Source organism: Xyrauchen texanus, chromosome 32 (assembly GCF_025860055.1).
Source record: "Xyrauchen texanus isolate HMW12.3.18 chromosome 32, RBS_HiC_50CHRs, whole genome shotgun sequence".
NCBI classification, from domain to species: domain Eukaryota; kingdom Metazoa; phylum Chordata; class Actinopteri; order Cypriniformes; family Catostomidae; genus Xyrauchen; species Xyrauchen texanus.
The window spans coordinates 21,238,672-21,360,567 of record NC_068307.1 but is presented as its reverse complement, the minus strand read 5'-3'; the positions used below and the strand labels follow the sequence as shown (position 1 = coordinate 21,360,567).

At 38.3% G+C, this 121,896-nt stretch overlaps 3 protein-coding genes across 3 annotated transcripts; all 3 read right to left on the bottom strand.

Annotated features, from left to right (window-relative positions):
• Window positions 1–1,104: 1,104 nt before the first annotated feature.
• r3hdm4 (R3H domain containing 4) lies at window positions 1,105–20,324 on the bottom strand. The gene is made up of 8 exons (XM_052101203.1): window positions 20,168–20,324; window positions 17,687–17,841; window positions 16,940–17,058; window positions 16,751–16,865; window positions 15,615–15,700; window positions 15,386–15,471; window positions 15,165–15,220; window positions 1,105–2,416 (listed from the first exon to the last, which is right to left on the bottom strand). The coding sequence occupies exons 1-8, from the start codon at window positions 20,209–20,211 to the stop codon at window positions 2,298–2,300; spliced, it is 780 nt and encodes a 259-aa protein (XP_051957163.1). The 5' UTR covers window positions 20,212–20,324; the 3' UTR covers window positions 1,105–2,297.
• Window positions 20,325–22,995: 2,671 nt separating this feature from the next.
• abca7 (ATP-binding cassette, sub-family A (ABC1), member 7) lies at window positions 22,996–83,822 on the bottom strand. Its single transcript, XM_052101202.1, has 50 exons — window positions 83,755–83,822; window positions 81,258–81,339; window positions 80,535–80,628; window positions 77,313–77,454; window positions 77,095–77,222; window positions 76,332–76,453; window positions 75,218–75,412; window positions 70,556–70,648; window positions 70,067–70,304; window positions 69,164–69,303; window positions 68,954–69,070; window positions 67,239–67,436; window positions 66,620–66,825; window positions 66,335–66,511; window positions 65,986–66,208; window positions 62,089–62,310; window positions 61,057–61,261; window positions 60,435–60,548; window positions 60,117–60,288; window positions 59,852–59,983; window positions 57,675–57,814; window positions 57,047–57,184; window positions 56,500–56,717; window positions 54,988–55,045; window positions 54,603–54,805; window positions 54,258–54,354; window positions 50,640–50,663; window positions 50,374–50,522; window positions 49,476–49,600; window positions 49,295–49,387; window positions 48,797–48,989; window positions 47,992–48,086; window positions 47,871–47,903; window positions 47,667–47,772; window positions 47,462–47,536; window positions 45,373–45,542; window positions 45,089–45,266; window positions 44,878–44,993; window positions 43,328–43,472; window positions 43,059–43,182; window positions 32,795–32,924; window positions 32,277–32,400; window positions 32,096–32,158; window positions 31,240–31,346; window positions 29,811–29,952; window positions 29,564–29,698; window positions 28,287–28,390; window positions 27,609–27,701; window positions 27,166–27,409; window positions 22,996–25,342 (listed from the first exon to the last, which is right to left on the bottom strand). The coding sequence occupies exons 2-50, from the start codon at window positions 81,321–81,323 to the stop codon at window positions 24,944–24,946; spliced, it is 7,005 nt and encodes a 2,334-aa protein (XP_051957162.1). The 5' UTR covers window positions 81,324–81,339; window positions 83,755–83,822; the 3' UTR covers window positions 22,996–24,943.
• A 2,465-nt stretch (window positions 83,823–86,287) lies between these two features.
• LOC127626046 (amyloid-beta A4 precursor protein-binding family A member 3-like) lies at window positions 86,288–98,283 on the bottom strand. The gene is made up of 11 exons (XM_052101571.1): window positions 98,088–98,283; window positions 95,303–96,489; window positions 93,503–93,533; window positions 92,981–93,126; window positions 91,610–91,696; window positions 91,337–91,513; window positions 89,361–89,540; window positions 89,049–89,261; window positions 88,211–88,330; window positions 87,997–88,137; window positions 86,288–87,772 (listed from the first exon to the last, which is right to left on the bottom strand). The coding sequence occupies exons 2-11, from the start codon at window positions 96,383–96,385 to the stop codon at window positions 87,701–87,703; spliced, it is 2,250 nt and encodes a 749-aa protein (XP_051957531.1). The 5' UTR covers window positions 96,386–96,489; window positions 98,088–98,283; the 3' UTR covers window positions 86,288–87,700.
• Window positions 98,284–121,896: the final 23,613 nt, after the last annotated feature.

The window sequence follows — 121,896 nt, the reverse complement described above, 5'->3', positions numbered from 1 at the left end:
TAGCTAGACCATCACCAGCACTCATTGTGATACAGTGCTCAGTCAGCTGATCTGACAGAGGAAAAGAACAACTGGGTAAGCACCACAATGTATTCTTTTGTTTTCTCTGAACACATTTACAGTGGAGTCCAAAAGTCTGAGGTCAAATTGAAAATATGGGACTGAAACCTGGAAATAAACAAAGTTTTAGGATTTTGAAAAATGTAAAACAGAAAGAAATATTATAGCATGAAATGGATAATAAATATTTAAAATTCTTAAAGAAATATTTCAGGTTCGACACACGTTAAGCTCAAGTGACAGTATTTGTTTGATATGTTGATTTTAGAGGGTTTAAAGACAGAAACGTAAAGCCTATAATCTTATAAAACCCTTACATTAATTGTTTTGTTAAAACTCATGTATTATTCAAGCTGTAAAGTTGTTTAAAAAAATAATTTTTACAGTCATTTTAGGTTTTGTTGACATTACATCTTCATGGCAAAGTTGTAAAATTGGACTTTACACAGAAAAGTTTAGTAAGCGATTTTATCACTAACATGCATATTGTTTATATTTTGAAGCTATACTTTTGAAACAGTGAGTATTTTAAAGTTTACGGATTGTCCCCATTCACTTCCATTGTAAGTGCCTCACTGTAACCCAGATTATTGTTGTTTTTTTAAGAAAAGGAGGGAAGTTCCCATTAGTTCAAGTTTAAATTCGTTTTTTTGGTAAAGTTATTATGCCACAAATGCTATCGATTGAGCTTAACTTGTACTGTACCTGGAATATTACTTTAATTTATCTTTGAATAACTTGACAGTTCCTGACAAAAATGCTAGTTTCACGTCACTGTCGCATATACATTATTTTTTTATTTTATTTAAATATAATTAAAAAATATATTAAAACTACATATTATATTGGCCATTTATAATCCTAACATTTTAAATATAAATGTTCAAATACAAAACAAATAGGCTATTTATTTTAAATTTGAATCTGAAAATAAATCTTTAATTTCAAATCATACCCTTCATAGTCTTCAATTTGTTCATATTTTTTTTTAAATTCATTGTACACAATATTTCTGCACAAATACAGGAAGAAAAGTGTAGTTAAGTAACTTGAGTTTATTTTCATGTTTAGGTTCATATGCCCAAACTGATTTGCATCCGGTCCATACAATAATCACACATCTATGATCATGTTCATTATATTTGTCCTAAGTACAGATACTTGCCACATATAAAAACTAAATGCAAAAAAGCACTCTATATTCATGTTCTGCAACCACAGTATAAATAGCATTAAACTTAATTAATGGCACACAGATATACATATTGTTCTAGAAAGCACACTCTTTCCCCCAAAGAGGGTTCAACACTCACTATGACAAAAACGTGATTTCCACATGATTACATGAGTAATGTAAATGTTTAATGTCCACATTCATGAGGGTTGATGCCTGAGAATCAGTGTTTAATACATGCATACATACACTTTGGTTATAAACACCAATGCAAGAACTGCTCAAGTGTCTCAGGACTCTTGATGGTAAAAAACATTAAAAGATTTTCCCTGTATGTAAACCATAATAGCCTTGATGTTAAGGCTCAATATATAAATACAAACATAGCCTGCACAGGTAAGGCATAGTTGTAAGTGCATGTTGGTTGACCATTAAGGTAAATAAGAAGTGCCTGAAATCGACAGAGTAACTGAAAACTGAAATTCAAGTTCTTGATAGAATGCTGGGCACAAAAGGTCTACTGATCACTCTTTAGTTGTCAGGCAGGATTGGCTGAAGTGAAATAGTCAAATTACAAGTTTGTACAAATGCATGAGAATTGGTTACTACTTCAGTTCAATAAAAACCACTTGACTTGACTTGAGATGTAAACAAACAGAAACAGCCTAATAACCACCATTTGCTTTTTGATGTGCATTTAGATTTTGCTGAAGTTGTCACATCGAAATATGAACAAATCATATTCTGCCTCTTGATCAGTTCACACACAACTATGTTTCTACTTAAATATAAAGAGGCCACTGATAGCACATGGAAAAATTGTGGAACATGAGAAAAAAAAATCAGATAATTTCTAAAGAGAGGTGTGTAACAACATCTACTTATAGGTGCTCCAAAAGACCAGAAAATGCATTTAAAAAGACCATGAGACTGAGTACATCACTCTAGTTAGGGCCAGGTCCTTTGACTTTAATGCTGCTCCAGAGTTCCCGCTGGCCATGTGAAGGGCACTGGTGCTAGTTCTGGCTGGATGAACAGCACTGGTACTAGTTCTGGCTAGGATTCATGGCAGCTCAGCTCCGTTCATCTGCTCCAGGTAGGCAGAAAGCAGCGGCTGAGGAGGGAGAAACTCTTCCTGTTTGTTGACCACCTCTGTTTGGCGTGCACCATTACAATCAGAGCCTGCAGAAAATCAAACACAGAATCTCACACACAACTACTTATTACACATTATACTTTGGACCCCATGCCCACTCACAGCATTATGAGCCAATTATATTATGGTCATCAGCGATACTACAAAAAAAACAAAAAAAATAAAAAAAAATATATATATATATCCATCCATCCATCGTCAACCGCTTATCCTGTGTACAGGGTCGCAGGGGGCTGGAGCCTATCCCAGCTAACATTGGGCGAAAGGCGGGGGACACCCTGGACAGGTCGCCAGTCCATCGCAGGGCCATATATATATATATATTTCATTCATTTATTGAAACGGCACAAGTCATTTGCCATGACTTAAGTATCTGACAATTAAGACAATTATAAATGTAGAATAATTAATTATGATTTATTGTTGTTTTACAAATCAGTTGGAACAAAGTATATCAGTAGCCATACCAAGATATCAAGACATTTATAGAAATATTTAATACTCATGTTTCTGTCCATTTCAAGTCTAATTAATACTCAAAATCATTGCATTTTAGTCATTTCATTTTCAAAAACACAAAAACTGTATTCCTTAAAAAATGCCCAAAAAAAGAGAATCTTCAAAAAAGGAAAAAATGTCATGTATGTGATGTGCTTATCAGTCTGTGTCAGTGACGATGTAGTCTAAAGTTTAATTATTTGACTACAAAAACAAGGTGGCAGTGCTACACTGCTTCCATTAATAGACATAGCTTATTGATGGGCTTTTCTAATTAATATGTTTGTGTCTTCAGGCGAACACTATGCACAAATCCTTTAGAATCTGCCATTGTTTCAGTGATGCATCCCATGGGCCATGAGTTTCTAGATGCAGTTTCATCCATTACAAGTACTAAATCTCCAATGTCAAAACGTCAATGTTCTTTTTTCCATGTCTGACATTCCAGCATCACAGGGAGATATTCTTTCACCAACCTCTTCCAAAAAAAAAAGTATAAACTGTATGAGGTGTTTTGGTGTTAGTGCTTCGAGATCATTAGGATCATCAGAAGATGGAGTAATTGGATAATCATTCAGAATAGCCTCTACCTCACAGTAACTACGTTTACATGGACACCAGAAAATGACTTATTGCAAGAAAGCGGGTTATTTTGCGAGAATGCAGCGTTCCCGTTTAAATGCACTGTATAAGCGGCGTACTCTACTCTGTAAGCAGCTTTTTCCACAGCAACGTAAATTTCCCTGTGAAGCTTGTGTAAAAAACAAACAAACATGGCATCCAAGCAAAACTTTGCCATTTTGTTCTCCATTGCTTTGCTTTATTTTCAGATATTCCAGAGTTGTTGCCGTTTTTGTTTCCTTGACATTACATTGCAACCTGCGGTACTGCGCTGCAATAGTGGGGTTTCCCGCTGACGTAAACTCTGGGATTTCCCCAATGTACGAGAGCATAGAAGTGATGGTTAAATAAAGTTTTTTACATTATTGTGTATAAATGGGTATACTTTATAGTGTATGTGCTTTTCCCACTGAACTCCCAGAAATGTTGAATTCTTTCCGCTTTGTTGACTTGTTGTTGGGCTCTATCCATGCACACTCCTCAAACACCCATCGGAACACCACTTAGATGTTTACATGGCCACATTAAGATGCGTTCTCGAGGAGAAACCTAGGTGTGCTTTCTCTTAATCATTAAGGGGTGTAAGGAAATCAGTGTTCTTGTTTACATGACATTTTAGAATGCCGCTTTCTGCAAAATCCTGGAACAATCTGTTTTAAGTGCTTAAGTGCATGTAAATGTGGTCATTATGTAAGGCCTCATCATCCAGCAGCTGTTGCTACATACGTAATTGGAGGGATGGTACAAGTAGAGATCTCTTTTCTCACCTCTGTAACATCATCAAGGATTAAGCACACTTCTTTAGTTGTTTCTGGCTTGTGAGATGGCTTTTTTGAGAGAAAATCAGGGCCACTGATCCAAGCTTTAGACCAAAGGAAAACATCGGTCTTAAATCCTATTGAGGCTGAATCTGCAGGATTCAATTTGAACGGATGTACCTCCACTGTGTGGCATTTGAATGAGTTTGAATGATGGAGATCATATTTGTAATATATATTTTGAATCTTTTGGTAATGTTGGCAGTATACTTCAGAATTGTTGTGCTGTCTGACCAGTAGGTAGTTTTATCCATGTGAAATTATGGCTCTGTTTTCAGCATCCTGTCCAAGCGTACAGCTAAGACTGCAGCTGCAAGTTCCAGTCTTGTTTGTTTTTGCGGTGCTTCTTTGGCTTTTCCCATGATGAATGCAACACTCACTTTTCCTTTGTCATTTAACAATCTAAGGTAAGACACAGCCCCATATATAACCTCACTTGCATCAGAAAAATTGTGCACTAGTGCAGCTTTTACATTCCCCAAAATCTTTGGCTGTAAAACATTTGTTTACGCTGAATGCATTCAAAGGATTTAACTCATCCAGCCATCTTTGCCACTTTTGATCAGTGTCCTGTTGGACATTCTCATTCCATCCAAGCTTAATCTTACACAAATCTTACAGAATTTGCTTGGCAGAAAGAATGATTGGTGCCAGAAAAACTAAAGGTTTGTAAAGAGAACTTACAATGGATAGAATGCCACATCTTGTTGTCGAGTGTTGTTTGATTGTAGTACTGAATGCATTCTGCTCTACATTCCACTGAACACCCAGAGCTCTTTCCATGGGAAGCTAATCTTTGTTGAGGTCCAGCATCTTCACTCCCTTATCTCTATTTCCCTAAGATATTACACTAATGACAGAACAGTGATTGGAAATTTACTTTTTGAGTTAGAAAACATCCTTTGCCATATACTTCTGTGATTTGCTTATACAGAGTTGTAGAGATGAAAGCGCTGAAAGTTTACATCCTGCTTGGTCACTATGACCTGATGGAAAATGTCTTCAATATCTGTCATGAAGGCAATGGGACCTTTACGATATCAAAGCAGCAACTCCTATTAGTGTATTTGTCATGTCTTCATGGCTTCAAGTCTTCAACTATCATCCCTGTTCCCAAGAAGTCAAGGACCACAGGCCTTAATAACTTCAGACCCTTCGCCCTGACCTCTGTGGTGATGAAGTCCTTTGAGCGCCTTGTGCTTTCTCACCTTAAAGACATCACCGACCCCCTCCTGGACCCCCTGCAGTTTGCATACAGAACCAACAGGTCTGTAGACGATGCAGTCACCAGGACCTCAAGTGGGAGCTGAACATCAGCGCCCTCATCAAGAAAGCACAACAGAGGATGTACTTCCTGCGGCAGCTGAAGAAATTCAACCTGCCAAAGTCAATGATGGTGCACTTCTACACAGCCATCATCGAGTCCATCCTCACATCCTCCATCACTATCTGGTATGCTCCTACTACTGCCAAGGACAAGGGCAGACTGCAGCATGTCATCCGGTCTGCAGAGAAGGTGATTGGCTGCAATCTGCCGCTGCTCCAGGACCTGTACACCTCCAGGACCCAGAAGCGTGCTGGAAAGATTGTGGCTGATCTCTCCCACCCTGGCAACAATCTCTTTGAATCACTCCCCTCTGGCAGAAGGCTGAGGTCCATCAGGACAAAAACCTCACGCCACAAGAACAGTTTCTTCCCATCCGCCACTTGCCTTATCAACAAGGTCCGGTACCCTCCCTGACACTCTCCACACTCCACCTCTGGCTCTACATTCCACTTTACTACTCTGCTCTCTTTTATTTTATACTTACTTTTAATTGATACTGCGTGGACATATTTATATTGCTTATATTTTAATTCTTGTTTCATATATTTAGAGATTGTGTGACAAGCACCTACAACACCAAAACAAATTCCTTGTATGCGTAAAAAACTTACTTGGCAATAAAGCTTTTTCTGATTCTGATGTCTGGACCTTGTAAGAGTTCTTTGTTCAAAGAAGTTCCACCAAATGTTGGTGCACAATCGAACACCACACACAATGTCTTTCCATTCTTTAGTTCTAGTTGATCATTGGGTACAATATCTGCATACACTTTTGCAATGACATCACTCAAACTCCTTTTACTCTGAAAACAACGATGTGTCTCTATTAAAATTCAATAGCTGCTCTTTGCTGTGCCATTTCGTTGTGCATTCTCACATTGGACTTACGAAAAGGAAGTTTCAAGAAGTAATGTCACTCTTATGTCAATGTTCTGCTGACGTTGAGATTATGTCCATACATTTCTGATCTTCCACTGACATTTCTTTCTCTTTTATTTTACCATACTGCTATTCAATGAAATCTTGATTGTGCTGTTTGACTAACAATTCTTCCAAATTCTCAATGGAAATTCTATTAACTTGCATTGCTGAAGGATCATACCCATCACCATCCATACCATAACTGAGTGGTCCATTGATGATCCACCCAAGGATAGTCCACTACCCATGCTGTTAATTATTTTCCAAGGTTTCAGTGCTTTTGGAGTGTTTACAGCTATAAGCAGGCCAATTCTGGCATCTATTGGTGTCAAAACAAATACTCTCAGATAAGACCATTTTCTAACATCCATCTAATTAGGAATGTTGTCTTTGGTGACTGGAGTTAATTTTTGAGTATACATGTCTGGTAACTTTAGAAATGCATTTTCCTTTTAAGCAGCCACTTCTAATTCAGAGACTCTGTAACTTGTCACTGGCTTGTCCTGTCCAATGGTTTTCAGTAGTATTTCCATCAAGGAGTCAAGGAAAGCATATGTCTGCATGATTTTAGCTGGTAGTTTGGGATTCTCTTTGTTGTTTCTTTGTCTCTAGATATAGGATGGTTGGATGATTTTAGTGACAAATGTGACAGCATATGCGCTTTTGACAGATTTTGCTCATGTGCCATTTTTTCTAAACATCAACAGAGAACAGTTTGTCCACGAAATCAGCAATATTTAAAACTTAATTGTTTTAATTCAACTTCCAAAATCCAAAATAAGAGCGCAGCAGCTCAGAGCATTATATTCAACATCATACTCACAATAAGAATCTTTATCATCTTTGAGTTACATCCATGCTCCATATCTCATTCATGTTGCAAATCCAAGATATTCCATACGATTTTTTGACTTGAATGTTTTGACCTTCCAGGTTAGGCTGAGGATCATGATAATTTTTGCATGCACTTCATTTCCACCAGTCAATTTTGCTTTAAAAATTACATTAATTTAATGAAATGGGAAAATTTTTAATCAAAAATATTTTTTAATTCATATTATTAAAGGGGAAATTATGGCAGGAAATGCTCTCAAAAAAATCTGTAATAGAATAAACATTTTAGCCAGAAAACCAGATCTACTTAATGTTCAGACTTTAAAGTTGCTAGCGGGTGTTTTGATACAGCCTCATTTTGATTCTGCAGCTCTATTCTGGTACAGTAGCACTTCTCTGAGAACAAATGACAAACTTCAGAAAGCTCAAAATAAACTGGTAAGAGTAATACCTCAAATTAATCCCTGTACTCATTTAAATAGAAAGCATTTTAAGGATCTAGGTTTTTTGACAGTTGAGAAAAGAGTGACTTTAATAAAATTAGTTATCACCCATAAAACCTTGAATCATTTGGTTCCAATTTATTTGGATAATTACTTTGATATGGCAAGAGACCAGCATACCTATGGTACAAGGGGCAGTAATTCTAACATCTATCCATGTAGGTTCAAAAGTTTGATGAGGATAAATACCCATCTATATACAAGTGCAATTGCTTGGAATAAACTTACCAGAGTCTGTGAAGTGTATAGAAAGTGTGAAAAGTTTTAAAATAGTGGCTAGAAGATGGTGGTTTTTTTGTATTTGAATGTTTTATTTTGAATTAATTGTTAAACCTGGTTATACTGTTTTTCAATGTCGATTTTGAATGAATGAATTTTTTTTATATTTTGTAATAGGTTAGGGTATATTGCCTTCTCACCAAGTATAAGCCTCCATCTTTTTAATTACATTGAGGACCACAATGGAAATAAGCCTTTGGCTTCATTGTATTTGTTTTATCCTCGAGTTATCCTGAGTTTTTAAAATGTATGGGATGTTTTTATACCGTTCTTGTACATTTGTTTTTGTAAAACTTGTCAAATAAATACGTTCAATTCAATAATAAAAAAAGAAAATTACACTGCAAATGAAACGAAAAAGCAATTAAAAGAATGAAGTGGTCATTATTATTAACAAATTATAACCACCTCCCTAAATCCAAACATTTAAGGTCTCCAAGTTTCTCCACCAGCCCCATTTGCCGTGATGCAAGTATCCATCTACGACAACAGGTGGAAAATAACCAATACAAAATATGATTATAAAGACACGTATAAATGTAAACATAATAATGATAATAACTGAAATAGAAATAAACCAATACCTCTAAAAAGTTCAACACAAACCACATAATTTCTATTTTCATTAAGCAGCTACAAAACTAGACTATCACACTAGTCTCATGTTTACATACAGTGAGGAAAATAAGTATTTGAACACCCTGCTATTTTGCAAGTTCTCCCACTTGGAAATCATGGAGGGGTCTGAAATTGTCATCGTAGGTGCATGTCCACTGTGAGAGACATAATCAAAAAAAAAAAATCCAGAAATCACAATGTATGATTTTTTAACTATTTATTTGTATGATACAGCTGCAAATAAGTATTTGAACACCTGTCTATCAGCTATAATTCTGACCCTCAAAGACCTGTTAGTCTGCCTTTAAAATGTCCACCTCCACTCCATTTATTATCCTAAATTAGATGCACCTGTTTGAGGTCGTTAGCTGCATAAAGACTCCTGTCCACCCCATACAATCAGTAAGAATCCAACTACTAACATGGCCAAGACCAAAGAGCTGTCCAAAGACACCTGAGACAAAATTGTACACCTCCACAAGGCTGGAAAGGGCTACGGGAAATTGCCAAGCAGCTTCGTGGAAAAAGGTCCACTGTTGGAGCAATCATTAGAAAACGGAAGAAGCTAAACATGACTGTCAATCTCCCTCGGACTGGGGCTCCATGCAAGATCTCACCTCGTGGGGTCTCAATGATCCTAAGAAAGGTGAGAAATCAGCCCAGAACTACACGGGAGGAGCTGGTCAATGACCTGAAAAGAACTGGGACCACCGTTTTCAAGGTTACTGTTGGTAATACACTAAGATGTCATGGTTTGAAATCATGCATGGCACGGAAGGTTCCCCTGCTTAAACCAGCACATGTCAAGGCCCGTCTTAAGTTTGCCAATGACCATTTGGATGATCCAGAGGAGTCATGGGAGAAAGTCATGTGGTCAGATGAGACCAAAATAGAACTTTTTGGTCATAATTCCACTAACCGTGTTTGGAGGAAGAAGAATGATGAGTACCATCCCAAGAACACCATCCCTACTGTGAAGCATGGGGTGGTAGCATCATGCTTTGGGGGTGTTTTTCTGCACATGGGACAGGGCGACTGCACTGTATTAAGGAGAGGATGACCGGGACAATGTATTGCGAGATTTTGGGGAACAACCTCCTTCCCTCAGTTAGAGCATTGAAGATGGGTCGAGGCTGGGTCTTCTAACATGACAATGACCCGAAGCACACAGCCAGGATAACCAAGGAGTGGTTCTGTAAGAAGCATATCAAGGTTCTGGCGTGGCCTAGCCAGTCTCCAGACCTAAACCAATAGAGAATCTTTGCAGGGAGCTCAAACTCCGTGTTTCTCAGCGACATCCCAGAAACCTGACTGATCTAGAGAAGATCTGTGTGGAGGAGTGGGCCAAAATCCCTCCAGCAGTGTGTGCAAACCTGGTGAAAAACTACAGGAAACGTTTGACCTCTGTAATTGCAAACAAAGGCTACTGTACCAACTATTAACATTGATTTTCTCAGGTGTTCAAATACTTATTTGCAGCTGTATCATACAAATAAATAGTTAAAAAATCATACATTGTGATTTCTGGATGTTTTTTTTTTAGATTATGTCTCTCACAGTGGACATGCACCTACGATGACAATTTCAGACCCCTCCATGATTTCTAAGTGGGAGAACTTGCAAAATAGCAGGGTGTTCAAATACTTATTTTCCTCACTGTACATGTTTAACATTCTGTGTCAACTCAACCAGAGGTCCCCAGCTCAAAATATTTTGACACTTTTTTTTACTGGTGAAAGTAATTCATAAATCATTACAAAACTAAGATATTAAATGTCATGGGTCAATATTTATGTATTTTGTTTATGAATGTACGGATGGAGCCAAATTGAGAACCCTATATCTCTAGGATTTAATCATATAGTGCCTTAAAAATTAGGATAGAAAAAGGAACGTTTATTCTAAACCAGAATCTAAAAGGATATTAAGATATCTTTAATACTTGTGGAGTTATAGGCACTCGGACTTAAAAATAAAAAACAAACAAAAAAACACAAAGTGCTTTTTCCCATTTTTGGACTCACACTATTGGCATATACACTCACAGAGCACTTTATTAAGAAAACTTTAGTGCTAATAAAGTGCCTGACGTGATCTTCTGCTGTTTTAGCCCAACCGCTTCAAAGTTCAACGTGTTGTGTATTCTGATTTACTATTCTGCTCACTACAATTGTACAGAGGGTTTTTCCAAGTTACCACAGCCTTTCTGTCAGCTTGAACCAGTCTGGCCATTCTCTGTTGACTTCTCTAATCAACAAGGTCTTTCTATTCAACCACCATTCACTGGATGTTTTTTGTTTTTGGAACCATTTTGAGTAAATTCTCAAAGGAGATCAGCATTTACAGAAATACCCAAACCAGCCCGTCTGGCGCTAACAATCATGCCATGTTTGAAATCACTGAGATCACAATTTTTCCGCAATCTGATGGTTGATGTGAACATTAAAGAGGTCATGAAATGCTATTTTTGTTTTGTAGTTTTATTATCTTCCCTGAGGTCCAACAACTAAAAATAGGGCAGATGGGCAAAAGAATGCGTCCATGACATGTTTGTGCTCAAAACAGCAGGGCCATTATCCACTTCAGAGATGTAACATTACACCACGTCTTTTAAAAGCAGCCGAGATATGCATCAAGCAGTCAAAGACGTCTGTCTGTGCAGGTAGAAAAACCTTTAAATCCAGACAGGCACATGAACACTTCTCCAGAATAAAAAAAATTACTTGGGAGCCATTGGCTCCTTAAATGAAACATTAAGGAGCCAAATGGCTGTTTTTAGTCACCAAATCATATAATTGCTCGATTTAGATTGTTGTTGAGAAACAAAATTGTAAGCAGAAAAAAAAGACAGCTGATAACCTATTAATCAGAGGTTTAATAAAGAGTATATACAGGTGAAACTCGAAAAATTAGAATATCGTGCAAAAGTTCATTAATTTCAGTAATTCAACTTAAAAGGTGAAACTAATATATTATATAGACTCATTACAAGCAAAGTAAGATATTTCAAGCCTTTATTTGATATCATTTTGATGATTATGGCTTACAGCTTATGAAAACCCCAAATTCAGAATCTCAGAAAATTAGAATATTACATGAAATCAATAAAAAAAAGGATTTTAAATACAGAAATGTCGGCCCTCTGAAAAGTATAATCATGCATATGTACTCAGTACTTGGTTTGGGCCCCTTTTGCATTAATTACTGCCTCAATGCGGCGTGGCATGGATGCTATCAGCCTGTGGCACTGCTGAGGTGTTATGGAAGACCAAGATGCTTCAATAGCGGCCTTCAGCTCTTCTGCATTGTTTGGTCTCATGTCTCTCATCTTTCTCTTGGCAATGCCCCATAGATTCTCTATGGGGTTCAGGTCAAGCGAGTTTGCTGGCCAATCAAGCACAGTAATACCATGGTCATTGAACCAGGTTTTGGTACTTTTGGCAGTGTGGGCAGGTGCCAAGTCCTGCTGGAAAATGAAGTCAGCATCTCCATAAAGCTTGTCTGCTGAAGGAAGCATGAAGTGCTCTAAAATGTCCCGGTAGGCGGCTGCGTTGACTCTGGACTTAATAAAGCACAGTGGACCAACACCAGCCGATGACATGGCTCCCCAAACCAACACAGACTGTGGAAACTTCACACTGGACTTCAAGCATCTTGGATTGTGTGCCTCTCCATTCTTCCTCCAGACTCTGGGACCTTGGTTTCCAAATGAGATGCAAAATTTGCTCTCATCAGAAAAGAGGACTTTGGACCACTGAGCAACAGACCAGTTCCTTTTTTCTTTAGCCCAGGTAAGACGTTTGACATTTGAAGCCCATGTCCAGGACCCGTCTGTGTGTGGTGGCTCTTGATGCAGTAACTCCAGCCTCAGTCCACTCCTTGTGAAGCTCCCCTACACATTTGAATGGCCTTTTCCTGACAATCCTCTCCAGGCTACGGTCATCCCTGCTGCTTGTGCACCTTTTTCTTCCACACTTTTCCCTTCCACTTAACTTTCTATTAATGTGCTTTGATACAGCACTTTGAGAACATCCAACTTCTTTTGCAATTACCTTTTGTGGCTTTCCCTCCTTGTGGAGGGTGTCAATGATGGTTTTCTGCACAACTGTCAGGTTAGCAGTCTTCCCCATGATTGTGAATTCAACTGAACCAGACTGAGAGACCATTTAAAGGCTCAGGAACCCTTTGCAGGTGTTTAGCTGATTAGAGTGTGACACTTTGAGCCTACAATACTGAACCTTTTCACAATATTCTAATTTTCTGAGATTCTGAATTTGGGGTTTTCATAAGCTGTAAGCCATAATCATAAAAATTATATCAAATAAAGGCTTGAAATATCTTACTTTGCTTGTAATGAGTCTATATAATATATTAGTTTCACCTTTTAAGTTGAATTACTGAAATTAATGAACTTTTGCACGATATTTGAATTTTTCGAGTTTCACCTGTATAGTTGAAGATACGTTAGTTTGCATTACGCTTTTGTCTCCTCAATGTTCACACACTTTTCATAATTGATACAAATATAAGCGATAACACATTTTTTTTAGTACTGCCCTTCAGAATCTACATAAGCAGATATTTACATAAAGCATAGTATGAATATAGTAGCGTGTTGCCTTCCTGAGCATCAATGAATGTTTTCACCTTGTGTAATAGTTGTGTATGAGCAGTTGTCCTAAGTGTCAAAAGCTGTATCTCATATATATATATACAATACCGGTCATAAGTTTGAGACACTTGAATGAAATGTTTCTCATGATCTTAAAAATCTTTTGATCTTAAGGCATATGCTTAAATGTTTGAAATAAGTTTTGTAGACAAAAATATAATCGTGCCACCATATTCATTTATTTCATTACAAAATCTAAAATTTAACTTAAAAAAAACGTTTTTGAAATTGATGACTTGGACCAAATAATAAAGAAAAGCAGCCAATAAGTGCCCAACATAGATGGGAACTCCAATACTGTTTAAAAAGCATCCCAACGTGATACTTCAAGAAGTTGGTTGAGAAAATTTGAAGAGTACATGTCTCAAGAGTACAAGGGTGACTACTTTGAAGAGGCTAAAATAAAACACAGTTTTGATTTATTTAGGATTTTGTTTAGTCACAACATAAGTCCCATAGTTCCATTTATGTTATTCCATAGTTTTGGTGACTATTCTATTCTTCTAAAATGTAAAAAAAAATTAAAATACACATGGGACTGTCTGCACTACCAGTTGTGAACACACTGACGGATGATTCGCTGAGAAAGTGACTGATTCAAACTGCTATCCTGAGCTCTTCGGGCGATTCATGAAAAAGACCCGGTTCAGAAGAGTTATTTGGTCAAGACTCTCTCACACTGGGTTTGTAGATGCGTGTGGTCTAACGAGCTCATCACAACAGAATGGGTGAAAAGCGGCACAAGACACACTGGTGGTGCACGCTCTAAAGATGTATTCAATAACTCAAGATGATATCTGACGAGACCACATATGAACGCACACAACCCGACTGTCGACAATGGCGAATGGATTTGGTCAAATTTGCGTTCATTTTAGTCGCAGTTTGGAGCCCTGATGAAGGGGTCCTGTGTAAGCCCACTAATGATGAATCTCCCATGACAGGCCCCATCTCTTCTTCACCTGTGTGACTGACTGAGCACCAGTGGATAGGGCCAAAGGTGCAATGACAGAAAAATAGGTGTTGCTAATGCAGATTCAACAAATTCCAAATGAGCCGTTTTTGCAGCTTGGTTTAAATAAATGCTCTTTTCTATTAAGGAGAAAATTTTCAGTTCTGAAACGGTCTGTTTTTATAGTAGAATGACCTCTTATATGTCAAAACTTGATTCCTTATATAATGACCCCATTAAGCTTCTGACCAATATTTGCATGATTTTATGCATTGCACTGCTGCCACAAGATTGGCTTATTAAATAAATCGCATGAATAAGCAGGTGTACAGGTGTTCCTAATAAAGTGCTCAGTGAGAGTATAATGCAACAAGGGGTGCTGTAGTCAACTGATTTAATAATAGACCTACCTAACGGTGTAAAAATAAAATAATGACACTGACACATTTCTAAGGTAATTTTTTTTCCTGTAGTTTTACTCCAAAATCATAGGTGAAAACTGTCAGCCGGGAAAGTAAAAATGTTATTAATTTCACATGGAATAAACCTAAAGTCTTGTGCCTACACTTAGGAGCAAAATTAATGTGAGTAAATAATGACTCTATTTTCATTTCTGGATGAACTATTCCTTTAAGAACTTAAGAAATCAAAATTCACATTAAAATCAGATGACGACCACAAATTGCCAACGTCTGTGTAATGTTTCTCTTAAAATGATTTGAGATTACTCACTAGCAGAGGTAAGATCCATGTATTGGCAGACAGCATGAAGCAGTAGTCGCTCATAACTGTAGGAACACAGATACATCAAGTATTGTAACATTGTAAAGATTGCTAATGTTACTGCTTTTGATTTCTCCAGCAACATCTCAAGCATGCATCTACAGTAGTTAGTGGTGATCTGAATTTGTGTGTGGTGGTGAGAAATGCATGGACTGTGGGGCATTGTGCACCTGCTGCTAAGTTTGGTCAAGTAAATTGAGTTTGGATGTGCCATGAAGAATCCCAGCAGAGCTGACTCCAGCCCCTCCAACACTCCCTTAATGAGGAAATGGATAAACAGATATCAGACAGAATAGAGGTATGAAATGAAAGGGATGTAGAGAAAATACTTGTTAAAAGGCAACAGATAGATATCAAGATCAAGCAAATGACAATGAGAGTTTTGAAAGGGAGAATCACCATGGGAATCTGTTTGCGTCTCAGCGTTGAACGCAACCTTCGATCAATCCTCTGGAAACATTCCTGTGCACTGAAGTCAGGATTTCCTGTTCAAATATAAAAGACTGATTGTAACAAATTAACTATCAATGTTGTTTATCGATTAAAGGTGTAGTGTGTAATTTTTTCTATGTTAAAGTTGATCAAAGTTTAAGGTAAGAGACAAATATAGGTAAGCCTTACTATACACAGCCTGGCAAATGAAAAATATAAGCACTGTAGGTCCTATTTTCATATTTGCGTCAGGTGCAGTGCTATGTACTCAAAAAAATCTCAAATTTTTGTGAGAGTGCTAAATCTAAGTGCAGTTTTCGTACCAGGATAACAGGCAAATGGGCTTTGGTGGCTATGCGCGCAAACCGTTAATTTCATTACAAGACGATATGGGAGCTCCATGTAGTCCAATGTAGTGATTATTTTGGGTAATTTGCTATTTTTGTAAGACATAAATTGGGCTTAAGACGTCTGAAGACCATGTCTATTATCTACACAAAGTCTAAACTCAGTCCATGTATTTGCAGATTGGGGATACCTCCAGGAGATGCTATCAAAGTATATTTCAAACTAGGAACATAAAATGATCTGCCTGACAATTACAGTTAATACTAGCCATGATGTTGTGTGTCAATATATCAATAGGTTTAATTATACTAATATCCTCTATAATTTAACCATGCTCACATCCAATTAGTCCTGATGAGCACCACTTTTTCCAAAGAGTGTACACCTGACATTCAAGAAGGACGCAGTCACTGTGCACCATAACGCAAGACATAAATGGTCTACATTTCGACTGTCTTCTAATATATTGCAGACAGCTCAGTTACACTACTAACCAAGTACTTATGAATGGACTGTCTTCGTTTATATTGTTTGTGCTTTGCTTGCACTAGTTGCTAAGAATGTTTGGGATACCTGTTTGTAATAAAATCAAAATTTTTGCAATCCTGTTTGATGTAACTAGTGGCATAGAATTCGTGCACTTCACGTTTAGGGATGTTTTCTCTCTGAGAATGGTATGATGTAACTGATGTGCAAGACTTTCTCTCATTAAATTTAAAGTAATTGTGGGTTTCTGTGATTAAATAGTGTCAGACCCTCTCTTTGGTCTTTATGGCTCTTGGTGGAGTGGGTCCTCTGGGCTTCCTCTTCTAGAAGAGCCAACAGTCGCTCTTGCTCTTCCCCAGAACGATTCATAAAATCACTCCAGTACTGAGAGACATGAGAGAGAGAGTTTTAAAAAAGTCAAAACGTCCCTCAACTGAGAGCAGTAAAATGTCTTATACCTCCACATAGTTTCCATTGGTGCAGGCTTCAGTGAAGATGGTTGGTGAAGCCGTTTCGTACCCTTCACCATCCTCTTTAGAGCACTCGTCCCGTTCCAAAAGATTGTCCAGAAAGCGAGCTATGAATAAAGTTTATTCAAAACTTGGGAAATTACTTATGTAATAATTAAGACAAAATTCACTGTCAGTGTTATTTTCCCAAAAAACTAAACGCTGACAGCACCACAACCTGGCGATACAATATTACATTGATATTTGGGTCGCAATACAATAACATTGTAATTATTTAGGTTTAGTGTTTGTGATTAAAAACTGTGATATATTGCAATCTTCCTACTTTGACTTCCAAAAATATTGACCTCCCTATACTGTTCGGTCATTTTTGACTGAAATAAATTTTTCCGATGTAATAAAAAAGGTTTAGTTTATCTGAGCAGTACAAGAATTTGTGACTTTTCCTCCACAACCCATCTGAACACACACAAAAAATTGGACTTAAGTCTAAGTGGTCGTAAAAAAGTAAAAAAATTTGTAAAAAAACGTGAACTTGTGACACTATAACAGAGCATTTTTTATTTATTTTTTTTTTTTGGGTCAAATAAAATCTATAAATTAGCTACAATGCAGAACACACACACACACACACACACACACACACAAATGTATCACACCCACAACGTCTACTGAAGCGGTTTATTTTACAAAAAATACCACAATGATAGTGACTGAATATGAAAGTGAGCTCACTGTTTTCCTGGCGTCTCAGACTCTTCCTGCCCTTGGCTCTCGGAGTGAGGTCAGAATTACGGATGGCCTGGTTTATGAAGAACTGCTTCTTTTTGGCTGGAGAAACACGTTTGGCAGGAGAGCTGGGTAGAGATGAGCAGCGTGGCTCAATGAGGCTGAAAGAGAAACAGAAGATCATTAGAAATTCCTTTATTCTTTGCATTTTTAAAATCAGTTGCTCATTCTAAATTAACCTCTCATAGAGTGTGATTTAATCCTCTTCTATGCCCAGTTTCAAATGCATGCAAGAAAATGTGAGACTCAGCCATTACAACTTTTTTGATTGAAACCATTTAAAATGTCTGATGATACACCTTCAGCCAAAGAATAAACAAATAAGTCCAGCTTCAATGACTAAATTGAACACAATATTTTCTGAAACTTCTTGACTGATAAATTTCATTACATTCCAGATTTTTTAGAAATCATTTTACAGAGATTGCTTGGATGATTTCTATTTGTATGTCAGGTGCTAATCTTTCGAATTAATACATTCAAAGGAATATTCCTGGTTCAATACAAGTAAAGCTCAATCAACAGCTTTTTTGGCATATTATTTATTACCACAAAATATTATTTCAACTCGTCCCTCGTTTATAAAAAAAAGCAATATTGTGTTTATTGTGAGGCACTTATAATGGAAGTGAATGTAGTCAAGTCAGTAAACACCAAAATACTTATTGTTTCTAAAGTATAGCCACAAGATGTAAACATACGTGTTAACATGATTTTAGTCTGATAAAATCGCTTAACCTTTTCTGTGTAAAATGATATCCAGTTTTACAACTTTGAAGTGTCCATACGCAAGTACAGCTCTGAATGAGGTTATCAGCAGCAGATGGGAGATTCATCTCAATTAAAAATATACTTTGTGTGTAAGTATTTAATTGAGATGAATCTCCCATCTGCTGCTGTTACCCTCAACAATATGAAATTCAGGTGGCCTGGGTAGCTCAGCAAGTAAAGATGCTGACTACCACCCCTGGAGTCGCGAGTCCAGGGCATGCTGAGTGACTCCAGTCAGGCTTCTAAGCAACCAAATTGGCCTGGTTGCTAAGGAGGGTAGAGTCACATGGGGTAACCTCCTCGTGGTCGTTATAAAGTGGTTCTCACTCTGGGTGGGGTGCGTGGATGCCGCAGAGAATAGCGTGTCATTTTCACAGGTGTTGTCTCCGAGGTAAAGCGCTCAACAAGCCTTGTGATAAGATGCGTGGACTGACGCTCTCAGATGCAGAGGCAACTGAGATTCGTCCTCCGCCACCCGGATTGAGACGAGTCACTACATATGCCACCACGAGGACTTAAAGTGCATTGGGGAGAAAAAAAATTATAATATGAAATTCATGCTTATCCTTAAATTAATTTGCCATTTAAGTAAAAAAGGAAGCAAACCCAGTTATCAAAAGAAGATACGGTGCAACGGGGCTAAAATCTCCTAAAACACTAAACAGCAAAAAAAAAAAACAGACCATTTTCCTTAACACCTGTTTGTCACTTTACACAATAAATAGTCTAATAATAAATAAAACATTGCAAAATATTCCTGATCCATGAGAATGTCTAAAGTTTGATTTTGAGGCAATTTGATCTAATATTTAATTGTTTCTAAAAATTTGTGTAGCTAATGAGAATCTTGAAACACTTTGTTACCAGAAAAAAAGTAATTTTTCTTTAGGTGGGCCTTTAGCCCCATTGTACCCTAACCATTATCAGTGTTGCAGCATTATAACATCTATTTCTGAGCATAGAATAGTACAAATCAGTAAATATCTGTAGAGTATAGCCGAGTTAGAAACGTTCACATTGAGCTGCTGTGGTGCAACTACAGAACCTTTATCTCTGCTTTCAGTCCCACCAGAAACATACTCCTGTGCATTTATTTATAGCCCTGGCTTCAGGCTGGATGCTTTGCATGGAAATAGGTCACAGCTTTGCCTTGCAAAAACATCAATATACTTTAATTATATCTTAACGGTGTCATGTTCTATGATCCATGATATTTTCATTTTTTGTACATTAGGCAGGTGCTCACGGTCACCTTCAGAGAAACCACTAAATTGAAGATTGAGACTAAACCTACATATCTTAACCATTGAATAAAAAAATTCTACTCAACCGTTAATTACAATTTGCAGATTATTTCCTGTTACATTACAAACTGGATTATACTAACCTCCTCCTGTCATAGCCATTTAGCTGAGTTGCTAAACATTTCTTTTAGGCATTATCAGTTATTACACCAGTGACACAGTTTTACCGAAATATAGTACTTCTTTAATAGTTCATTTTATCTAAAACATTGAATGCAAATACAATCTAATAAAAGATAAATCAGAGGTGGTTTTAATTTAATAAGCTTTACCGGCAAACAAAAACAACTGAAGTGTGTATGCTGAGACAAATGACAGAATTAGCAATCGGCTACAAGCTAAAAACACTTACATTACATCCTGTTCCTCATTGTTATTGCTATTCAACACAACCATGGCACAGTCTTCACGCAAACAAGAACGACAAAAATACAAACAAAATAAATTTAGAAGGAGAAAATGTCCAGGAAATGTCGTTAGCCGCGATGGCTAAAAGCTAAAGGTAGAGAGAGGGGGCGGAGTCTGTGAGACACCCTGCAGCCTCCAAATATTATATTATATTTTTAATATTATATTATATTATTAATTATATTATATTCAGGATGTAACGGGATAACATATTTAAAATACAAAACAAAAGTAACTATTAATTACAGTTACAATTTAAATAGTTGGTAATCAGAGTACAGTTACAGCCAAAAGTATTTTATTACTGAAGAGATTACTTTGCATTTTATTGTCATTTATTTAATTTTATATTTATTAGTCTTTTCGCTTGGAAAACCTTTATCCATATAAATTATGCGATCCGAGGGGCGTTTGAACAGCGGTGAAACCACTGCTCTATATACAGGTGAAACTCGAAAAATTAGAATATCGTGCAAAAGTTCATTAATTTCAGTAATTCAACTTAAAAGGTGAAACTAATATATTATATAGACTCATTACAAGCAAAGTAAGATATTTCAAGCCTTTATTTGATATCATTTTGATGATTATGGCTTACAGCTTATGAAAACCCCAAATTCAGAATCTCAGAAAATTAGAATATTACATGAAATCAATAAAAAAAAGGATTTTAAATACAGAAATGTCGGCCCTCCAAAAAGTATAATCATGCATATGTACTCAGTACTTGGTTTGGGCCCCTTTTGCATTAATTACTCAATGCGGCGTGGCATGGATGCTATCAGCCTGTGGCACTGCTGAGGTGTTATGGAAGACCAAGATGCTTCAGTAGCGGCCTTCAGCTCTTCTGCATTGTTTGGTCTCATGTCTCTCATCTTTCTCTTGGCAATGCCCCATAGATTCTCTATGGGGTTCAGGTCAGGCGAGTTTGCTGGCCAATCAAGCACAGTAATACCATGGTCACTGAACCAGGTTTTGGTACTTTTGGCAGTGTGGGCAGGTGCCAAGTCCTGCTGGAAAATGAAGTCAGCATCTCCATAAAGCTTGTCTGCTGAAGGAAGCATGAAGTGCTCTAAAATGTCCCGGTAGACGGTTGCGTTGACTCTGGACTTAATAAAGCACAGTGGACCAACACCAGCCGATGACATGGCTCCCCAAACCAACACAGACTGTGGAAACTTCACACTGGACTTCAAGCATCTTGGATTGTGTGCCTCTCCATTCTTCCTCCAGACTCTGGGACCTTGGTTTCCAAATGAGATGCAAAATTTGCTCTCATCAGAAAAGAGGACTTTGGACCACTGAGCAACAGACCAGTTCTTTTTCTTTAGCCCAGGTAAGACGTTTGACATTTGAAGCCCATGTCCAGGACCCGTCTGTGTGTGGTGGCTCTTGATGCAGTAACTCCAGCCTCAGTCCACTCCTTGTGAAGCTCCCCCACACATTTGAATGGCCTTTTCCTGACAATCCTCTCCAGGCTACGGTTATCCCTGCTGCTTGTGCACCTTTTTCTTCCACACTTTTCCCTTCCACTTAACTTTCTATTAATGTGCTTTGATACAGCACTTTGAGAACATCCAACTTTTTTGCAATTACCTTTTGAGGCTTTCCCTCCTTGTGGAGGGTGCCAATGATGGTTTTCTGCACAACTGTCAGGTTAGCAGTCTTCCCCATGATTGTGAATTCAACTGAACCAGACTGAGAGACCATTTAAAGGCTCAGGAACCCTTTGCAGGTGTTTAGCTGATTAGAGTGTGACACTTTGAGCCTACAATACTGAACCTTTTCACAATATTCTAATTTTCTGAGATTCTGAATTTGGGGTTTTCATAAGCTATAAGCCATAATCATCAAAATGATATCAAATAAAGGCTTGAAATATCTTACTTTGCTTGTAATGAGTCTATATAATATATTAGTTTCACCTTTTAAGTTGAATTACTGAAATTAATGAACTTTTGCACGATATTCTAATTTTTCGAGTTTCACCTGTATATAGATCAGTGGGTGAAACACTTTCTTATGAAGTGTTACATTCATGCAAGCTGACAGATGGCGCTTTTACTCCGATGTGAGCAAGGAGCTCTAAAATAGGTTGTGAGTGAAAAGGTGGATGTGACGTCATTGAGGAACTTTTCCTTTGCCAACAAATTGTTTTGTTGTTGTGAGGTTCTAAAGTCAGTTTGGAGTTGCAGAAATAGTTAGTCTTGTGTAAATTGTCTTGTGACCATTTAGCTTTATGCTAAACTAAAATACTATTTCGAGCTCTTTTACTTGGACCTGTAATATGGTACGATTGTATTTTTTCTATCAAGATAATCCATGTTAGTTCATAATCTTTCTTCAGTAAGACTTGTGATATTAGGGCAAAGACGTAGGCCCTACTGCAAAAATCTTGTTCTTGATGAGAATTATCAGCGTTGCTGCATTACAACAGCTATTTCTGAGCATCTTTTTAAGAAGCATTCCCCCAACCCTAATTATATTATATATTATATTGCAAGGTTGTGGTGTTACATCGAAAACCACAACAATTGTGTAACATCATTGAATTTCATGGTAAAGATGAAGAGGTCAATACCAAATACAAATACTGCTGAAATGTTATTAAAAATGTATTAACATAAGACAACAACTGACATTTTACCATAGTGAAAATATTTATTTTACTTTTTTTATATTATTACTTTGTTGAATATCTCTGGTGGAACAAACCTTAAGATACCCAGAGTAGGTGCAAATGAAAGCTTAAGTCCTTAGGTAAAACAACAAACACATTCAACGTGAGAGCAGTTAAACATGACAGCTGCCAGAACTACTGTCGTTTACCAGAGACAGAGCCATCTCATCCCGGTCTTATTTGACTGCCAGTAATCATCCATAAAATCAGCACTCAGAAAATATCATTCACACACATAATTCATATTTTTTAATTCTCCAAAGTATGGCTTTTAGGAGACAACTCAGTTTCACAGAAAGTGAATGAGGAACAAAAAACATTCTGTAATGTCTTACAGCCACATCGATTAGTGAAAACATACAGTACTGTGCAAATGTTTTAGGCACTTGTGTAAAACTTTAAAAGTGAGGATTTCTTAAAAAAAATAATGCCATAAAAAGTTTTCATTAATCAATTAATGTCATCCAAAGACCAGTAAACAGAAAAAGCACTAAATTAATATTTGGTGTGAACACTTTTGCCTTTAAAACAGCACCAGTTCTCCTACTTACACCTGGACACAGTTTTTCTTTGTCATTGGCCGATAGGATGTTTAAAGCTTCTTGGAGAATTCGCCAAAGTTCTTTCATTTATTTAGGCTTTCTCAATTACTTCTGTCTTTTCATTTAATCCCAGACTGACCCGATGTTCAGTGGGGGGCTCTGTGAGGGCCAGGTCATAGGTTGCAGGGCTCCCTGTTCTACTATTCTGTCTGCAAAAGGAATGTTTGGGAGTACAAAATGTATATTTCCTATTGACACACTAAAGCTGAAGATATAAATAACCATTTTATGACAAATGTTGTTGTGAAACATCTTATGTGCTTAAGATTTTTGCACCGAAATGTACATACCATTTAGTTACAACTTCCCTTAACCGTTTTTGATTGCATACAAACTGACACTAATCCATTTTTGTTCAATATAGTGTTTCCATAAAATAAATAAATAAAACCCTCATTATTGCACACCAGACTCCAGCACAGTGTCAACATATTTAATAATACATTCTTTTCTGAGCATATATATTTGCATATAAATATTCTTTCATATTAACATCCAGATTCATGCACATTGCAAACTTTAAATTTAAGCTTCACTAGTAATTTCATCCATAATATCGCTGGTATTTTTGTAAATACAAGAAATACAAAATTTAAAGTAGGCTACAGTACATATCGAGTATTGTAACAATCATTGAAGTGCATTAAGATACAGTGATATGCCTGACTGAAACTTTAGATTTTCTTTAAGCTTAAGTGCATCAGAGAAAAAAGTTAGATAAAAACTCACATTACATAAATAAGAGCAATAAATAAAAATATTGACTACATGAAGGCAGTTTTTGAGTTTGATACCAGCTTTACACTGCACATTTAAAATACAAACATAAAAATAAAGAGGTCTGACATCATGTAACATTTCCAGTTCAAGCATTTGGTCCCAAATTGGGTCATACAAAGCAAACACTATATGAAACTGCAACTGACAACATGACAATATGCATAATGGATCTGTTGGAGAGGTCTGGCAAAGATTTCCCTCCAAAACATAATGCCATATGTTATGGTGTGTAACTTCAAGTTTCAGAATACAACACAACATACAATCAATGAAGAATTGCAGAATTAACAGGGTGAATTAACAGGCCAATTAATATTTGGCATTATACTGACATTGGCCAATAACATCAAGTGTTCACTTGGACAGAGTTTCGGCTTGGTCGATTAACCTTTACATACTTCACTGTACTGTGTATGCTGTACATCGACATTATATGAGACTTCGGGCCACTCTGCTTTCTAGATATTGGCATCAGCCAATGAAAAACACATATTGGTTGACCACTAATTGATTGACTGAATGAATGATTGATTGATTGATTTTAGGGTAACTAAACTAAAAGTGAACAAGGCACCAAACGTGGAGGAAGAATGATGCCTTTCTAATGTTCCTTGGTGAGCCGTTTTAAGTCAGTTCCATTCTGAATGTCTTTGTCTTTTCACATTTTGCTTTCCTGTGTTTTGGTACTGACAATAAACAATGCAGATGGGTCTTTGGTACCAGATGCTTGGTCTCCAGGTGGGTTCGATCCATTAGCTGCTGCCCCGACAGGTTCCATCTTGATCTGCTGATGCTGTCTTGAGACGGACTGACTGTTTGATTTGCTCTTTTTAGTCTTTTGTCCACTGGTTCGTGGCTCAGAGGTTTGTCCTGAGAAAGCAGCCTGTTCTGCAGAGGGTGATAAGTGTGAGCTTGGTGTTGAAGAACTGCTGGGTTTCTCCAGGTTGAGTTCAGTAGGTCGCTGAGGTCTGGTGGTTTGAGCTGCCACTGGTGCACCATTTACTGTTACCTCCTGTTGATTATCATCTGTCTGCTCCTTAGCAAAGTTAACAAACACCTGCAAGAGAAATCATTTTTGCCTAGTTTCTCTAGAGTAATGTCCTTCAAATAGAAACAGTGTCTGTTCCAAATCCTAGTTTGCTGCCTATGTAGGCATCACTTAAATATCAAGAGTTTTGTGGCTTTTAGTACATGTCTGTTAGCTTTGAGGTAATTTCTAAGCTTGTGTATTCCTAAACGCTAGAGCTGGGTATTGATACAGATTTCCTGATTCGATTCTGGTGGGACCGACATTTCTGTTACAATGTACATTTTGATCTCAGCTAATGCTCTAAATTATAAAGGAACCTTCTAGGCAACCCTTCTAGGTACAATCTGAAAATATAAAATTTTACAAATTATATTTCAATATTAGTTTTTCATCAAAATGGTCACATTTAAGCTTTTGAAAAACTCAGTCCATTAAATCAATTAATGTCTTCAAATTACATATATTATGTTCAATGTTGTGTAAGTTGTGTAACAAATTACTAATAATTTCTCTAAAATTGTTATCAGATTACTTTACTAATTACTTAATTGAAAAAGTAATTACATTACTAATTACTTTAAGTTACTTTCTAAATAAACGCCGCTCAACAAATTCAAAATAATGTCTTCGTTTTTCCACAAAAGTCCTACACTCAGCACCTCACATTTCTCCATCACAATGACTTGTTATGGGCCATAATTTATTTATTCTACATAAATAATATATTTGAAATATGCATAATGCTTAACTTAAAAGTAATTCAATGAACTGAAAGTCAGTAACTGTTATCTGATTACAAGAATTAAAAATGTAATGTTACATTACTTTTGACAAAAAAATTATTTTGTTATAAATTAATTTAATTTATTTGATTACAGTAACTAATTACTCTGAAATTGGATTACACCCAACACTGATTCTGTTGCATACTTACATAATTTGTACTATTTACAAGTATTTCCATTGATATGTTGAACACTTTCTTAATCAGTACTGTGTCTTTAAGACGAGCGTCATCAGCCAATAAGCGCATATACCGAGAGAAGACATCTATAATTTCTTCAGTCCATCCATGTGTTATTAGAATTCAATGTTTCTTTTCTTTTTTTTTTTTTTTTTATCAACAACTGACTGTTAAAAGAGACATTATTCAATGACATATGGATCCATGGATATCATCTTTGGACACAGAACGAGTTAAACCAAACTTTTACTCTCAACACGCAGTGAAAGGAGCTCCGTGCTAATAAATTCTCCACTATACATCAATCACTGGTGAGTGAAATCTGAACATTTATTAGACAGTGGCTTATCATAACACATTTTTAGTCTCATAGCTTGAGATTTGGTTGCATATTCAAGTGATTTAATTGCAATATAGAATGTTGTCACAAAGTAAAAGATCGATTTAAGAATCAATATCGAGATGGTTCAAACAAAGATTGTGATGCATCAGAAAATCTATATTTTTATCCATCCCTACAAAATGCTAACAAAATTCCACAGATTTTAATGAAATCAAATAGAATGCAAAATCAAATAGCTCTATATAATGAGAATGTGGCAAATGGTTCATTGTTGTGATGAAACTAAAGCTGTTTTTAAGTGTCTCACTCTATGAGTGACAACACTGTGTGACATTAAAAGACTGCATTCTGTTCCATACCACTGCGCTGCGCCAGCTGTTATTGAATGGAAGAATGCATCCTGTGAGACCTAAGAAGTTTTATGTTAATTAATTGACTATTTTCCCAAATATTTGTGCATGTCTTGGGCCTATGTACATAATAGACAGCAAGATAGCTAACTAGGTTTAGGATTAGAGCTCAGTCTCAGGACTGTACTTTTACCTGATCCAGTGTAGTCTGTGACACAGAGTAGTCAGCTATTCCTAGCTTCTCATAATTATTTGACAGAACCTCAAAGATGCAAGCGAGTGAACAGCCCTGTGATGGCATCTGGTACTGGAGCACGTTCTGATGTCTCTCCTTCAGCTGAATACCAGGGAAGGATTTCTGGATATAGGTGTCCACAGGGCATGGTTCAGTAGACGGGGCTGACAGGCGAAGGATTATCGTGTAACCATCACCAAACCTGACAGGAAAAAGTAGGAGGACAAGAATCTTTTGTATGCATGGTATACATGGATGACATCCTACATTTGCCATAATGTGTTATACACAGCAAGAGTACACTGGGTGGGATACTGTATTATAAAATACAATACACTCAAATAGACTAATTATTTGTTAATTTAGAACCCAGTAATAGTCATTCTGGCCATAGCAGGAACCTGTTCTTGAGGTGCTGAACTGAGCCTAGGCACTGGAACCTGCCATTCACCATGATGGCCATACGGGTACACAGGGCCTCACATTCTTCCATACTGCAAAGATAGAAGAGCATCCAGGGTGCAGAGATGTTCAGAAAACATGTACAGAAATGACATCTGAACAACTCATTGCAAACTGTATAATATTCATACAACTTTAAGCAAACATAAATGCATTTGCACAGAGTTCAAATACATCAATGTAATCTTAGGGGCTATTCAGATAGTACCTGTTCTTGCACTTAAAAAATGTAGACACAATTCAAATAATGAAACAGAATGTGGGTGTCTCGAGATGCATTTTTTAAATTTGACACTTCACACAGCATCTTAAAAACATGACACAATGGGAAATATGGTAATAAGTGAAAGTAGGCATTGATGTGTTTTTGTGGAGGCGGTCAGATGCAAATGTCTACCATGGTGTGACATCATAATGTGGAGGAAGTAGAGAATGAGTAATTTTGTCAGCTTCGCGTGCTTGTTCATAAATGGGTTTACAGTGCATTTTCAACATGTTTTCCATGCCCACCTTGAATGCTGTATCCTCTTAATATATCGGTGCAGAAATGAACACCATGCAAACGCAGTATGTGTGAAACAAGCCAAACTGTATAATATCCTAATAGTGCCCCCTACCTGTGGGAGGTGAGAACAACAGCCCGTCCCTCTTTGATCACACCGAGGATACAGTTCCAGAGGAAGCGCTTAGCCTTCGGGTCCATGCCAGTCGTTGGCTCATCCTGAGAATCCCAGTAAGGATGGAAAAAATGTCATGCACACATCATCTGATACATTGGTTCAAAAAGCAAGTCAGTCAAATCTGGTCTAAAATGACTCTGCACCAGTATTTAATGACGTGATCTAGTGCTCTAACTTCACAATGGTGAATAGAAAATTGTGTCTGAACTAGAGCTGTCAGAATTAATACATTAACGTATGCGATTAATTAAAAAACATAAATTGTGATTAACGCATTTAAATTTAATACAGCATAAACACTTGTTGGAAGGGCAGAACCTCTGCGATGTGTCCACCCAGAGTCATTACACTGACACAAACTTCACAACACGCACACACAATAGCGCTTCTGTGTCAGTGATAAAATTATGGATAAAGGACTTCTTATCGCTATTTGATGTACAAAACAAACCCAAATGAGACTTGTGATAGAAATCTAGTATCTAGTTTTAGCCTCTGTAAGGCACTTGAGATGTTTTTGTCTACAAGCGCTTTGCATGTGGAGTTCAAAAAGGCACTTGAACGAAACATGAACGCAGCTTCACGATTGCTGTAAGAAAGCATCTACCGGCAGATTAATATTGTGGAAGATGAGAGTTTAAGAGATTAAATGTCCATTGCAATGAATATGCAACTTATGGGGGGACTAGTTCTTTGAAATTAGTCAACCTTCCAATTAGACTTTGGAAAACGTTTAATGTTACTCAAATTAGTGCTTTTTTTCTTTATACTGCAGAAGGCTTTGTATGAAAAATTTTAATAAAGCATTATATTGTTGCATATTGTTTTGTTTTATTTCCCAAGATGGAAATAAATGTATTTTGACAGGAAAGGAGTACATATAGTATGAAATTTCAGTACTTTCAAAATCTACGATTAATCGTGATAAAAAAAATAAATAAAAAAAAAGCGATTAAGAATTTTAATCGACTGACAGCACTAGTCTGAACACATTATGGCAGATTTTGATAATCAGTGCTGTTGTCCTCATGCCAGATTGTTGTCAAATGACACACATGCATGCTTCTGCGCTATAACAGAAATTTAAGTTTACTCGCAGACATGCAAAATGAGGAATTTAATGTCTCTATGCTCCTACAATTGATAACAGAAAAGACACACAGCTCCTCAGTCACAAAAACATTGGTCTCATAGGTGTGCATGGGCAGTCATACCAGGAAGATGACAGGAGCAGCTCCAATGAGAGAAATGGCTGTGGAGAGTTTGCGTTTATTTCCTCCACTGTAGCCGCCAGCCTCTCGCTCAGCATACTGACTCAGACCGAGCTTTTGCACACCCCACTGTGCCACCTACAGGACCGATATTTACAAGAACAGTTAGTTAGCTAAATATCTCCATTAACCCTGACCTTTGGTTTAATTCTAGATACTTCAATAATAATAATCTTGGAGAGTTCTGTACCTTTGCCACATGAGCCTCTGGCACTCCTCTGAGGCGGGCATAGAATTCCAGGTGCTCTCGTCCTGTCAGTAGGTCATTGATAGCGTCAAACTGAGGACAGTATCCCATCAGCTGATGAACTTTCTCCATTTCTGTAAGAACACTGAATATAAAAAAAGAGTGCATCAATTTACCATTACACACTGTGCTTAGACTAAATACATTTTAGCAAAAGTGCTGTCAGTAGATCACATTTTTTAATAGCAATTAATCGCAGATTTTGAAAATGCTGAAATTTTACATCATCTATATACTTAAAATGATATATACATAAAATTTTACAAACAAAGCCGTCTACAGTATAAAGACAGAAATGCACTAAAATATCACCAATTCAAGTAACATTAAACGTTTCCCAAAGTCTAAGTGGGAGTTTCACTAATTGAAAGAACTAGCCCCCCCATAGGTTGCATTTTCATTGCAATGGGCATTAGATCTATTAAACTCTCATCCTTCAAAATATAAATCTGCCGGTAGACTGTGGCTATCCACTTTCCTACAGAAATCGTGAAGCTGCATTTATGATTGGCATCAGTGTTTCTATGACAGCTTTAACTTCAAATGAAAAGCGCTTGCAGACAAATATGTCTCATTCTGCATGTTGGTGATAGTAAGACCTCAGCCGTGCTTCTATGCTAATTAAAATGCACCTTACATAGGCTGAAAAATACTTGTTTTTATCACAAGTCCCATCTGGGCTTTTTTTGTACATCAAATATAGTTAAGAGGTCCTTTCTCCATCTTTTAATTACTGACATGGGATCGCTGTTATGTGCGTTTGTGGTGTGTGCGTCCGGATGGACACATTATAACGGTTCTGCCCTCCCAACAAGTGTTTATGCTGGTTTATGCTATATTAATGGTAAATGTGTTAATCGTGATTAAGAAAAATAACGCTTTAAACTTTAATTAATCGCATGCGTTACTTCGTAAATTCTGACAGATATACTAAGTAATACTGATTCTTCTGGAATAAAATTGAAATCCCTATTCACTTTATATCTTGCTTTCTACTTGTTCAAATCAAGATACAAGCACAGCGCATCCGACATAATATAAGAACAAGAATGAGTAGAGGAACAAACTGCACAAATTTAATTGGTTCTCATGTGTCTCATTATGCCCGAGCTTTAAACATATGGAGCATGTGCATGAGATTTAAAAGCAAATAATGGCTTATATTATAGTCTGTTTCTCATACATGTTTCTCTATCATATGGCTTTGGAAGACTTGCATAAACTAATTTTATGATGCTTGATTGGACATTCTGCTAAATGTCTCCATTCAGTTTATATATAAGTAAATGATGACAGAATTTGTATTTTTGGGTGAACTATATCTTTAAAAGAGATGCTTTAGCATGTGAAGAAGAGATGATGGTGGTCTAACCTGTGGTTGCTAAGAAACGCCTCTCCATAAGTGATGCTGGTGTCACCCGTGAGCATACGGAAAGTTGAGGTTTTCCCTGCCCCGTTTACACCCAAAAGCCCAAAGCACTGCCATGGAAAAAGAAAACATGTCAAAACCTGCTTCACATACAACAATCTAAACTTGCTCTACAACATAAGACAATTTAGATATGTCTCAAAAGCCCTGTTTACACCTGGTATTAGGTAATATGCAATTCGGGTGATCCTATTGCTAGATTCATATGTAAACAGGCTCCAAAACATTTTGTGATCAGATCACCATATTGGGACCACATTCGGAGGTAGTCAAAACAATATGTGGCCACATTGCATTTGTAGTGTAAACATTAATCCGTTTCGATGCGTCCCGGCCAACATCAAGGAGCCACCTACTCACTTCTCAATCAACCATTGCGCTAAAGCAAGGGTTTTTTATTTTTATTTTATACCCTTTTCTCCCCAATTTGGCATGCCCAATTCCCACTACTTACTAGGTCCTCGTGGTTGCGCGGTTACTCACCTTAATCCAGGTGGCGGAGGACAAATCTCAGTAGCCTCCACTTTTGAGACTGTCAATCCACACATCTTATCACATGGCTCGCTGTGCATGACACCGCGGAGACTCACATCTTGCGGAGGCTCATGCTTCTCTCTACGATCCACGCACAACCCCATTGAGAACGAGAACCACTGATCGCGACCACGAGTAGGTTACCCCTTGTAACTCTACCCTCCCTACCAGCTGGGCCAATTTGTTTACTTAGGAGACCTGGCTGGAGTCACTCAGCACACCCTGGATTCAAACTCCAGTGGTGGTAGTCAGAGTCAATACTCACCTCTCCTCGAGGAATGCCTAAGCAAAGCCGATTCACCGCTGGCATCCTGCCTGCCTTATACACCTGCAGAGACACAAAGAATCATGGTTTTACCCTTAAATGGTTCAACCAAGATTTCTGTTTAAATATTTTAATTTATATTTAATATTCTGTTTGTGTGGTATTTTGTGTGCTTTTGTACCTTGCTGAGGTCTGTGAGGGTCAGAATGTCTCCTTTAGCTCTCCCATTCTTGACACGGTCTCTCTCTCTTGCCACATCCTCGTCCTCTATGCCCAGTGGGGGCAGCACAAACCCTGTCCATCGGCTGTGGGGGAATTATCAGTTACTATACCAGGGGGTCTAGGTTCGGATGGTTGGAATGGGGAGTTAGCCTCTGCTGCTAGATGCCATAACTACACCACAATGCGTGTACGATGCAAGCTTAAGATATTTACTAGTGCATGGCTTTGGTTTTTTTGTGGTGCCATCAGACAATCAGCATTGCCATTTTTTAGGGGCTCCAGAGTGATTAGTCACATAATGTGATTGGCTCAAAAAAATGTGGCAGCATTCATGGATGCATACACTGCCCAAGCCTTTGAGATGAATGGGAATACTTCAAGTATTATAGACCTCATTGAACTAGGCAGCTACATTTTGAATTAGTCAATACCATATTTAACAAGACATTATTCAAAGAGCTAGGAAAAAATATGTACCTAAAATGAATGAAGAATTTATACTGCAGCAGAACAGTAAAGATGAAGAACACAATCCCTTCCATCGCCATGGCAAACAAGTTCTTCCCTACAAAATCCCAAGACAGAGGATCCAGATTCTGCTTGGTTCCTGTAGAGATTTACAAAAAAGTTTAATTTAAAAACATAAAAAATGTACATAAAAAATGTAAATGACAGGTTTGCTTCTCAGTCCAACTATGGCTGCATTGAATCAGTATTAATGTACAGGGTGACCCCAAAAAAACCTCTGTTTAATAGCTCATATCTTAAAAATGCATGAACGCATAAGATTTTTGGCATACTTCTATTACTTAATGTAAACCAAAAAATTACGTCACTGTGACGGCATCGTGAGCAACAACACATGTGTGTTCATTTTGTTCTTTACAGAAAGTCGTATAGGGACGGCAAAAATCTTGGAAATGCCTTTATACATTTTTAAGATATGAGCAATTAAATATAGAGGCCCCGTTTGTTTTGGGCCACCCTGTATATCTAATAATCACACAGTAAAGATTATGTCAATAATTGAAGTCATTTTATGTTATATTACATTAGATTACATTTAACTTTATTATATGATGCTTTTTTTAAATGTTAAATTGCTGCTTTCACTTAAAAAAACTAAAGCACTGTTCTATTACTGGCTCTTAAATAATTAATTATTTTTTTTTTTACCTATTTAAGAAACACTTGAAGGCTTATAATATTGACATTAAAATAAAAAGGGGTGTTTTCAATAGCATATTTGTTTATTTATTATTTTTCAGCAGTTGGGGTGCCGTGGGGAAAAAAAAAAACTTCAGAAAGTTTTAGAACCACTGGTCTAGAGCTTTCAACCCTGCACTATACCCTGGGTTAAAATCATTTTAAACCATGGTTTAAGGCCACTTTTAACCCTGTGTTAAGCAATGTTTCACACTTGTTATTTTGAAAGGGGTTTAATAACCCTTTTAAAGGGATAGTTCACCCAAAAATTAAAATACTTTCATAATTTACTTACCCTCATGCCATCCCAGATGTTATGATTTTCTTTATTCTGCTGAACACATAAGATTTTTAGAAGAATATCTGTAGGTCCATATGGTGACCAAAACTTTTAAGCTCCAAAAAGCACAAAAAGGCAGCATTGAAAGTAATTCAAAAGACTCCAGTGGTTAAAACCATGTCTTCTGAAGGGATGATAGGTGTATGAGAACAGATCAATATTTAAGGCCTTTTTTAAAATACACCTACATTTTCACTTTCACTCACACTTTTTATTATTGGCGATTCACATTCTCCATATATATCACCACCTACTGGGCAGGAGGAGAATTTATAATAAAAAAGGACTTAAATATTGATCTGTTTCTCACCCGCACCTATCATATCACTTAAAAAGACATGGATAAAACCACAGGATTCATATAGATTACTTGTATGCTGCATTTATGTGCTTTTTGTAGTTCTTCTAAAAATCTTTGTTTGTGTTCTGCAGAAGACAGAAAGTCATACACATCTGGAACGGCATAAGGATGAGTAAATTATGAGAGAATTTAAATTTTTGGGAGAACTATCCCTTTAAACCTGGGTAATGAAACCCTGCACTAGAGCATAGTCAGTATGGCTTTTGTGGTGCTAACTAGACTTGCCACAATATCATAATTTTCACACCAGTGTAGTGTTCATGTTCAAACCGACTAACACCAGTATTACCGCTGGCTGGACACTAGGTACTATGTAAAAGTACTATGGGGTAGTTTGCATTAAGTAATAGCCTACACATTAATGCAAGGCAGCTAGATTTCAAACTCTTCAAACTTTATTTTTTCATTTCTTTTAACTAAAAATTAAACTGAAAAAATGAAGTGCAATTAAAATGTGTGTTGTTGAACTTATTGAAAGATGGCTTTACAACAGTTGTGAAGGGCAATATCTCTCTGGCAATGCACCTACTTCATCTGTGCATTCTCTCCATCATGGGCTACCGGTCGGGTATTTCGTTGTCCCAGTAAATACATCACTTACTGTGGGTTGTTGCGGGTTTAATGTTGGTTTTTTATTACCTTTCATCCCAGGACCTAGTTTAGCTGCCCCGGAAGAGTAACGACTTTGAATGTGTGTGAATAAATTTGTTTTTTCCTTCTAGGGCTGGGCGATATGTAAGAAATATATTCACAATATTTTTATAAAAAAAATATTATATTACAATATCCAATTACATTGTCAACCCCCCGGATGAGGGATTGGTGAATATTCTTGCTTTTGTGATTTTGAATTGAAAATTAATTAATTTATTTAAAAAATGAAAAACTTAAATCAAAGATATTTCAAATTGCACTTCAAACTAAACAAAAAAAATTAAACTAATGAAGTGCTAAAATATATATATATATTCTATAAAGTACTGACAACATTTCTCCCAAATAAACCCGCAACAACCCGGACAACGATATATCTAGGGCTGGGTATCGTTTTTCGATACCGATACCAATATCTTGACTTAGATACCGGTTCCTAAACAACACTTTTTCCAATACTTTGGTCGAAAAAAAAAAAAACTCAAGAAAGCAGGAAAATGATGAACACCGGTATTACCTCTGGTTGGACGCTAGGTGGTGGTACTATGGGATAATGTTCGGTAAACATGGTTAGGGTTAAGCTTACACAATAAAGCAAGACACCTTGGTTTCAAACTTTGAACTTCATTTTTTATTCATATAACTAAAAGTTCAAATGAAACTGGAAATAATTAAGCATAATTAAGCATTTAAAATGTGTTGTTCAACTTTTTGAAAGATGGCTTTACAACAGTTGTGAACATCTCTCTCTGGCAAAAAAGCTTCATCCGGGCATTCTCTACCTGTCGGGTATTTGTTATCCAGGAAAATATATCATGTGTTTGAATAAATTTGTTTTGTTTCCTCCCTCACAATATATATATATCCAATTACATCGGAAACCTCGGGGCTGAGGAATTAGTGAATATTCTTGCTTTATTGATTTTGCATTGAAAATTAAATAATTTATTTAAAAAACGTAACCACCTTTCCATTTACCGTCAGGCAAGAATCCGTCTAAACATGCAGGCGGAAAATTACTTACACAAATAAAGACATAAAAACAATTAAAAATGTAAAAATAATAAATATAATGATGATAATAATTACTGTAACAAATCATGCTTCGAGGTGAACTTGTTTTTGTATTATTTTATATAGTTTGTATTATTTTACAGGATGCAGAGTTGAGTTCACAATAAACTGCTCTGTGGAAATAAAGTGACCTGGTTCTCAAAACACCTCTTGAACTGAGATGTCTGAGGTCATTTGCACACTCATAAAAAATAAAAAATTAAAATCGGAAGGCAGAAACAAAGAGTGAGATCCTTAGATGCACGTGTTCCTCGAGACTGCACGCCTCCATATCAGCGTGTCATATATTCCCATATACGGCTTTTCTGTCATCTGGACTTAATAATATAATAAAGAGTGTTTCTTCAAATGCGTGTCTTTGTGTCAACGGGCAAATTATTTGTTATATTAATTTGATAATAATAATAATAATAATAATAATTTAATAGATTAATGGGAAAACGAGCCAAATATCGTCATGACATGGTCAAAGGCATCAGCTATTGGTGATCTCGCTGACCATCATTGATCCCGAGATCATCATCTGTTTGCCCGTTTAACCCGAATGTGCATTTCTCTCTATAAAATAACTAAGTGTTCAGACAGTCTCTTGATGGTTTTTCCGACACATTCAGAATCATTACCGCTTTTCCCTGTGTCGCTGCAGCTCGCTTTGTGCGTACGCTTGTAAAAACGCTATTTTAAAGGCTCATTATTATGGTTTAGTATTTCTCTGTAATGTAGAACTGTGTTAGCAATGTTACGTATAACATTCTTTCTCAGCCCTGGAATTCAAACCCTTTTCTGATCCTAGTGATTTTCCTTCATGGCTAAACACAGCCAATCACCAGCACTTTTAGATTTGGGCACATCTAGCATGCTAGATTTATCACTGACGTAGACAAGATTATAACCCCCTAGGTATCGAAATTTGCTACCGAACGACAAGACATTTTTCAATACTCGATTGTTTAGAGGCAGTTCGGTCGGTGCATAAAATGTATCGATACCCTCAATACCCAGCCCTAAATATATCTATATATATATATGATGGAGAGAATGCACGGATGAAGTAGGTTCATTGCCAAACACTGCATCTTTTTTGTTATTTTGACCAGTTGTAAGCTGTCAAATAAATGCTCTAAATGACAATATTTTAATTTGGGAGAAATGTTGTCAGTACTTTATAGAATAAAACAAAAATGTTTATTTTACTCAAGGACATACCTATAAATAGTACATTTATGATAATTTATGATTTACAACTGATAATTTTGCAGCTGTCTCTTAATTTCTTTACAGAGCTGTATATATACTGGCGGTCAAAAGTTTGTAATAATGTACAGATTTTGCTTTTAGAAAATTGTATTTAGTACATTAATTCCCCAAAGTGGCATTCAACCGATCAAAAAGTATAGTCAGGATTGTCATTACTGATGTAAAAAACAGCACCATCACTATTTGAAAAAAGTTATTTTTTATCAAATCTAGACAGGACCCATTTCCAGCAGCCATCACTCCAACAACTTATCCTTGAGTAATCATGTTAAAATGCTAATTTGGTACTAGAAAATAACTTGCCATTATATAAAACACAGTTGAAAGATATTTGGTTCATTAAATTAATCTTAAAATTGTCTTTGTGTTTGTTTTTCAGTTGCCACAGTATGCAATAGACTGGCATCTCTTAAGGTCAAATTAAGGTAAAAAATAGAAAAATAGAAACAGCTGTCTCTAGAATTTTGTCAGTCAATCATTGTTTTGAGGAATGAAGGCTATACAATGCTTGAAATTGCCAAAAACTGAAGATTTAATACAAAGGTGTACACTACAGTCTTCAAAACTAACTCTAACAAGGACAGAAAGAAATGTGGAAGGACAGATGTACAACTAAATACGAGGATAAGTACATCAGAGTCTCTAGTTTGAGAAATAGACGTCCTCAGCTGACAGCTTCATTGAATTCTACCCACTCTAGGGTTGTGCCGATGGACGATATCATCGATATCATCGTCCATCGTGATGGCTGACCAACATCACGATGTAGAGCCACCATCGTGATGCCACGCCCCCTTTTGCGAGTCTTGCTAGTGTGACTCACTAATCCTAGTCTCTTCTATAGTTAACCTAAAAACTTTGCAGGGATTGCTCTGTAAATTAAATTGAGAATATAACTAATGCATATATGCTATTTTAAATACTGTAGTATATGCCAGAGGCGTGGCGTGTTAGTCTGTGAAAATACCGTGTCAGGCAGGCTACACAAATATTGATCTTGACATTGTTAGCTTCTTGTCTTTTTTTTACATGTCTTACACTGTACATTTAGATTAAAATATTTTATGTTGTAGGCTACAAGAAAATAGCCTTTATTAATTAATTATTAGTAGTTGTAGTGTCTCAGAAAATCTTGCTCATTGTCACATAGCTCTTGCATACACTGAAGCGGCAGTTTAAGATAAACCCAGACCAGCGAGCGTCAAATAACTTTTGTCTGGTTAATACTTTTAAAGAAAAATTTCCTTGGCCATAAATCCATAATGTCAAATCAAATGAAAGAAACAAGGTGAATATGAATAACACACATTTATTAAAACATAGAAGAACAACAAATAAAGAACTAGAAAGCGGAACAACACTCAGACCGAAACTTCGGCATTAACATTTCACTTATAATTAGCAGCACAATTAACTTCAGCACAGGCTACAAAATAAATTATGATATTGAAATATTGTAAAGTGGTCATATGAACTACACAAATGAGCGTTTAAAAAATAATATGCAAAATCGAATAGCTCCACAGCGGATGGCGAAAAATGCGTAAAGATGTCTAATATCTTTCACCATAGACCATGTTTAAATTTCGATGTTTCTGGCCAGAAATACCAACATATTCACTTTATCTGGTTTTAATAAGCTGCGGATTGGAGTAACTACACTACCCGCTGTGCTGAAGACCCGCTCTGATGGAGTACTGGTAGCACATATGCACAGATATTTCCGTGCTAATCTTGCCATGAACGGAAACCTTTTGTCGTTCGTTTTCCACCAAGTCAGCGGGTCCTCTTCCCCATCAATGGCCATTTCCTGCAGGTAAATGGTCATTTCTGCCTCGACCTTTTGCTCATCAGTGAGTAAAATAACGAAATTATAGTTTTTAAATGGAAAGTATTTATGTAAAGAGATATATTAAAATAAAAAGTGCACAACTCTTCTTAAGTGAAAGCTAAAAAAAAAAATGCTTCACGTGCAACCTACTGATAAAGCCCGCCCCGCCCCACCCCACCCCACTGACGATATCATCGTCCATCGCGATGTTTTACTGTCAACATCGTCAACTGCCAATTTAGGGGACATCGCCCAACCCTAACCCACTCAACACCAGTTTCATGTACAACAGTAAACAGAATACTAGGGGGTGCAGGCCTTATGGGAACAATTGCAAAGAAAAAGCCACTTTTGAAACAGAAAACACAAAAAGAAAAGGTTAGAGTGGACAAAGAAACAAAGACAATGGAAAACAGATAATTGGAAAAGAGTGTTATGGATCTTAACCCCAATGAGATTTTGTGTGATCAGCTATACTGTAAGGTGCGTGAGAAGTGCCCGACAAGACAGCCACATCTATGGCAAGTGCTAAAGGAAGCGTGAGGTGAAATGTCACTTGAGTATCTGGACAAACTGACAGCTAGAATGCCATGGATCTGCAAAGCTGTCATTGCTGCACATGGAGATTTTTTAATGAGAACTCTTTGTAGTTCAAAATATAATTAGGGCTGTTGATTTAACGCGTTAATTCAATGCTATTAATTTGACAAGAAATAACGCGTTAAAATATTTAACGCAATTAATCGCACTGCCCTCAGACCATAATAGGGGAGATTCCTGAGAAATGCAAGCTTGTAGTACCGCCTGTTTACTCCAAAGGGCAGTAAGTGAAATTTCAGTTGTATGAGCAACGCACAGTTTATACAGTGAAGAAAACAACATTCAGCAGACACACAACACAAACATACGTTACGTTCTTGCGTTCAAAACACTTGAAGGAGTGCAAATGCGAACTAATGGATCTCAAGATGTGTTTAAAGATTGAGTATTAAACTATATTTAACTTGACCAGGGTTTCTGTTGTCCGGTAATTACCGGACATTGGCCGGTAAAAAAATTAAATGTCCGACAAAATTAAATCTCTCCGGTCAAATTGTCCGATTAAAATTGCCTAATAATCCCGTCCCCCTAACACAATCTGAATTTGAGAATAAGCCTAAAATGTATAAAGCAAAAATACACCGATCTCTTGCTATGTTATAAAGGAACAGGCTCTATCGTTTGAAAGTTATGAAACAACATCGCATGCTGCATTTCAAATAAAGCGCACGCCTAAAACGGCTGCAATATAGACCTAAACAACGAACGATTGAGTGAGACGTTTCAAATATGGCCAGGCCCAGGCAGACTAGCTTTATAAGCTTTTTTCAGAGGCCAGACGATGGTGAATCAGGAACATCTCATTATAGATAGATCAGTGCTTCTAATCCGCGCATTCGTGCAGTTTTTTTTCTCTATCATCAAAACTGAATAGCCTATGTCCATCAGTGCATGGTTACATATCAAGCAGGGACACGTTTGTGTGCATTTTATTTTGTGATTTCACCGGAAGAGTGAGAGTCTCCGCAACGGCGATAGATTGAAACGCGCGTCCTAGTGAAGATTGCGCAACTCGCGCAGCGCGTCGTCCATGCAACTGATAGCAGCGGACACGAGCGCTCAGCTTGATTTCAAAAACAACAGATTTTAGCGCTAGATCTCTTATTTAATAACGGACTAAATGAATGATCTGCTAGTTAACTGGAGATGTTTTATTTATTTGTATTAGGTACATCCGTGCCTCAATGTTTCAAAAAGTGAATGTGTGTGAAACCACAGTAAAAAAACAATTGGCGTTGATTGACGCCAATCGGACGTTCATGTTTTTTTTTTCGTCTATTTGAAAGTTAAGCTAATAATAATATGTTGCATTCTATACGGCCTGATTATGTCATTTTTTAAGTTACATAGACTGTCTCCAGTTTTCCTCAACTTGACTAATTAAGAGGCGATATATTTGACCGGCATATCATCAAAATGTCCGTAAAACGAAACCTCACCATTTTTTTCTAGCGGAAACTCTGAACTTGACACAGTGACCTAAACATTTTATATTTATGACACAACACACCCGAGACGCTACACAAGCATGTCTGACGCAGGTGTAAATTGACGGGCTCTTAAACTAGCCCTCATAATAAATCTCCAACTGATTGACAAATTCACTTGTGTAATGGATTGCTGTGAACTGTATACCAATGATTGACTTATGTTCAATAATATGGTAGTAAACAATACATTGTATTCTAAAGTCGCTTTTTGTATTGTCTTATCAATGATTAACTCTTCTGCCACAAGAATGTAATGTATTTTAATTATCTGAACATTTTTTATTATATATATATATATATATATATATATATATATATATATATATATATATATATATATATATATATATATATATATATATATTTTTAATATTTAAAGATTACTATGTATAATTATATATTTATATTAATATGTATAATCTTTATATATTGAATTATTGTTATATGAGGGGCTTTCTCAGCAAATATTTGTATATGCGATTAATTAATCGGGACACCATGTAATTAATTTTATTAAAGATTTTAATCGATTGACAGCCCTAATTGTAATATACATTTTTCACATTGTTAATGTCATGACTATAAATTGTGATCAGTTGAATGCCACTTTGGTGAATAAAAGTACACATTTCTTTCCATAAGAGCAAAATATGTACATTATTCCAAACTTTTGGCCACAGTGTATGTATATTATATATATATATATATATATATATATATATATATATATATATATATATATATATATATATATATATATGTATCCATCTATGACAACAGGCAGAAAAATACTAATACAAATTAAGGTCTAAAAACAATTATAAATGTAAGCATAATAAAGTTATAATTATATATATATATAATTATAATGATGATAATACTCACTGAAATTTAAATCATGGTTCGAGGTGAATGTGTTTTTGTATTATTTTATGATTTAGTCACAGATGTATAGGCTATATATAAAGTGACCCTGCAGAGTTGCACTCACAACAAACTGCTCTGTGGAAATAAAGCGAACTGAACTAAAAGCACCTCCTGAGCCGAGATGTCTGAGGTCATTTACAGCATTATTGTAGAACGATACTATTCTTGCAAAAAAAATTTCAGAAGACTGAAACAAAGAAAGAGTGAGAAACTTTTACATACGCATGTTCCAAGAGACTGCACGCCTCTGAACATACAGCATGTCAGACATATGCATAGCTTTATAGCTTTTCTGTCATCTGTCCTTAAAAGTATAATAAAGTGTTTTTCTTCAAGCGCGTGTCTGTGTGTCTAACAGCATTTCTTGTGTCATTCTGAATCCAAGACGTCTTCCAGTTACACATCATGCACATTATATTCACTACATGCAATTAAACATCTGCTGTCAGAGCGCATACTTTGCTGCCTGTGTAATTTGATACGTTGGTAAAGAACATTTGGCTTTCAATGCATTATTTATGTTAATTTATCACGGGTCACAAACTCTTCATTAGGCAACTATTCTTTATTTAAGGCTATTCTATTCGTTAGGCTATTGTATTGATATTGGAAGTTCCATTCATCATATTACACCCTTTTACCCAGTGTAAAATTTCACACAGGTGTTGTCCCAAGTAAAACCGGTATCACTGTAAACCGTGGCAACACTAATGATAACCCCAAATTGCAGTGCCAAAGGTATACCATGAGAAACAATATCATGATACAATGTAACCAATAGTTTAACAACATACAACAAATCAGAACCTGAACAGCGATATGCAAATATGAATGTCAACCCAGGGTTTTTACTGTAAACCTGAATACACAGGATTAATTCCTGATCAAAGGTAAAGTTTGAACAGAGTGAAACATAGAACAAGATAACCCAGGGTTTACAATGACCCTGGGTAACAATTTAAGTGTGAAAAGCCCATCTTTGTTAGTGGTTATAACATTACCCAGCCGCTGAAATGCGTCTTCCATTGCCTGGTTCTTGGCCATGTCAATGAGACCTCGACCCAGACAGAAGTGAGGAAAGATCAGGAAGACCTTCTTTAGGATCTTGTTGACATCATTCAAATGCTGAGTAAACAATAAAAGATAAATCAGAGGAGGGATGGTTCATTACAAACGGGATGAAAAGTGACTAATCCACACTAAAGATTAAAAACAACAAACAATACTGGGACATTTGTAAATGCATCTTTGTTGGGGTTTTTTTCCACACCTTGTCAATAAATAGCTCCAGAACAAATGTGGCAATGCTGCCGTTGATGCCGATGAAGAGGTTGATGGAGGTGAGAACCACGTAGGCAGTGCTGGGGACGGAAAAGATGAAGGAGGCCGGATACATGAGTGGAGTGATGGACCAGCTGCAAAGGAAAAGACCAACCAAAGGATTGTAAATGCTGGGAATGGTCCAGTTTTATTAAACAAGCTTTCCTGTGATGTAAATGAGGGAAAATGGTACAACGGTATGAGGGTGTTTCATCAACATTGAACTTCTATGTCCCAGGGGTTGATTTTTATTAAAACTAACACACATCAACTGTTTTATTTTGTACTATATTATAGTTATATGGAAATGTTTCATCATGCCTTCATTTATTTTATTTTAAAAACATTTATGGTTTTTAACCTTAGCTTTAGCCTGAGACTTAAAATCTTTTAACCTCAAACTATGAAAATACATCATAGAAATATGAAATGTTTAAAAATTTGGAAACATTGTTTAAAAGATGTTTAAACTATGATGAATTACTTATATACATTTTCCAAAACTTACAACTGTCTATCAGTTATGGCATAATCACAACAAACAATAAAGCCTGTAGTAAAGTTTTTTTTTTTTAGTTGCAGTACTTGAAATCATGTAAATATCACTTGTGAACTGAATATGTTTTGTGTGTCATTTCCAATCAAGTTGTGATTTTGAGAAATTATGCAAAAAATGATTAAAATATTGTTTAATTGTGTGTATTAAGGATACATTAAATGCTAGAGTAGCTATGAAATTAGATTTAACAAGACATAAGACTGGGCTAATTTATAAAAAAAATAATAATAATTGTCATTTCCACCACAGAATGCTTTTAAACACAATACATTTGAGATACGGTGGAAATGACACTGTGGTGAGAATGTTCCCAAAAATCGACAGAATTTTTCAGTGATGGGGCCCTGGATAGCTCAGCGAGTATTGATGCTGACTACCAACCCAGGAGTTGGGAGTTTGAATCCAGGCATGCTGGGTGGCTCCAGCCAAGTCTCCTAAGCAACCAAATTGGCCCAGTTACTAGGGAGGGTAGAGTCACATGGGGTAACCTCCTCGTGGTCACTATAATGCATGGTTCTCGCTCTCGGTGTGGTGCATGGTGAGTTGTGTGTGGATGCCATGGAGAATAATGTGGGCCTCACACACACTATGCCTCCACGGTAATGCGCTCAAAAAGCCATGTGATAAGATGTGCAGATTGACGCTATCAGATGCGGAGGCAACTGAGATTCGTCCTCTGCCACCCGGATTTAGGCGAGTCACTACGCCACCACAAGAACTTAAGAACGCATTGGGAATTGGGCATTCCAAATTGGGGAGAAAAGGGGAGGGGAAAAAAAGAATTCTTCACTGATGCATGTATGTCCAAAAATTTTTTTATAAAAAATGTGTAAGAGTTTGAAAAGTGTGTTTCAAGAGATTTTGCTTTTTAAAAGTCCACAGCACCAAAAGTGCCTATAGTTAAAGAAACACCCATAAATTGCACATGATGTTACAGTTACCCATAGAAAAGGAGTAGTAGAACCAAGGCAGGCAAATTCTTCTCAGATACATATGCTTCCTGCTGGAAGCTGATGAAGATCAGGACCACCATGGTGGCCGGGACTGTGTAGTTCAACTACAACACATGAAAAACTCAGTTTTTAAAACATGAAAACTATGTCAATAGACCCACCACAAATATTTTTAGAGCAATACAGCTGCAAAACTGACCATGTCCCACATATAGTTGGTTGTCCAGTACAAGATGGGCTTCACTCCACTAACAAACTGCAGGTGCTTGGATTTACTGACACGTTCCTCAATAAGGAACAGTACAAAACTGGCAGGAACAAATGACATGGCGAAGAGAACACATATTGACACCAAAACATCTACTGAGGTGGTCATCCTGCAGTGAGAGAGAGAGAGAGAAATATGGCTTTAATAAGCACTGCCAGAGAACTACAACTGTGCCTATAGTTTCAAAACTACACCTCCAAACAGAGTTTACGCACAGGGCCATGTCTGCGAGCTGCTCCTTCGTGAGGTTAAGTGGGTGATTGAAGGCAGTAATTCCATATTTGCGTCTTTCTGGCCCAGGAGGCAGGTTGGCACGCAGCAGACCATTGTTCATGACGTTCACGAATGATGCCATGGCATGCCATCCTTTATTATTAAACCAGACCTAAGAGCACACATCACAGCCTAATTAAAGGAATAGTTCACCCAAAAATGTTAATTCTATCAGCATTTCTTCACCCCTTGTCTTTCCAGGATGATGACTTTTTTTTTTCTTCCATGGAACAAAAAAGGAGATGTTTTAAAAAATATATTCGATCTGATCTTTTACAGTAAAGAGTAACCAGGGTCTCTCAAACTCCAAAGAAGTAAACAAAGCACCAAAAAAAAGTATTTTGAAGCCATATGGTCGCTTTGTGTGAGGAATTTTCCCCTCTTCTGTAGCTCTTAAATCTCATTTGCCCATTACTATATTCAAACTTGCCACATCTTGGAACAACATGAGGGTGTTTTTAAAAGATTTCCTGTTTCAGTGGCATTCACAAAATGATAGGCTTATAACTTGACTTGGTATAATTTTCAAGAAAACTTTTCAATTTTTTTAATGATGTACTATAGACTATGATAAATTATGAGACTCTCAGCCTAAGAAACTGCTGAAAAAATCTAATTTGACTACATATCTCAGGAAATAAGGTAGCTCTGAAAAACTGCCTTTGTTTTGTTCCTTTAATCATGTCACCTGTAACTGAGTAAAATTTTGTGTTGATACAACAAAACAATCAAAAATTATGGCATTACATATATAATTTATCCTGGTGTCTAAAAACATCTCCAAGTATCCAAAAGCCTCTCCAATCAAATAAAACCTAATGATTGTACACAAGAACTAATTATACATGCAAATACAACAATGACTGTATGTGTGGCAAGGAGGAGGGCGGGCCGGGCCATGATGATAATCAGGCAAATCAAGCTGACAAGAGGGATAAAGGCTGCTGGAGGCGGCAGTCCGGGAGAGAGAGAGAGCTTCAGGCAGCTTCCCTGTATGTGTTTATGTTTGTGTCTTTTTGTTAAATAAAATATTACTTTGATGCTTCGTCTGGTTCTCGCCTCCTCCATTTCACCCTGTTACAGTATGCACTCGCTCCAAAGCATGTAGGCATGGGTAACAAGATCTCATTCAGTTTCATTCTGTGTCATTTGAGCCATCACTGAGTCTATGTCATGTTCTTGGCGGCATCTCCTGGAGACCATATGTAATTAGAGTGAATGAACTTCTCTGCCCATATTTGGATGACTTCCACCTCTGGTTGCAGAGATCTGAATCATATTACAATTGGTTTAGTGTTCCATGATGCAGGACAACGTGCTACATTATTTCCAATGAACTTATCTGATCAAGTAAAGCTAACGTGTTTTCAGCCAAATAGCATATATTGTGCTGTGTGCACATTGTGCTTTGGGTAGACTATCTAATGATATCTGCATTTGATTATGATGTATGAGGTCTCGTTTTAAAGATAATAACCTCCTCCTCTAAGTAATGATATGTGATATTTTATGTTATTAATTTATAAACGAAAACACAGTAAATAAGCAACACCTTTTTACATGTAGCATGTATGTCAAAAACATGTACTTAGCTTTACTCGCTATATTTTTGACTGTGAGAAAAACAAATAGGCTGGTGGTATTCTAATATTTGAGAGCTTTCCAATGACAAATGACACATGGCTATTTGATCAGTTTGATGTTTTTACCGATTACAATAATATGTGCATTGCAAAATTAGTAATAAATTATAAAAACAGAACACTTCTGATTTGTCTGTAATTTTCAAAACTCTTGTTAAGTTTTGGTCATAATGCCTACATGCATTGTAAAGTACAGCTTCAATTCTTTAAAACTATACCTATTTTGCATTGGTCAGACTGTAGTTATGAATATTTTGATACATTTGTTTTCTTGGCGGGCCCATCCAAGGCTAAAGGGTAAACGTTGACAGGATTAAAAAATTTTAAGGGAACTATTCCTTTAAGAGATAAGAATGTTGAGGTTGATGAGGACAGATCTCTTACTTACCTTCACATTGTTTTGGCTGGTGAGTCCTGTAAGTACATCTGGCAGTCTGTGAAGGAGCAGATCTAAAGAACTATTCTGCAAAAGAATGAATTCAGACAAATATTAAACCTGATGTATTCAGGAATCTTGCCAAGAATGCAACTGCAAGACACCAAGTATGAGCTATTCAATAATTAACCAACAACAAAAAACTTAGATGACAAACCTCTGCAATACTGTAGCGTCTTCTAATGGCCAATACAGACTCCTCCAGATGATGTGGCTCACCTGCAGCCTGAGAGCTCTTAGCGCCCAGAGAGAAACCTCCATACCTGAGACATTTGAGCAGAGACTGTATAAAAATCAAATCAAAGAGAAATTAAATGCTGTGTGTTTGGATCTCTGAATAAATGCAAATGTATCAACTCACCTAAACTCATTCACCCATTTTTTGGTCTTTAAACTGGGTTGATGCAAAAGAAAGAGAAGCATTACACTTCTGTGTAATTTGCAGATTTGTTTTAAGTAAAGCAGAAACATGAAAATGTAACCTTTTTTTCAGAATCTGGGAGTATGTTTTGATGAGGTAGTCAGAAATGTTGCGAGCTGTCAAATTCTGCAGGATGTCCCCTGTAAATCGTTTCATCTATGGAAGGAACATACGTGACAGAATCGAACAGTGAAATCAGAAATGGCTAGTAAATTGTGGCTAACTAAACATTTTTGGCTTTGGTAACATATTATGATCATCAAGCCAGTACTAGTAGTGCTGTTTTAAAAAGCATATATTGATTTCTCAGAAGAGCTTATACACTGTGTGAATCCAAGTATTAACGAGATAGTTCATTAAGAAAAAGAAAAACAACTAGCTAAATCAAAAGGAGTTATTAAGCAGAAGGTCCACTTGGTCTTTCCCATGGAATAATGTCTGTACAACTTTTGCACTATATTCTAACTCTTCTAAAATCATATGATAGCTTTGCTTGATGAAAATAAAAACATTGGTATAAAAAACTAAATGCCGTTCTTCACTGACAATCAAATATGGCTTGTTCATGATGGTATGATAACTTTGATTTGTTTGTGTACAGCCGAAAGCACAGCAGACTTATTACAACCTAAATCTAGGTCTTTTCGTACAATATTGCTTCCTGTTTAATATGGCTTTAGAAGATGCACAATTTGTATGGACTACTTAATGATACTACTATTATGGTGCTTTTTAAATCCTTTTTGGAGCTTGACAGTGTTGTAACCAACACTTTTGTTGAATGGAAAAGAGCAGTCTTGACATTGTGCAAAAAAGCATTGGCAGAGGTAAATGTGTGAACTTTAAATGTATTTATTAAGAAGGACCTGTGGCGGAGGAAGTCCTCCTGCCCCCTCTGGACAGTCAGGGAGCATCCTGCGGATACTGTCAGTACTGCACTCACAGCCAGGAGAGGGGTTCTCTGCACTCCAGTTGCCCTTATTATAGAGCTGCCACATACTGTAGGGAATCTTAGGCCGGAGAAACGATGAACCAACTTCCTGTACACACTCCAGGTCACTGAGGAAGCACACAGTAAGGTATAACACCATGTTACATCATCTAAAGATGCGTGCATACTGTGCAATTTGCTTCTGTCCTTTACAATTGCTGTTAGTCAGGTTGTACGATGTGACGTGAAAGATCTTGTTCTTAACATGCTGTCATTATCAAATAGTATAAATTTGTCTTTATATATGAAAATAGCTACAGTAGCTGCTTTTTTATTCCCCTCACAAGGGGAATTTATATTTATATTATATAAATATTATACTTATATCTTGGAACAAAAAGTAACACATTTTCCTTGTATCCCCTGACAATACCTGGTCGGGTCCATGCATTTGGTCCCAAACCCAGGTGGCTCCAGCAGCGCATCCAGGAGGTTCTCTATGGCTGGGTCATGGGGCGCATCATTGCTTTGTAGGAAAAAGGCAATAAGTGAGAAATCTGCAGTATATAATTGAGTTTTCTTTATATTATCTGGCTCAAATGGGAAGTTTGTACCTAAAGAATGTGAACTGTTCTCCGTACATCCACGGCTGGAGCTCCAGGGATGGATATTTCCCAAACGGTGGGACAATGAGACTGAACAACAGAGCGACAAGGACAAAAACTGCAGGCAGAACAATCTGAAAACACAATGACTTCATAAGTCAGCAACAAACCATGAGGAAGACAAATTTTAAAGAAATACTTTTTCAATTATATGTCTGTTATTAAAGGAATGTTCCGTGTTCTCTATGGACAGCATACTGAATGTGACATGCTGTTGATTTTCCAAAGAAAATTATTCATAATAATTGAGCTAAAAATCATGATCATGCCTAGAGACTGCAATGACAAGATGTACAATGAAAAAGGAGTAACATTTTGGTCTGTTCCCACCCAAAATCGACTTAGTCGCTTCAGAAGACATGGATTAAACCACTGGAGCATATGGATTACTTTTATGCTGCTTTAATGTCCTTTTTGGAGCTTTAAAGTTTTGGACCTCATTAATCACATTGTATGGACCAACAGAGCTGAGATATTCTTCTAAAAATCTTTGATTGTGTTTAGCAGAAGATAAATCTGGCATGGAATGAGGGTTAGTAAATGATGAGAGAATTTTATTTCCTTTAACTTATATTTAACATTAGAGGAATTCTGTTGATTCTATTTTATATATTTTTGCTAACTGAGTTTGTACTGAGCATAAATACAACATGCACACTTTACTGTGTACTAATATCCTCACACCTGCTAAATTATCATCGTCTGCTGCACTTTCAACAATAATTTCTAAATTAGATCAAAAGAATCCCAAAAACAATGTGTAGTAGTAATTTCTTTTAATGGCCGATGCCATTTATTGTCTGATTATCTGGTATGGCTGATATATTGGTCTATGACTACAGTGTACCTGTGCGAAAATGCCTCTGCGACTGCGAAGAGTGTACTTCAGTCTCTTAGTGAAAAGTGCTCGAAGCTGCTGCAATGTGAGCCAGATGCCTGTGAGAGGCACACCGCCACCCCGACCATCTCCGCTGAGAGGTTCCGTCTCCTGGGCCTCTGTGTGTGAGAGATGACCTGTTGGTTAATCACCTCTCAATCCAGCTGTTCTGACCTGCTTTACTGCTGTCAACACTAATGTTTAGTTTGTGTCATTTGGTTTGTGTCATTTTGTACCTTTCCTGATTGGCTGTTTCAATCCTGCCAGCGAAGCAGAAATAGAGGCAAAACAAAAGCATTTTTAAAATACCTGACATAGGCAAATCTAAACCTCACACTTTTAGGGGTGGTTTAGTCTGCGTTGGTACCCTCTTCATCATGTCAAGGAAATTAATGTTTGTTGTATTGAAGTTGTTGTATCCACCATACATAGAATGCAAGTTTAAAGCTGAAGTGTGCAAGATGGAACTGCAATAATAATCACTGTGAACGAACAGATTCTAGACAACTCCCCGGTCTGTCATTGGTTGTACAAACAGATAGTCCCACAGCAAACTCACGCTATTGGTTGAGCTTATGTTGCTCAGACTCAATGGGCCATTCATTAGGGCCACAGATTTACACTTTTCAGTTAAATCAACCTACAAATGGCTTACTTAAAGTGGACTCTGCATAAAATAAGTTGAGATATAAGAAAGAATTTTAACATTACATACATCAGTTTTAAAATCTCAAATATAGTATATTGAAACAAAACAAAATTAATTAAAGTGAAGTAATATTGAATTTTAAAGTGATGAATTTAGTTAGATTCTAACATTTAAATGAAAATTCAAAGAGTACACAACAAGGAGGTTTTTGGTATCAAGATGCAATTTCATGACTTGGTAGTATGTCCCAATATTGCTGTACTATCTTCCTACACACTTGAAGTATGAACTTGCACATCACCACAGGATTATTTAAATATGCTAAATGGTTTGCATTCTTTGTTGTATTGGAAATAAATGTTCAGAAATTAATACTTACTTACTGAATACTGTATATCGCCTACTATTTTTTACAAATATAATATGAAATAGAACTGTTTAATTCAAGAGCGAGTGACGTCCAGTTATCTTCCGGTTATTTAGTATGTTCAATTATATTTTGTGTAAAAATGCCTTAATATTTGGCAATCCAATTAAATAATGACCCAAAAAAGAGATGATAAAAATTGCGGTTGTTGCTTATTCCGGTCCATTCTTCACAAGGAAGGTCAAGTCAGTATACATACTACAGTGGCAAAGAAAAGTACGTGAACCCTTTGAAATTAGTTTTCTGCATGAATTGATCATAAAATGTGATCTCAGCTTCATTAAAGTCGCAAGTATAGACAAACACAATGTACTTAAGCTAAAAACACACAAACAATTATAATCCGTCATGTCTTTATTGAAGACATCCCATTAAACATTCACAGTGCAGAGAAAATCTAAGTGAACCCTTGGATTTAATAACTGGTCGATCCTTTGGCAGCAGTCACCTCAACCAATTGTTTCCAGTAGCTGCAGACCTGCACAACGTTCAGATGGAATTGTTGACCATTCTTCCTTACAGAACAGCTTCAGCTCAGCCATGTTCTTAGGATGTCTGGTGTGAACGGCTCTCTTTAGGTCATTCCACAGCATCTCTATTGGGTTAAGGTCTGGGCTCTGAATAGGCCACTCCATAAGGTGGATTTTCTTTTTTGTAAGCCATTCTGTAGTAGATTTAATTAGATGTTTAGGGTCATTGCCCTGTTGCATCACCCAACTTCTACTGAGCTTCAGCTGGTGTACAGACACCCTGACATTTTCCTGTAGGATATCTTGATAAACTTTGGAATTAATTTTTCCCTTGATGATGGCAATCAGTCCAGGCACAGAAGCAGCCCCAAATCATGATGCTCCCTCCACCGTACTTCACCGTTGGGATGATGTTTTCATGTTGGTATGCGGTGACCATTTTACACCATACGTAGTGCTGCAAGTTCTTCCCAAACAATTCAACCTTGGATTCATCAGTCCACAACACATTTTCCCAGAAGCATTGTGGAGTGTCAAGGTGGCCTTTGGAAAACTTCAGGCACGTAGCAATGTTTTTGTTGGAAAGCAACAGCTTCCTGCGTGGACACGTGCCATTTTTTTTTCTTTTTTCGATTAACATTTTTTATTGATTTGCACATATAACAATGAAAAACAAAACAAATATAATCAACATTTAACTCCCATTATTACACCTCCCCCTCCCCAATCCCCAACCCCACCCTGACCCCCAACTAACATCCCTGTGGTCACATATAAACACATATATATATATAAAATAATCATACACATTTAAAACTATACTTCTGTCTCCCTCCCCAAGAGTACCCCAAAAATGGCAAATAACTGCCCCATTTCCCATCAAACAAATCCCAGATCTCCAGCTTTCTACCTCTTCAAAAGCTGCCACCCTCCCCATCTCCACGCACCACTCCAGAAACGAGGGCACTCCCGCCAACTTCCATCTCCTTAAAATATTTTGTCTGCCTAACATAACACTGGTCAGGAGTCAGGACCCAATTTTTTGTGTTTATTGATGACCGCTAAAATTCAGAGTCTGGCGCAAAATTATATTTGTGTGCCCAAAATGTCACACATATAACTCTGAATCTTCAACCAAAATTCTTGGATCTTAACACACCACCAAAACCATGGGTTATGTCTCCAACTTCTGATTGGCATCATCAGCAGGTGGGTGTGTCTTTAAGACCAAGTCTATACAATCTAGTGTGGGTCCAATAGAATCGATGTAAAATCTTGAATTGCATAAGGCACACCCTTGCATCTTTGGATGCAGACTTTTTAGAATCCTAGCCCACACTCCCTCCTCCAATACCAAGTTTAATCTTTATCCCATAATCTCTTGATAAAAGTTAAAGCTCCGTCCCCCAGACTCTGAATTAGCAGGGAGTAATACACTGATGCCTCATGACCTTTTAATCAGTAATCACATTCCCCCAAAGTATATGCCACTTTTGGGGGGTGTATGCTACTCCCAAAAATAGTACAGAGCAGGTGGCATAGCTGTAAATACCTAATGAACTGAGATCTGGGAATCCCAAAATGTTGAACCAAATTTTCAAAGGATCTCAACACTCTCATATAGGTCACCGAATGTATTAACCTCCCTCACAATCCACTCTGAACAGCAGAAAGGGAACTTATTAATACATAATTTTGGGTTCAGCCATATGCACAAGGCAACATTTAAATAAATGTCAGAATTAAACACTCTGGGCACTTTTGACCATATCGATTGCAAATGCAAGATAATGGGGTGTAACTTAACTTCTCTGATTAGCTTGATAGAAAGGCTTTACAATGTCAAAATAGGGGCAAGATCTTCCTGTTCAATACAAAACCAGGGAGGGGCTACCTCAGGTGGAAGCGACCAATGAGTCAAATATCTGAGACCAAATGCATAATAATAAAACAAAATCTTGGGTAGGCCTATCCCTGTTTGTGTGTTGTTAGATTAAGTACATTGTTGTTTGTCTATACTTGTGACTTTGATAAAGATGAGACCACATTTTATGACAAATTAATGCAGACAATCAGCTAAATCCAAAGGGTTCACATACCTTTTCTTGACACTGTATATACTGCAGCAATAGTAAACAAAAATTGGCAGTATTCTATACCGAACAAAGCTTTTGAGTAAATTCAGTATCCCATACTACTCATGCTAGTTTTGCCACAGAATATGGCAGAAATATGTATATAGTATGGTAGTGTTCAATTCAAAATTTAGCCTTTAAATCAGTGGCTCAGCAAGAATGGATTCATTTACCCATGTCTTCAGATGGTGCCCCCTGGTGGCCTGGAGTTGTTGCTGTCTCCTCTGGTTCAGCATCCACACCTGTCTCCTTTGCCACTCGCAGGAAGATCTGAAATATTCAAGCAGAGCTAAATATCTGGTGAAGCCACTGACACCCCCAAATGGCAGGTCCAGGGCAGCAAGACATAATCATTAAGTAGCCACCAAAATAAACACAGAGGGATTGCCTTTCTTAGTGGCAGAATCAGATAATGACATTGCAGTGAAGGACACGTATTAGAGAGGAGCAAATCCTCTTACAGACACAGAGGGAATAAGTAGGTAGAGACATCACCTGGTGTTTCTGATATGTCTTACCTCCTCTAATGTTGTGTCCGACAGCCCGTAACTGACCACGCCAAACTCGCCCAGCCTTTTGTCCAGCTCGTTCAGGAAGAGGGCAAGACTGCCATCCTCTGAGGCAGCGTGGGGCAAGTTGATCACCGCCTCTCTGCCGATGTCCTCCACCAGCTGAGCATCAATGACGTACCGCTGTGCAAGGGCCATGAGAGCAGCAGCATCTAGGAGATGAGGGTACCAGATCCCTTACATAATGCTGAGTCTTGGATTTACACAGCATGGCAACATGAGACACTAGAATAGACACTAAAGACCCTATCAGGACAAGACCTTTTGGCCTTTGGCTTTGAAATATCTTAAGACGTGAGATGCAAACAATCCCATCAGATAATACTATACCCACCGAATCCATTCTCCTCACTGCCCAGTCCAGTGTCATCACTTAAAGAGGAATCACTGTCCTAAAATACAAGAGACTTGGTTAATATAATCCAAGAAGGCATTGTAAAACTGAGGGAGGTATTCACTTAGAAATATAGCTGCAAGCATCAATTATCGGGGTTCAAGTGTTTAAGCATCTTTAAGTACATATGTAAAAAGATTTTAAATATGAATAAGACAGTTATTTTAGTTATCAGTTATCAGAACCATCAGGTTTAAGTCCACAGAGTTATGGGCATTTTAACATTCCTGAACATTATTGCACGACCTATTGTCAGATCTCCAAATTTTGATGAAAATTGTACTTATTGTTTAGGAGCTACAGGCTTTTTGGTAAACTAAGCCCCACCCAAATTTTTAAATCCCCTGTTTTAGCCAAGTCAAATAAAATGTTTTGTTAATAAAACAATTTGATTGACACCAATGGTTCTTGAGATACATTTGGAAAGAGGAAAATCTTTCATATGATATGAATAACATGTGTCTGTGTGAAACCGCAGAATATACAACCTTTAACATGGTTGGTAATCGCAAAGTGCCCCCTGTGGCTAATTTTGCCACATCTTGGGCCAAGAGTCAAATCAGATTCAAGACATGCACCTGTACTCATAGACCTAGAATGGCACCTTGGACAAAGACAATGCATTCAAATTTCAAGTCAACAGGACTAACAGTTCCATAGTTAGAGCTATATTTAGGTTTTAATTGTTATAGCGCCACCAAGAGGCAGAGGCATGCGATTTTCTCATGTGTCCTCAGATTGACCCGTACATAAATGTCACAAATTTGGTGAAAATATCGAATTCCGTTCAAGAGTTATAACCATTTAGGTAAAAGTGGTCACACTCACTTAGTACGTATTGTGTACGATTGCAACGATGAATTGAAAGTTGATACTTTTTCTGCTATTTATTTATATTGGGACTCCAGAGAATCTTTCTGCGCTGGTTTGGTTATGATTGGTAGAACGGCCTAGGACTAGTTAAAAAAAGGTATGTTTTGCAAAAATGGCGGATGCATTTTCATGACGGAAATGAACCACTTGAGTCATGTGACAAACTGTTCAGGACTTATGACTCAAAACGTGTTTGCCTTTGTTATAGTGCCCCCCATAGGCCGATTGGGGCGGGTCCATGCACCTGATTAGCGAGCAATAGTACTACATTCCGACCACGTTTCACATCTCTAGGCCTTACAGTTTTGTCTCAACACTCAGTTTTAATAATAATATTTAAAGTAAAACCCTAAAATTTCAGTAGAGCTTCAGCACTTCGTGCTTGAACCTCTAATGAATTGCACCAGCTGATGCGCACACTGCCTGTGTTGTTTTAGCACTCGATTAACTAAATGAATTTGCAAATTTTGCACAAGTCCCCCACTTGCAAGCTGGGTCTGAGTGCTAGGTTGAGGCAGGTGAAGTATAATACCACAATCTGGCATACTTATTGTACATAAAAATCCTGGGTCATCTCACCTTAACTACAGTTGAAGGGAGTTTGCGAGTGCTGGTGCTGCTGGGTGTCCTGTGCATCTCTCTCTTGACTAGAGTGAGATAGTAACCTGTACCAAGACGTGCTTTGAGGAAGAGTGGCGTGCCGCAGCAGCACAATTTCCCTTGTGAAATAATGGCGATGCGGTCACCTAATAGATCAGCCTCATCCATGTAGTGTGTGGACAGAATGATAGTCCGGCCTAAAAAAACAAACAACATTTCAGTATGGTAGCTGAACAACCCATTGATTGTTATTCATCACAGAACATTGATTGAGATCACCTATTTGCCATTATTCCCATAACCTTTTCATTAGGTTACATTACCCACAACAGTAGCCAAGAACAAATGCCTAAACAGCTACTTCGCCTAGGTGACGTCAGCCAAAAAGCAAAATCGTTGTGAAGCAAGTTATAACATTTGGATGAATGTAATTTACAATATGACATGAATGTGTATTTTGAAAGTACAGTAAATAGTCAATTTTGATTTCATGCTGAATAAAATGGTGTTCAAAAGCGATAATAACCTTTGCGGTATTTAAGTAGAAGGTCCCAAATCCCACGCCGGGAGTAGGGGTCAACTCCAGCAGTGGGTTCATCTAAGACCACGACCTTTGACCCTCCTATGAATGCAATGGCCACAGACAGTTTCCTTTGCATGCCACCTGCCAAGAAAGCCAAATTAAGCATGGCATAACTAATGCTTAAAGACAAAGTGACCTTACATCTGTAAAGTGATACAGAATATTCAACAAAGAAAAGAAAAGCTTGTGTGTCATGTTCCCAGTCTTCTTCTTCATCAAGTTCCAAGGCATATGATTGAAAAACAACACAAAATTTAAGTCACTATTCAAGGAAAACTTCAGCTTTGCTCAGGCACTCTCATGAACATGCAACAGACATCAATAATTTCACTGAATAATTACTTACATTTGGGTTGTTTCTCACCAAAATGTCTTCAGAAGACTTGGAATATGACGTACGAGTAGTTGCATTGACTACGTTTATAAACCTTTTTTTGTCCATATCCACGGCCATTGTATATGGACAAAAAATCATTAAAAATTCTCATTTCGGAAAGTCATACGGGTTTGGAGGGTAAGTAATAAATGACAGAAATTGCATTTCTGGTGAAATACTATTCCTTTAACCTACCAGAAAGGTTTTTGGTCTGCTCGTGTCGTTTGTGTTGTAAGCCCACGTCCTCCAAAAGAGAGTTTATCTCTCCCTGCACCTCCTCTGTGCTCATGCCCTTCATTCGGCCATAGAACCAGACATGCTCCTCCACCGTGAGGCTTCAGTGAAAAAGGAGAAAGCACCAGTACATGCTAAACAATTAATCTTGTAAAAAAATAGTTTGAGTATACTCATGGGGCCACACAAATGTTAATCATTATCATTACAAAAAAGTACTGTTGTGGTACCATGCTAGAGTGATGGTATCAGAGGATAATACAATGGTACTTTGATATATAGAATGATTACAATGTTCATTAACCACAGTATGTACAGTAGGGTCCAAAAGTGTAATACTACTAGTGAAAATACTTTTTAATCATTTGATAAAAATGTTTCATTACAAATTATAATATCAGCAAAATAGTTTGTGGAAACCCTTTGAGAATGTTCCAAATAGCATCTTGTGTGCTTAAATAGAAGCAAGGAAATTTGACTTTGAGTTAACAGGGCCAAAGTCACGATTTGTTTATTTGATTAGTAGCATATCACATTAACTTTTAACAAAAATTTCACACAAGCTTATAACATTCTGTTTATTTCCAAGTTTAACTAGGATTTTAAATCCTAGATTTTCATCTGGTCTCAGATTGGAACCCACTGTATGTGCATAGTACTCACTACAAAGAATACCATGTAATTACCATGATACATGTCCAAAAAACATGGTTTTACAAAGACACCATATCCAAGCAACCATGGTACTTTAAGGCAGGGGTTTTCAAACGTTTTGATTCCATGGACCCCAAAATATGACAATCAATTTGCAAGGGACCACCTCCTAAAATATATAAAAGTTGCTCTATATTTCAGTGTATGAAGACCAGAGAAAAATGTTATGTGTGGTATAATAAAGACAATTTAAATAACTCACTGTGGCAGGGCGGAGGGCGGGGTCGGGTCGTGATCCTACACACTCGGTCCCTTATTAGGCTAATCAAGCCTCCGAGAGGGATAAAGGTCGACTGCAGAGGATCGTGCGGGAGAGAGAGATCGTTTACAGACATGTCCGTCATGTGTGTGTTTGTCTTTTGTTTAAGTTGTTAATTAAAATATTATTTCCATTGTCAAGCCGGTTCTCGCCTCCTCCTTTCCCTTGAACTACGTTACACTCACTTTTAAAATAAATTATTAAAATATCTGCAGGGATGCACCAATGTATCTGCCAATTATTTACGAAATGAAAACTATCGACTATAACTAGCTATATAAGGCGCCAATATTAACCATGGTTTTTTCGTCTCAGCATTTTCATTCTTTTGATCACATAAGCAAGAAAATGCAGGTATGAAAAATGGACGGTTTATTTATAATTTATTACTTAATTGTATTCTGTGTAATATAAAGCAATACCAACCAAAATAAATGAACTCAGAAAAAGTAAAGCATGTCAATTATAATACTGTAGAATTTAATTTTTTTATGTTCTGTCATAATATTTAAAAATGGGGGTTTTATTGATTAGAACAGCAAAAACAGCTGTGCAAAAATGTTTTAGAAGTGCAAACTAATCTTTTATTCCCCACATAAATCATCATGTAATATTTATCGTGGATTGTGGCTTTCTTAAAATTTTGGCCTGTCATGTGTTCAACAGATAAATCAATGTTTAATGGAAATTATTAATTGTCAAAACAATAGCTTTTGTCCCTCTTTGTGCCTTTTAAAATATATAACTCCTAAGTAAAACAGGAATCTAGTGACCAAATAAGGTGAGTAAGTGGCAAAATATCAGTACAGACCAATAGTTTTTTGTAAAAATCAGAATTGCATCGGCCAAAATTGTTAATATCAGTGCATACATTATAATCTGGAAAACATTTAGCATACTTTGCAGTACGTTGACAGCATGTCTTTTTTTCTACCCAATAATTGAGTTATGTTAAATGTATCAAACTTAAGAGAAACATTTAGATCAAACTGAAATGGCATATGGCAAATTACGAAAATATGTTATTTTTTTACTTTTTTCTTTCTCTAAATTTATCCACAGACTCCCTAGCACTCCCTCATGACGCTCTGGGGGGGTACCCGGATGCCAGTTTGAAAAGCCATGCTTTAAGGTAATATTTTGTCCATGTAGACTGTTACCCTACATGTCAAAGAGGACATTGTGCTGGGGACAAACACCCAGAGTCCTGCGAATGATGTCCATATCTGAGCGAATGTCCATTCCCTTCACATATATTGTACCAGCAGTGGGAGGAAACAGTCCTGTTAGAATAGACCTATGAAAAGTATACAAAAAAAAAAAAAAAAAAAAAAAACTGAATGTAGCATTTAATGAATTGCAGTTATAAGCTATTCAATTAGTTAGTGCTTGTTAAAGTTGAATTGAACTGAAATATTTTAGGCCCTCACATGGTGGTTGTCTTGCCAGCACCGTTGTGGCCCAGAAAGGATGTTATTTGTCCCTCGTAGAACTTAATGTTCAGATGATTGACAGCAACTTTGGCCCCTTTTTTATAAATCTTTACTAAGTTCCTTATGGAAACTCCCAAAATTAGGTTCATAGGCTCAGCTTCAATCCGATCTGTAACAAACAACAGAAGTAAAATCAAAAGGCAAGGAGGGTTCACAAATATTCTCAATAAAGTAAATAGTAGTAATCCCAAAATACCCAAAAACAAATAATTTTTTCATTCCAACACAATGTCTCTTATATTTTGATACACTCACCATCAGGTTCATTTTGAGGTGCTGGAGGAATGGGCAAACCCACCTCTAGTGGAACCCCTCCCCAGTAATTTAGCTGGAAGATAAAATTCCAGGGTCTGGGGACCCCATACTCCCCTATAAAACACACCTGATTGTCATTTTTACACACAGAATAATTAAACACAATAAGTGTATTTATGCAAAATAAATCAACATCATGTCTGTCAAGCAAACATCTTAAACAGTATTCTATTATTGAGGAAAGCTCATAAATAGTTTAAACAAAATCACCACATGTAAATTTGAGTTTGCATGCGATTTAACAGCATTCTGTCAGTTAATTCAATGTACATGAGTCTTAAATTGTAATAGCAAAAAAACTGGTGAAATAAAAATCTAATTTAAATGTGTGTTGTTGTTGTTTTTTTGTTTTTTTGCATTACCAATTTAATTTGCATTCAAATTCATAAAAATTTCAAATGAATAAACATTTCTATAATGAGCTGATCATCAATGGTTAATAATGTTTTGTTTTAATGTAAACACACTCATCGATGGATTCACATAATCTGTTAAGACACAAGTATTGCAGATAGAATTGCAGGTGATTGATTTGATGTCTATACAAGGAAAGATGCTTTACCTGGAAAAACAGCTTCTATATACCAGGTGGCCACTGCATAGATCACAGCATCTACATACAGCATAATGATGGAGGTGGTGAAGTTGTAGCTGTCTCCTTCCATGGGGCTGGATTTCAAGTTAAACCACTGGATGCCCACACCCTGTTCTTCATACTGAGAGAAATATTCACAGCCAAAGCCAAAGGCTACAGGAGACAGGAAACTCTACAGGGAAAGAAAATATTCCTTCAGGCATATGTATATGAATTAAAGGGATAGTTCACCCCAAAATGAAATTTCTCTCACCATTTACTCACTCTCGTGCCATCCCAGATGTGTATTACTTTCTGTCTTCAACAGAACACAAACAAAGATTTTTAGAAGAATATCTCAGCTCTGTAGGTCCATACAATTCAAGTGAATGGGTACCAAAACTTTGAATCTTCAAAAATCACATTAAGGCAGAATAAAAGTAATCCATACAACTCCAGTGGTTAAATCAATGTGGTCTGAAATGATCTAATAGATTTGGTTGAGAAACAGGTCAATATATAAGTCCTTTTCTTCTATAAATCACAACATTTGACCAGCCCTGACCAGTAGGTGGCTATATCCACGAAGAATGCAAAGTGCCAAAAAACAACAGAAGAAGAATGTGAAAGAAAAAGTGAGAATGGAGATTTATAGTAAAAAAGGACTTAAATATTGATCTGTTTCTCACTCACACCTATCGCTTCTGAAGACACACCACTGGAGGTGTATGGACTTATGTGATTTTTGGAGATCCAAAGTTCTGGCCAACCTTCACTTGGTGGACTTACAGAGCTGAAATATTCTTCTAAAAAATATTATTTGTATTCAGCAGAAGAAATATACATATCTGGGATGGCATGATGAGAGTTAGTTTATGATACCTAATGCAATAACAAAATGGTAACATATAGAACCTTTTGTAAAGTGGTTTGCCACTTAATCCATACCATGGATGTTCTAAAGGTTTGTGTAAATGTGTAATTTGGTTTTCATCAGGGGAAGCAGATGAAAGCTCTCACCGCTAAGATCCTGTGTGTGCTGGTCAGGTATTCTCTCCAAGCCAAACACAACACATATGGCAAGTACAGCATAAAGTAAATGAGTCCTCCGCAAGCTGCTGCCAGGTTAGCGCGTGAAAAAAATGTGCTGATAAGGAAGCAAAGCATGATGGTGGCCGTAGCAAACGCAGCCAGGAAGAAGAAAACAACAGCCGGGTCACTGTAGGGTAAGATGTCTCCAAACTGTGGGGGAAAATCAGAGAGTTAAAGCAATAGTACACTCAAAAATGAAAATTTTCTCATTATGAATGTCTAGTATAGAAGAATATCTCAGCACTGTTGATCTATTCAGTGCAAGTGAATGGTGGCCAGAATTTTAAAGCTCCAAAAAGTATATAAAGGTAACATAAAAGTAATCCATAAGACTCAAGTGGTTTAATCAACACTTGAAATAAGAAGTTTACATACACATAGGTTGAACATTTAAACACATTTTTCAGGAATTGTGACAAACTGAGTGTAAATGTATTTGGCTAAGGTGTATGTAAACTTCTGACTTCAAATTGTATATCTTCAGAAGCGATATGATAGGTGTGGGTGAGAAACAGATCAATATTTTTGTCCTTTCTTACTATAAATTCTCCTCCCTGACCAATAGGTGGCGATATGCCCAAAGAATGCAAATCGCCAAAAACAAAGGAATGTGACAGTGAAAGTGGAGATTTATAGTGAAAAAGGACTAAAATATTTATCTGTTTCTCACCTAAATCCACACAGAGCTGAGATTTTCTTCTAAAATGTTTTGTTTAAAAGAAAAACAGGCAGTCATATTCAAACACAAATTACCCAAATTTAAACAACTATTTAGCTCCATCGATTCCTTTCTAAACATCAACATACCCTGATCGGTGAACTAATGCCTTGCAGTGATCATATATTTTTTATTTGGAATGAAACAAGTATGCATACATTTGTACTGGAATATTGTCTGAATATGAATTCATCAAAAAATATATCAAGTTCAGGAAATGTTAAAGCACTATTATATATTACAATTTTACATCATGTATTATATTACATTATATTATATTATCTACCCCTCAATTTCACAGCTGGGCATATTCCTTTTTTCCTTCCCATTGTTCTGCCGTATTTCCCATATTAATTAATCTACACTTCTAACTTCTTTATCGGTATTTACCTTTAATATACAAATACATCACGCTTTGTATCTCATTTTCTACCTATTCTTCTATTGCTGTTATTGTTGTTATCATTATTGATGTCATCATCATATTTTATTATTACTATTACTTTTTCTCTAATGCCTCCTTTGTTTTATTTATTTAGTTTTTATTTATTTATTTATTTCCCTTCTTTCTATTGGCCAGAGAGAGAGAAAATCACAGACCACATTGCCAGCAGTTTTGTCGACCAAGAACAGGCTGTCTGAGATAAGAGACCTGGCTGAAACACATTCCTCAGGATCACCATTGGTGGATCCCTAATAATAATAATATCCAAGCACCTAAGGCAGAGACATGACCAGATCATGAAGGGCCTGCCATGGTGCCATGATTCAAAGCAAACATTCCACTGGTGCATGTACAGCAGGAAGTCTGCCTCACCAGTTAACGGTCTTTCCAAAACAGCACCGAATCATACTGGGCCAATCTCTCTCTCTCTATCTCTCTCTCTCTCTCTCTCTCTCTCTCTGTTTTTTTTCCTTCACTTATTATTATTATTATTATTTTTTAATTATTATTTCTTTCTAATAACTTTGTTTTCCTATTCTTTTTCCCTTTTTTCCATTACCAAAAGATCTTTAGTCCTTTTTGGAGAACTATCCCTTTAAACCAGATTAACCATGTTAATTTCAGTAAATCTCTTGATGTGAGACAGCGAGAGAGGGAACATTTTAAAAGGGTTGTGTGAGAATGAATGGATTAATGTGAGTGTTTTACTGTGTTAAAGTTGCACTCTGTAAAACTTCTGTTTATATTGGGGTGACACACTTATGATGATACAAATTGAATTAAACTGACAGATACAGAATTTGTAAATAATACAATAAAACAGAATGGAATTTGTGAAAAAAAATAAAATGGAATATAGAAAAAAATAAAACAGATTTCAGTAGTTACACAACTACAGTGAGGAAAATAAGTATTTGAACACCCTGCTATTTTGCAAGTTCTCCCACTTAGAAATCATGGAGGGGTCTGAAATTGTCATCGTAGGTGCATGTCCACTGTGAGAGACATAATCTAAAAAAAACAATCCAGCAATCACAATGTATGATTTTTTTAACTATTTATTTGTATGATACAGCTGCAAATAAGTATTTGAACACCTGTCTATCAGCTAGAATTCTGACCCTCAAAGACCTTTTAGTCTGCCTTTAAAATGTCCACCTCCACTCCATTTATTATCCTAAATTAGATGCACCTGTTTGAGGTCGTTAGCTGCATAAAGACACCTGTCCACCCCATACAATCAGTAAGAATCCAACTACTAACATGGCCAAGACCAAAGAGCTGTCCAAAGACACTAGAGACAAAATTGTACACCCCCACAAGGCTGGAAAGGGCTATGGGGAAATTGCCAAGCAGCTTGGTGAAAAAAGGTCCACTGTTGGAGCAATCATTAGAAAATGGAAGAAGCAAAACATGACTGTCAATCTCCCTCAGACTGGGGCCCCATGCAAGATCTCACCTCGTGGGGTCTCAATGATCCTAAGAAAGGTGAGAAATCAGCCCAGAACTACACGGGAGGAGCTGGTCAATGACCTGAAAACAGCTGGGACCACCGTTTCCAAGGTTACTGTTGGTAATACACTAAGACGTCATGGTTTGAAATCATGCATGGCACGGAAGGTTCCCCTGCTTAAACCAGCACATGTCAAGGCCTGTCTTAAGTTTGCCAATGACCATTTGGATGATCCAGAGGAGTCATGGGAGAAAGTCATGTGGTCAGATGAGACCAAAATAGAACTTTTTGGTCATAATTCCACTAACCGTGTTTGGAGGAAGAAGAATGATGAGTACCATCCCAAGAACACCATCCCTACTGTGAAGCATGGGGGTGGTAGCATCATGCTTTGGGGGTGTTTTTCTGCACATGGGACAGGGCGACTGCACTGTATTAAGGAGAGGATGACCGGGGCCATGTATTGCAAGATTTTAGGGAACAACCTCCTTCCCTCAGTTAGAGCATTGAAGATAGGTCGAGGCTGGGTCTTCCAACATGACAATGACCCGAAGCACACAGCCAGGATAACCAAGGAGTGGCTCTGTAAGAAGCATATCAAGGTTCTGGCGTGGCCTAGCCAGTCTCCAGACCTAAACCCAATAGAGAATCTTTGGAGGGAGCTCAAACTCTGTGTTTCTCAGCGACAGCCCAGAAACCTGACTGATCTAGAGAAGAACTGTGTGGAGGAGTGGGCCAAAATCCCTCCTGCAGTGTGTGCAAACCTGGTGAAAAACTACAGGAAACGTTTGACCTCTGTAATTGAAAACAAAGGCTACTGTATCAAATATTAACATTGATTTTCTCAGGTGTTCAAATACTTATTTGCAGCTGTATCATACAAATAAATAGTTAAAAAATCATACATTGTGATTTCTGGATTTTTTTTTTTAGATTATGTCTCTCACAGTGGACATGCATCTACGATGACAATTTCAGACCCCTCCATGATTTCTAAGTGGGAGAACTTGCAAAATAGCAGGGTGTTCAAATACTTATTTTCCTCACTGTATATATTAACCAAAGTGATTTTATGATCGCTCCTATTTCTTTTTTAATTCTTTTTAAAATTCTTTAAGATTCTGTAAGTCGGACCGTGGTGACCATCAAGACTAGAGTAATATAGTGGCAGTAGAGTTTAAGTTTTGTTTGTACCCTTTCTGGGTTTACCTTAAGGGCGGCGATAAGTAGTCCAGCACTGAAGAGGAAGGGCAGGTAACTGCTAATGAACCAGCTGAGCCACAGCATGACAGAGCTCAGACCCATGATACGCATAGTCTCCTTCAGACGAGCCTCTTTTTCAAAAACAACACCCTTTATAATCATAGCCACAGAATAGATCCATGCCAGCGTCATAAACAGAGGAAGAGAACGATTAAGGACTCGTATGAACCTATGAGAGAGGGAATAAGGAAAAAAATATAAAATAAGTATGGGCTACATACATAAGATTATTTTATAATTCTATCATGATTATAGGTGTACATATTGTAAGGTAACAGTGTAACGTGTAACTCACACATCATCTACGAAGCAAGGGTAAGGCATCTGTTGCAAATATATGCCCATGTTTGTCTCTTTACCGGTGAGCAATCGGGTCACAGCTCTCTCCACTAAATCCTGTACATAAATAAAACCACCCCATATGTAGCGGAGGTCACTAAAAGGCTCGGCAGCAGGGCCTGGATCCCAAAACCTGTCACATGATAATACAGCATATCAGCTTGATTAGACAACTGACCATGGAATTCATGCAAAGTTACATTTCTATGTAAAATTAAGTAAATAAGGTATGGGCATATACTTGTCTTTGATCTTGTTTGTTCGGGTTACATCATCTATGTCCATGCGGATCTTGTATTTGACATGAGGAGGCAGGGAGGTTGATAAAGGGTCTGGGAGGAGGAAGACAATTCCGGCCCAGAACTGCCGATCTTCCAGCAGTTCCAGGGCTCGTTCGACCATCTCACCTTCTGTGGCCACACCCTCCAGTTTGTTTAAGGAGAAACACTGGACCAATAGTGAGCACATATCAGACAGTTTTCAATAACTAACGTCAATGTACTGTAATTGCAGCAGATAGTTTTAAATGCAGGTGAATTAATTTCTTGTTTTTTATTATGTATCTGTGTGTGGCAGGAGTTTGCTCCATGTAAAAAGTGCTTTACTAGTCTCCTTGGTAAGAGTTATAGTATGGTTATACTTACAATTATTTCTTTTATTTTTTTTACAGCAACATATTTCAGTTTTTATTTTATAAATATATATATATATATATATATATATACACACATATACATATACATATACATATACATACATACATCGAATATTGCCCCATAAGCTTCCATTGCAATTGCTTAGTGTATCGACAACATACCATATAAATTGTTGAGTAGTCTTTCTGAAGTGTGGGTGAGTACCTTAGTGAGTTCTGACAGAGTGCTGAGGGTGTTGTTTAAATCCTGGTACAGATCCAACCAGGTGGGCGGAGCTCCATCCTTGCGTGGTTTGTCTGGATCAGGCGTGGAGAGAAACCGGGCGATGCGAGAGGCTGTCCAAGAGGTGTTCTCCAAGCGCAGGTTTACGATTACTGCCAGCTCAGGCCTCCTCAAAAGATCCTACAAGAGCACACATATACTTATGTCTTCAGAAGACTTGGAATATAACACACGAGTCGCATGGGCTACTTTTATGATACTTTTGAGTGCTCTTTTAAGCTTTAACTTGAGTAATTATCAACTGCAATTTTATCCAGGATATTCATTCAATTATGACAGAATGAAAATTCTATGAATAATTTATATGTAATAATCTATGAATAATGAATAATTTACTCACCCTCATGTTTACCCATATGACTTACTTTCTTATGCAGAACACAAACAAAGATTGTTAGAAGAATATCATAGCTCTGTAGGTCCATAACTCAACATGGTCCAAAACTTTGAAACTCAAAAAAGCACATAAAGGCAGCATAAAAGTAACAAAGTGACTATTTGCACTAGGTGTAAATAGCACCTGCCACAGTGTGGCTATTTGCACTCCAATAGTCTAGTAGAAACACAGTAATTGAAGACAAATGGCACCATACAGTTGCTGCAGCATGAGGTAAAGGTGTGAATGTCCTTTTGTCATGTGAATGACCCAGGTTCGATTCCGGGTTTTGCCCAACTTTTTCCCATCGTTTTTCTGTCTCAACTCCTAATATTTTCTTTAATACTACTTGTAATAATAAATAAAAATGAACCTTCATGTTGATTTCCTTGCAGTGATTTGGTCACGTATTGACACAAAGGTGTCAATACGGCAAAACCTCAGAGAAAGGTTTGATCAGGGTAAAATTAACCATGGTTTTTCTATAGTAATATTTTAGTAAACACCAAAATAGCCATAGTTTAAATAAAATTAACCATGGTGCTACTACAGTAATATGGTGTAATGTTAATATAGTAACCATGTTAAATTTTGTGGTTATTATCATTTTACTACAAAATACCATGGTGATACTCTTGTAACTGTAGTAAACCCATGGTTAATTTTTGAGGGAAGGTAAGGTTTAGGGGTAGGGGTTGGTGTAGGGTGTCTGTGGGACTCTAAATAAACACAATAAACACTGCAGTGTTGCACCTATACAGTATGTTAGTTTTTAATTAGGGGTGTAAATAGTATTTGATGCTATTTACACTTAGTGCAAAGAAGATGCTTTTGGTTACTATTTACTCTAAATTTTCCATCCTGCCCAGTAGATGGTGTTATGAACGAAGAATGCAAATTACCAAAAACAAAAAAAGAAGAACTCTTAGAAGAGAGAACAGTTCTTCGGAGGGCTGTTTGAAAATAGAGATTTATAGTAAAAAGGACTTGCTTCTATCCCACAACTATCATATCGCTTCTGAACTCATGGATTTAAACACTGGTGTCATATCGATTACTTTTATATGCATTTTGAGCTTCAGAGTTTTGGACCATGTTGACTTGCATTGTACAGACTTACACAGCTGAAATATTCTTCTAAAAATCTTTAATTGTGTTCAGCAGAAGAAAGAAGGTCATACACATCTGCGATGGCAAGAGGCGAGTACATGATGAAAGAGTATTTATTTTTGGGTGAACTATTCTTTTAAATAGAGCTCACCCGCAGAAGACGAATTTCCACACTGCTCTCCATGAAGGTTTTGATTCTAGGACCAACTTCCTGCCACACCTCCTGCACTTCATCAAAAATCTGGAAGTCCTGAAATGTCTTGTTCACCTGAAGCAAAAGGATTTTCCCAAAAGTTACATAGAAAACAACCATATTCTCTGGATAACAGACACATTTTAGATAGAAGGAGAGGCTGAGTACCTCTGTCATGACTGCACGGGTGACTGGAGTGTCTGGTGTGTATAACAGCTTTCCGGTGAACAGCGGCTTGATGCCTCGCCACACAATCCGTGAGATAGGATTTGACTCCAAGCTTTGAATCAAGTTTTCACAGAATGGAGCTAAAGGACAAAAAAGCAGGTGGCCGGTTGTGTGTTACTCTACGAAGTTTGCTATGGTTTTGAGTTTTATGAATACATTTCACTATCATCAGTTTTTTATTTACTATATACCTCATGTCCAAACTATGGGGTAAACAGAACAAAACATATGTGATGTTGGAGCCTAAATTGCAATATGTGATGTACAACAACAGAGAACAACTAGATTTTTACATTTTCTGAAGTAAATGTGAGTTGTGTGCCCATGCAAAACTTGTGTCCATGATGCTAGGGTTTTGTGGAGGCTTGCCTGGGTGTTGCTATATGGTTGCTGAGGTTTTTTCAGTGTTTTTTTTAGCACAAGTGAGTCTAAAGTGAGTCCCTATCAACTGCCATTGTAATAAAAAAAGACAGACTGTAATAATTATTAAAATGTCTTGTTTTGTGTTCCACAAAAGAATGAAAGTCATTCGGGTTTGGAACAAAATGAGTAAATTATGACAGAATTATTTTCATTTTTGGGTGAACTATTCCTTAAGATATATCCTTCATATCTGTAGCACAAACGATACATTTATTTAATTTAATAATTGGGATTAGGTTTATTTTATTCAAATCTTTAACCCCAAGTATGAGCAAAAGTAATAGTGATGTATGCATTTGCAAACACCACTAATTTAACAAAACCGAGAACTCCATTAAGGGTGCTGAGTTATTGCCTTACTAAGAACTCCTAACTACATTTATTTTTTGAGAACATGAAATTAAATCCAACGCCTCTTACTGGTGCTGTTGCCCTTTTCAATGTCTGCCACTTCTGACTCATTTCTGCCCAGGAATGATTTGATGTCATGGTCTTCATACCAGTTGAATGAAGGGATTTTCTCTCCGCCCACCTCCGGGTGGCCACACATGATTCTGGAGAAGGCACGAAAGCTCTCCCTTGGTAGTGCTGAATGGTTCTCAGGTGTCAGTAACCTAAATTCTGAGTTCAGCTCTGAGAAACTGGAGAGAGAATAGATCTAAGGGAGGAGAGAGAGAGACAGATTCAGAGGTGTGATGAACATTGGACATCTAGCAGGGTGGAAAATTACCTTATTGCTTACCAAACACAGCAAATTAGATTTGTTACCAGCCAGTTAGATTTTTTCATTTCAAATATGTAAGAGAACTCACTACAGCCTGTATGCATGTATCCATGTAATGACAGCTGAAGCAGCAGAAAGCAAGAGTAAAGTAATTGTGTGTTTTCATAGGTCCCAAAGCCACTTACGTCATCCATAATTGCCGCTACTTCCTGAGAGACAGAAGAAACAGCCTGACTGATGAGTAGCAGATCAGCCGCGTTAGCCCGCAGTCTGTCTCTCTGTGAGGAGATAAATAAATTCACAATAAATTTCTCATGGTTTTACTACAGTAACAATATTGTAACCATGATATCAGTAGTGAAACCTAGTCATAATACAGGAAAACAAAATCTATAGTAATAAAATCAATTTTGTGGTTATTATGGTTTTACTATAGTATTATTGTAGACTGTAGTAACTATAGATTTGATGGAAATCCTTTTTTTATAACAATAGTGCAGTAACCATGACTGTTGTAGATGTACTTTTTTTTTTTTATACTGGAAATATAGATTTATTATAGTAATATTGTAGTAACTATGGAAAGTATGTTAAGTAACCATGTTTTTTTTTTGCGGAAACCATGGTGTTAATAATTCAGTATACTGTATCCATATAGTAGGTCTAGGTTACTGTTTTAACCGCTGATCTCTGATGGAGGGAACGAGACGTTTTGTCGAAGAAGCGACACCTGGGGTCTCTCTTGAGAGCCTCGCACATCTCTGAACTTGAGAAAAGGCCAATGAGAAATTGGCAGACAGAATTTGCATGTCCTGCCCCCGGATATATGTGTATAAAGGGAGGGAAATGCGTCTGTTCATTCAGGATTTTGCCTGAGGAGCCGACAATGACGTTTGGCCGTAACAGTGGCTCGGTTCAGCGATGTGGCCGGGAGGACACAATGTCTCGTTCCCTCCATCGGTGAACGGAGGTTACAACAGTAACCTAGACATTCCTCGCCTGTCGCTCACTTCGACGTAGTGTCGAACAAGCGACACTAGGGGTCCAAATTTAATCATGCCATGCGCTGAACCATGTACGTGCGCTGCTGATACAGGTGCGGGCAGGCAGTTGCGTGACAAAGCAACAGGCCGTGTCGGACTGTACGTACCCTTCCCCAACGCCCCATAAGATCATCATAACCTTCTGGTTCCCTACACCCCGATATGGGGGGAACAAGGCGACGTGCCATGCATGGGAGCAAGCCCTGCTAGCCGCACCTTTTCTCTCTCTATGTTTCTCGCATAGAGTTAAAGCAGCTGGGGCCATCTTAACGCTATCACAATTCTTTCACGATTCCTATTCTTTCAGGGGGGAAAGACCCTGCAGAGACCACACCTGCCAAGGCTGGCGGAGGTAAAGAGTGGTGAAATACATCACATGGGATTTCAGGTCGCATGTGGAGAATGGCGCGGTGGTAGATCCTACCTCATTGGGAGGGAGGAGTTGCTACAAACACGCCGACCGCGGGGCAGTGAGGACTGCCCAAGGGAGACGCGGGTCCGCTCACAAGGGGACAGTACCGTGGAAAATACTCACGGGGGCCCGACCTGTGGAGCACCTATTCCAGTACAGAGTAATTTGAGTACTCGTAGAGGGTCTGGTCGGGGAATTCCTCCGCTGAATTCGTGGACCAGAGGGCTAGGGAGGAGTCATCCAGGGAGCCGAGTTAGTAGGATCTCCAGGGATAAGAGCGCACGATATTACCTCAGTGGAGGGAAAGGGCACTAGGTGCAAGCGGTACACCCGATCAGTTGTTACCACATTACCGAGTTCTAACGGCTCAGACCTGAGAAAACACAGGATGAAACCGACTCAACACTGAGATTGTAAAATCTCGTAAAGGTATTGGGTGTTTTCCAACCCACTGCTCTGCATATGTCTGCTAAGGAGGTGCCTTTGGCCAGTGCGCATGAGGATGCCACACTTCTCGTTGAGTGTGCTCGAACCTGCAAGGGGGCGGACACGGCCTGGGTGTGATAGGCCAATGCTATGGCGTCAACCACCCAGTGGGAAAGTCTCTGTTTGGAGACAGCGTTCCCTTTCCGCTGTCCACCAAAGCAGACAAAGAGCTGCTCAGAACATCTAAATCTCTGCGTGCAGCCCAAATAGATATGCAAAGCATGTACCGGACACAGCAACGAAGGGGCTGGGTCTGCCTCCTCCTGGGGCAGCGCTTGCAGGTTCACTACCTCTGAAGGGAGTCGTAGGAACCTTGGGCATGTAGCCCGGTCGCAGTCTTAGGGTGATGTGAGTGTCTGCCGGACCGAACTCCAGACAGGTGTCGCTGACAGAGAATGGTTGCAGATCCCTGACCCTCTTGATGGAGGCGAGCGCGATCAGGAGGGCCGTCTACAGGGAGAGCTCAACGCTAGCGGCACAAAGGGGGGTCTCTGAAGGCCCGAGAGAGGACCACTGAGAGATCCCAGGAGGGGAACAGGCTTAGCCGAGGAGGGTTCCACCTCCAGGTGCCTCTAAGTAACCTGATAACCAAGTCGTGCTTAACCAGAGACTTGCCATCTACTGCGTCGTGGTCACAGAGGAGGTTCCAAAGGTCTGGGTGTGGATGCCAGAGGGTGCACTGGCCCTGAGAGAGAAGGTCCTTCCTCAGGGGAATTTGCCAGGGAGGGGCTGTCACGAGGAGCACGAGATCCGAGAACCAAGTCCGAGAGGGCCAGTGGGGGCCACAAGAATTACTTGTTCCTTGTCCTCCCTGACCTTGCATAGCACCTGTGCAAGAAGTCTCACTGGGGGAAATGCGTACTTGCACAGCCCCCTGGGCCAGCTGTGTGCCAGCGCGTCTGTCCCGAAGGGAGCCTCCATTCGAGAGTACCAGATCGGGCAGTGAAAAGTCTCTCGGGAGGTGAACATGTCTACCTATGCCTTGCCGAACCGTTCCCAAATCAGCTGGCCGACTGGGGGTGGAGCCTCCACTCTCTGCTGGGCGTACTCTGTTGCGATAGCGCGTCCGCTGCCACATTGAGGCTGCCCGGGATGTGAGTGGCACGCAGCGACTTGAGTCGCGAGTTGTGACATGTGACAGGAGCGTACGCCGCCTTGGCGATTTATCTGGAGCCAGTGCTGAAACAGTCTCATATGCATCAACCCCAGCGGCGCAACTGCCGCGGAGAACGCCATATGCCCCAGGAGCTTCTGGAAATATTTTAGAGGGACCGCCGTGCCTGGCCTGAACAAAGTGAAGCATTCCAGTGCACGCTCGTTGGTGAGGCGCGCTATCATTGAGACTGAGTCTAACTCCATGCTGAGAAAAGAGATGCTCTGAACCGGGGCGAGCTTGCTCTTTTCCCAGTTGACCTGAAGCCCTAAGTGGCTGAGGTGCCTGGGCTATCCCGCCAGGTGGCGGCGTTCTCAGGACACAGGTGGATCTCAACCGCTCTGTCCACCTGGGAATGCAATTCCGGGATGAAAGGAACCAGGGGGGGCGCCCAGACCCGAGGAACCAATCATCCAGCTGCGCAGGATGTGGGGAGGACGGAGGGTTCCAGTCCAACCCCACGCTGATGGCAGCCCAGGCAAGCATGTCGGCCATCTGGGCGTCAGCCTCTGACTGGGCGTGCTGACCCAAGGGTGCCAGCCCAATGGAGTCTTCCGCGTCAGACGCCAGAACACTCTCTGATGCAGCGGCGAGCTCATCATCCAGCTCGGGGGGCTCAAGAGGATAGGCAGACTGGCCGTGAGGAGAGCCATTGTCACCCCGAGCCCGGGCGGAAGTCAACAAGCCTGTCGGGGGGGCGGGTGGTTTGTGGGGATGTACCAGGCGAACCCGAGCCCGCTGCCATCCCCAAATCGAATCCATCGGCAGCCGAGTCGTCCTCAATCCTGTAGGAAGAAGGAGCGACGCAGGGGGCGGCTGGAGTGGCATTACTTTTTAGGAAGGAAAGCTGCGACTGCAACGTTGCCATGGTAAGGTTCTTGCAGTGAGAACACTAAGGAAGTAGAATCCAGGAACTACACAGGGACGGAAGTGCATCTTTAGAAAGACGCGTCCTGAAAAGGACATTCAACGCCGCTGTATATTGCTCTTTTAGAGAATCAAACTCTTTCACAATATTCTCTTTTAGACAGCGCTGTCGAAGCACCCAGGGGCAAAGCTGCACTGCCGTGCAGAGAAGGAGAAAGCCGCTGATAGGCGCTGTAGATCCAACAGCATAAGCTCTTAGAGATGAGGTGAACAGTTTTGTGAATCGCAGCTCGCTACTCACACAACCAGTCGGCTCCAAAGAAAATTTCTGAATGAACAGACGCATTTCCCTCGCTGGGACATGCAAATTCTGTCTGCCAATTTCTCATTGGCCTTTTCTCAAGTTCAGAGATGCGCACGGCTCTCAAGAGAGACCCCTAGTGAGAGACAGACGGGGAACCATGGTTTTACTATAGAACAACCATGGTAATGCTTGTGGTTACTATGGATTTACTATAATATCAAGGTATTTGTAGTAAAACCCCAATAAACTTTATTACCATAGTTGTAATGTTCTTGTATTATTACTATGGTTTTACTATGAATATCAAGGTAAGAAAATGGTTACTACAGTAAAACCGTGGTAAATGAATTGCGAGGGAACCCATACTATTGCAAGGGCACGCAAACCTTATTGCGAAGGAACGCAAAACTTCCTCTATGTTCTCTAAGATTTGAAACAATTTTATTTGAATTTTTTTATATTTTTTTGCAATTCCATTTAAAGACGCCAAAGTTGCAGAAATTACACACTTCAACTTTTAATAAAAATGAAAATGAGAAATCACAGAATACATTTGATAGGTTGGAGCCTAAACTCACTGACCATAAGGATCTTACTGAAGTCCAGCTCTGAGAGGAAGATCTGTTCTGCCTTCTGCATAATATCAGAAGGCACCTCACACAGTGCCCCCTGTAGCTCAGGAAAAGAATCACCTCCCTCAACAGTGAGGTATCGACCCAAGAGAGAGGCATTACAGACTATGTCAGACAGACGCATCCCTCCCCCTGCTAACGCCACCTTGAAAGCAACACAACACAAGAACATTATGTAGAAAATTACTACAAACACTGATTGAAATGTTAAAATTAAAGTATTATTCAGCATGCCAACAAGTTTGAATGTTTTTTTCATGTTTGAACTAGTCCTTGTTGATTCTAACAAACCCTAAATCCTAAGTATAAATCTTTGGATTGTAACTCGTCCCGCACCATTTTATAAATTAAATAAAAATAATTGAATAAAAATCCTAAATTCTCTCACAATTTACTCACCCTCATGCCATCCCAGATGTGTATGACTTTCTTTCTTCTCCTGAACACAAACAAAGAAGAATATCTCAGCTTTTAGAAGAATATCTCAGCTTTGTAGGTCCATAAAATGCAAGTGAATGGTGACTAAACATTTCAAGCTCCAAAAATCACATAAAGTGAGCATAAAAGTAATCCATACGACTGAGAAACAGATCAACATTTAAATCCTTTTCTACTATAAATCTCCACTTTCACTTTCAGAATGTGAAAGTGAAAGTGGAGATTTAAATATTAAACATTTAAAAATAGAAAAATTACATTCAATTTCATATTTTGAAAGTGAAAGTGGAGATTTATAGTTAAAAAAAAAAAAAAGGACATGAAATTGATCTGTTTTTCACCCACACATATCATATTGCTTCTGAAGATATGGATTCAACCTCTGGAGTCTTATGGATTACTTTTATGTTTATGACCTTCAAAGTTCTTGTCACCACTCAATTACATTGTATGGACCTTCAGAGCTGAGATATTCTTAAAAAAATCTTTGTTTGTTTTCTGCAGAAGAAAGAAAGTAAAAGACATCGGGGATGGCATGAGGGTGAGTAAATGATGAGAGAATTTTCATTTTTGGGTGAACTATTCCTTTAATAGTGTTTCAGAAAGAGAGACAGTTACTTTCTTACCACTTGAAGGTTTAGCCGTGCTCTCAGTAACTGATCAACAGAATTTGAGGGCATGCTGGTGTTTGTCCGCAAGAAGGAGGAGAAGCTCTCGCTGGCTCTCAAATACTCTCCCACTGGAAGATCTTCAAATGTGTGACATAAAACCAGGAGAAAGTGTTACACTACATTTTAACAAGTAATTCTAACATAATAAGAAGTCACATGCACTGACCCCATCTGACACATATTTTGTTCTGGATTTGCATGGCACGTGCATGGTACTGAACACATACTTGCTGTGCCCATTAAACAAATCAGTCAACAAAGAGGATTATGGGAGCTTCTCAACACAAAAACAACAGCCTGCTTTCTTTCAGGAAAAATTGTATTGCTCAGACGTTGCTCAGGAGACTTCATGGAGCTCTAATTTAAATAAAATTTAAGTATCAAGTTTGTCTCCGATGTTCTTTATAAAGTTCCTTAGACGCAAATGAGACAACTGTCGACGTAAGAGTATAGAGTTATAAAAACAATGTAGATAGCATAGACAACACAAACTTATGATTGCAGACTCATGGAGTTTGACACCTTGCTGAAACCTCCTCTGAAACTCTTGAGGAGACATATGTAAGTTTACTGGGGTCTGAGAAGCAATCTGACTTTACTGCTAAATTATAAACAGAAAGAAACCAATTGTATTTTTTTATCTAATTTGTGATTTTTCTTTCCGTTGGACTTGTACAGGAAGACATAAAACCTGAAGTACGTAAATAACATGTCATACTTGGCCAGGCATCTGGTCTTTCTCCAAGTCTCTGGACTACCAGCGACAGATTCTGTAGACTTGAGAGAGCCGTCCGGTTACCACTGACAGTCAGGACTGTCCTGATATCAACTAAAAGCCGAGAAAGTCTGGAAACAACAGAATAAACCTCATCAATCACTAAGGTTAAAAAGCAAAAATCATGATACACTGTTTGTGATTACAGAAGGGCATCTTACATGGCGTTGTCAAAGTTGCTCACACGCCCGGGGGTTTCTCCTGCTGTTGGGTGATGGAAGCAGGGATTGTTGATGTTGCAGATGATGCCCTGAAGCCATGCCAGCGTGCCAGCTGATGGAAGAGCCTTGTTGGGAAAATGGCCTGAAATGAACAAAAATGTGCATTTTTCCATCTTATAAAGTTTTACATATGGATCAATGAATAATAATTTCCCAAATATGTTCAAATATGATAAATGACGTACACCCACATGAGTTTAAGTTTCTAGTCATTATTATTGTTTTGAAAAAGGCTTTTATATTCTACCTCAGGCAGGTTTTTTCTTCAAGGTGGCAGCCATGTTGAGATCAAATGACCAGTCGAATACTACTCGATTTATTTTGGTAACCACCTATTATTGAACACTTTGTTTGCAGATCAAATAAAAAAATACATGACAAATACACATGTGAATAGGATATTTTTAAAATGGCAACTGTAACCAGTAATTTTGCATGATGTTGAATTTACAACGATAGGTGTGATCGGCAAGGAACAGTTAAAGGAACATTAAAGGAACATGTGGCAGCGGGGGCGCGGTCAAGTGTCCGCCTCGAGAGGGAAAGAGCGGTAAGAACGCTTACACATGAGATAAATTATGCCTAACACCGGTTTCTGATTAAGGTGAACACGGGGAGAGTGGCATAAAAGAGCGACATAGCCAGCAGATCGAGGGAGAGTCTGGATCAGAGAGAGTTCTGTGAACATGAGACATTATTTTGTGATGCTGATACCGCATGTGTTATAGTGAAGCTGTCATCTAGTGTGAAAGAGCAAATAAAAGACCACTCACTTGAGTTAAAGGATCCTGTTGTCCGCTGTCATTCGTGGAGTCTTTACAGAACAGTTCACTTAAAAATGAAAATTCTCCCATCACATAACCTCATGCCATCCCAGATATGAATGACTTTCTTCTGCAGAACACAAAGATTTAAGAAGAATTTCTCAGCTCTGTAGGGCCATACAATGCAAGTGAACGGTGACCAAAATTTTAAAGATCCGGAAAGTACATCAAGGTAATCCTTAAGGTACCAGTGGTTTAATCCATGTCTTCAGAAGCGATACAATCGGTTTTGGGTAAGAACAGACACAAATATAACTTTTTTTTACTATAAATGATGACATCAGGAGTCTCCTTGGTGATCATGATTTCAAGTTTGATTACACTTCCTGGCTCTTGACACATGCACAGAGCACTAGATGGTACTAGGAAGTTTAATCAAGCTTGAAATCATGATTGTGTCTAGAGACTCCAATTACAAGATTTATAGTAAAAAAGTAGTTGTATTTTGGCCTGTTCCCACATAAAATGCTTTCTTTATTTGCTTTTTTAACTTCAAAGTTTTAGTCACCATTCACTTGCATTGTATGGGCCTAAATAGCTGAAATATTCTTTTAAAAATCTTCACTGGTGTTCTGCAGGAGAAAGAAAGTCATACACATCTGGGATGGCATGAGAGTAAATGATGAGAGACTTTTCCATTTTTAGGTGAATTATTCCTTTAACAAAAAATTACTTCTGCACCACTAGTGTCACCAAATGAAATTACAAAAAAATTATTACTATCCTGCAATTGGTCGGTAAAACAGGTAGTCCCGATGTTATAAAAAATTAAGCCCCCCACCCCCCCGAGGAGCATTCCCACTAGGACCCTTAAGCGATTACATACATGAAAAGTTGTTTTGGGTATTCTATGCATTGCCTGATGGACAGTTAGCATAGCAGGTTAACTGAAAACACAAAGAAAATATTTTAATTTGATCATTTGTTGCTTGTCATGTGATATGTCAAATAAAGTTTACACTGAATAAATGTTTTTTTTTTTCTTTATTAAGACCAGATTTTCAAGTGATATTTAAGGATTTCTGATCAGGCATCTTTCACTATTCTTTCAGACAATGAAAATGCTTTGGTGTCTAAGGGGGGCAGGATTCCATGGGGGGGGGGTCTCAATATTGCATGACATCAGCCCAAATTCACACCATTGGTTAAATTACATATTGCTATGTCGAGCTGGTCAGGATGCTCAAACATACAATGTTTTGATAGTGCCACTGAGCCACATTGTTTAAACTTTTTGAGAAATTGAACACATAAATGCCTAATTTATAGTCTCTGCATTATTGGCCGGGATAGGAGAAAGTATTTTAATATTAAAATGCAAAAGGTGCAGCACTTAGAGGAAAAGTGGAACTGCCACTGCAGAAAGACACTTATGAGGCTTTTCCACTCCACGGTACGACTCGACTCTGCTTGCTTTTTGGGTTTTTTCCATTGTGGATAGTACCTGGTACCTGATTTTTTGCAAATCCACGCCGTGTTCAATAAACAATGTGCAGACGGTCCACTCGTTAGCAATGAGCGAATCTAAAACGTCTCTCAGGAAGTGTCTCAGCTGTTGGCCGCACACGGCTACCAACGGACCTACCAACAGTGTAGTAAAAGTGACTACAGAACCATCAAGGAAAAGTGGAAATGGTTCGACAAAATGGACGCTATCTAAACCAGCAAGCAATGGGAGGGAGAGTGCCCTAGACTCACCCACGATGGAGGATGGTATGTTTTGTTATGTTAACTCTATACTCTGCTTGAAAGCTTCACTTTATTTAGTTGACCAGCTACTGGAAGCTTTCTTATAAAACAACCAGGCCAATTTAACTGTAACACTTGTGTAAAATCACGCAACAACTGCTTTATGCAGCACAATGAACTAATAGCTAACAGCTAGCGGTCGTGTTATTGTTTTGGTTAGTTTGTGTCGTGTTTATGATGATGTCACGGCAGTAGAGGCGGCACAACTATGATGATCAGCCTATAATCCCACCCACGTTGAGTTGCCACTAAACTGCAATGGAAATGCAAACTCAGAAAGTAAAGCGAGTAGAGTTGAGGCGAGTCGAGCCGTAACGTGCAGTGGAAAATTGCCATTAAAGTAATACATAGAACATGTTCATTCAATTAACAAAATCAAATGAACCGATCAAATATTAATTCGCTGCTTTTAAAAAAGATTTAGAGTGTTGTCTAATTATGACTAAAATATTTTCAAGTGATCTGTCAGAAAGGTCACGATTTAGTTTAAGGCTCAATAATGTCCTGATTTTCACTGCAGCTAATCAGCTTAGCTGCTCAGCCACCTGCTATATGGGGAGGGCAACACTTCTCACAGAGAGTGACTTACACTGGCTCTGTTTATATGGTGGGTGTGATTGCCGGACAGCAATGAGGATGAGGAAGAGGAAGAGTGGCCAAAGGAGTTCAATGACCAGTTGAATCTGTGGAGAGAGAGAGAGAGAGAGAGAGAGAGAGAGAGAGAGAGAGAGAGAGAGGCGCAAGACAGACACCATCAGTGTCGGCTGGTGAATGGCCAATGTAACAGCCATTTTGTTTTTCCAATTCAAATATGTAAATAACTCACTATGCGTTATAGTATACAAAATTAAACAAATGTGCAAATACTTCTGTAACTGGACAAAACAAGGACAAAGTTATCTTTCATTCACACTGTCTCTGGCCCTGAAAGTGGATTTGGATCTTTTTTGGTCCACTTCAGTCTACTCTCCATTCATTGTAACATTTTTGGACCTAGTTTGGGTTGCCTTTAAATTTGTGTTAAAATACTACCAAATGATAAATAATACCAAATATTAAAATGTGTTTCTTCAAGCATCCATCATTGCTTTTAAGCAATGGCATTTCTTGTCACATCATGTCAATCCGAGACATCTTACAAGTTGCACGCCTAGTAGATAAAGAAAATTAGCTGCAAAGAAAAAACTGCTTTGGGGTGATGGGGTGTTACATTTACACCCTGACCACCATGTTGTACTCCAACCCTCCCTTTAGACAGTCTTTACCAAGTTTAGTGTGTGTATGTGTTCTGGTTGGGTTAATATGGTGACACCTTGTTTCTCCTACGATACGTGAAGTTTTTCCACAGCAGCAGGTAGAGCTGAGTTCCAATGGTCATGATGGACGGCACAGATCTATGCAGCCAAGGTAACACAGGAAAGTAAAAAAAAAGACTTGGTAATTTTCCACCATGCAAATACACTGGTGCCACTCAAAGGCAAGCAACGATTCAGTAAATCAAAGAGACAAATTAAGAAAGTAAATGGATGAGTTGTGTGACCGTCAATCCATGATCTTGAAATCCTCATTATACTAATTGGCTTACACAGAATGAAGGCAAATAAATCTCCTCCAAAGCAAAGAGGGCACAGAAAAGTATATTTAACATGAATGTTTGTGAGTGTAAGACAACAGAAGTGTACAGTACGTAATATTGAAATGATTGCTGCTTTAGATAATAATAAAATAAACAGTACATCATTAACTATGTTTCCATCCAATTATTTTTTGCAAAAAAATTTTAGCGCATCAAAATAAAGCTGATGGAAACGCAAATTATCGATATAATTTCACAAGTGTCGACATAGTATTTTTTGGCAGTCATGGAATTAGCCCATAATACAAAAAAATATATAATTATATTTTTGATGTTTTAAATTAAAAATAAATACACAATACTAGGAGAAAAGCATCAGTGTGTTTTTTTTTTTGGAACACTGACATACAGCTCAATTCTATGAAAGTATTGTTTAGCTTACTTTTGAAAAATGCTGGCAAAATTCCCTGTATTAAATTTACCAAATGAATAAAGCATTAAATAAAATAATTAATTACCAAACAAAAAAAATAATTATATTATTAGGCCTATACACTTGCCTTTTCTTTACACAGACTTAAATTAGCCTTACCGTGTTCTGTAGATGAAAAAAGTCAGCTGAATGACATTTTCAAAATGTTCTACACTTTTTTCAAGACTATAAACTATCAGAACTATTTGTCCAATGCTGAGTTCACTCTCAGAAAACGAGCTTTTGAACATTTTAAAACTTTTAAATATTTTAAATCTAACCCTCTTTATCTCGGATCACATTTGCTGAGCTTCTTCAGAAAATGTAAATTGCAATATGACGCTAAATTAATTTTAGATGACAATCAAGTTCAGTCGGTCGTTAAAAGTTGCTGGACAAATATGTTGGACATAATGCAGTTGTGATGGTGATGCTTTAGATTAGATGATTGTTCAAAATAGCCTATTGAATATCAGGAATGTATCATATGTAAACACTGATATTACACTGCATACATTTTTCTTTAATAGCTGTGCACACAGCATAAACACATCGATGGATGGTCCTTATACTACGACCAAAAGTTTCCCCCACTACTTGGTGCAGGTTGCCAGCTTGAAAAGGGCCATGATGATGACCGGTGGCATCCTGTGATAGGCGCAACATCAGGACCAATATTTCAGTCCCATCAGAAGGACAACTGCTCCCTTTTGATTGCAATTCCTCCACTGATTACATTTATTGTGAAATTAAAATGACAGTAAGCTGTCTAATTTCAATGAACTGTCTCAATACTCTCCCCATTTTTCCAAAACTTCACTGGAAAAAAAATTTGGGAATTCTGGTAGGCGAAGTTGCAAAATTAGCGATAAACACTCATTATTACTGTATGTAAATGGGAAGATTTATTTGGCGATAAACCAAAACTTTTTTTTGTTTGTTTTTTAATTACGTCATCAAGCACAGCATTTTTATCGATAAAAGGCTATTTGAATGAAAACCGGCAGAAGACGGCAAATTATTATTATTATTTATGCATTTTCACTTTGTCGATAAGAAAACAGCGCGAAAAGTGGATGGAATCAAGGTTACTGTTGATACTATATCACCTACAGCACCACAAATTATTTATAGGCTACTGGCTTCCTGATTTAGCTTGACAATTGATAAACAGACATTTTAGATGAATCCAGACAAATAATATATTACTTATTATGTTGCATTTATTGCTATATTTATTGTTGCATATGTTTTAAACAATATTTCAACAAGGTTGCGATTTTGATGCTGGGTCACCTAAAAGTGTGCTATTAGAGAATACATCATAATAGGATAACAAGAAGAATAACAAGTCCTTTAAATGTAATGACTGAAATTATTTCTTTAGTCAAAATATCAAAATAATTTATTAATTTATATCAGCAATTAATTACCTACAACACCAAAGATGCCGCAACGTGACAATTTATAAACATTTTAGATAAACTTAGAAACAATACATAAATAATGTATTATATTATATATGTTATAAATTATTCCTAAAATGCCATATTTTGCTCAGTTTAACCTTTAAATATCAATAACAATCATTTACAGTGTGCTTTTCCGGGTTACAAAACAGACATTGTGATGTAATAAATAGACAATTAGCCTAATATGTAATGAATCATTCATATCAGGTCGAAGCGTGCCAAATGTTTCACAGTAGTTTACGCTGTCGGAATAAATGTCAATAAATAATCAAGAACAGATGGCGGTTACCTTTTTTCCCCCGAATCTTCCGTTTACTCCTGCATTAACGGAGTCTGCGTTCCTGCAGTGCGTACGCGTTACCGGTGATACAAGATCACATTTTGAGGACACATAAATATGGGTGGGGCTTCCTTTCAAAACGTTGAAGCCACGTTAAACGTTTAACCAATCATACACACTGCAGACACGATATCTAGCCAATGGTTTGTACTCATAGAGCGCCAGCCCATTTTGCTTTTACAACAGTTGTACGCATTTCCGGCAGCTGAGTTGTTGTGTAATAATAGAGCGCAACAGTGACTGCCCACTTTTTCAGAGGTCTGGGTACCGGAATTATTTTTCTCCATTCATTTCTTCCACAGACTTTTAATAAAATTCTTCATAAAAGTGATGTGAGCCATGAACCAAACAAACATGCTCCGAGGTGAATCACAACATCACGAACTTCTTTTGAGGCCAAAAATATTTGAAAATCGGACATGAAGACAAAGGTACAAGCAGGGGCGTTGCTTGATATAAAGCTCTACTGGGGCACAGGCCCCCCCCATAACTCATATAACTTTTTTTCATTCTTGAAAGCCTGCTGCGTGCAAGAAGTGTGCAACACAATTCACTATATAAACTTCCCTTGCTTAACCCACTATTCCTACACTGCAACAAGTATGGGGAAAGGTAAACATGTAGAGATATTAATCTTTATGAAAATATTTACATATAATTATCTTCAACATACTCTACATGTTTTATGGTATAAAATGCATACACTGAGAGTTGGTTGCTAGGCAGAGTTGGTAGCTAAACTGGCTTAGTTTGGTTGCTAGCTTGTGAAACTAGCTGATCTATCTCTAACTTTATAAATGCAAAAGTGTAATTTCTATAAATTAATATCTAGCTAGCTAACATAATTTGTGTAAGTTTAAACTGATGTTTGAAACTCATTAATTTTACTGGCAATAACAACTCCTAACAAGCCAAACTATAGTCCTTTTTAGTTGCTAGGAAATTAGCACATAGCTGCCATAGTTACTGCTACTGCAGTTACTGATATCTGCGCACATGCATCAGATTTGTGTTTCCGGTTAAAATGCGTTGCTTTTACAAGTGTTGATTGGGTGGGTTACTGCGTTACATTTAGATTGATAATTCTGGAAAAAAGAATTTGATCTAATTGAATGAACTACCAAATAAAGTAAATTGTTAAAACTGAAACTTGAGATTTTACACGGCAGATTTATACAGGGGTACGTGTCCCAGTAAAAGGGGTCTAGTGACGCCCCAGTTTACAAGGATGTGTACTTATCGTATTTCATTCGGCATGGACCACAATCCCATGAAGCATTGCGAATGATGTCAATTAATAAAAAAAACTAGGGGAATATATAAAACCATTAATTTCAGGTTGTTGATTATAAGTATAGAAACAATAGATTTTACGTTTATTGCAAAATATTCCGATATGTACAAATATATAAGTAGTTTAAAGGTGAAGGGAGTCGTTCCGAGCCACATTTCGCGGGTTTCGTTGGACGCAGTTCTCTGATTGATGGGTGGATCTGTCTCTGCTGTACATTGGGTAATGTAGTGGTTTAACATGAATTCCGCTGTCAAACACAATTTTTAAACAATGGAGTTGGGATAAAGCAGACGGATGGCTTCAACGGAAGCATATACCATCGATGAGCAACCTCGGAGCTCATGGTAAGTCTGTCTTGAAATATTCAAAGTTATCGTTGAAAATCAATTATTCTATGGGGTAAATTAATAGGATTTTTACTTCCAGAACCAGACTGTTACGGAAGTCAGTCCACTCAGCGGTCATCTTTATAACACTCTGAGGCAGATATTTTTCTGCGGGTCATTCACGTGCATCTCATATCTACTTGAGTGGGGAAAGACCAATATCTCCAAAACAGTTGGTCAAGATTACGATCAAATAACATATTTGAAATAAGCAGTAAAATCTGACAACACTGGTCTCATAAATTGTGAGTCTTTACCTAATATTACGCTTAATAGAGCAATTATACCACCTTGTATAGCTAATGCGCATGCACGTTCTCCAGTTGATTGACAGGCAAAGTCTGTTTCTGAAAGGTGTCTGGCTCTTTTACCTGTAAGGCGGGACTTCCTTTCTACATCCGTTCCAATTTCTCCCATTCATTTTAACAGAAGTTACCCGTCTATGTTAGTCTCTGGTTATGTCGATGGAAAGCTCTTTGGTCTAGATATGTAACACAGAAGTTATAACATTTCAAAATAGTTGAGTGAACGATGCCTGCGTCCTATTTCACTCCAAATGTAAAATATTAAAATAAGAAATATTTTGCATAAAGAAAATGAAGCCTATTTTAAATAAATGGATAATTGACTTAATAGTTCCATGAAAATTATGCATTTATATATATATACAAATGTATACAGTGCAAAAAGAAATCTGAAGAATTCAAAATTTGGATCTGGACCAGTGTCATTCTACTCATAGAACAGTGTTTATCTGTACAATTAAATAGCAGAGTCAGGAAATAAAATGTATGTATGTCTCTTTAATAAACATCCAATACAGCAGTTATTAAAATATACCTCTTACTAATGCTTTAAATGAACCATGGGATGATACAGGGTCCATTCATTTTTACAGGCACTAAATTCTGAGCAGGGAAAGAGCATGTAAACCCTTTAAAAAACATCAAGTCATAGCAGTGATATTGCAGAAGTGCAAGAAGCTTGTGATGGAAGCCTCAAGATGATCTGCATGTAAGGCATTCAGACTGGATGTGGATTCTAATGCATCAGTGGGGATTTCTTTAAGACTGCAAGGGAAGCTCAGCTTCCCCTATAATGTCAAAAAAATAATGGTCAAATATGTACTATTGTGTAAACAATTTATTGACTAAAAATGCGTTATAACACGTTCATCTCGAAGACGAGTTCGTTCAGAATCAGCTACATTACATATTTACTTCTCATACAGTCCCGTAGCGTCAGTGCATTTCCCTGTTGAAGCCGAGCGTCCATTGACTTCAATGGGGCTGCTCTGAACAGTTTTTTTCAGTGCTCCGAAAATAGACGGTCATTGGATAAATGCTGCGATTATGTCCCGCCCACGGACGCTCAGCGTCTCTGGGGGTGAATGAGGAGTGGGCTGGCCCGGACTCCGAGCTTCCGCGTGATGATTGGAGGATCTGTCGAAAGACTGCATCTCCTTTTGATTGACAGCGAATCTGTACTATAAGAAGTCACTGAAGCTATTTCACGCTCAGTCCCATCGCGGATTTCTCAAGTGTAGTCGAAAGACAAACTGCTGCAACCTATTTCTTTATATTTGTTTGGCTGAAATTGATAGTCAATTTGCATAATACATTTCACACAATTATACACCACATTCCTTGTTTCAGTTTTACCAAGTTTAATATATTTTATTTTAGAGCGTTCGTTCGTTCGTTCGTTCGTTCATTCATTCATTCATTCATACAGTAGGCTAGGTTAGCGTCGTACGGGTGAAACTGCGCACGATGGCAGACGGTGCTAATATTGTCGACCTGATTTTGGTGAAGCCATTTGAAAGTCTTCCTTACGAGGAAAAAATTAGAATTAAACAGCAGGGCAGATCAACACCTAAGATTGATTTAGTGCAAAAAATAGGGTAAATAAGTTTATAATGTAGGCCGAAAATGAGCTTCCCCTCTTTGAAAGACCAGCAGCCGCCACTGTAATACATAGTCATTCAAACACAAGACATCCCTTCAGGCACCTTGGCTTGGCAGCATAAACAGGCAAATGTACGGTACACATTACAAAAGAAAGCAGTTAAAAAACTAGCTCTCTAAAACAGCTTTCAAATGAAGGCCCATAATCTCTATACCATTCTGCTAAAAAGTAGAAGTTTAGAAGCAGTAAAATATAAATTTCCATATACATTTGCATCTGATGGTGAGGACCTGAGAGGACCAGCCTCTTAAAGGAACACGGGTTGATCTAGTCCAGTCAGGAGACGGTACGTTGATGTTGGCATAGTCTTCAGATGAATCTGTTTACAAATGAGATGAAAATATTGATTATTCCTTGAACTCAAAGAAGTTGGAAATGCATATGTTCATATTTTATTTAGTTTACACCAATCTCACACTTAAAGTCTCACATTTCTCATTAAAAATTAAGTATTTATTAGATATTACACCATAATATTTTTTTTAAATGTACACAAAAAACTGAAGATGGAGTAATTGTTTTTTAATTAGATCTGGGATCTACCTCTCCTACAGCAGTGGACAGAATGTGGATGATCTTCTCATGGGCTGTGGCCACCACACTCTGCCCATTGATCTCAATAATACGATGACCAACTCGAATGCCCCCACGCTCAGCGATTCCTCCCCGCATTAAACTGCAAATCTATTGAAGAAGCCATGTTAAACAATACAAATCAACTTTACACTGTTTCTGCAACACATAAACTGTGGCTTACAATCCCGTCTTCCACGCTGAACCCTAGCTGATACTTGGTGTCTGGGCGCTTGATGATCGCCATGGTGACGGGTGGACAGTGGACAATGCTGAGCTTCACCATCGACATGGTCTTCAGGTCCTGGAGATAACAGCACTCATAACTGGATGTACACTAACTGGAGTCATGATCAGCTAATTCAGGGCTATTTTCTGCATGCAATTCTGACACTTAAAGGGATAGTTCACCCAAAAATAAAAATAATGTACTCACCCTCATGCCATACAAGATATGTATGACTTTCTTTCTACTGCTGAACACAAAAAAAAGTTTTTAGAAGAATATCTCAGCTTTGTAGGTCCATACAATGCAAGTGAATGGTGACCAGAGCTTTAAAGCTCCAAAAATCACAAAAAGGCAGCATAAAATATTCCATATGACTACAGTGGTTAAATTTGTGTCTTCAGAACCAATATGATAGGTGTGGGTGAGAAACAGATCATTATTTAAGTCATTTTTACTACAAATCTCCACTTTCACATACTTTCACATTCTGAAGTTCTGGTCACCATTCACTTGCATTATATGGACCTACATAGCAGAGATATTCTTATAAAAAATCTTTGCGTTCAGCAGAAGAAAGAAATTCATACACATCTGAGATGACATGAGGGTGAGAAAATGAGAATTTTCATATTTGGGTGAACTACCCATTTAAAGCACCTCTAAATCAAAGAAAAAAAAGTTCCATATTCCATTAACAGTAGTTCCTTGCTATGGGTTTATTAATTTGTTTAGATCCCTTTGAAACAAAGGTTATTACAACAAATGATTCAGGTTTAACTGAAGTTCGTCTTACTCGTATGATACTTTGGCAGGTGACGATAGGGAGCCCCACGAGACTGGTGCCATTAACGGACATGATGCGATCACCGATGCTCAATTCGCCGGAACGTTCCGCAGGTCCTCCATGCAGCAAGTTGGCTACAACAACAGTGGGCAGGATGGAGCCCCAGCCAGACTCCACAATTGCAACACCTAATATATCCCCTGCTTTCTTCGATATACACACCTAAAAATAAACAGTGCATTTCAAGTTAGCTAGCTACACTAAAGAAACTTGAGTTGTTGAAAGAAAACAACCATAAAGAGAAAGAGGATGCTGTCTTACCTCTCTGATGTTTTCTGAACGGGAAAAGTGAACCAGGTCTCCGTTATAAAGCTCCTGAGTGCCAAGGTAATCACTATACTCGCCTGGCCGCAGGTCACTGGCTTTAATTCCGTTAGTATACAGAAACTGCTGATATGCGACACCAAATGCCTGCCCGATGGCCTGTGCAATGATCTGAGCCTAAAGGAGACACAAATGGGCAAAAACTGAGTGGCTTTTTGGAGTATAGCATGGCCTTTTAAGCATCGACAAGGGATATCAAAAGTACCAGTACTTTAGAACCACGTTGATACTGAAATAAAAAAAAATAACAATCAATTGTTCTACACAAGAGTGCTTTCACCGCAGTCAAGCCAGCTGCACCAAAAACAATTTGTATGCAACAATAACTTCGGTAATATTCAAGAAGAGTAGAATGACAGCACTTTCTGATTTTTCATTGAGTTAACCAGCTAGTCTTGTAGGCTAGACTATTAGCTGAGAACTGTCTATTATCTTTTTTATTTAATATTTTCGGGATGTCCCAATACCGATATCGGAATCTGGTTTGACACCACACTCATGTTCTTGTATTCGTGCTTGTAAAAATGCTCAGATACAAAAAAAACATACCATCTGACATGGAGTATACATTCAGCGCATACATTTAAATCACATTATGTCCTAGTGAGATTATTATACTGCAAAGGCTTCGATTTAATGAGATAAATAAACAGTTTGCATGTGTCGCGTGCTTCAAAGTGAATGTGTGCTCCACATTTGGTGTTGTGCAGACATAAAGACAAAAAGTGCTTTTTAGAGGTCCTTGGCTTATACATGGAAAACACCATCATGAGCATTGCATGCTCTGTTTGTAGCAGATGACTGCTAGCATTGCACTAATTCACTTTGTAGCACAAGGCACATTCAGACTAAATGTATATATTTATTTAATTAAACAGAAGCCTTTTGCAGTTTAATAATCATATTGGGTTCATGTAGCCAATGGTTTTTCCAGAGGTGAGAAGCTACTGTCAAAAACACACAGAAACGACTAAAATCTTCTGCCAAAATAAAAGCTTGATTTAAATGGAAAAAGTACAAAAGAAATAAATCACTACTGTATAGTTATGTAATAGTCACTGTAAAACTACTACTACTACTACTACTTCTATTGGCTGCTCCCATTAGGGGTCGCCACAGTGGACCATCCGTGATCCGGACTACTATTACTCTTAATAATAATAATAATAATTAATCAATAGTATTTGCATTATATTTAAGCAATATCTCACATCTGTGAGGTTCTGTATAAAAGCACTTCATTTGATAAAATAATAAAATGTTATATTGAAAATTAATTGTCCAATATTTAGTTGATTAAAGTTTTAATGAATTCATTTATTTAGACACCATTTTGATGTAAAGTTAAATAAACTGTTGATATGGAATTCAGAAAAAATAAAACAAAAAACAAGTATCGCTTCAGTGAGTATCGAAAAGGAAGTACTGGTACTCGTTTTCAAAAGAAATGGTATCGGGACATCCCAACACTTTGTGTATTACCATGGATGGATTCTATTGTTTAGTTTTTCATTGGCCAAAACCGTAGACTAATATAAGTAATGATAACAGTCTAAATGCTTCAAATTTTAAGAGCTGAATAAACACCTTTTCATGCCACACTGTTGGTGTGAACTATGGAACTACGGTTGCAGAAATATGACAACAATTTATGATAATTTCCATTGATATTTTTAAAGTAATTGATTTCAATTAATAGGATATATATTAAAACGTTTGTCCCACTAAGCAGCATGATAAACAAAGCTGTTACTCAAATTTATAATAATTTATACTCAAAGCAAGCAACTGACTTGTTTTTGATTGGTTACCATGTTCAACTGCGGCAAATTAATTGTGCAGCCCTATATAGAACATTGTTTAATGTAAGAATTCGAACTTCTGCAGTATCCGAGAGTAAATGTTTTACTTACATCCTCTGAAGAAAACACGTGGCAAATCATCCAGCATTTCTTTTGTGGTGGTGTGGAGCTGGCCGTGGATTCTGCTATTTTGCGACCAGCTGGCTTTCTGCGAGCCATCAGAACCACAATATTCCCGATGTCTGCAATGTATGAAATCATCTGCAGAGCATGATCCATCATGGCCTCCTGGAAAGGAGAGAAATAGAGAAATAAGCCACACATCTGAGAAGACAGTGCTGACAGAACATAAAAAGGGGTTGTACAATTTTGATTGGGTCAGACCTGTGTGTCAGCACTCAGTATTTTGATTCTCTGTGTGGAAATGAACAGATCTACTTCGGTCATAGGCTGAGACTCCCCTTCAGGTGCCTAAATATTACATAAACACACATGCTCAAATATCAAACAAAAATATTCAGATCAGCTGATGCAGTAGCTATGTTATTTGTATCTAAGCAGCAATGATGCTAGGGTTCTGATGTGGTTGTCAGGGCAACCAGTTAACGCATGCGATCAAGTTAAATCCTTTATCGTGATAATTTTTCTTAATCGCAATTAACGCATTTATCGTTAATACAGCATAAACACTGGTATGAAGGGTGGAATCTTTGTAATGTATCTGCCCGGAGTCATTACACTGACGCATACACCACAGCGCCGGAGACATTTAGATTCAACCATGTAGAGCCAACAAGCTTAGCATACACACTAATGTTGACCGTTAGGCTCTCCTATGATAGAGCTGCAGAGGTTATCTCATTAAATATATGAATCTCTGAATGCGCTTCCCCGTCAGTGATAAAATTATGGCGAAAGGAGCTCTTAGCGCTATTTAATGTGCAAAGTAAGCCCAGATGGGACTTGTTACAGAAATCAAGTATTTTTCAGCCTATGAAAGGTGCATGGTGAGTTCAATGCGCCGCGTGACGCAGGTGTTACCACCCTGACGTGAATCATGAATGCAGCTTCATATTTGCAGTAGGAAAGCATATGGCCACAGTCTACCGGCAGATTAATATTGTGGAGGGTTTGAGTTTCAGAGATTGAATGCCCACTGCAATGAAAATGCAACCCATGTGGGGACTAGTTCTTTCAATTAGTCAAACTCCCCCTTAGACTTTGGGAAACTTTTAATGTTACTTGAATTTGTGTTATTTTAGTGCATTTCTATTTATATTGTGGAAGAATTTGTTTGGAAAAAGTTCATAAAGCATTATAATGCTACATCTTGTTTTGTTTTCTTCTTAAGTTGGAAATAAATACATTTTGACAAGAATGTATATATAATGTCACATTTAAAATCTGCAATTAATCGTGATTTAAAAAATGAGATTAATCGTGATTAAAAACAATTAACCGACTGACAGCACTAGTTTTTTTTGTGTGTGTGTGTGTGTGTGTGTGCCTATTTTAAATCCCGCCAATAGAATTTCGGAAGTCTGAAAGCTTAGATATGTAATAGCACAACTCTTCCCAATAAGCCACACGATTTGAGGTATAATTTCATGTTTGTAGCACAAATGGTGTGGGATGAGTTATGCAGGTTAAGGATTAGTTCAAATCCCAAACCCGTAAGAATGAGCTATAATAAAAATTATACTTAAGCAAACAGCACTAGATAAATGTGCTCACGAATAAGTGATATTGTTTAACCTTAATGCGATCCATGGCCTCTTGTGCTTGGGCCATACGAGCGTTGGTGGAGGGATTCTTCTCAGATTGTAACTGTGTAGATCCAAGATATTTTGCACCAAAGATAACCCCATCCAGGAGGTCTTCAGGGTCACATGGACCAGGCACTTAGAACAACAAAATGACAATATTTATCATTTGCTCCACAAGAAATCTGATAACACTTTACAAGGTTGTATTAATTAACAATAGTTTACTACATAAGTTAACATGAATCTGAAGTCTCTAGTTCTCTCGTGAAGGAGTAAGCGGGAGCCGGATAAAGAATCCACAGTCTTTATTTTTAATACACTTCTCAGTATTTTCACCACTGTTTTTCCACCCACATCACCACAATGACCTAACAATGAACAGCACTTAATAATCTTAGTTAATGATTTAAGACCAATTAGTCAATGAGTCATTTAGCCATCCCACTGACTTGTCGATTTTGAAAATATGTAGCTTTGTGCATTGCTAAAAAGAATTCTACATTATTCATACCATTCTTATAAGCAGGCTGCATCTCGGCTTTCTGTTAAAAGACAAAAGAAAAGAATGAGGTCAGTGATGTCACAAAAGCCTGATGTTTCTAATTATTATAACAATAAAGGTTATTCATCGGTCCATCACGTTTCTTTCTCCAACAATTCTGAATCAAACCTCAAAAATTCAGAATCGATTCTGAGTTCAATTTAAATCGTGGCATCGCAGTGGCAAATATGTGCGTGGCAGATATTGTTATATGCACATCTACTAAAGCCAAGCACACACTACATGACTGATCAAAGACACGAAGATTCGCCCCTGACTGAAACTATGATCCCTAAATTAATTCAAAACTCTTGCAAAAAGAAGAGTTTATTTGTGATAGCATGTCAACAAACAACATGAAAGATAGGTCCATGCCCGTTATTGCACTGATTTGCAAATAACAGTAACAAATATCTGAAAATAATGATAAGACAGTGGTTCGGAAGATCTGGGTGATGTTTTTATTTTCTTTTTTTTTTTTGTCTCCTATTTCCCAATGCCTTTCTCTCATCTTGTGCTCTCCCTCTATTTAATTTGGCTGTTGCTCATTGCCGGTCTCATGCTCATCAGGACAGTGCACACATGAGATGCTTAATAGATTTCTTAAAGGAATAGTTCACCCAAATATTTACGTACCCTCATGGCATCCCAGATGTGTATGGCTTTATGTCTTCAGCAGAATAGATTTTTGGAAAAACATCTCAGCTCTGTAGGTCCACACAATGCAAGTGAATGGGTACCAAAAATTTGAAGCTCCAAAAAAGCACATAAAGTCAGCATAAAAGTAATCCATACGAAGCAGTTTTGGGTTAGAAAAGACCAAAGTATAACTCCTTTTTCACAATAAATCATCAGCAGTCTCCTTGGTGATCATGATTTCAAGCTCGATTATACTTCATAGCACTATCTAGCACTCTGTGCATGCATCAAGCACTAGGAAGTGTAATCCAGACAGAAATGGCAAGATGTATATTGAAAAAGTTAATTTATTTTGGTCTGTTCTCAACCAAAATCGATAGATTGCTTCAGAAGTCATGGATTAAACCACCGGAGTCATATGGACTATTTTCTGCTGACTTTGTGTTCTTTTAAGCTTCACAAGTTTCGGTCACCATTCACTTGCAAAGTATGGACATACAGCGGTGAGATATTCTTCTAAAAATCTTTGTTTGTGTTCAGCAGAAGAAAGAAAGTCATACACATTTGGGATGGCATAAAGGTAAATGATGAGAAAATTTTCTTGTGCCTTAAAAGAGATTTCTTTGATTAAAGATTCTAAAGAACGAAACTGAAAATCTCTGATACTCCTTTTAACTGTGTTTTGATAGATAACCGTTTATTGAATTCAATGGACATTGCATGTTTTGTTCACAGCTCATTCATACTGAATGTGAAGGGCTTCTTTGATAATAAAATAGAAAAAATTAAGTCTGAGTTTATAATTTTTTATAATGACAATACTGGCGTACAAGGATTGTAAAATACATAGTAACGATACCATTTGATTTTCATGTGGATTTTGTAGTTACTGTAATTTTCTCAAAAAACAGTAATCATTGAGCCAGAGCTGTCTGTCACACTCTTAAGAAACCAAACAAAATTTGAAGTTACTGTGTTTTGCCTTTGCATATCAGAATAATCAATAAGAACAATTTAGATCAATTAGGATTCGGTTTGGAATCGGATTGTGACTTCAAGAATCAGAATTGAAAAAAGAATAAGTTGTCTAAAGATTCCCACCCCTTATAACAAGCACAAATGGTCTCTTACCTGATCATTGCTCTCCCCGACAGACTGATCTGTAGCCAGGCCTTCAGACGCTACCAACTGTTCCTCCTCTGTGACTCCTGAGACCAACAGCTCATCCTGCAGGTGTCTATGCCAGGCATCCTCACAGTGAGATGCTGAGAACATCTCAAAAGCATCACTGCTCTGCCTTCTAAGTCCTAACCGAGTTTCGGCATTCCCCTGTGGGTCGGCTTTGGGTTCCTCACAGTCTGGTTCCTCCAATAGCTGCAGAAGTTCTTTCTGATAATCCCGTGAAAAGAGCAGAGCTGCGGGGATACTCATGTCTGCACATGCTGGTTGGACAATCGGCTTCAAGTCCTGGCAGGCAGGAGTGGCTTCTGCTGGAGTAGAAGAGAGTTGCGGAGCACTGTGATTAGCCGAGTCGTCAGGACTGCAGTGGGTGGGAATATCAAGAGGAGTTGATGGATGGAAGAAATTAAGCTGAGTCAGGAGACTTTGAATGTGGGAGTGGTCAAGATCATGTGTCCTACTTATTTCTTCATTCTTAATTATTCTTTTGTTATCCAACACCTGCATCTCTTTTCTTTGCAGTTGCTCTTCCTGATTTTGCAATCCACTCATTTTTGGCTTGGCCGTGCACATTTCTTGAATCAAAAGCCCCTCTGTTTTATCCGAAGCTTCACTGGAGTCATGAGCTCTATAGTCAGCATTAGACGTTTTGTCTTCATTCATGTCCATGTTAAAAGATCCAGGACCCTCAAAATCTACCACCAAACAGCTTTCAAGTTCTCCAACCAAACCGGCCTCACTGGAAGAGTCAGACCTCCAGTCCAGTGGAGGGGGCTCAATCAGGTTGTAAGTGTCTAGATCCTCCAAGTCAGGGCTGTTTTGATTTTCACTGTGGAAATTTGTGGATTTGGAAAGATTTGTTGTGTAGTCAGTCTCCACCATGAGAGAAGTGCACAAAGGATCAGAGCTGTCAGCAGCGCTATGTGCCTCCTTGGCTGAAGCTTCAGTTCGAGAGTTTAAGGGCTCATAAGGGGAAGGTTGGAAACTCTGTTGAAGCTTCAAACCTTCATCAGGGAGAAAATCCTGCTCTGCCATTCCTATTTGTACAGTCAAGATATTTGGCTTCTCTCCAATAACTTTTAGACTTCCTCAAATAAAAGCATTAGCAATCCTTTATGAATCACCTATTTTCCAAAAGTCTTGGGCCATGTAGAACAACAGAAATTAACAGATTAGGAAAGTGTAAGATTAAAACAGTTAGTGACTATGAAATAAATCTAAACACATACTACCATTCAAACATTTGGACAAACACACTCATTCTTTATTATTACTATTTTCCACATTTTAGAATAACAGTAACGTCATCAAAACTATGATATAACACAAATGGTAGTATGGGAATAAAAATAATTTTCCCAATTCAATACAAGTTATGCTCAATCGACAGCATTTGTGGCATAATGTTGATTACCACAAAAAAAATATTTTGACTTGTCCCTCCTTTTCTTTTAAAAGAGCAAAACATCTGGGTTACAGTGAGGCACTTACAATGGAAGTGAATGGGGCAAAATTTTTAAAGGGTTTAAAAAAGGCAGAAATGTGAAGCTTATAATTTTATAAAAGCAATTGCATTAATTCTTCTGTTGAATCTCGTGTATTATTTGAGTGGTAAAGTTGTTTAAATCATAATTTTTACAGTCAGTTTAGGTTTTGTTGACATTACATCGTCATGGCAACGAAGATGTAAAATGGGCTATAACTTTACACAGAAAAGGTTCATAAGCGATTTTATTACACTAAAATCATGTTAACACACATATTGTTAATGTCTTGTGGCTATTCTTTTGTAATGGTGAGTATTTAAGCATTTACGGATTGGCCCCATTTAAGTGCCTAAGTGGAACCCAGATTTTTGCTTTTTGTTTTTAAATTAAAGGAGGGAAAAGTCAAAATATTTATTTGTGGTAATCAGAATTATGCCACAAATGCTGTTGACTGAGCTTAACTTGAAATTAAACCCGGAATATTCCTTAGTCACACAAAAATTTTAAAAAATACAAAACTATCTCATTTTGTAGCCTCTACAAAAAGTAGCCACCCTTTGCCTATGTATTCTGGGCACATGTTTGCTGCTTTTCCTTCACAATGCAGACCAACTTATCTATTAAAAAAAAAAAGAATAACATTTAGATTTTGTTAACAATATGTAGAAACGATTTATATGTCTACATAACTTATTTCAAGCATTTGGGCATAAACCTTTATATCAAAATGTTTAAAGATAATGAAAAACATAAATTCAGTGAAGTGTGTCCACATTTTTGACAACTAGGCTATTGTTTTGTGTTATACATTGAGTGATGATAATATTGTCATAGTATGGTAATGTTTGGAAAACCCTTGGGAAACTATGAAAATGCAAAGGTATGAGTATCATTTAGTTACCTCAAAGTATGAAGGTATAACATCCATAACTAATTCTCTATACCATAGTACAGAGTCAGACACAGTACATTTGGTATGTGAAGGTAAATCAGAGTGTCTATAAAACTAATATACATTCTGTTATAATGACATGTGTAAGACTGTAAACACACATACTGATCAGCTGTGTTGACTTGCTACTACGTGGACGGCTCAAAGTGCATGAAACTGTTTATTCAAGCATGCAAATGATCAGCGAGTAAAAAGAATAAATCTGTTTTTTGTAAACTAAACAAGAATATAAACACATATGCTACATACAAAAATGATCTGTAAATGGTCTTTATTGTAAAAATGTAATTCTGCTTACCGTCACTCTAGATGCCTATCAATAATCAATCATCTATCCATATCACACATATTCTGCCCGGTCACTCAAACGGATGTTTGACCCGGTCAAAATGTTGTTGTGTTTCGGTCACACATTCTTAGTAAATATCGGGATTAATTTAGTAGAAAATAGAGAGCTTTTCTCGGTTGTCTTGTTGTGCCGCTCCACAAAAATGAATCAGCACTGCGCATGCGCCACCGGAAAAGACATGACTAATCTATCACTTTATCATTCACCTAAATTACATTTAATTTGTTTACAAATGCATCTTTGCATTTAGGACAAACACATACAAAAAATATGTATGTTGCAATTACACTTGAAACATATCTACATCAAATATCATCATCCTAATGAAAAATATATTTTCAAAATGACATGCATCGATATAAAAGTAACATTTGTAAGAAAATTTAACGGTATGAGCAGTTTGAATTATTTACCAGGGCAGAATTTAAAGGGTAACTAAACCCTAAACCAACTTTTTTTAGTTAATGATCTGTAAGCATGGGGCTTTATTAGTACTGGTCATTGATTCAAGTAATTTTTTGACATTTGTGTATAAAGTGTTTTAATTCTACAATATATGGTGTAAAAACGTCTGAGTGCTGCCCTCTTCAGGTTGAACGGTGGCTACTGCAGTTGAATTTTCCTATTGGCTGTTGCGGTACTTCGTGACGTAAGCGGTGACAGCTGACGAGCAGGTTCCAGCTCACCACGCCAGATTCATGTACATGTCGTCTTGCGAGCGTGTGAGGAATAATAATAACATAGAGTCTGACAGCAGCTGTCAATTAATCCGTCACTACGAGTCTCGGGTGCCCCCGCCGGCTCTGCCCCGCACACGGTTCGTTCCCTCTATCCCCGCAGGGGTCTGCCCACTTTTCCTGCATTTTCAAATATTTCTAGTGGGTGGAGTCAGACTCTGAGCAGGTGTTTAGTTATCCTTTAAAATAGGTCTAGAATACTGTTTCATCAGCTATCCTGTATGAATTGCTCATCACTAAATAAAACAGCTGCTGTTCTATCAGTGTCAGCTGACTCACCAATGCAAGCAGCAGCCGTTTATTTAAAGGCAAATTGTTCACAGATTTGAAATCAACGTAAGTTTCTGCCACTTATTTAATGTAAAACCATCCCACAACATCAGTCAGGAACTCAAGTGAGGAGGTTGTTCCCATCAGTCCCAACAGCAAAGGAGGAAACCTCTTTGGCTGAACCTTCACTTCACTGACTGAATCTGGATTTTTTTTCATGTTTGTAACTAAATGCTTTACTGTAAGTCTTCTCTTTGTAAAAACCATGATCAAGTTTGACTGCAGACATAGTAAAATGCTAAATTTTGATAAATAATAGCCTTTGATAATATCTAAATATATCTCCAAATGTATAACCTTTCTAGAAATTATCTTTGTTACAGCAATGGTCTATACTATAGTGTAGTAGTATAATGTATATAGTATAGTATAGTGACCAGGCAGCATGTGTGAATCGCTGCAGTACTTTATAATTGTCATTTCATGTAAATGTTCTTCTTTTTTTTTTTTTTTACAGCAGATGCTCCAAATGCATGACAAATTTGGATATTTTCTTATTTTTCAAATTTAATGAAGGTTATGTTTTTAATTAAGTGAAAGTAAAAATTTAGTTTATAGTTTATTTTATATGAAAATAAATGGTGTAATTTAAAGGTAAATTAGTTCAAAATATAATACAATTCCAAAAGAAATGCATAAGTTTAGTGTTATTTAGTGAAGTTAGTTTAATTACATTTCTTAAAAAAAAAAATAATAATTATCAAATAAAATTTAAATGCATGATTACTGTATCCAGTCAAATTTGACCAGGAATACTAAGATTGTCGGCCTGTAATGAACTTTAGAAGAGTTAAAAATATCTTGGTGGTGTAACTGAGAGATTATACCGTAAAATAGAGAAATAATCTAATTAAAAGGATGTTATTCCTGAATAAAATAGAAATGTTTGCATAAGAAGTTTGGAATATTTATATTTTTTCTTTTTAAATAGGTCTCAGACATTATTTGGTTAGCACTGTATATGATGTTGTTGGGTCCACTCTACTTTTACCTGAGTATGCTCAAGAGCAGTGACATCAGTGTTGGGGAAGCTACTTTGAAACTGTAGTTTGACAAGATACAAGCTACTCATAATTTTAAGTAGTTAAGCTACAGTCAAGCTACTCTTTTGAAAAATAAGTTAGCTACACTACAAGATACTATCAAAAAGCTAGCTATAAGCTACTTAATTAGGCAATATTTTCTTTTAAATGTTACTATCAAACCAATAATACTTTGTACATTAATTACACTAATGACATGTATTAATTAATGTATTAAATACATTGACTGTGTTTAATTAAATATATTAAATGTATTTAATACATTTATAAATAGTAATACAGTTAATAATTGCCATAAAATCAAATACAACAGTATAAAATAAAAACAAAAAAGATTCTGCATGATTGTAATTATTATAATCATATATTTATAAATATTATAATAATAATTTACTTGCTATTTCCAGTAACACACAGATGATGAGAAGCGAAATAAACATATTTATCCCTCAAATATTTATCCCTCAACTTTTTGAATTATTTATTTAAAATAGTAAAGGTAAATTATGTTGTGTGATCTATTAAGAACAAAGTGTCTGAAACATTCTTTGTTTCATTGAAGAATAAAATGATGTTCTTTTATCATTCAGATTTACCTGCCCCTGTCCGTCTTGTAAAGGTAAACAAACTGTGGTTGCACGCTTTACATAACCATCAGACAATCTCTTCTCATCCAAGTGAGCTGTAATAAGCTCTCAGTAGATGGCGGCAATTCACTATTTTTGTTTATGATCTGCCATTACAAAAGAAGATGCTGCCTGATCCTGATCAGCAGACAGAAATATGCTGCCAGATCATTTGACATTTTGCTGGTGAAAATGTGGCTTCTATGCAATAAGGAAGGCTATTAGTTGTAATCTGACCAACATGATGTAGCATTTGGTCACGCTACACTGCTACTTGCTTGAAAAAGTAGTTCTCTACTGGAAAAGCTACTCTGTTTTAAAAGCAGCTGTCAAGCTACTGAATATTGTAGTTAAGTTAGTAGCATCGTTACATGTAGTTAGCTACTCCCCAACACCTGAGTTGCATGGCCCAGAGGATTGTGCTTAGCAGCCACCACTTGTCAGATTTGGTTTTGATGAGGTCTGCATCTGCTGCCCAGACGAAGTGCTCACAGGGTAATACAACTGATCAGCTACATTATTCAGAATGGACATCCACTGCACCAAAACATCCTTACTCTGAGAAACACAAAGGCATTGCCATTACATCAAACTCTGTCTCCATCTTTCAAATAGACTGCCCCATTTCCTCACCGTGGCTTGCCAGCATAGACAAGTCATCAAGAGCCTGAGTGTGGTTCTGCAATGACTCAACTGAGCAGAGAAGAGCAAAAGATGTTTTCCTATAAAGACTGAGAGTTCTTGGCAGAAAAAACTCGAAAAAAAAAAAAGCGAAAGAGTAGGAAATACATTTTTAATGTTCTGAACTACTGTAGGTCACTACACAAATGTAAGGAAATAACAATGTGACATTGACCATATTAATTCCATATTATTTTGTTTGTAAATGCAGATTTCCTTGCTTTCATTGAAGCACACATGATGCTCTTATGAAGACTCTCAAATCAAGCTGTAATAAAATGATCATCAGGTTTTGACAAGTTTGTGGACCCATGCCAGCTCAGCTTAGGTGCATGCTGGTATTAAAGCAAAATGGAAGATACCAAGTAGCATACCAAATAAGAACTGCTGGAAATTTAAGAAGTTTAAATTGATTTCATTTTCAATTCAAAATTAAATAAGCAGCACTAGATGTTTTCCTGTCTATGCATTAAATATAGGTCCATTTAAATACACATAGGTACATATATAAGGTATATAACCATACACCTCTTTATCCCTTCCTCTGTAGGACTCTAAAACATTATCAAAGATTCAACTAAATCCATCATGTCTTTGTATAATTGTCATCCGCACACTCACAATCACCTACACATCGTTTGCAAATATTTCGAGACAAAAAATTGGCACACCACACTAGCTAACCCTGTTAAAACAAATTCTAAACCTAATGTACATTTTGTGCATTTTACTACATCAATATTCACTCTTCTTAGTTTGTGCCACTGTCTTGTGTTTTTGAACTTCGAACAGGAATTCGTTCACGTTCACACAGACCAAAGGAGTCAAGAGCTGATTGAGGAGTTTCGTGAAAGAATTACCTCATGTGGGATTTGTGACGGCAACAAGGTATGGAGGCCCAAACCTGCATAAATAATAAATGAATAAATGTAAAAATAAAAAAGTAAATAAAGGAATAAATGTCTTGATAAAACAAATATAATTCTTTTTTAATCAAATTTATTCCTGAATTTATTATTGTATGACTTTATTCCTATATTATTTTCTATATTTATTTGTAACTTTATTTTTATTCTTTTTAACTTTTAATTATTTATTAATTTATTTTGCATATTTTTTTATTTATGTGTTAATTTATTTTTAATATTTATTTATTCCCACATATATTTATTTCCATATTTATATATTCCCATATATATTTATTTATTTATACATGTATTTATTTTTACTTTTCTGTATGCAACATGGAAATGAGGGAAGCGGTCCTTGCGGAGCTCCAGTGCATCATTGATGCATCAGAGCTCTAGTACTTATCGGAAGCAGATGGACGTCCCACCTTAGCACCCGCTGACTCGCACAGATTTTGAATATGCAGGGAAAAGTTTTGCAGAGAGTTTAACAATCCAGGATGTGCTACGACATTCATACCAGCATACAGCTCTCCTAAAACATCAATAAGCACCACTACTCTAAATGAAACATAGTCATTTGATGCGTGGTTATCGACTTCCTTCGCAAGTGTCGCAACTCTCTAGATATATGTGAAGAGTCAGCTATATATATTTTTTTATTTTGTTATTGCAGATGTATACACATAAACGATCAGGGAAATGAAGCATGGTTGTATCTTTTACAATGAACAATCATAACAACAGTAAACAATATTATGGATTTGCAGACATCAAAATATGAAGTTATATACGTAGAAAAAAAAAAAAGGACAAGGTTAAATCATATCATTTATGAAACTTGCTCATTTTGTGGTTTTGTTGAAGAAACAGCTCCCCATTTATTTTGTGATTGTAGTATAACCAATAAATCTTGGATTGGCTAAAGCTCTTATGTTTTTAGCCCCACAAATAGCTATAGTTTACACAATATTGCTATGACCTGACGTCACATCAAAACAAGTCAAGAGTAATCGAGCACACGCTTCAATCTACACAGAGCCATATAAAGAGAGAGTTGCGACAACTCCATTGACTCCAATGGAACGGTTTTTTACAGCAATGGCGGCTCGTGGAGCCTCTCAATAGTTCCCGGAAGTAGCAGCAAACACCATAGAGATGCATCAGAACAAACCGTTTGCGACGCACTTTTAAAAGGTGAGGCGTTTAAAGAATAATATTATCTTATTCTGTATATTATCAGTACATCTAAATAAAAATAACTTGTAAATTAAAACCTTATAGTTGAGTATTACTCATTAAATTAGGAGATAAGGGATGTTATCGCATAACTAACAGATTAGGCAAGGATTGGAGCTGGATGAAGTTAGTAACGAACACCCTATTAATTGTAAAATCTTTGCAAATACCTCACACATTTTTTTGTTGTTGTAATTTTTATTTATATTTAGATTGCTCCTGCTGACTTGAGCCAACCATTTTTTCTCCTCTCCATGTCAGTGGGGAAGCCATACATTCAGCACACCTTTCTCTGAGCGATTGGAGCATCCCCATGCAGCACAGCAAACCATGGTGAAGACTATGCAACGACAACATGAAAGAAAGGACACATACAAAATGCTTGGCATGCTATTTAATTTATTAGAAATGTATTCATGAATTGCTGTAAATAGTTATTGCATTTATTTGAATAAAAATACAAAAAAAGTAATATCGTAATATATTATTCTATTTTAATGTATTTTAAAATGTAATTTACTCCTGTGATGCCAAGCTGAATTTTCAGCCTCATTACTTTTGAACGGCAGTTTATATACGAGTATGCTTAAGTTGTTTTAAAGCTGAATATATTGTGTATATGAATAAGTATTGTAAGAATTATACATTAGATATATAATATTTATAATACATAAATAATTATATTACTATATATAGAATTGTAAGAATTGTAAACAATAAGATTCATTTCACTAAATTTTACATTTACGTAACTGCTGCTAATAGTTAATAGTTCATTGACCCATTGTGCGGTGCGAGCTGGAAATCACCTGTCACCAGCCTGTCTGTGTACTATCTGAAAAGTCATAAATATGACATTGGTTACCATGAGATTAGTGAAAACAATGAACATGAGGTAACATAAAAAGGCAACAGAAACCCTAGCCTGAAATAAGTTGAGGCAAATAACGGTAAGCGAACACTAATCCTCAAATATTAGCTGATTTGATTTGTAAAAAACAACATCGCTGTAACAACATACTCATGCTACATACATATGTCGGTGTGTTACATAAATATATAAAATAAATGCATTTATTGACTACTAATTACCAGAAATCGCAGTTCTGTCACTCTACTCTAACAGTTTGGAATGACCGCAAAAGCACTTCCTGGAACTATCTGAAGTCTACGTGAATCACGTGACGATCAAGCATTTAGAACTTCTGTTGTCGCAACTCTCTCTTTATATGGCTCTGAATCTACAATAAGCCGGGACCCGCCCACATCATTATCATACAAGAGACAGAAATGTAAGAATAAATACAAAAATAAATAAATGTGGGAATATTTAAATATAGAAATAAATACATGTGGGAATAAATAAATATAAAAATAAATGAATGCATATATAAATAATAAAAAAAATCAAAAACAAATGAAAGAATAAAAATGTTTTAAAGAATAAAAATAAAAAGAGAAAATTATAAATAAAGGAAAGAAAGCCATACAAAAATAAATTCAGGAATAACTTTCTTTAAAAACTAATTATATTGCTTTTATCAAGACATTTATTCCTTTATTTATTTTCTTATTATTACATTTATTTATTTATGTATTTATTTATTATTTTTGCATGTTTTGTCCTCCATAGATTTTAGGCCCTATTTTCACTCAAGGACAGTTTTGTAAAGATCGCTGACAAAAGCCCGTGAGGGACAAATGCAATGTATGAATGATCAAAGACGCGATCTGAGAGAAGCGACGACGCATCCCTGATGTCAGCGAGATATCTTAAATATCTGGAATAGTTTCAATGTTTCACAATATACCTCGGTTTTAAAACGGACGGTTATCATACCGTTGAAATATTCTCATTGACAGTATTGCATATTGAATAGGCACCATTTACAGCATTATATAAACTTGACGATATAAAATAAATCTTTTAATTGTGCCTTTCCTCGTGTTACATTCGACTCACTCAATTTTAAAGGTGACATGCAGTTAAGAAGGCATTTCAATATGGAAAGCCATATGGGTCAAAATTCATGTGTTTTGTATCGCTGTATTAAGTTTTGATATGCGATTGAAACTCACTGCAGTAAGTGAATACCAATTTGTGAATTAAAGTTGGTAAATGGGGTCTTGGTTAGCGAATGTCCAGCTTTGTTAACCAAAAGTTCGCTGTAGTCATTTAATGTGTGTTTGCAATGTGAAACAAAGGTTCTCGTTGCCGTTAATAATTTGAATCCTCTGATGTGCCATATATACCTCAAACATGATAGAGGAGGAGTTATTTTGTCATCCAATTTATTTTGTTGATCTGCAATCCCCGTCTCGATACGGCTCAGCTGAGGGAAGAAAGAAATGACACAGAGAACCAATGCTATCAAATCTCTCTTCAACGTTTATTATTTCAGCATTCTGTTATATGGTCCAGAAAAAACACATTCCACCGGACCCCCACCAATGAAATAGTTCTTTACCTTATATGGGGGTGACATACATTCGAGGTACGTGTGAAACATGAGTAGAGAGAAAAAACACATTCCTAAAGAACACATCCTTTGAACAAGGAGAAGCTTTGCTTTGTGATGACACAGCAAGCTACATAACTAGAGAAGTTGTTGAGAAGCCTTAATTATTCCACAATGCCCACTTTGATCCTGAAAGGATCACGTAGCCTTCTCAACCAACTTCAGTATTAGGTATACACACATAATGGAGCATGGCGATATTATGCCTGTTTATCATTACATTCATCTTTTGCATTAGTAATTGTAGCAAACATGGTCCAAATTATAACATAAGTAGAATGCATATGGCAATCGATATAATAGAAGACATCCAGGGTGCGAACCACCCAAACATATTGAAAAATTTCCTCATGTTCCCTGATGTTATCAGCTAATTCTTTATTCAACTTATCCATTTCCTTTCATACCTTCGTGAATTCACCATCATCATCATCAATGTGACCCAGGATGTATGTATAGCATTTGTCACCAAACATTTTACATATTCCTCCTCCATCTAAAGCCAAGAGTTAATCCAAACATTTAATACCCCTTGGCTGTCCAACACTGTCTAGATATACTTCAGGGTCACTTGAGGCATCACCTTCTATGTACCTTCCTTTCCGGGTGTTTACCCATACCTTCATAACAGAAACATCTTCCGGTAACATTACCATAAAACATAAACCATCATATATTATTTCTAGGAATTGGAATTACACTTGTGACTCCTTGCTGTTGTGTTGATACTGAACGGGCATAGGCAAACACGACCGCCTGCCATATGCAGATTGTCAGTAGGAATGTCTTGATGTTGACTGTTCCGGGTCCCTCCTCAGGTCCTCCTAATTCACAGATTCCCGGTTGGGCACTGGCGCTGCGTGTTCAGCTCCTCCATGCTTTCACCGTTCACCTTGAATCAGTAAGGCCCTCCTCTGGAGCAAGCTTCACGCGGCTTCCGTGGATCCACTGTGGTTGAAGGTCAGTTAGCACCCCCGTTCTGGTCACTGGCAGTACAGTAGTTGGGCCCACTTTGGTCCACCTAACTTCGTTGGTTTCAGACATTTCACCAGAACCTGCTGATTCGGAACAAATGAGTAGGGCTTTCTGCAGGCAGAGGGAGCGAGATGTCATCATTTATGTCATTTAATATTTAATGAGGGAATCCACATATTCTGCAATCACCACCTCCGTGTCACCAGTGGAGAGAAAGCTAGCGCGGCCTTTGACCCCAAGGGGTCGGGAAAGGCTTACCCATTAGTATTTCAAATGGAAAGATTAACAACAGAGGATGGTGACATTCTGCGCTCAGTCAGCCGAATCTCTGTATTATCTATTTTGCCAAATTTTCACCATTTTATAATTTTACCTCACACACAGGAAAGCTTCTGTCCATTTAGAATGGCAGTTCCGAGTGTGGTAATGAGACGTTCTTCTTAGGCTTGTGTCTGTTGTTCTGTGCGCACATTAGACATAACATTAGACATTGATTTCACTTAATTTGAGGCCCAATGTTGTCAGATTCAGATGGATTTGCCTGTAACAATTTAATGTCATTGTCTTTTACCAGTATTGATTGTATCATGGTCAATTGTATGCATCGGATCACAGACCAGTAGGCAGAACGGAGAGTCAGACAAAATCATGCATTTTAAACATGTCTGTGTTATCTGGAGATGTTACGGTTAATTTTGGTGTCATATTACACTTCACAGGAATGCCATTCATTCCCACAGAGTTCAGAGTGCATCCCGTAATAGAGCCCTCATAGCAATGCGCCGTTAATGAACATTTAGATGCGCTCGTATCGATAATAAAGGTATGCGGTTTTTATATAGTAATTCTTTGCATATAGCTAGCGTCTCTGACAATGTTAGTGAAACGATTTTATATATATTTTATATCCGGCACTTGATTAAAGGAAATGCAGCTGTTGTACCTTTGCTCGTATCTTTCTTTGAATCTGAATCGAATACATCCGCGGCTGCAGCGAATGAGTTACCCTTAAACTGTGTTAAATCGGGATACAAAAGTGCGCATGGTGTCTTTGGGAGGTTAGGGGTTAAAGCTTTGTTCACGACAATATCATATTTAGGCAGCTTGTTTTGAAAAAGAGACCGGTGCGTGCATTTGATTAGTCTCTTTTTGTTCAGGACCTTTGTCCCAGAATAGTTTTATTTTCTTCCACACCTCGTATGACTCTTTTATGTATTTATAATCCCACTGAGGGTCCTTTCACCCTTTTACCATAGATTTTGATTTACTCATGAATTGATCTAATTCATTTTTTCTTCCTTTTTCTTTCTCCTTTCTCTGACCACCCAGCCAAATTGCTGATATATGGCTCAGTATTATAATCTTATTTATTGCAAAACATCCATTGTTTTGGATTTTCCTTCGATAGAGGACGGCTTATTTCCTGTCCCACAATGTCACCCTTTTAATAATACTACAATAAAATGCCCGATCGACACGGTTCCTGCAGATCAAATTCCCTCCGTATTTTCCTTAGGACAATTCCCGTCCTCTTCATATTCATACCAGAATAAGGATATCCTTAAAACTACTGCTGCGGTTGTGGGGTTTTCCCTATATTATAATAGAGCAAAACCCTCCTTCCTATTTCATAATAGGGCAAAATCGTCTCTTTGAAGAGGCCCCCGAGCAGAGTTATTAAAGGAGTTAATATAGAGCCAAATTAAACTAAGTTTTATTCAATCTCTCATCAGACAGGAATACCTGATACTTAAAATCAGTCTTACCTGTCTGGAGATATCCCGGACGAGCCCCCAAACTGTTAGATAATTTTGTCATCCAATGTATTTAATTTATTTTGTTGATCTGCAATCCCCATCTCGATACGGCTCAGCTGAGGGAAGAAAGAAATGACACAGAGAACCAATGCTATCAAATCTCTCTTCAACGTTTATTGTTTCAGCATTCTGTTATATGGTCCAGAAAAAACACATTCCACTGGACCCCCACCAATTAGACCCTGAAGCCGCCGCATTTGCGGCATTTAGAATTTCAGCCGCCGCCAGCCAATAATTTCGTAAGCCAAATTGAGAGGCCATCTGATAAAGTTTGGCTGAGCCGGCTAGAATTATTTGCATCAAATAATAATTCTATCACATAGAGACATACACACACGAAATATATAAACAATACACGAGATCTATTTTCCCACTGGATTCATAACAGCACAGTCTTGTGCTCGTTGCTACGATACACAGACTCACAGTGAATTGACGACCAATTAAAATTGCTCGTTTTCAGTACAAAAGAAGCGATGCATTTATTTCTCGCACTGAGGTGAAATGGCGGAAAGAAGCAAGCAAGGTAATTTTGATGTCACTTCTCACATACTTTCCTAATTCCTACTTACTTTTTTTTTTACTTAGGCCTATCCAGACTTTTGTTAAATCTTCAGGGCACGGTTTGACAAACACCTGAATCAAAGATTGATGTTATGAACCAAACATTCTGGAACGGAGAGATTTATAGCACTGAACGTGATATTACTGCAGTAACAAACCACCGTTTCCACATTGCTAATTCACGACGCATGCTTCAGTGTACATTGAAGTGAAATGTGCAAAACTTTGTCCAAAATAATACTGATAACAGTGTGTGTTTATATTAAGGCGAGACACGGCAGGCAGAAACATCGTTTTTTTTTTTTCTGGTCAATTTTGGGATTTTTGGATATTTGTCTTCAATAACATGTCTTCTTTCAGACTTGTGGTGAAAAAAAGTCTGAAATACACATTTAGGTCTTTATTTTACTACACTTCGTCTGTTTGCGTCTGTAGATTTCTCATAAATTCAACAAAAGTTTGTGTTCTTAATCAACATACTTCTCCGCGATCTCTGCCGTAATGGCAAACGATCATCACTTGCTCCTTCAAGGTGTAATATGATAAGCTTCATCCATGATAATGCCAAGTTATTGTATACAACTTAGCCTACATACATTTAGCCTAAACACAACACATTGTAGGCTACTTGAAAATGTTTAGTAGCATACAGACTACAAAATAAATATGTACATAACAAGTATATGTACAAGTAAAATCTGGTGTTTTCTTTATTACATTGTATTGCATTTTGTAGAAATATAGTGTAAGCCATGCATTGCTTGGAAATATTGAGATCTAGTAAATCAGTATAACATAGACATCTGTAGACATGAAGTGGCAGGTTCAGCCATTTGCAGCTATGAAAAGTTTGTGTGGCTGCAGCAGCCATTTAGGTTTTGGCTGAGCCGGCTAGCCAGCCAATAAGTTCATCAGCCAGCCATTATTATCAAAACAAATGGCTTCGGGCTCTACCACCAATGAAATAGTTCTTTACCTTATATGGGGGTGACATACATTCGAGGTACGTGTGAAACGTGAGTAGAGAGAAAAAACACATTCCTAAAGAACACATCCTTTGAACAAGGAGAAGCTTTGCTTTGTGATGACACAGCAAGCTACATCACCAGAGAAGTTGTTGAGAATCCTTAATTATTATTCCACAGTACACAAGCAAATTAATGGGCTAATTAAGTTATGTGAGGCGCTAAAATAACAAGCATTAACTTAACGCCTAACGCCGTTTACTTAAACGCCTTTCGGTGTTTAGAAAATGCCGTTTCAAAGCTTAATACAGCGATACAAAACCCGTGAATTTTGACTTTTATGGCTTTCCATAGTTCATTGCCGGTGAGGAAATGGGAAGATCCCGCACGCGCATGACATCTCCTGCTCGAGCAATACAAGATCTCGCACGCACAAGACAATTCCTCAAAGTCTCCAGCTCCATCTAATCTCATCTGCTCCTTTTGCTCGCTCAAACACTTTTATTTTTGGAAGTCGTGTGGTTGGCTTTGCTTTTTTTAATTGTAAACTAAACTGTAATTGGTTACTTATCCTTTTCCGGAAGTCTGTTTTTTTTATTATATTCTATTTTTTATCAACAGAAAGGCAGTCATACTTGAAAGATTTACAAACAAAGACTGAGATTATAATTTAATTTACACATCACATTCTCCACAACATACCAAACAATACATTACAAAAATAAGTAAAATAAACAAAAAATAAAGTTGGGGAGTTTGAGATTTTTACATTACAAAACCAATCCTTCAACAAAGAATACAAATATTTTGCTTTGGGACTTTTCATCCCACTCAATGTTTCTAAATACATTGAAAATTCCTCTTTAAAAGCAAGTAATCAGGGAGGAATTTTGAAAAATGTACATTTGTGTATGAAAAATTTCAACAAAAGTTATAAATTATTAATAACATGATACATTTTTATCCATAATTAAAGAAAACAAACTGAACAATTTCCCATGAAATACAGAATGAATACACCAAATTACATTGAAAAAACAAGTGTTCAGCTGTTTCTATCTGACTTGTATATTTGACACAGATTTGAGTCCCCAACATTAAATCTTATTCTTAAAAATTCTTTAGTTGGATAAATATGATACATAATTTTAAAGTGCACCTCTTTACGATAAGGGCCAGGGGCAACAAGAAATGCAAAGAAATTGGTTCTATTTTCACTCTTTCTCCTCCAAATGATGAAAAATGTAAGATCTCTTTACAGGACCTGGAAAAAATTGTAGTAAACTGTCACGAACCCCGTTCCTCTGCCCCATCTCCGCGTCCACGAGCACGCACACATGCACTCCGCGAGCGTGCTCGCTTCCCGCTTCCTCGCTCCGCCCCCTTGAGCTCGTACGCTCTGTTTCCTCCCTCGGGCTTCCACGCCCGGTTTTGCTATTGCGAGCTCACGCTCGTAAACTATCTCCTCCCTCTAGCGCACTCGCCTCAAATCAGCCTGAACATTATGACCACTTGCACTCACGCACTTCTCGTCCCCACACATTAGATACACCTGCACTCCTCCCTATCACCTGTCATTGTTTACACCTGTTCTCACCCCTATAAATACACTATCCTTCCGTTTGTTTCCGGTTGGTTATTGTATTTAGTTCCCCGTATCTTTGCCCCTGCTAGTCTCGTCTAGTTCTGCCCCTGCTAGTCTCGTCTAGTTTTACCCCTGCTAGTCTCGTCTAGTTTTGACCTCCCCACTATTCTTCGTCTTAGCTTGCCAACTCCCCATTCCTCTCGTCCCCCTGTCTTCGTTCCCGCTAGTCTCGTCTTGTTCCTCGCCCTAGTTGTTAACTGTTTTCCCCGCTATCGTTCACCTCCCTCATTAGATCTGTCCCACTTGTTATTGTTATCTTGATACCCCGGCTTTTGCCCTCACGCTCCCCTTTGACGACTCTTCACTGGATTTGCCCGTTTGTACTTTTGCCTGCTTTTATTGTTGTCAATAAAAGCAGTTTTTTGACTTACATTGTGACTGTCTCATCTTGTGTGTGTGTATCCGGGTTACAGAATAACCAACCTCACCGTTGACAGTCACAATGCCCGCGGTAAGGATTCGCGCAGCTCACTCGAGAGGAGAAGCACGTCACATTCGGCGCGAGGAGCTAAAGTGTGGAGAGAGGACCACGCGCTCACGGCCCGGGGGCAGCAGGTATGCACAATGTCTGATTTATGTCACCCTGTTTCACCTGTGTCTGCCCCCGAGCCCGTTTATGCATCCAGTGCATTTCTGAGCGCCGTGCACTCTTCGGGCGCTAACCTAGGGTTATTTATGCGAGGCAGCGGTTGTGTCACTCTTAACCCCGCCCTCGACATCATGGACCCAGCGGCCCAACTCATGGTTTTAGCGTCAGGGAGCCAAACCTTGGAGGCTTATGTCACTGATTTTTGTGCCCTGGCCAACCAGGTGAATTTTGATGAGGTGGTTCTGAAGGACATTTTTCAAGATGGACTGAATGAGCCAGCCTCATCATACATGCCTGGTGGTCGATGCTCTCTCAACCTGGCTCAGTTTATTGACCTCGCCCTGCTGTGCGTTGGTTCCTCGTTTACTGTGGGGGAGGCAGATACTGAACCAGCGCTCTACACCACGGCCCCCGTCTCGAAGCCTACCACAGCCCCGTCTCGAAGCCTACCACGGCCCCCATCTCGAAGCCTACCACGGCCCTAGTCCCGAAGCCTGACACGGCCCCAATCCCGAGGCCTGTCACGGCCCCAGCCTCGAAGCCTGGCACGGCCAGCGAGTCAACGCCCATGCCCGCCACGGCCAACGAGCCAGCGCCCATGCCCGCCACGGCCAACGAGCCAGCGTCCATGCCCGCCACGGCCAACGAGCCAGCACCCATGTCTGCCACGGTCAGCGAGCCAGCGCCTGTAGGCTCGACCGCCCCAGAGCCAGCGCCTGTAGCCTCGACCGTCCCCATGGCCACATCCCCTGTTGGCCGAAGACGTCAGAGAAGGAAGAGGGCCCCTTCTCCCCAGTCTCGTCTTGTGCTCAAGACCGCAGAGGTTCCCCCAGAGTCTTCCACGGCTCTGCCGGGTCCTGCTCCGCCCCCAGAGTCTTCCACGGCTCTGCCGGGTCCTGCTCCGCCCCCAGAGTCTTCCACGGCTCTGCCGGGTCCTGCTCCGCCCCCAGAGTCTTCCACGGCTCTGCCGGGTCCTGCTCCGCCCCCAGAGTCTTCCACGGCTCTGCCGGGCTCTGCTCCGCCCCCAGAGTCTTCCACGGCTCTGCCGGGCTCTGCTCCGCCCCAGAGTCTTCCACGGCTCTGCCGGGCTCTGCTCCGCCCCAGAGTCTTCCACGGCTCTGCCGGGCTCTGCTCCGCCCTCAGAGTCTTCCACGGCTCTGCCGGGCTCTGCTCCGCCCTCAGAGTCTTCCACGACTCTGCCGGCCTCTGCTCGCCCCTCAGAGCCCTCCCGGGCTCCGCCTCTCGAGCCACCCAGGGCTCCTCCTCTCGAGCCACCCAGGGCTCCTCCTCTCGAGCCTCCGAGGGCCCCTCCTCACGAGCCTCCTAGGGCTCCTCCTCACGAGCCTCCCAGAGCTCTACCCCTCAAGTACCTCAGGGCTCCCCCTCCTTCCAAGCCTCTCACGGCTTCGCCTCTCGAGTCTTTCAGGGCTCCATCTCTCGAGTCTTTCATGGCTCCACCCCTCAAGCCTCTCACGGCTTCGCCTCCCGAGTCTCTCAGGGCTCCATCCCTCGAGCCTTTCATGGCTCCACCCCTCAAGCCTCTCATGGCTTCGCCTCTCGAGTCTCTCAGGGCTCCATCCCTCGAGTCTTTCATGGCTCCACCCCTCAAGCCTCTCACGGCTTCGCCTCTCGAGTCTTTCATGGCTTCACCCCTCAAGCCTCTCACGGCTTCGCCTCTCGAGTCTTTCATGGCTCCACCCCTCAAGCCTCTCACGGCTTCGCCTCTCGAGTCTTTCATGGCTCCACCCCTCAAGCCTCTCACAGCTTCGCCTCTCGAGTCTTTCATGGCTCCACCCCTCAAGCCTCTCACGGCTTCGCCTCTCGAGTCTCTCAGGGCTCCTCTGCCTCTCAGGGCTCCGCCCCTCGAGTCTTTCATGGCTCCTCCCCTCAAGCCTCTCACGGCTTCGCCTCTCGAGTCTCTCAGGGCTCCTCCCCCTCTCAAGCCTCTCAGGGCTCCCCCTCTCGAGTCTTTCAGGGCTCCTCCTCCTCTCAAGCCTCTCAGGGCTCCGTCTCTCGAGTCTTTCATGGCTCCCCCCCTCAAGCCTCTCGAGCCTTCCAGGGCTCGGCCACTAGAGGCTCCTATGGCTCTGCCTCCCGAGCCTCCTACGGCTCCCCCTCCAGAGCCTCCTACGGCTCCACCTCCCGAGCCTCTCATGGCTCTGCTCCCAAAGACTCCAGAGCTTCCTAGGGCTCCGCCTCTCGAGCCTTCCATGGCTCCACCTCCCGAGCCTCCCATGGCTCTGCTCCCTAAGACTCCAGAGCCTTCTAGCGATTCGCCTCCCGAGCCTCCTGCGGCTCTGCCTCCCAAGCCTCCCACGGCGTCACCTCCCTCGGCTCTGCCTCCAGAGCCTTCCAGGGCTTCACCTCTGGAGCCTCCTACGGTGCCACCTCCCCCGGCTCTGCCTCCAGAGCCTACCGGGGCTTCACTCCTGGAGCCTTCTACGGCGCCACCTCCCACGGCATCACCTCCCTCGGCTCTGCCTCCAGAGCCTTCCAGGGCTTCACCTCTGGAGCCTCCTATGGCGCCACCTCCCCCGGCTCTGCCTCCAGAGCCTACCAGGGCTTCACTCCTGGAGCCTTCTACGGCGCCACCTCCCACGGCGTCACCTCCCCCGGCTCTGCCTCCAGAGCCTACCAGGGCTTCACTCCTGGAGCCTTCTACGGCGCCACTTCCATGGGCTCCACTTCCTGAGCCTTCCAGGCCTTCGCCCCTAAAGCCCCCCCTGGCTCCACCTCCAGAGCCTTCCAGGCCTTCGCCCCTAAAGCCTCCTTCGGCTCCACCTCCAGAGCCTGCCAGGCCTTCGCCCCTAAAGCCTCCTTCGGCTCCACTTCCAGAGCCTTCCAGGCCTTCGCCCCTAAAGCCTCCATCGGCTCCACCTCCGGAGCCTTCCAGGACCCCACCTCCAGAGCCACCTACGGTGCCACCTCTGATGGCTCCGCCTTTCACGGCTCAGCCCGGACTTCCTGACCCTCTACCTGTCCTGTGGCCTCTTCCCTGGCCTCCGGACCCTATTCCTGTCTGGTGGTCACCTTCCAGACCCCCGGACCCAGTCCCTGTCCTCCAGTCACCTTCCAGACCTCCTGACCCAGTCTCTGCCCTATGGCTGCCCCCTAGACCTCCCGACCACCCGCCTGTCCACTATGTTCCCCCTGACCTTGCCTTGAACTGCCCATTGACCCCCATGGACTGTTTCATTTCCCTTTTGCGCTCGTTCTGCAACCCGCGAGCTCACACGCTCGTTCTGCACCCCGCGAGCTCACACGCTCGTTCTGTCCCCTCGAGCTCACACGCTCGTTCTGTCCCCACGAGCTCACGCGCTCGTTCTGTCCCCTCGAGCTCACACGCTCGTTCTGTCCCCTCGCGCTCCTCGCAGCCGAGCGCGGCCGTCAGGAGCCGTCCTATTCAGAGGGGGGAGTACTGTCACGAACCCCGCTCCTCTGCCCCATCTCCGCGTCCACGAGCACGCACACATGCACTCCGCGAGCGTGCTCGCTTCCCGCTTCCTCGCTCCGCCCCCTTGAGCTTGTACGCTCTGTTTCCTCCCTCGGGCTTCCACGCCCGGTTTTGCTATTGCGAGCTCACGCTCGTAAACTATCTCCTCCCTCTAGCGCACTCGCCTCAAATCAGCCTGAACATTATGACCACTTGCACTCACACACTTCTCATCCCCACACATTAGATACACCTGCACTCCTCCCTATCACCTGTCATTGTTTACACCTGTTCTCGCCCCTATAAATACACTATCCTTCCGTTTGTTTCCAGTTGGTTATTGTATTTAGTTCCCCGTATCTTTGCCCCTGCTAGTCTCGTCTAGTTCTGCCCCTGCTAGTCTCGTCTAGTTTTACCCCTGCTAGTCTCGTCTAGTTTTGACCTCCCCACTATTCTTCGTCTTAGCTTGCCAACTCCCCATTCCTCTCGTCCCCGTCTTCGTTCCCGCTAGTCTCGTCTTGTTCCTCGCCCTAGTTGTTAACTGTTTTCCCCGCTATCGTTCACCTCCCTCATTAGATCTGTCCCACTTGTTATTGTTATCTTGATACCCCGGCTTTTGACCTCACGCTCCCCTTTGACGACTCTTCACTGGATTTGCCCGTTTGTACTTTTGCCTGCTTTTATTGTTGTCAATAAAAGCAGTTTTTTGACTTACATTGTGACTGTCTCATCTTGTGTGTGTGTATCCGGGTTACATAAACCATCTCTCAAAAATCTGTTAGAGCATTTTTTATTTGGAAAGTTTACATTTTCTATCATGAGATCATGCAATTTAGGTTTTACCACTGAATATTTTAATTGTTCCTTAACTAATTTGATAATTGACAATGGGATACTTTTAATAATTTTATAATACACTTTAGGTGAGCAACTTATATGGTCCAGATTGACATGTTATGTGGGCTAAAATTATTTTTCAAAATCAATTTTCAATATAATAGTACTTGTTGGAAAGAAATTTCAAAAGTCTAGAAATTTCAAAGTCACACTGTAACAGAAAACTTATGCCACCAAATGTTTTAAATACAGCTGAAGGAATCTCAAACCAGAATGAGGACTCATTATTTAAAAAAACGCTTGTAACCATTTAAGCTCGATAGCCCCATTCATAATGTTAATAGTATTAAGACTTCCGTCTTAAAATAAAATTTATTTATTGCAAATTATCTTTTCAGTAGAGGGAGGAGTGTGATGAGGAGCAGGGCGGGGCCAGGCCATGACTACACATGCCCGGCCCCCAATCGGGCTAATCAGCCGAGGAGAGGGATAAGCGCAGGGATGCAGCAGTTTGAAGGAGAGAGCCACACGCAGCTGCCGTGTGTATGTGCGTTTATGTTTTGTCTTTTAGTTTAAATTAAAATATTACTTTGACTGTTCAGCCAGTTCACACCTCCTCCTTTCCCATGTTAACCTTGTTGCAAATGGTATTGGAATTTATGAATAATATTAAATCTATTAATTTTAGGTGCATATAAGCCAATATGCACAATGCCGCATCATCAGACTTTTCAACATAAGGGAGTAGATTGCATCTCTCGATCCCTTAACAGCGTGAAATCAGTACAGCAGGAAAGCTATGCAGAGTCTCGTTCCCTCCTTTCAGAAAACCAAGGTTACATTAGTAACAGATCATGTGTGCCAAGTGGGGCGCAGATCGTAACTGCCCTACTGAATATGCAAAGCCAGTTGAAATGGAGAAGAGAAGCAAGGCTCAAGCCGGCAGCAAATCTTCCTTAAACTCTCCATGCTCCATATCCAATACTTGCTCACCTCCCTCATACAGTCCCAGTTGCAGAAAGAATATGGCAGCAGGAAAAGGAAAGCAACTTCAGAATGAAAATGAGCCAAGAGCAAAGGGTCTTGAGTTTCATGCACTCACAGTGAACAAAATCAATCTCTGTGAGTGCTGTGTTAGCATTGGCTCAGCCCAAGAAATAAAGAGTGCTCACACTGAGGACTTCCGGTGTAGCGCTGAAGCAGATGGCTGCTTGAAATAAAATCTCCAGACCGGTCGATTGTAATCCCCTGGAAAATACACTTGGGAAGTTAAAAACAAGCTTAAGTTTAACACGGAAGGGGAGAAGCAAAAAAGGGTTAAAAATAAAGCAGGCTCCAAACGGGAAAAAGGAGAAACAACCGAATATATGGACGGCGGCGAAGACGGTAATGGAAATAATGGCGAGGCCGGGAAAGCAAGCGAAGCAGTAGCTAGCTCTGGTATACAGACCATTCGAGACGAAATACGAGCGTTTAGAACGGACTTCAAAAATGATATGGGTGCATTTCGACTTCGGGATGATATGCGGAACGAGCTGAACAAGTTTAGAGAAGAAATTAATCAGAAATTTAAAGACTTTTCAGGCGAACTGCAAACCACGAATAGCAGAGTGAGGGAAGCCGAACAACACGTCGCCGACATGGACGAATGGAATGTAGCGTCAAATGACACACTCCTTGAAGTGTTGGAGAATCAAGATGCTCTGCAAAAAAAGTTAACCGACATAGAAGCTCGCTCTAGACGGAACAACCTCCATATTTACGGAGTCCCGGAGGGATCCGAGGGAAGCAACCTACTAGAGTTTGTGACGAGGCTTATAAAGTCTGAGCTTGGCCTGCTGTCCACGGAAATGGAGATTGTAATACAAATCTACGAGAATGCAGCAGAGGCAGTTAAAGACTTGAAGAAGAAAGGATTCTCTTTTGATAACTTCAAGGAGCCTGAACCAAAACAGAGGAGACTTGAAACGTGGGAAAGAGCAGGTGCAAATCGACGCAGCCAAGCCGTCGTAGATCAAGAACGGATACGGGAGACGTTACGAAGTTTTCACCGTGTCACTCCGGGATTAACTGATGATAATATTGATGCGTGATATTCGCATAAAATCAATGGGAATTGATTGTTTGACTAGGATGGCTGCAGCAGGAGCCATAAACCTCTAAGACAGCACATCTAGATGACCGATATTGTGCAGTAGCCTATATTAAGGTAGTTCCTAAAGCTCTTTTAGACCACCTAATCCCGAGAAACTTATGAGACTTAAATAAAAGGGTTAATATTCCATTATTGTATCTCCTTTCTAGTTTACTATAGGTTAAATATTATTATTCCCCCTTTTTCCTTTTTTTTTTTTTTTTTGTGAGCCTGCTTGAGTTCAATCTTTAAACCGGTTAAGTGGGAACAGCTTAGAAATTGCCGGTGCATCGAATATCCTAAGAGTATCTTCTTTTGCACTAATGAGAGGCCCTTGACGGACACAAGGATTTCCTCTCAAATTGTGGATCTACTTTAAACCTTGGACTTGGAAGACTTTTATTTTTATTTTTCATTTTATTTTACTGTTCTCTTTGTTATGATTGTTTGTACATTGTTCACTCTGTTTATTAGGTTGTCATGGGAAATGTTATACAAAGTTATGCAAATTTAAACAAGTAAATGCATGGTCAGGAATATAAAATAATTACGCTTAACGTCAATGGTACGGTGGCCGAGAGAGCTCAACGTGCTGCAACCTAAAGAAGACGCATGCAAATAGAAAAAACGCATGCAAATAGAAAAAAAAACACCAGCAAATTAAGAAAACATCTTCATCAGTTTCACAGCACACGTGTACTCCAAATACTCACAACACAACCAAATACAGAAACGCGCTGCAAGTAACACAGACCACAACGGAAATGTTTCCGGGGGAACCAAATAAGTGACGAACCCGGCTGGGACCTGCTTACAGCAAAGAACTGATATTGACAAGAAGTAAAAGCCTATATATATTTTTTTATAAATAAACTATAATATTAAAATAATATTGTAATATATTGTATATAGAAATAATATTATAATATTATATTGTAATATTATACTTTTTTATAGTTCTTCTACTCTTTGCTTACAGCTCAAAATTCTACTTTATTTTATTTTATTTATTTTAACTTTTTTTCCCGCAAAACATACAGATATTAATTTTTTATGACATACAACTTGTATACAATATACAAAATGTATTAACAATATGTTCAATGTCATCAGAAATGAGAAAAGAACAATGAGCTGAAAACTAAAATAAATAAAAAAGATAGAGAAGAGGAACATGAAGGAAAGATATTAATCTTTACATCAGTTACACCAGAGCCATTCTCTCCATGGCTCTGAGTTACACTATACAAATTGTTTCATGTTATGTTTAATTTTTCATAAAGCAAAGTTTCATAAGAAGGTGTAGGTAATGTAGGGTCCAATGTTTTAAAGTTGAGACACTGACACACAGATATATAACGGTGAAACAAATGTGTTGTGAAACTGATGAAGATGTTTTCTTAATTTGCGGGTGTTTTTTTTATTTGCATGCGTTTTTTTCTATTTGGATGCGTCTTCTTTAGGTTGCAGCACGTTGAGCTCTGTCGGCCACCGTACTGCCACCGTACAATGGGCTACATAATCCGATTAAAAGGAGCAGAATTATTGCAAAAATGAACTGAGAAAGAATACAGGTAATTTATTGGCAAGAGACCCATTTATCTCCACCAGAACATGAGAAACTAAAGAAACTGGGTTTTCAAAATACTTATTACTCATCCCATAAATCAGGACGAAGGAGGGAGTGGCTATCTTGATTTCTAATGCAGTGAATTTTGAATTTAAGTCTGAAATTATAGATAAAGAGGGAAGATATATTTTAGTTAAAGGCAAATTAGATAATAAAGAAGTAACGTTACTTAATCTATATGCTCCACCAGGAGACACTAAATCCCTTTTTAAGAAAGTATTTGATTTAATAGCTACAGAATCCTATGGAACCCTTATATTTGGTGGGGATTTAAATGTGCAACTTCAGCCTGGACTGCATACAACTAATCCTTCCAAAAAGAAAAACTCAAATACTAAAATGGTTCAGAGAATGATTAAAGAACTGGGTCTGATGGATATATGGAGAGAATTACACCCAAGGGAGAAACAATTTACATTTTATTCTGCAAGCCATTCTATGTACTCAAGAATTGATTATCTATTTATGTATAACTCAGATAGACATAAAATTAGAAATTGTAATATTGGTACTAGGGATGTATCAGATCACTCAGGGGTATACCTTACTCTACATTTAGATAATCAACAGAAAGATACACTTTGGAGACTTAATACGAGTATCTTGAATGATACAGCGATACAGAAGCAGATTGAGTATGAATTTGAAATGTATCTCCAATGCAATGATAATGGGGAAGTATCTCCAAGTACCTTGTGGGATGCCGCAAAGGCTGTAATTTGAGGCAGAATTATTGCTTTAACTGCTTTTTGTAAAAAAGAGAAACAAAAAAGATTATTAGCTTTACAGGAGGAAATGAAAAACTTGGAGATCAAACACAGCAAACAGAAAGATCCACAGATACTGATTCGGTTAAGAAAAGTTAAACAAGACCTAAATGGGATTTATGATGAGGAAATAGAGAGACATATCAAATTTGCTAAACAAAGGTATTATGAAACAGGCCCTAAAGCAATGAAACGTCTATCCTGGAGGATAAAGAAACAACAGGCAAAGAATACAATTTATAAAATTAGAAACACTAAAACCCAAAAGGTATGTAACAGATTAAAAGATATTCAAAAATCTTTTGAATTATACTACAAG

Bases quoted from the DNA above. Each gene is read 5' to 3' on its own strand.
- LOC127626046 (XM_052101571.1), bottom strand. From the start codon at position 96,385: ATGGCAGAGCAGGATTTTCTCCCTGATGAAGGTTTGAAGCTTCAACAG. The intron at 93,127-93,502 runs GTATGAATAATG...TGTTGTTCTAAG, and splicing joins GCAGCCTGCTTATAAGAATG to TGCCTGGTCCATGTGACCCT. The intron at 87,773-87,996 runs GTAGATCCCAGA...ATTTGTAAACAG, and splicing joins TGTCCACTGCTGTAGGAGAG to ATTCATCTGAAGACTATGCC.
- abca7 (XM_052101202.1), bottom strand. From the start codon at position 81,323: ATGACCATTGGAACTCAGCTCTACCTGCTGCTGTGGAAAAACTTCACG. The intron at 45,267-45,372 runs GTGCGTAAACTC...CTCTCACTGCAG, and splicing joins CAGCTCGCAGACATGGCCCT to GATGACCACCTCAGTAGATG. The intron at 32,159-32,276 runs GTACAAAAGCAC...GTGTCTCTGCAG, and splicing joins CCCTCACAGACCTCAGCAAG to GTGTATAAGGCAGGCAGGAT.
- r3hdm4 (XM_052101203.1), bottom strand. From the start codon at position 20,211: ATGGTTGTGTTGAATAGCAATAACAATGAGGAACAGGATGTAAT. The intron at 17,842-20,167 runs GTAAGTGTTTTT...TTTCTCTTTCAG, and splicing joins AATGAGGAACAGGATGTAAT to CCTCATTGAGCCACGCTGCT. The intron at 15,472-15,614 runs GTGATTCTCCCT...TTCCTCATTAAG, and splicing joins GACGCAAACAGATTCCCATG to GGAGTGTTGGAGGGGCTGGA.